Source organism: Armigeres subalbatus, chromosome 3 (assembly GCF_024139115.2).
Source record: "Armigeres subalbatus isolate Guangzhou_Male chromosome 3, GZ_Asu_2, whole genome shotgun sequence".
In the NCBI taxonomy this organism is placed as follows: Eukaryota; Metazoa; Arthropoda; class Insecta; order Diptera; family Culicidae; genus Armigeres; species Armigeres subalbatus.
This window is the reverse complement of record NC_085141.1, coordinates 333201040-333306184: the sequence shown is the minus strand read 5'-3', so window position 1 is coordinate 333306184 and position 105145 is coordinate 333201040. Positions and strand designations below refer to the sequence as shown.

General features: G+C 40.1%; 1 protein-coding gene across 1 annotated transcript; it reads left to right on the top strand.

Moving 5' to 3' along the window:
- The first annotated feature begins 19104 nt into the window (after window positions 1-19104).
- On the top strand, window positions 19105-84510 carry LOC134222739 (uncharacterized). Its single transcript, XM_062701903.1, has 3 exons — window positions 19105-19650; window positions 80764-80878; window positions 84302-84510. The coding sequence occupies exons 1-3, from the start codon at window positions 19105-19107 to the stop codon at window positions 84508-84510; spliced, it is 870 nt and encodes a 289-aa protein (XP_062557887.1).
- Window positions 84511-105145: the final 20635 nt, after the last annotated feature.

Genomic DNA, 105145 nt, shown 5'->3' with positions numbered 1-105145 from the left:
TCCTCAAGGAATTCCTCCGGAAGTTCCTCAAGGAATTCCTCCGGAAGTTCCTCAAGGAATTCCTCCGGAAGTTCCTCAAGGAATTCCTCCGGAAGTTCCTCAAGGAATTCCTTCGTAAGTTCCTCAAGGAATTCATTCGGAAATTTTTAAGTAATTCCTCCGGAAGTTCCTCAAGGAATTTTTCCGTAAGTTCCTCAAGGAGTTCCTCCGGAAGTTCCTCAAGGAATTCCTCCGGAAGTTCATCAAGGAATTCTTCCGGAAGTTCCTCAAGGAATTCCTCCGGAAGTTCCTCAAGGAATTCCTCCGGAACTTCCTCAAGGAATTCCTCCGGAAGATCCTCAAGGAATTCCTCCGGAAGTTCCTCAAGGAATTCCTCCGGAAGTTCCTCAAGGAATTCCTCCGGAAGTTCCTCAAGGAATTCCTCCGGAAGTTCCTCAAGGAGTTCCTCCGGAAGTTCCTCAAGGAGTTCCTCCGGAAGTTCCTCAAGGAATTCCTCCAGAAGTTCCTCAAGGAATTCCTCCGGAAGGTTCTCAAGGAATTTCTCCGGAAGTTCATCAAGGAATTCCACGGGAAGTTCCTCAAGGAATTTCTCCGGAAGTTCTTCAAGGAATTTCTCTGGAAGTTCCGCCAGGAATTACTTCGGAAGTACTTCCAGGGATTTCTTCGGAAGTTCCTCCAAGAATTCCTCCGAAAGTACCTCCAGGAATTCCTCCGTAAGTACCTCCAGGAATTCCTCCGTAAGTTCCTCCAGAAACTCCTCCAGAAATTCCTCCAGGAATTCCTCCGGAAGTTCCTCCAGGAATTCCTCCAGAAGTTCCTCCAGGAATTCCTCCAGAAGTTCCTCCAGGAATTCCTCCGGAAGTTCCTCCAGGAATTCCTCCGGGAGTTCCTCCAGGAATTCCTCCGGAAGTTCCTCCAGGAATTCCTCCGGAAGTTCCTCCAGGAATTCCTCCGGAAGTTCCTCCAGGAATTCCTCCGGAAGTTCCTCCAGGAATTCCTCCGGAAGTTCCTCCAGGAATTCCTCCGGAAGTTCCTCCAGGAATTCCTCCGGAAGTTCCTCTAGGAATTCCTCCGGAAGTCCCTCCAGGAATTCCTCCGTAAGTTCCTCCAGGAATTCCTCCGTAAGTTCCTCCAGGAATTCCTCCGTAAGTTCCTCCAGGAATTGCTCCGTAAGTTCCTCCAGGAATTCCTCCGGAAGTTCCTCCAGGAATCCTCCGGAAGTTCCTCCAGGAGTTTCTCCAGAAGTTCCTCCAGGAGTTTCTCCAGAAGTTCCTCCAGGAATTCCTCCGGAAGTTCCTCCAGGAATTCCTCCGGAAGTTCCTCCAGGAATTCCTCCGGAAGTTCCTCCAGGAATTCCTCCGGAAGTTCCTCCAGGAATTCCTCCGGAAGTTCCTCCAGGAATTCCTCCGGAAGTTCCTCCAGGAATTCCTTCGGAAGTTCTTCCAGGAATTCCTCCGGAAGTTCATCCAGGAGTTCCTCCGGAAGTTCCTCAAGGAATTCTTTCGGAAGTTCCTCCAGAAATTCCTCCAGAACTTCCTCCAGGAATTCTTCCTGGTGTTCCTCCAGGAATTCCTCCGGAATTTCCTCCAGGAGTTCCTCCGGAAAATCATCCAGGAATTCCTCAAGAAGTTCCTCCAGGAATTCCTCCGGAAGTTTCTCCAGGAATTCCTCCGGAAGTTCCTCCAGGAATTCCTTCGGAAGTTCCTACAGGAATTCCTCCGGAAGTTCCTACAGGAATTCTTCCGGAAGTTCCTCCAGGAATTCCTCCGGAAGTTCCTCCAGAAGTTCCTCCAGGAACTCCTCCAGAAGTTCTTCCTGGAGGAACTTCCGGAGGAATTCCTGTAGGAACTTCCGGAGGAGTTCCTGGAGGAACTTCAGCAGGAGTTCCTGGTCGAACTTCCGGAGGAATTCCTGGAGAAACTCCCGGAGGAATTCCTGGAGGAACTTGTTGAGGAATTCCTGGATGAGTTTCCGGAGGAATTCCTGGAGGAACTTCCGGAGGAATTCCTGGAGGAACACCAGGAAGAATTCCTGGAGGAAGTTCAGGAGGAATTCCTGGAGGAACTTCCGAAAAGAGGAGTTCCTGAAGGAAGTTCTGGAGAAGTTACTGGAGGAACTTCTGGAGGAGTTCGTGGAGGAAGATCTGAACGAGTTCCTGGAGGAAGTTCTGGAGGAGTTCCTGGAGGAAGTTCTGGAAGAGTTCCTGGAGGAACTTCTGGAGGAATTCCTGGAGGAACTTCCGGTGGAATTCCTGGAGGAACTTCCGAAGAAATTCCTGGAGGAACTTCCGGAGGAATTCCTGGACGAACTTCTGGAGAAGTTCCTGGAGGAACTTCTGGAGGAGTTCCTGGAGGAACTTCTGGATGAGTTCGTGGAGGAACTTCTGGAGGAGTTCCTGGAGCACTTTCCGGAGGAGTTCCTGAAGGAACTTCTGGTGGAGTTTCTGGAGGAACTTCTGGAGGAGTTTCTGGAGGAACTTCTGGAGGAGTTTCTGGAGGAACTTCTGGAGGAGTTTCTGGAGGAACTTCTGGAGGAGTTTCAGGAGGAACTTGTGGAGGAGTTCCTGGAGGAACTTCTGGAGGAACTTCTGGAGGAATTCCTGGAGGAACTTCCGGAGGAATTCTTGGAGGAACTTCCGGAGGAATTCCTGGATGAACTTCCGGAGGAATTCCTTGAGGAACTTCCAGAGTAATTCCTTAAGGAACTTCCGGAGGAATTCCTTGAGGAACTTCCGGAGAATTTCCTTGAAGAACTTCGCCACGCCGCCGTTGCTGATTGAAAATGGTCTATCACGTCGCCGCCGATAACATTTCAATATGCGCACAGCTCTAGCACCCATAAGCTCGATTTTTAAAATGTCCTCATTGGGTCATCAACTTGAACGATTCAAGATTCTAGGTCATGAAAAGCAAACACACTGAATAAGTTCCAATCCCTTATTCATGAGAAATCATGAATTTTAAGCTGACGAACGGCACCAATATGTTCAATTCCGTAAATTTCCTCTTAGGTTCCCACCGGAACCGGCTCCAAGTTGGCCAACTGATTGTGACCAAACTCACTTTGAAGTACTCACCATTCGCTTATTCGTGAAAAAAACACGAATTATAAGCCGTTGAACGGCACCAATATGATCCAATCCGTAAATGTCCTCATTGGGTTCCCACCGGAACCGGCTCCAGGTTGGCCATCTGAGGGTGACCAAACTCACTTGGAAATATTCGGCATGAGTTCCAATCGCTTATTCGAGTAAAATCCCGAATTTTAAGCCGTCGAACGACACCAATATGATCAAATCCGTAAATGTCCTCATTGGGTTCCCACCGGAACCGGCTCCAGGTTGGCCACCTGAAGGTTACCAAACTCCCCTGGAAGTACTCGGCATGAGTTCTAGTCGCTTGTTTGAGTAAAATCCCGAATTTTAAGCCGTCGAACGGCACCAATATGATCAAATACGTAATTGTCCTCATTGGGTTCCCACCGGAACCGGCTCCAGGTTGGCCATCTGAGTGTGACCAAATTCACTTGGAAATATTCGGCATGAGTTCAAATCGCTTATTCGAGTAAAATCCCGAATTTTAAGCCGTCGAACGACACCAATATGATCAAATCCGTAAATGTCCTCTTTGGGTTCCCACCGGAACCGGCTCCAGGTTGGCCACCTGAAGGTTACCAAACTCCCCTGGAAGTACTCGGCATGAGTTCTAGTCGCTTGTTTGAGTAAAATCCCGAATTTTAAGCCGTCGAACGACACCAATATGATCAAATCCGTAAATGTCCTCATTGGGTTCCCACCGGAACCGGCTCCAGGTTGGCCACCTGAAGGTGGTCAAACACATTTTAAAGTATAATGGATGAGCTCCTTCTGCTTTTGTGAGTGAATTCAAGTCATTTGGGTATTTAAACGGTTCCAATATATCCATTTCGGAAGTGTCCACTTTAGGTCCCTACCGGAACCGATATCAAGCAGCCATGTACCCGGAACCAATTGCTGGGTCCTTGAAATCTCAAATATAACATATGATTGCATTTAGATTCACCATACATAGATTTTTCACGAACAAATTCACTTTTTCGTGAGTTTCTTGGAAAAATTACATTCTGGGTTACCATAGGTACCCCACGGGGTTTTGGCCTCAATCCGGAACCATTACGAAAATTCACGTCCTCAAGCCATTTCCTGAAAAAATATTAAATTTTCGATCCAACCATGCCTGTTTCGTTACAATCGGGTGATCATTGACGAAATGAGAGCAAATTGAAAAATAATTTTTAGTCGTTTTCGTCTGCTGGTATCGTAAAGGTTAAACACATCACATAAATGTTCGTTTCCCGTCCCATCAAGGGCCAGCTTAGTTGGTGGTGGCCCGCCCCGGCAGCTACATACAGCGACACAAGCTCCAAAGATCTTGTGCGAATGTGACTGACGCCCTCGCTGTTTGCCTTGAGGACTTTTCCGTCTGGTGCTTACGAACGTGCCGTTTAGAGGCGACTTGAAATTATTCGTTTCATAATACTGTGGATTTATCTTGAATTTTTCCATCATTACCGTCAAAGTTTATAATAGAAAACAAAATATTAATTTAACATATTACAGGTCTTTGATCAAAGGACGTATACCCAACATGCAACGCTAGACAACGAACAGGACATTACATAACACACAGTCCGGAATATGCGCCTAGATGACGTTAATCAAACAGCCACAAAATCAACTTTTAATTGGTCTTACCATCTTAGAACTTTTGTCCATTTCCTTGAATTATTTCAGTTGGTTTAGTATGTTCTTTAAATGTTTTCCTCACTATAACATGTTAAAAGATATTGCAAAATTCCTCGTTTTTCGTTTTTGCCGGTTTTTGCCAATGCAGAAAAGTTTAATGAACAATATCTGGACGTTTATCCAGCTGCCTCTGGCTGAGTGGAGGTGGCTGTTTCGGTCCGAGAAAGTGTTGCGTGATGCTGATATATCGACACTGACTATTACTCTCTGCTACCGCCGCCACCGACGACACTGCCGTGGCCACCGTGGTGGCATCATTTCGTACCATCCTTTCACTGCAGACGGGCGATAACATCGCGCGCCTTTGAAGAAATAACTTTTTGAAATAAATATATTTTTCCACGGATGCCTGGTTATTGTTATTTTCCCGCCAGGGAACGGGTGAAGGAAAAGACACAGTCGGTCGCGTCAGTTCGTAATGATGATAAACGTTTCGATTCAGTTCTCATGAAGTTGATGAATTTACGCTGGTGAAGAAGGCGAAGGTATGAGCAAGGAAATTTCGAACAAAATTTTAAGCGGATACGAGCCCGTGAATGTGACAAATTTGAGATGGGTGCCATTTAATAGAAAAAGTATGTCCATCAGCGTATATAGACTGCGTACTGAGAGGTAATAAATTTGATTGCCATTTCAAATGTTCTGTTAACTATTTCCACGAATCATAGAAATTATTGTGGCAATTTGATCTCTTTCTCTCATTCCAGTATATCAGGTTAATTATTAGTAATTTAACGTGCTTTACATAAAAAATAGTGTAGGAGATACAAAATGTAAATATCAAAACGATTCAATTTAGAAGTTTATTGAATACGTTACTTATCTAAAACAGACAAAACTTAATTCGAAAGACATTCCAATATTGGGTATTCGGCCGTCATAAGCATATTTGTCCAATAATTGCAGAAATTCATATGCACTGGGGACAGTTGTGCGTATAACAGCAGAAATTATCATGGACAAGATTTATCTGCAGTTCGAATACACCACGTGTTGATTAAAATTTAAAATAACATCAAGTAGTCTGTTTTCTGAGGTGATTGGTGTGATTCAATCACAGTAGGCTGATTTTGAAAGACCAAGGAAATTGAAAATTGAGTTGGCAGTCTTACGAATACTGTTAACAGCAACGGACGTGCGAGCATGGAACAAGAACCACATTCTCCCGGTGATGATTTGGCCGGTGCCTTCGTACTTTCGGCTGGTCACCGACGCTCAATGGAGCAAAGTGCCAACTATTCGGCGGATGAAGCTGGAAATCCTTCTGGCGAATTGTCTGCAACATCGGGTTACGACAGTGGTGCAGCCGGTAGCACTACCGGTGCTTCCAAAAAGTAAGTATTAAAACAAAAAAAGAGAAGAAAATGTTAGCGTCAAACGGACGGCAAAAAAAATGAATAGAAAGGACGAATCCGATGGAAATAGACGGATTTCGTAAAATGCCTTAAAAGACTCCGGTGGAAATAGACAGAGGTCAAAGCAAAAAAAATGAGCTGGCAAGGACTCCGGTGAAGATAGACGGTGTCCAGAATTGCACGCAAAAAGAAATGAGATAGCCAAAAAAATAGGCAAAAAAAAGTTAGCAAAAAAAAAATGATTGTTTGTCCAGAAAAATGAAAATGTGTCCAGAATTGCACGCAAAAAGAAATGAGATAGCCAAAAAAAATTAGGCAAAAAAAAATTTGCAAAAAAAATGAGTGTACATTAAGAATGGTACATATTTTTATTACAGGAAAATTTCCAAAAAAAAGCTGTTGAAAGAACTTAAGGAAGCAGTTGAGAAAAACAATTTTCTCCGGGAACAGGTAACGAAACTTACCACCGAACTACCGCTGGATTAAATCGATCGTCCGGCTCGTTCGGCAACGATGAGGAACGACTCTTCTGAATCGAGAGGTGAGTCAATGCTGCTCTCAACCATGAGTAACTGGACACTAGGAACACTCAACATACCGGAATGCGTGCCTGTCGATGGAGACACCGAAATCGACAAAAGAGAGTACAAGTTTTGGAAAGAGACGTTGGTCGCTTCCTTGCAATTGGTCAACACAGCAGACGAGCAAGCGAAGTTCGGCGTTTTTAAGATCAAGGCAGGTGCAAAACTACGTGAAATATTTAATACCATGGTGTCGACCAATCAAATGCCTGATGATGGCGTTTGGCTCCTTTCTCTAACGCCGTAGCACGTCTAGATGACTATTTTGGATCGAGGACCTACATTCTGTCACAAAGAGGAAAATTAATGAATATGTGTCAACTACAAAGTGAAACCAGTATCGAATTCGTCCGTAGGGTGGCCACCGTGGCGAAATTGTGCAACTACGGAGTCGACGAAGAAATGGAAGCAGTTGTCAGGGTAATTACCAAGAGTGCACATGACAGCCGAATTCGAATTTTGGCCCACAGGAATTGGGTACGACAAGGCACAATGAAAGATCTCATTGACCTGGTGCGTGACCGCGAGCTGGACGAAGAAGAATTCCAAAGGATCCATAATCGTAGTGATACAGCCACAGTCGCTCTGGTGTCTGAGAACCCTCAAGATTTCCAAGGACGTAATCAAGGACAGTTTTCCGGCAATTGACGTAAAGAGTTTACATGTGGCGGCCGTGGTTTCCGAGGTACAAGAGGCGGGCGAGGATTCAACCGCGAATCCTTGTGGAATCAACGTAGCACCAGCTGGTGGAGATGTGGAAGTATTTTTCATCAACCATTTACATGCCCAAATGCCGACAAAGTGTGTCATACTTGTGGACGAGTTGGCCATATCGCTCGTGTGTGTTCTTCAAACAAGCAAGTACAAAACAGAGCCTGGAAACGCCCTGCTGACGCCGAACCGCATAGTGTACCACGGAAAATAGCAGCTATTGAATCTCCTGACGACGAGCGAGAAGCTGATATCGAGGTACAAAAATCTGAAAAACCTGAGTAAATTATTGATTATCAATTTTCATACTTCATTTTCAAAATTCTTTTTAATTGACACAAGCTGGACACTAATAGACTTTGCTTTGAATTGATGCAATATAAATGTTTTTGCAACCATTAAATGGTTGATCTAGAAATGTAAGAGATTTGAAACTTATATACATAAACACACAATTAAAAAAAAGGGATTCGAATAATCACATTTTACGGAATCATAATTGCTTCAGTTTGAGATATACGTCAAATGACGTTTCGAAAAGAAACAGTAGTTTATATCTTCTGACACCTATTGCTGTCTCGATAAAAGGTTTTCTAACAATAAATATCGCTGTTTGCCGACATTCGTTATTCGGCTATCAAACTATCTCCTCGCTTAAATAGTAGCTCCGAAACCCTTTCTTTATCACGAACTGGACATTACAAGTTGGCGACGATCGGATGAAAAAAAATACTTTTCTCGTGCAGACCAGCGTCGACTAAAGCGTGTGTAGCAATTAGTGCATCCTAGTGCGGTGGAGACCATTGGCAGTGTACTTTTCGGGAAGGAGCCATAAAAAGCGACCAGCGCAGAGCGATATTCCGCTGGAAGTAAAACAACGCAACGCTGCCAGGACCTTTAGCCCCAGGTTGGTGCTGTGAGGGTAAAATATATGTTGCAAAATGGGCAGTTCGACTGCTGTGTGTGTTTAGTTGACAGATGCAAGCTTCACCCGTATAACGAAAGATTTCATGATGTTCGATCAGCCAACAGCAGGCCATGACTGGCCCTCCTTCCTCATCGGACAACCAGCAGGTGCGGACGCGAGCAAGCACCCCACCAATGCATGGAGCTATCCACGGCCAAACGAGGCCGCACATTTGGCGATCCTGCCAAATTGTTCCTTGTACGGAATAATAAGGTGAAACAAAGCCTGATTGTATCAATTTGTTCCAGATTTGTACGGTAAGTGGAGTTTATTTCAGTTACGGCTCTTGATGCTGAAGATGCATAAAAATGCTGGATTGTTTTTTTTTTTCAACGGTTCCGACTTGTGAAGTCTGTGGTACACGCTAACCTGAAACAACTCAGTCGCTGGGTCGTTTGTACTATAGATAGTGGAATATATAGATGAGCAAAGATAAATCCTCTGTCTCCAAACGAACTGTCAAACGTGTCTCCAAACGAGCATGACGTCACGATTTCAATGGAAACGTTAAGGGCTGTGACGTGTATCCGCGTATGCACGGGCAAAAAAATCGACTCAGCCATGCTTTCGCTCATCTATAGATTCTACTATCTATAGTTTGTACCAGCCCCCTGAAACGGCTGTCATCTGCATACAATATGATTGAAGCCGAAAACTTGGTGCTAAACTTGGTGCTAGCTGTCAAGCTGTGGCTTTAAGCACGGAACACAGTGACGCATGCGACAATATCGCTCGAGGAGAGATTTAATTCGAATAAAAAATAAATAAACAGTATTTTTTTAATTTTAGGCTAGATTTTAGGCTGTTGTTAAAAGAAAAAGCGCACCATCTAACATATGTTTCATAAATTTATTACAATTATCTCTATAGCTGTATCGTACATTTCAGATACACATGTTTCGCTATAGCGCAAAAGTTATCAGCACTGTATTTGTCACAATAAATAACAAATACCAAATTATTAATAATAACAAATTTGTCAAGTCTGTCTGATACCCATTGTGTGGGTGTGAAAGAGCCCTTACATTCTGGTGTACAGCGAGCTTAACATCCGCTACTCACTACTGTGTGCTCGGCACTCACCTCGACTGCCATCGCAGCAGGCTCACCCTGGCAGCAAGGCAATCTGTCACTTTCAACTACACACTGGCGGACAGGTAAGACGCGTGACACTTTGATAGGTGGTTCCTTTCCGGAAACTTTCGATTTCTCACAATGGCGATCCTGCCGGGATTTGAAGTACATATTCATAGTAAGAACCTAAATAAAGAAAGGAACTACCTATTAACGGTGTGAAAATAATAAAGAAAAAATGTACTAAAAATGCGGATCATCAAGATCGCGCACTGAGCGGACCACGGTTGTCGCGCATTAGAAGCGGGTAAAAGACCGCGCTCTTGAAAAAGCGGATAGCAGGTATCGCGCTAGTTTAAAGCGGATAAAAGTATATCGCGCAAGTTGATAGCGGACGAAAAGTCGCGCATTTCAGGAGCGGGCATGCAAGCCGCGCATGATGTAAGCGGACAGTCGCGCATTTATGAAGCGGACACGAGGGTCATGCATTTCAGCAGCGGACATTGAGACCACGCATTCGAATGGTGGGAGCAAATGTCGCGCATATGAAAGGTGGACGCAAAAGTCGTGCGTTTGAGATAAATCACAGGTTCCGCATGCAAGAGATGGACAATAGAGCCGAAAGCTTACAAAAAATGCGTGCATTTGTGCAGCGAAGCGGACGAAACGTCGCGCATGTCATAAACGGGTATTAACAAGGCGGTACTATAAAAGCGGATCGAAGCTTAGATTAGATTTAATGATATATGTGGATGAAGCCGTGCATCGCTATGACGAAAAGTAGGTAAAGAATTATCACATCACATTTAGAACCAAATCCAAATGTTGCACTTGTTTGGGAAAGCCTTTACCGTTTCGCCTTTGTCCTCTGATTCTTCTTGCGAGGGCGAAACCGATAACAAGCAAAGTTTGTTGACCGGACGAGAAAAGCGACCGTTTGTCGGAACCCGGATTTACTATTCCAGCAGTCGGCCAGACCTGGATATTGCAGGATGACTGTCGTCCTTGACTAGAGTCAGCTAATTTGTTTGAATAGCAACCAAAGGGTTGTACAATGAGATTAAAGTGTTGATAAATATTTCGATTGCCATCGTTCCCAGATAAATTAGGGATCTTCTGTCCGTTCCCCCCATTGTGGCAATCGGTTGGATGGAATTGTGGAAATGTTTGTCTGGAACAGTCTTCATTGTGGACCAGACAAGAAACTGTCCACGCGTTAGGGGTTAAAAATAGAAATAGGTTCATCGTTGAGTTCAACTACGGAACGAAAATTTATGCAGCATTCAATATCAATGGATACCAAGCACTCGAACAAAATGCTTCTGGGCAGAACGTATTGGAGCTTTCTAGATTCCACCGAAGCTAGATGCTTTTGATGGGCTGAAACGCTAACGGATGTCATTGTTGGTGCATTCATGAATGAATTCTCGATGATGTTGCTTACTACAGTTTCTAATACTCGTTGGCAGCTCGCTGTAGATATCGCTATACAGCCCCCGGCAAGAAACAAAACGACGAGAGTGACACACAAACACTGCGATGAACGCTTTGAGTGATGCAGCTCGGCAATGCATTCGTTGTAGAAAAATTATATCCCAATAATAATGCACTAATAGAGGAATGACGAGTAGCTGTCATGCCCAACGCAGGGGACTTCATCATAAATTGCTCAAGAAGTTACGGTCGTGCTGTAACCCAGCATATAACACAATTCTGAAAAATGAGTTTAAGCAAGATTCCTAACCCAATGATCAAGTATGTTAATCGTAGGATGGTCAACAATAGCTGTGGTACTGCATGCACATGAATCTCATATTGTGAACGTACTAGTTATACTTGGAGAGAATGTGAAGCGGAAACCTCAGTTTGATGCTTGTTGTCACACGGCTGAGACGCATTTGTGAGGCAACCTCCTATACGCATTAGCTCATCCTTTGAGATAAATGGGTGAAATCGGTGGTGGCGGATTTTGGTGCGACGTGGTTTCTCTTCTCGAGTTGCTTCTACTCTTCTACAATATTTTGCTGTAAGACCAGACAAGTCATTGATTGGTAAGTTTCACTGAACATATTGGATACACCTACGTCAGAAAGCAGTAACTCTTAGCTTTCGATCGTAATTTGAGAATCTTGCTGGTATTAGGTTTTTATAATCGTCTGCATAGTCATGTATTGCAACCAGACTAAAAAAGGTATTTATCCGATGTACTCTTCTTATGTTAAGGGCTTTGTAGCTTTAGTGGAACGCTATGCCTCTCCGTTTCGGGATGGTGTTGGCAATGAGAGCTTGCGTGTTTTATCGCCGGATCATATCTAAGAAGTTTTGCATAAAGAGAGGCAGGTTGAATTTATGTTTTGCTGCATATATTACCTCAACTATATTTTGACGTTGTTCCAAGCTGTCCACATCACCTGGCGTTTCCGATGATTCTCGATCTACGGCAAATTATCGAGAATGAAAAGATGATGGTCGTTTGGAAAGGATTTGAGTTACTTCAATCTTCCAACTTCCAAAGGGATACACCTTAATCTGCGTGTCTTATAGTTTCGTGTAGTTTCTCAGACAACTTCCTGTTTACCTCGAGAAGCAGTCAGCAACAAATGAAGATCTTTTGCAATTTTAGCGCAAATTCGAATTGTTGATCGTGAGAGCAATAAGAGCAGTTGTGTTATCCGAGAGGTTAGTGCATATTGCTGTGCATTTTATGGGTTGTAGTGCTGAAGAATGGCCGAAATGTTCAGATGATCAATGATCGATTACCTTACTGACATTTAACATATAGCCATATTTGCCATGGAATGTTGTCATTCCATGATTTGAAACGCTAGCAAACCTAGCGGTGGAAGTCAAGCTTTACTGAACAACGCGCATAAGATAGAGCAGTATCGCATGCTTTGCTGCCTCGTTTTTTTGCCTTGGATATACGGGAGTGCCGTTCGTCGATTGTTGATACCCAAAGATCCTACTTTGAAACTTGCAGTTTGTTCTATGATGCCCATCTGTTTTGTATTACTGACTTTAAATTAAATCCCAATATAACTGCCTTTGTTATGAAATCTGTGAAACTCGGAATCACTATATGATATAAATCTGCTATCTTCTGCTGCTTGGGAAGAAGTATCACTACAGTGAAAAAATAAATTCTTCACCCTTCCGGGCCTTCTAAATTTTTTTTTTTTTTGTGTCTTTATTAAGGAGACTTTCAGCCCGAGGCTGGCTCGTCTCCGGAGTGCCTTCAAAATTATCAACAGCTAATGCAGACCCCTTTACAGAAGAAAACTTCAATATCGGTTAGAATATGAGAACACGTATTTCCTACAACTGTCTACATTTGATATATTTTCCTGTATCTCACCATTTGTGCCAGTTATTTACCAGGAAAAACAACAGCACCAATATTAAACAAAATTGAAACAAAAGGCACATGAACTTACGGTTATTATAAGATAGCAGGAAAAAAATCTTTTGAAAGGCTCGTTTACTACTAGCACTCGCCTTATGTCCGAAACACTGTAGTTGGTTAACACATTTTATCAGTACATTAGTAAAAATAATATACAAGTTTTTGCTCCCGGCCTTGGTAATTTCGATAAGTGAAGAATTGATAAAAGCTCAACCTTTCGGAGATTAACGCAACATTTATATTTATAAGAAGAAGGAGAAAAAAAATGAAAATAAAATAAAAGTGGCCAAATATTTAGTGAGCTAGCTTCCTCTCAGTACTACATTTTTTAAGAAACCTAGATCTTGATTACGATTGACGAAAACCTCTAAATGAATTCAAATTTTATTCGAAACGTATCCTTTTTTTGTAGTGGGAAGTGGATGTGTGGGTGTGAAAGAGCCTTAACATCCGCTACTCACTACTGTGTGCTCGGCACTCACCTCGACTGCCATCGCAGCAGGCTCACCCTGGTAGCAAGGCAATCTGTCGCTTTCAACTACACACTGGCGGACAGGTAGGACGCGTGACACTTTGATAGGTGGTTCCTTTCCGGAAACTTTCGGTTTCTCACACCCATGTCGATATCTAAACAGTTTGATAGAAGTCTAAAGGAATTTGACAAATAGTTAGCATTGTGGTAAAGAGTGGCCTTTAATATGTAATGCATCGTTCTGTTAAAAAAAAAACAATTTTTTTAAAGTAGCAAAAAATAAGACTGCAAAACAATTAGGACTGATTGATCAGCAGTGATTTATTTTTCCTCCAAATTTTAGAACACTATTCTCGTTGGGATCTGAAGAAACAGAAACGCTGGTATCTCCAGCCAAGCTCTGTTCATGTTTGAATTTTGTTTGAATAAAAAAAATATTTATTTTGTTGCTCAGAAATGCGGCGTAATTTCAAAGAACATTGATCCGAATTCAGTAGTTAAAATAACGCGTTCAATCGCCAAAACATACAACAACATTTGAATCTCGCGATTCAATCTGCAGCAAATAGAACAAAGCTGTATAACAGTTTTGAGCTTTTGAATCTTAACCTAAATCAATCTAGGTCAGCTGCTGGGAGAATGCATGTTTCAAATTTATACTAAAATTTAATGCAGCAGAACAATTTGAATCACTACTTAATAGTTAATCTCAAGAATCCTTAAGAATCGACCTAAGAATTAAATCAGATGATTTAATTCTTAGGTCGATATAAGGATTCTTGAGATTAACTATTAATCAATAAAAATTTAAATGTTACACATTTACGACATGAGCAGTATGGTTAGGTTTCTCGTCAGCTTAAAGCAAAATTTTATCCAATATCCGCTTATATCTTTCAAATGAGACGTGTGATACAAGCCAAAATCACATAATTGCATATATGAAAGTCTTATTTATGGGAAGGAAGTTTGAAAGGGGCATCGGATGTTTATAAATCGCTAAGATTTTCAACTATCTGAAATGAAAATATTCTTCGCTTTTGACAGTGCAACATATTTTGGACCCCCAAATGTACACATTTTGGAAACCCAAAAAATGAATTTTTAATTAGCACAGGCCATTTGAGCTAAAGCAAAGTCTTACCTTTCGATTGATATGGATCAATGTGAAGATTACAGCGATTTAAATTTACAATGTCAACATGAACTGATTGTGTTCGTTCTGAGATATTCAATGACGTAAGCTTGAAGCGTAATGCATTGTAATGCTTGCCTTCTTGAAAATATTGATTTCATGAACATTTCATTCAAATTTCAAAACACATTCGCAGCAATTTTATTAGCATAAAGACCATGCGGGATTCAGAAGCGGAACAGCAACATTTTCTTGATATCTGAACTAAAATAGATATAAAGAAAATGTTGACAGGAGGGTCCAAAATATGTAGGGGTCCAAATCAAGTTGGTTACCCTCATTTTTCGGTAAATGAGATGGACCTTGATGTTTGTTTTCATTCGACTTCTGATAAACTCATTTCTCGAAGGACCTTAGCCGGCCTTGTAAACATAATGTGAAACAATATGAAATTTCCGGTTCAGGCATCCCTAAATTGTCAAAATCGGATGATAATTGACAGAGTTACAATATATTTATTTAAATTCTCTCGAAATTTTCTTAACCCAGTTGATTTGGTTATGTACAGCATCTTACTAGCGCTAACGGCCGCTTATTTTAAGCTCTGTTATGGGAATGTCTAGAAGCAATTTGATTAAAAAACGGTACGGGGTTGGACTTTTCTCATTCTGTGTATCTAGTGTGATATCACAAAATAAAATTTGAAAACAAAAAATTGCGTTTATTATGCAGTAGAAGGAAAGTCTAGCCCCGTACTGCTAGCCGTTTTCAATTAAATTGCTTCTAAATTTTTGAGAAGAGTTTTAAAAAACTTCCCGTATGTTTCCCCGCGCAATTATTTTCAAATATTATCCTTCGACTTCTTCTTCTTCGTGCAACCTTTATTCGCCAATAATGATAAATTCATGAGGATGATGATGATCACACAAGACAAACGTCAAATAGATTGCACCTTACCAGAACATTGTGGCCAGGGATGCCAGTGAATATTTTCAAATGTCTTCACAGTCGTTTAAATATGTCTTCAATATAAAAATTATGATTATTAGCGAGAAATTTCAAAATCCAATAGGTTTGCAAATTCAATCATGTCCTTGTTTTAAAGATGTGGAATAATGTTTATTTTTTTAAACATTCAAATTGATAGAATTCATGGGAATATTCTATAAAATTTTCACGAGATAGTGTTTAACGAGTTTCCCCTGAATTTTCTACTGAGTCTGGTTAAAATTCCACCGGATTTTTTAACTGAACTTCCATGTGGAATTCTCCCAAATTTATTTTTAAAGAATACCCTGTAAGGTTTCAAAATTTACCGTGAAATACCTGAAAAACATCCAGACGAAATTTCCCGAAGAGATCCTGTTGGAACACCCAGAAGATTTACTGAAGAAACTTCTGGAAATTTTTGAAGGAACTTCCGGAGGAATTGCTTGAGGATTTTCAGAAGGAATTCTTGGAGAAACTTAAGAAGGAATTCTGGGGGGGTTTTCTTGGGGAATTCCTGAAGGATATTCCTGAGGAATTACTGAAGGAATATCCGATGGAATTCCTGAAGAAATTTCTAGAAACATCCGGAGGAATTCTTGGAAGTAGTTATGGATGAATTCTTGGAGGAGCTTCTTGAGAAATAGCTGCAGAAACTTCCGAAAGAAACCCTGGAGGAAATACCAGAGAAATTCCGTAGTATACTACATATATAGAATCTTTCGGCATCACTCTTGGAGAATCTTCCAGACGAATTCCTGGAGAAACTTCCAAAGGAATTTCTGGGGAAACTTCCGGAGGGATCAGTGGAGGAGGTTAAGCGGGAATTTTTGAAAATTCTGGGGGAACTTTCGGAAGAATTTCTGGAAGAACTTCCGGAGGAATTCCTGAAAGAACTGCTGGAGGAATTCGTGGAGGAACTACCGGAGTAGTTAAGGAGGATCTTCCGAAGGAATTCTTGGATGTTCTTTCACTGGAATTCTCGGACGACCTTACAGCTCCTAGAAGAAATTCCAAAGGTATTCCTGGAGGATTTTTCGGAGAAATTCCTGAAACTTCTGGACAAATTCGTGTAGGGAAGGGGGAATTTCAGAAACAACACTAGAACGATTTTTTGGAGAAATTTATAAAGGAATTCTCAGATAAAATACTGAAAGAATGTCCAAAGATATTTCTTGAAGAATTACCAAAGGAATTCAAGGAATAATTTAGCGAAGGTGTGTAATAAGTTTCCTGTAGTAATTTTCCTGTAGTAATTTACCATGGAAGATCTGAGAAATATCTATTTAACACCAAAACAATTGTTAAGAAAATTATTTTGAACTTTTTTAGTGGAATGCCAAAACAATTTCAATTTCTTATCGACATTCGTAAGAATTTTCTATGAGAATTAATTGAGGCAAATTTCTTGTGGAAATCAAAAGGGATTTTTTGTGGGAGCTCAGATAAACTTGTGGAAATTAAGAAGAATTTCTCGTTTAATATTTGGAGTATTTCCTTTATTTCTTTTTAACGGAAATTATTATAAATTTCCACGATAATTTTAACTGAATTTTCAATTTCAATTCCTCATCGAAAATTCTCCTTATAAAATTGACGAAAAATTCTTTTAATTTTTCACTGAAAAGTCTTTCAAAAATCCACGAGAAATTCAAAGAGTTTCCCGGCGGATTAAATATCCGGAATGTGGAATGATGGTATGCATATGCCATTCAGAATGAAATTAGAAAAAACTGGTTCTAGCTCAAAGGTTGAATAGATTAAATCTAGTCATAGAAGAATTTAGTCTATGTTTGCCGCAAATTAGATAGGTCATTGCGTTCCGAAATGATCGAAATACCTTTTTAAAGACGCCGCCAAGAAAAATACAAACGAAAGCTCAAAGTTAAGTGTGTATGAGGTCTTAAATGCGTTGCAGTTATCAACCGGCTAGTGTGAATGTATTTTATGTTTGAGATTCTAAGCTCGAGACAAAGACTATTATAAGTTTTGTAATATTTATATACCTAGTATACATAACGGTCGCGGAATTTATAAGCTTATAAGTAATGAAATTGTATTTTCTATTCGCTGGCTTATTGATTGTCTTCAAGTGTCTTCAAATATTTTGAAAAGTCTTCAAAATGTCTTCACGAAATAAATGTCTTCACAGAGATTCAAATTGAAGACATGTCTTCCAATCTGGCATTTCTGATTGTGGCGGCGATCGAAATTAATTTATTGTTTTTTCGGTGAGAATTTCGGCTTATTTTGATGATAATTATATTGTGGCAGCTATTACCGCATGTAAAATGCTGGATAAATGACGAAAACAGAACAATATAACTTAAGTTATTGAAATTCAAAATTTTCAGGTCGAAAATCATTTTGCGATACATAATTAAATGCCCGCGCGAAATGTACGGTACAATATGAACGGAGCTTTAAATTTCAAGAACGGGACTAGCGCCACACCAACAAACGGTGGCTTCAAGAACTAGTGTTTGTTTCACGGGGATGGTTTGTACCCGGATTTTTTCTGATATTAGCAGTTGTCAAAATCCGGGTATGTCAACAAAATGGATCTGAGTCAGACGAACCCGAAATCTGGGTAACCGGGGACTTAAACATTTTCGGATGTATCAACATGGCGTCGACCGGCGTCGAAGTCGCATGCCAGAATAAATGATGGCATTTTTTACGTAGAATGCAGCAAGAAACAGGTAAGAATTGTTGAAGTTATCATGGCGGAGCACAGCCGGCAAGTGATATGCGTTGGGGATTTTGTTTTATTTAATATTTTTTACATAATAATAATTTTCTGGAGCGAAAAGAGCTGGGTACCGGTTACCCAGATTTTTTCGCTTGTACGGTTACCCAGATTTGAGTCAAGTACCCTTACCCATATTAGAGTAACCACGGTTTTGCCGAATCTGGGTCACTTTGACACCAATCTGAGCACCATGGTTATTGTCACCAGAGGCCGATAGCAACAGAAATTCGGGATCAGAAGTGGGGCTGGGTCGGCCATACTCTACGTAGGGGCGGAAACGAAATCTGTAAACAAGCATTAGACTGGAACCCAGCGGGACATCGCAGCAGAAGCAGACCCAGAGGCTCATGGCGGCGAAGCCTCAATAAAGAAATAAAAGAAGTCGACCGAAATCTAACCTGGCAACAGGTTAAAGCGATAGCCGGGCAACGCTCAGGATGGAGACTGTACTTCCTGGACTTGGGCGCAATGGAGCTAACGTGGGACGAAATTGGATCAATATCCGAGAAAGATGAAGAGCTATTGAGTGTCAAGGAAGCTATGATAAACAAAAACGACCAAGTAATTTTGCCAGTACTATTACGCAAAAAAAAGCAATACTGTCAGCCCATCAAAGTCACATGGGGTTTTCATCCACGAAGAGAATAATGTGAGAATACTTTTGGTGGCCAGGGATGAGCAGTGACATAGAGGCATATGTGAAGTCCTGTGAAACTTGCCTGTTATTGTCCAAGAGAAATCCTCCTACACCTTTGACAAGCAGGGAACTTCCTCATGGCCCATGGGAAATTCTCCAAATTGATTTTTATACAGATAAAGAATTTGGATACGGTGAGTTTCTCGTGGTAGTTGATACCTATTCCCGATACTTACATGTAGTAGAAATGAGGAACATCAATGCTGAATCTACCATCGAAGCGTTGAATAAAATATTTGTAATGTGGGGATACCCTTTAATCATGCAAAGTGATAACGGGCCCCCATTCCAAAGTAAGCTGTTTATTAACACCTGGCAAAATAGGGGCATAGTTGTTCGAAAATCAATACCACTAAGTCCCCAATCAAATGGGGCCATAGAAAGACAGAACCAAGGTATTAAGAAGGTTTTAGCAGGATCAAAGTTAGATAACATCAACTGGCGAACGGCACTTGATAGTTACATTCACAACCACAACAAAGTGCGACCACTCTCACGTCTCGGTGTTACGCCTTTTGAGTTATTGGTAGGGTGGAAGTGGCGTGGCACGTTTCCTTGTCTGTGGGAAACCAAATCTAACAAAGGAATCGATCTCGAAGCGGTGCGTGAAAAGGACGCCTTCTCAAAGCAGGAAAGCAAACGGTACACGGTTGCGAGACGAGGAGCTAAGGAATCGAACCTAGTGGTAGGTGATAGAGTTGTTCTTGTTCAACAAAAGCGGCTTAAGGTGAAGGTGGGTAGAGTACCAAAACAAAGCTTTGAAAGTATTGGTACAATACAAACTGTCATATATTGTAGTAGTATTGGTGTCGTATTTATGAAAAAACAAAGAAAATTAGTAGGGTGGTTCAAAATACGACCCAGCTCCACCACGCGCACTTGATTCTGTCCCATGCTCCGAGTGTCCTCCAAAAGCCGATTTGAACAAAAACTGATTGAGAACAAGCCGATTCAAGTTTGTATGAAAACTATTATGGAAAACTAAACCATTCATTACACTGGCTACAGCTCCTCCCCTCCAAACGCTGGCGAAAAGAGAACCCACATAGCTGAAAGCAACATTCCAGAGACTCAACGCACCTTAGGAAAGATCCGTTGAAATAGCATTTTATACTCCGCTCACCCCCATGTCACACTTTTTGTATGTATCTGCTCCTGGTGAGATAGATATGTATCACAGAAAAAATCTGGCTATTTTGTTATTAAAACTCATATACCTACTCATATACCTATACCTACCCTACTGTAGGGTCATGGGTTCGAGTCCCATCGAAGGGAAAGTGGTTACCTCCAATACATTTTCCAAATCAATATCTTCCACATAACGTACATATTCACATATGAGTTTTGTCAATGTCAATGGAACGGAAACGGCAAATTTGACGGAAAATATATGGGCCAACTGTCAAATTTGCCGTTTCCGTTTCTGTTCTGCCGACATTGTATTTGGGGCTTTATTATTATGCTAAAGATTTGCAACCTCGATTAAAATCGACTCCCAACTATTGGTACGTCCATTTAATATGCATTGTCTAAGGAGTTAAAGCTCTTAAATATTTCATCCAGTCATATGGTCTCCCCCTCGCCAGCAGCGCCCAATCACGGAGTGCCACAATCAGAATAATGTAAAATTCAACCTCGCCATATCAACTGCCATACAAACCTGAAACCACCTGAGCACGGTAAGCCCCTATTCAAACCAACCGAAACCAGCGAACGACACCCAAAATATGAAACATAACCGACTGAGCGCGGCGGAGCAAAATCAGTTTTGAGCCACCCTGTTTATTAGTTTGCTGCTATCGGTACCGGTGTTTACATTCGCTCCGCGATCAGTTTTTAGTCGTTTTTTTCGAACAAAAATAGCAGTTTATATTAAGTTTTCGCGTCAAACAAGTGACTGATTTCATAAAGTGATGTTTCATTTGCATTCCATCAACATTTCGGGGTGCTCATGTGCGGAGAAGTGTGTAAAAAAATGATTTTTTCAATGCCCTTCGAGAAGAAGTGGAGTGCTGCGATAAACCAAAAAAAACCCCGGACGGCAGTTATATTGGCTCGAAACTGCTGGTTTATGTTTTATTTCGAGCCGAAATGCATAGGACTTTTCGAAAAAACATGTTAATTATCACGGGAAGTACATAAATATACTGTTAACAGGTTAGTAATCTGAATATTAAACTTTTGTTCGATGCTGTTCGATGCATTCGAATGTTGATGGGAGAGGAGTGCGGGAGGTGTGGGGTTGACCCGTGGAAGGTCCGGTGCCATATTGACTGCCATCGTGGTACTCTTCCAACTATGTCCTTAAATCCGATCCGACTTCTGGTATTGAAAAGTACACAATTCTGGCAAAGGACGGGGCAAAAATTGTCGTGAGAAGTGAACGCGGTGTTATGTTTTCACGAGATATCGCTGATGCTAAACGAGCCGGTGAAGAAAACTATGGATACCAATGATTGCACCCTGGATCGCACAATAAGTAAGATTGGTAAATAATTAATCATTAACTGTTTCTGAACTGATATACTATCCTTTCAATAGGAACAAATACAAACACCGATCCAGAAAAATTGCAGCAACCACTAAACGAAGCGTGTTCATCTAGACCAAAACGCAGTGCCAGAATGCCAACTAAATTTAATGACATGGTTTTGGCTTTAAGGCTCCGAGAATCAAATTTTTATTTTGTGGAGGTGGAAGAAATTTTTCGATTTGGTAACTTTTTATGATTCTTAAATTTAATCTAGGATTACAAACTTTACAATATGTAATAATTAAAGTGATCACATCTTTCATCCAACTCCCAGCAAATTGTAAGTAATCTAGTTCCGATTCACATGCCGTTGAGCCCTGTGTGCTCCTGTGATAAGCCTTAGGCGACCTGACGAACTCTAGCCGATCGGATCTACCAGAAAATATGATTTCGGTCATATCCTTTTTCACTCAAAAGCAGGAAAAATCACTTTCCACGAAAATGCTGCCCACATCAACAGCAACAACAGCCACGGATGGATGGATGGATAGATGGACGGTGAAGTAATGCCTCCATCAATCCCCCTCATCAGCAGCTTCCGCTTTGACCGGCTGGTATGACAGACAAGGCGGGCGGCGAAATAAGAGTGCCTTCTGTTTCGGGATTTTTTGCATTCCACTTTCGTTCGTTCGTGTTGCACACGGTGGCGTTGTTGTTGCATGGGGCTGGATCTTGTTCGGTTGCGGTTCCCGTTGTTATTGTTGCCAGGAAGGAAAATATTCATTTTTCATCCTATTGTGCTCGGCCAAAAGCCACCGGGCGGCCACCAGCAAGCATCGGTTCCGGTTTTTGCTTCGATACAACGCACATTGCACACACATTCGACAAAGAAAGCCGATTTCGACCTTCCACTTCACGGTCGGGTCGAAACAAATTTTAGGAGGGGGGGTTGGAAAATCTGTTCGAAAAAGTTGAGGGTCGGAGGTGAGTCGGTGATGCAGAAGCATACCACAAAAAAGTGCACATTGCAACCGAGAACCGAGCCGGGACGGCATAACTTGGGCGGCTTTGGCTTTCACTGTTGGTGATGCTGATGCGGAGCTGAGCTCAGAAGTTGAGAGTTTTCGCTGATGGAAGTGAAATGTTCTGTAGGTGGAGTGGTTCTAGGATAATACAAGAAATAGTGCAAATTGGTTTTATAGAATATTCAGAAAGAAAAACATGTTAAATAAGACAGTTTTTTGAGATCTTTCTACAGAGAAGCTCTGTATAGCGAACACATGAAATCAAAATCAAAACGTATGAGGTCAGTTTATTACAATCACGTCACCGAACGAGCTGCCACGATCCAGCAGTATTTATCCTAAGGATATTACCATCAATACTCGATCAAACCACCGTCGAGTTCGATTGAGGGTGAATGATGGAGCGCCTGTAATGTCGCCTCGTACGGCCAATAAATCTTATTCGGTTTAGATGAACATGACCACTGAACAGTGAAAAATAAACAATAACAAGAACTTGACTAATTATAATGATGAATAATGAATAATGAATACAGTAATATCCCGATTTTATCACCCTATGGTGAATTTTGGGGTGATAAAATGGGACATGTAACAAAATCGAAAAAAAAAAAACATATTTTAAATTTTTTAATTTATTTTACAAACATGAATCAGTAATGAATAATGAATAATGAATAATGACACTAGACAAATTGTGAAGATTTTTACGCAAATTTTGGAATATGAGGTTTTTTTTCTGGATCGCGATTTTTTTCACGTCGGTTTATGTGGATTTTGAGATTTCAAAATTCAAAACTCCAAATTCCAAATTCCAAATTCCAGATTCCAAATTCCAAGTTCCAAATTCCAAGTTCCAAATTCAAGATTCAAGATTCAAGATTAATAATTCACAATTCACAACTTCAAATCCAAATCCAAAACTCAAAACTCAAAATTCCAAATTCCATTTCAAATTACAAATTTCAAATCCAGAATTCCATATTCCAAATTCCAAATTCCAAATTCCAAATTCTAAATTCCAAATTCCAAATCCCAAATTCCAAATTCCAAATTCCAAATTCCAAATTCCAAATTCTAAATTCCAAATCCCAAATCCCAAATCCCAAATTCCATATTCCAAATTCCAAATTTCAAATTCTAAATTCCAAATTCCAAATTCCAAATTCCAAATTCAAAATTCAAAATTCCAAATTCCAAATTCCAAATTCCAAATTCTAAATTCCAAATTCCAAATTCCAAATTCCAAATTCCAAATTCCAAATTCCAAATTCCAAATTCCAAATTCCAAATTCCAAATTCCAAATTCCAAATCCCAAATTCCAAATTCCAAATTCCAAATTTCAAATTTCAAATTTCAAATTCCAAATTCCAAATTCCAAATTCCAATTCCAAATTCCAAATTCAAATTCAAATTCAAATTCCAAATTCAAATTCCAAATTCAATTCCAAATTCAAATTCCAAATTCAAATTCAAATTCAAATTCAAATTCCAAATTCAATTCAAATTCAAATTCAAATTCCAAATTCCAAATTCCAAATTCCAAATTCAAATTCAATTCAAATTCCAAATTCAAATTCCAAATTCAAATTCAAATTCCAAATTCAGATTCAAATTCCAAATTCCAAATTCCAAATTCAAATTCCAAATTCCAAATTCAAATTCCAAATTCCAAATTCCAAATTCAGATTCAAATTCCAAATTCCAAATTCCAAATTCAAATTCCAAATTCAAATTCAAATTCAGATTCCAAATTCAAATTCCAAATTCAAATTCCAAATTCAAATTCAAATTCAAATTCCAAATTCAAATTCAAATTCAGATTCAAATTCCAAATTCAAATTCCAAATTCAAATTCAAATTCAAATTCCAAATTCAAATTCAAATTCCAATTCCAAATTCAAATTCCAAATTCAAATTCAAATTCAAATTCAAATTCCAATTCAAATTCCAAATTCAAATTCCAATTCCAAATTCCAAATTCCAAATTCAAATTCCAAATTCAAATTCAAATTCCAAATTCCAAATTCCAAATTCAAATTCAAATTCCAAATTCAAATTCAAATTCCAAATTCAAATTCAAATTCCAAATTCAAATTCAAATTCAAATTCAAATTCAAATTCCAAATTCAAATTCAAATTCCAAATTCAAATTCCAAATTCCAAATTCCAAATTCAAAAATCAAAATTCAAAATTCAAAATTCCAAATTCCAAATTCCAAGTTCTCAAATCTAAATTCAAAATTCTAAGTTCCAAGTTCCAAATTCCAAATTTTATTCCAAATTCCAAATTCCAAATTCCAAATTCCAAATTCCAAATTCCAAATTACAAATTCCAAATTCCAAATTCCAAATTCCAAGTTCCAAATTCCAAATTCCAAATTCCAAGTTCCAAATTCCAAATTCCAAATTCCAATTCCAAATTCCAAATTCAAAATTCCAAATTCCAAATTCCAAATTCCAAATTCAAAATTCCAAAGTCCAAATTCCAAATATCAAATTCCAAATTCCAAATCCCAAATTCCAAATTCAAAATTCCAAATTCCAAATTCCAAATCCCAAATCCCAAATTCCAAATTCGAGATTCAAGATTCAAGAATCAAGATTCATAATTCACAATTTCAAATCCTAATCCAAATTCCAAATTCCAAATTCCAAATTCCAAATTCCAAATTCCAAATTCCAAATTTTTAATTCCAAATTCCAATTTCAAAATTCCAATTTCAAAATTCCAAATTCCGAATTCCAAATTCCGAATTCCGAATTCCGAATTCCAAATTCCAAATTCCAAATTCCAAATTCCAAATTCCAAATTCCAAATTCCAAATTCCAAATTCCAAATTCCAAATTCCAAATTCCAAATTCCAAATTTCAAATTTCAAATTCAAAATTCAAAATTCAAAATTCAAAATTCAAAATTCAAGTTCCAAATTCCAAATTCCAAAATCCAAATTCCATAATCCAAATTCCAAATTCCAATTTCCAAATTCCAATTCAAATTCCAAATTCCAATTCAAAATTCCAAATTCCAAACTCCAAATTCAAAATTTCAAAATTCAAAATTCAAGTTCCAAATTCAAAATTCAAAATTCAAATTCAAATTCAAATTCAAATTCAAATTCAAATTCAAATTCCAAATTCCAAATTCCAAATTCCAAATTCAAAATTCCAAATTCCAAATTCCAAATTCCAAATTCCAAATTCCAAATTCCAAATTCCAAATTCCAAATTCCAAATTCCAAATTCCAAATTCCAAATCCCAAATCCCAAATTCCAAATTCAAGATTCAAGATTCAAGAATCAAGATTCATAATTCACAATTTCAAATCCAAATCCAAATTCCAAATTCCAAATTCCAAATTCAAATTCAATTCGAATTCAATTCAAATTCAAATTCAAATTCAAATTCCAAATTCAAATTCAAATTCCAAATTCCAAATTCCAAATTCAAAATTCAAAGTCAAATTCCAAATTCAAATTCAAATTCAAATTCCAAATTCAAATTCCAAATTCAAATTCAAATTCAAATTCAAATTCCAAATTCAAATTCAAATTCAAATTCCAAATTCAAATTCAAAATTCCAAAGTCAAATTCAAATTCAAATTCAAATTCAAATTCAAATTCAAATTCAAATTCAAATTCAATTCAAATTCCAAATTCCAAATTCCAAATTCAAATTGATTCCAAATTCCAATTCAAATTCAAATTCCAAATTCAAATTCCAAATTCAAATTCAAATTCAAATTCCAAATTCCAAATTCAAATTCAAATTCAAATTCAAATTCAAATTCAAATTCAAATTCAAATTCAAATTCCAAATTCAAATTCAAATTCAAATTCCAAATTCAAATTCCAAATTCAAATTCAAATTCAAATTCAAATTCAAATTCCAAATTCAAATTCAAATTCAAATTCAAATTCAAATTCCAAATTCAAATTCAACTTCAAATTCCAAATTCCAAATTCCAAATTTCAAATTTCAAATTTTAATTCCAAATTCCAGATTTCAAATTCCAAATTCCAAATTTTATTTCAAATTCCAAATTCCAAATTCCAAATTTCAAATTCCAAATTCCAAATTCCAAATTCCAAATTCCAAATTCCAAATTCCAAATTCCAAATTCCAAATTCCAAATTCCAAATTCCAAATTCCAAATTCCAAATTCCAAATTCCAAATTCCAAATTCCAAATTCCAAGTTCCAAATTCCAAATTCCAAATTCCAAATTCCAAATTCTAAATTCCAATTTTTTTATTAAAGATTCAAGATTCATAATTTACAATTCACAATTCCAAATCCAAAACTCAAAATTCAAAATTCCAAATTCGTAATTTCAAATCAAAATTTCAAATTGAGAATTTCAAATTCCAAATTCCAAATTCCAAATTCCAAATTCCAAGTTCCAAGTTCCAAGTTCCAAGTTCCAAGTTCCAAGTTCCAAGTTCCAAATTCCAAATTCCAAATTCAAAATATTCAAAATATTCAAAATATTCAAAATATTCAAAATATTCAAAATATTCAAAATATTCAAAATATTCAAAATATTCAAAATATTCAAAATATTCAAAATATTCAAAATATTCAAAATATTCAAAATATTCAAAATATTCAAAATATTCAAAATATTCAAAATATTCAAAATATACAAAATATTCAAAATATTCAAAATATTCAAAATATTCAAAATATTCAAAATATTCAAAATATTCAAAATTTCAAAATATTCAAAATATTCAAAATGTTCAAAATGTTCAAAATATTCAAAATACTCAAAATGTTCAAAATATTCAAAATATTCAAAATATTCAATATTCAAAATATTCAAAATATTCAAAATATTCAAAATATTCAAAATATTCAAAATATTCAAAATATTCAAAATATTCAAAATGTTCAAAATATTCAAAATATTCAAAATATTCAAAATATTTAAAATATTTAAAATATTTAAAATATTTAAAATATTTAAAATATTTAAAATATTCAAAATATTCAAAATTTTCAAAATATTTAAAATATTTGAAATATTTAAAACTAGCGAAAAACCCAGCTTTGCCCGGGTGTTGCAAATGTCACAATAAACTATTTGCAGCACCGCACTTCAGATCAATTTCCGTGCGTTTGTTTTGTTTTCCTCAACAGGTGACCTAAACTTGTATTCTAATGATTATACAAATATACAAATACAATAATAAATACAATATACAAACCTTGCGCATTCAAAAACAAAACGATTAGGTAAAAAAATTGCAAATCGGGCAACCCGTTCGTTAGTTAAATCGTCAGGAAGGAAATCTCAACTCATTTTTATTATATAGATATTCTAAATAAATATTTAAAATATTTAAAACATTTAAAATATTTAAAATATTTAAAATATATAAAATATTCAAAATATTCAAAATATTTAAAATATACAAAAAAAAAGAAAAATTAAAAAAAATTAATTTAAAATTTAAATTTTTAATTTTTTTAGTAATTTTTTAAAATTTTTAAATTATTTTAAATTTCAAAAACTTTTAAAATTTTTAGAATTTTGGAAATTATGAAAATTTTGAAAGTTTTAAAAATCTTAAAATATTTGAAATATTCAAAATATTAGGAATATAAAGAATATTTAAAAAATATTCAAAATATTCAAAATTACCAAAAATCTAAAATTTTAAAATTTTTAAAAATTTTATTGGTTTTAAAAATTTGAAATAATTTAAGAATTTTAAAAATCTTAATATTTTTGAAAAATTTAAAAAATTTTAGATTTTTTTTAGAAATTTAAATTTTTTTAAGAATTTTAAAAATTAAAAAAAAAAATTCTTAATATTCAAAATATTCAAAAAAATTAAAATATTCATAACTTTAAAAACTTTAAAAATTTTAAAAATTATAATTTTTTTAAATTCCAAAAATTTTTAAAATTAAAAAAAAATTTAAAAATTAAATTTTTTTTTCGATTCTAAAATTTAATATTTTTTTTAAATTTTAAGTTTAAAAAATTTAAAAAATATTTTTTTGCAATTCCTGATCATAATACCTGGTTTACAGTTGTCATTTTAGTGATAAACGGCCTACTTTTCCATACCAACAGAATGGGTGCTTTAATGACCATTATGCAACTCAAATGGGTTGCATAATATTCATTATAGCACTCATTTGGGTGCTATAATGAAAAACCTACATTGGGACAGTAGTTATTTGACTACATTTAGCTGAATTAGTTTGGGTGAGTGTTTACTTAGGTTAGAGTACACTATAAGCGTCTCGTAATAAATGAAATGGTTTGTTGGACATAACATCACAATTTTCCAAAGGCAATTGCATCCATCGCTTCATAGCTTTTCAAGCTATGCAATTTGGCATCATAAGATGGAATCTTATTGTTCTCTGCCGCAACATAATTTATTGACATGAATGATCATGTGGAGTAAACTCGATTGTACAATTTTGGTATAGATTTATCATATTAAAGCCCATTTTTCGTCATTGCAAAAATAGCGTGTGCAACTCGTTGCAAAACTCTATTTTTTCAGCACTCGTAGTATTTATCCAACTCGGCAAGCCTCGTTGGATAAACGTACAACTCGTGCTGAAAAAATCATCTTTTTGCAACTAGTTGCACAAACTACTATTTTTTAATATTTTTTAAGAATTTAAAATAATTTAGAAATTATTTTTTTTTATTTAAAAAATTTTAAAAATTTTAGTCGATTTAAAAATTTGAAAAAAATATTAAAAATATTTAAAATACTTAAAATATTTAAAATATTCAAAATGTTCAAAATATTCAAAATATTCAAAATATTCAAAATATTCGAAATATTTGGATCCCACGTTCAACTTTGTACTTTTATTGGAATATTATTATTTTCAAGCGACTCGTAGCGTTATGATTATATTTCGGATGGTGAATATGCTGGGACTCTCAGGCACTCTTTGGAACGACAAGTTTATAATAAATCTAACAAAAAGCGCAGCAAAATCTAAAGGACCACCCTAATATACCGAAAAATGCTTTTGTCGGAAATCATCAACATCAAACGTCCATTCTCTTTGTTTCCTGCGTTTTCTCGCACTTTCCTCCACCCGCAAGTTCAGCATCCAAACTGCAGACATAGATTGGCACTAAAAAAATTTAAAATATTTGAATTTGATTAAAGCAATACGTATCAGAACCGAGCCCATCAGTTGGCACAATAGCGTCTGACTGCATCTGACTATTCACACGTCAATCGTTTCCGTGCTCAATCTATCTTTTTTTGTTGTTATTGCTTGCAAAATTGATGCATATTTTCGTGCAAACCAACAGGTCACCAACTGCCATCACTCAAATCCATATCAGTGATGTATGTATGAATGATTTTTTTTTTGATTGAATGACTAACTTGGCCGAATAGCGGGTGTGACGGCGGTTCTGCATCCTATCATTCGCGGTTCCGGCATGGGAAGTGAAATGTCATCCCCCTGGGCCTTGGGCTTGGGGCAATCACTGACTGACGGACTGACTGTGACTGCCAGCAGAGGAAAACTCGATGCCAAAACAAACAACAACGGTAAATAAAACGCATCAAAATATATAGGGGGTGAAAAATCGAAACAAAACAAAAAAAAAATCCTATGAATAATTTGACGTTTGATATAATCAGCACAAGATAGAGATATTGAGCGAGGCATGAATTATGCGAGCAACCCTGCCCGGTCCCAGGGGGGTGTTTGCATTGTTGGGCGTTATTTCGATGGACTGTAGCATTCACCAGATGACGATCTACGCCACTGTAATGCACTTATCTGTACGAGGCCATTCGAAAAATACGTAGGTTCGTTCCTTTCTTGTACACTAAGTGAACGTAAAAGGTAAATATTCACTATAAAAATAACCTTTTATATCCAGGGAGATCTATAGTATTAAATACTAATCGAATCATCTCCACGAACTGAGGTGATGTCCGTATGTGTGTGTGTGGAAAACTCATTCATTTTTATGCACTTATTTTCAACCGATTTAGTAGCAAAAAGTTGCATTCTTCGGTAAATCTGGTCTCATTGTATCTTATTTAAAATTGGCTGCTCATCGTATTTCAAAGCCACCTTAGGAATAAACATAATTTATTTTTATTTTCTTGGTTGGAGGGAAATGTTTAGGATTTAAACCAATTATAATTAAATTCAGCTCTCACGTCCATCTGTCCATTGTAGTTAAAATCAAAGACTAGATACCATTTCCATCACACAGAACATATATTTATCTCATCGTGAAAGGGAGAAAGCTACTTTGTGCTAACATGCATGCTTAGTGCAACAAATCAAATTCCTTTTCATTGTGGTGTTTTTGAACATAGCGAACATGATGAACATAGAAGCTATGAGATGAATCCAGAAGCAGTAACCCAATAAATAATCTTGTTGGATTAAATGAAAATCACTCGCGGAGAGAGAATTGGATGCAATTGGATGGCTTCCAATGTCCATTGTTTTTGCCTGAGTGGTGTTTCATTAAATCTAATGGCTGGTAGCGAAAGCTATTTTCCGATGCAAATAATTAAGCTCTTTTATGTTCAGCGTTGCATGGTGCGAAGTTAAGTGTTCGGATACCAGCCGCGATATGTCGGTGACCTAATAAGAATAAAAGCATTATCATTTGTTGTTTACCCCCATCGAGTGCATTCCAGTGGAAGTTACCTCTCGGATGATATTCTAAAACCCATCCTGAAATAATTATTGAACGATCCCTCGGAAAACTGAATACTGTTATGTGTCTCATTTCGATCCGCACCGTCACGCCCCGGCGCGGTGCCGCTCCGTTCGCCAGTGGACAAGTGATTTGAAAAATTGTTTCAAGTGCACTCTCGGCTATAGCTGCTGGCTTCATGCAACGGAAAATGTAACTCTGTTTGTTTTTCCTCCCTTCTCGAGTGCAGTAGCAAGCTCGGGTGCCACTCGAGAGAAAAAGAGATTTTTACTTTTCGCTCGGTGGATTTATAGATTTGTGGTTTTCAATGGCACTCAAAGGCCATTCATTGCACTGGGACACTGCAGCAGCGACGACGACGCGTCCATGAGAGGGGATGAAATTAATTAGGCGCGATTTAGTCATCATTCTGATAAAGCTACACTGATAAATAACTGGGGTACATTAAATTGGATTTTATTGTTTGAAAATACACATGGATTTGTCTAAGCTTAACTCAGTTATTGAAACGATCTGAAATAATTATTCGAAATGTAAATGAAACTACGAAATATCATTTAATTTTATATGTTGTATTTTTTGTTTGTTGATGTTTTCTACCAAATTATTAAATTTTGAAAGAATGGCTGAAAATTGTTTAAGTCCAAACATTGTAGTTGAGGTCGAAATTTACCGTAAATTGATATGAATTCCAAGAACTAGAATAAAAAAATTGTTCCATCTCAATATTTTTCCGACTTGGATACTTTTGTAGTTAAATTTGCATTGGTGTGTTAATTCTCTGCACAGATCAAAACCCACTCCACTTATCCACCCCACTACCGGGAGAAAAGCCGAAAAACCTCAAATTTAAATCCCATGTGCTGGTGATGAATGGTATGGCGGTTTGGCATTAAGGCCGGGGAATGAATTATTTCTATTGGAATTAGTGAAATGTTTTGTAGCGAAAATCCAATTTAGTGTCGCGATGGAAATAAATTAAACTGCATATGGGGAGTACTGCTGTGTGGGAAACGATTTTATTGGATGAGTTAATTTTAGGAAGGTGAACTATTTCGATGGCATTCCGACGCTTGGCCTTGACCTCTATTATGCAGCCGCATTCTATCCACATGATTTTATTATTTGGCTCATAATTAGAACTATTCGCGACAAAATTAAATGATTTGAATGAAATGCTAAATAATTTCTCCCTTTACAGGTTATTTTTTTCATGGAAGGCTATCTTGAACGCATTTCTTTTGTCAATTAATATCAGCGTAAATATTGAACACAATAGTAAAAATCATGATAAGGTACCCCGGGGCAAGTGAAAATACGGGGTAAGTGGGTACTATGACTGCAGATGAATCGATGAACGTTTTTAATGGTAACAATGTTCTAGGAAGATGAAGCAGAACTATAAACGAATTCACCCGATACAAAAATATTTGAAATCAAAACCATTTGAGGCACCATACTAATTCTATTGCTTGACCATGACTTTAAACTACTGGGAAAATCTATTACTTTAATTTTAATTCAATGGATTTCCAACTAAATAGTCGTTTCTAAATTTATCATTGATGTGGAAAGTGAATATTTTGAGCAATTAAATAATTGTGTGACATCGAGAACGATTTAAAATTTTTATTTAAAGCCAAAATCTGCCATTTTCATTTGCCTTTGAGTTTTTACATACGTGAGGTAAGTGTGACATATTTGGACAACATTTTCTATAAAGCTATTTTAATTGTTTTAGATGGTTGTCTAGTGAAAAATAATTTTGTCACTCATATATCATATGGATCTGAATCAGATGCAGTTTGTTTTCGTTGTTAAAAAGCATTGTACAGTTATTTACCAAATGCGTATTTACATTCTGAAAATTATCTCCCGCATGAAGAAGAGCAATGGCTATAATCGTCCGTTTACAGTGCAAATAATCTATTCATTCTACGATAGGTCAACAGGATTTGTTTTGTATTTTGTTATTTTCAAACTTCGCTTCAGATTTTCAGATAAATAAAGTGCCTAACACATAAATTGGCTATTTTGTTCTGTTACAAATTAAAAACACTGCGCATAGCTTGAATAAAAACGTCTCTTGAAGTATTGATTTATGTAAAAATTTGTGTTCATAAAAGAGAAATATTTATTCATACGAAAAGTGAATAAATATTTGCATATCCTTTCCACCTAAAACATTTGGTACAAAAATAAGCTAATGGAAAACAAGACTACAGCCAAATAAATAGTAAATCGGCTGTTGGCTTCTTTTCATATCTGCTATGTTCCCTTTTTTATTGCAAAAATAAAGTCCGACATGCAACCATCTCCATCCATGATCTAAAAATACTAATATCAGAAATAATATGAACAGTATGTCAACATTCCTCAAATTAGTTGCGTTCGACAGTATAAAACAGAATAGGTCCCACTTGCCCCGTTTGAAGGGGTAAGTGGGTCCTGTAGGAAAATTTATTTCTTGCACTACTATTATTTTTGTAATTGAATAAATGACTTCCAACACCTCTGCACTTCAACAATGGAAGCATATAATGATGTATCCCTGGGTAATGTTGTGAAATACCCTGTTTTCTAATTTTGCCGAACTAGCGTCTTTTTAGGTCCCACTTGCCCCGGGGTACCTTATAAATGTATTTCTTTAAAACTAATATCGTTTCACACAGCATAATATAGGCCAATTCAAGAATTATGCATTTGTAGATTATTTTGAAAATATCAAGCTTATAATAACAGTTAAAGCCAAATTATTCAAATCAGTTAATGAAATTTTGCAACGCTGGTTAAAAGTTTCGGGTTTTAAAAATGAAAATGAAAACAGTAATGGGGCTCGAAGAAAATCTACCTAAAAAAGACAGAATGATTTCTCCCGACAACTCATAAGAATTAATTGTGAAAACTTAAGAACTTTTCGTTAAATTTATAAAATACTTTTAGTGGAAATTTAGAAGACTTTCTAGTTTGTCCCGATGCAGCGCGATTTTTTAAATCAATTCTGGTGATGTTTATTCAAGTGGAGCGTATTGTTTTCTAAATCGTTTATGAATATGAATACGAGTTCTTCACAGTTTTTAAAATTTCTATGACCCCAAAGGGGCTGTCCGACGGCCTTCCATAAAAACCGGAACGTTCGTAAAAATGGATGCAACCAGAGCAGGAGTGAAAAGCTTCCAAATACTTAGAGGTTAGAATCATTCAATACCATACACAGATAGAAACTCATTCATTTCTTTTTTTTAGTTTACATCTAAACAGATAACACCGAATCAACAATTTGACGCCACAATACATGGTTCGAGGCGCATCTCTCCATCCTCGAATGCGCCCCACGCTAGTCTAGTCGCTTTGTACCTGGTCTGCCCACCTCGCTTGCTGCGCTTCACGCCTTATTATACCCGCCGGATCGGAAGCGAACACCATCTTCGCAAGGTTGCAGTCCGGCATCCTTGCAATATGCCCTGCTGTTCGGGTCTGGATACCGGGATTCGCCGTAGAGCTGGACGATCTCGTGGTTCATTCTTTGCAGCCACACACCGTCTTCTTGCACACCGCCAAAGTTGGTCATAAGCACCCGTCTCTCGAATACTCCGAGTGCTTGCAAGTCCTCCTCGAGCATTGTCTATGTTTCGTGTCCGTAGAGGACAACCGATCTTATTAGCGTCTTGTACATAACACATTTGGTACGGTGGCGAATCTTTTTTGACCGCAGTATCTTCTGGAGCCCATAGTAGGCCCGACTTAAGTCTGTGGAATTCCAAAGATGATGCGCCTTCGTATTTCACGACTAACATTGTTAACAAGGATCCAATGTAGACGAATTCCTCAACCTCCTCGAAGGTATCCCCGTCTATCGTAACACTGCTTCGCCCTGTCGCGCTCTGTTCCGCCCACAAGCATGTACTTTTTCTTTGACGCAGTCCAACTTTTGTTGCTTCACGTTTCAGGCGGATTTACAGTTCTGCCACCTTTGCAAATGTTCGGCCGACAATGTCCATGCTATCCGCGAAACAAATAAATTGACTGGATCTGTTGAAAATCGTACCCCGGCTCTCCGCATGACACCTTCTAGTGCAATGTTGAACAACGGGCACGAAAGCTTATCACCTTATCTTAGTCTCCGGCGCGATATGAACGAACTGGAGTGTTCGCCTGAAATCTTCAAACAGTTTTGCACACCATCCACCGTTGCTTTGATCAGTTCGGTAAGCTTCCCAGGTAAGCTGTTCTTGTCCATAATTTTCCATAGCTCTACGCGGTCTATACTGTCGTATGCCGCCTTGAAATCAACGAACAGATGATGCGTTAGGACCTGGTATTCACGGCATTTTATGAAGGATTTGCCGTACAGTAAAGATCTGGTCCGTTGTCGAGCGGCCGTCAACGAAGCCGGATTGATAACTTCCCACGAACTCATTCACTAATGGTGACAGACGACGGAAGATGATCTGGGATATCACTTTGTAGGGAGCATAAAGGATGGTGATCGCTCAGAAGCTCTCACACTCCAGCTTGTCGCCTTTCTTGTAGATGGGGCATAAATACCCTTTCTTCCACTTCTCTGGTAGCTGTTCAGTTTCCCAGATTCTATCAGTTTGTGCAGGCAAGTTGCTAGCTTTTCCGGGCCCATCTTGATGAGCTCAGCTCCGATACCATACTTACCAGCTCCTTTATTGGTCTTTAGCTGTTGAATGGCATCGTTAACTTCCCTCAAGGTGGGACTGGTTGGCTTCCATCGTGCTCTGAACTGATGTAGTCATCTTCTCCGCTGCCTTGATTTTCACTACCTGTACTCTCAGCGCCATTCAAATGTTCCTCGTAGTGTTGCTTCCACCTTTCGATCACCACACGTTCGTCCGTCAAGATGCTCCCATCCTTATCCCTGCACGTTTGAGTTCGCGGCACGAAGCCTTTGCGGGATGCGTTGAGCTTCTGATAGAACTTGCGTGTTTCTTGAGAACGGCACAGCTGTTCCATTTCCTCACACTACGCTTCTTCCAGGCGGAGTTTCTTTTCCTGAAGAAGGCGGGTCTTCTGTCGCCACTTCCATCTATAACGTTCCACGTTCTGCTGTAGCGCGACAGCCCGCGCTGCGTCCTTCTCCTCCAGAATCTGTCTGCACTCTTCGTCGAACAAATCGTTCCGTAGACGTTGTCCCACATACCCGACGTTGTTCTCCGCTGCGTCGTAAATGGCTGCTTTGACTGTATTCCAGCAGTCTTCAAGAGGGGCTTCATCGAGCTCATCCTCTTCCGGCAACGCTGCCTTGAGATGCTGCGCGTATGCAGTGGCGACATCAGGTCGCTTCAGTCGCTCTAGGTCGCACCTCGGTACCGAACATTGTTGATGACGGATAGTTTTGACGGATTGTTGATGACGGATAGTTTTAGTGGTCAGAGTCGATGTTAGGATCACGATATGTCCTGACCAGGGTTGTTAATCGATAAATTATTATCGTTAATTTAACGCCATCTTCGATAACGATAACGAATGTACGATGATGCTTCGTTGACGATAAAGTGAGCGTTGATTTATCGTTATCGTTATCGAGTCTTCGTTGATTTATCGATAATTATCGAGTTAACTGTAATATGTCCTGCAGGTAAAAAGTATAATATTTACAAGTTGATTTTGCAATATACTTTTCTAGCATTGCCCTGAAATATTAGGTAACTCATTTAAATCTTGCAATTAAGTTGGGGTTCAAATTGATCAAACACATTCTTATGATCATTCATTCAATCTCACAGATAGTCGCGGTTCTCCATAATAAAGAATCGTATTTGTTATGTTTGAATCACAAAACATCTATTTTGGAGATCCGGAGAGCCTACATGTATAACATAATTATAGTTATTTTATGACTCAGAGAGTAGATTAACCGAATCGTGCTCAATTCATCACGGAGGGTATTTTCACTTGGTACCTATGCCTGACATGAAATACTACAAGTCGCTGTATTATTCTTTAGCAGTTGAAACCCAATTCTAAATCCCGAAGTATTCCGATTCCAGCTACATCTTCTTGATTATCCGATGAAGATTGTCTAAGAAAAAATCATCATGCGTTCTCAATAGATATGTCTCCATCTCAAAGCAAGTCTGTCTGGCTAGCACAAATATCCGCGTTGTATTTGTAGCCAGTGCCATATATTCCAAACACTTATGTAGTGCTTGATAGTCCATCAAGCCAATGACAGAACACTTGGTTTTTATTCGTTCCGTGCCGTTCCCGTTTCAATCAAAATCATCTCTGGTCAACCTGCTACAATGAGGGTCATCATTGAGAAATTTTGGAAAAGATCAGTTTACATAATTCTCGGCTTCTGTCAAAATTATACATAACTTTTTTCTCGTAATCTAGTAACCACATTGTTGCAAACTTATCGAGTTAACTTACGTTAAATTAACGTTGAATTATCGAACTCCGATAATTACTGAGTTGATGCATCTTTATCGTAGCAACCGATAACGTTGAACACAATTAACTTTATCGGCGATAACGATAAATTAACGATTAACAACCCTGGTCCTGACGTCGATAATGTTGGAGAAGTTCCGTCCATCAATCAGAACGTGGTCGATTTGTGATTCTGTCTGCAGTGGTGATCTCCAGGTGTACCGATACGGGAGGCTGTGTTGGAAGTAGGTGCTGCGAATGGCCATATTTTTGGAGGCAGCGAAATCAATTAGTCGTAGGCCGTTTTCGTTCGTCGGCCGGTGTGCGCTGAACTTCCCAATAGTCGGTCTAAACTCCTCCTCTTGGCCAACCTGAGCGTTCAAATCTCCTATGATGGTTTTAACGTCGTGGCTTGGGCAGCTGTCGTACTCACGTTCCAGCTGCGCAAAGAATGCGTCCTAATCATCATCAGTGCTTCCGGAGCGTGGGGTATGTACGTTGATTATGCTGAAGTTGAAAAACATGCCTTTGATCCTCAACCTGCACATTCTTTCATTGATCGGCCACCACCCGATCACGCGCCTTTGCATATCGCCCATCACTATGAAAGCTGTTCCCAGCTCGTGTGTGTTGTCGCAGCTCTGGTAGATGGTATGATTACCTCTAAACGATCGCACCATTGATATCTTCCAACAAACCTCCTGCAGCGCTACGATGCCGAATCCATGCTCCTTGAGTACATCGGCGAGCATGCGTATGCTCCCGATGAAGTTGAGAGATTTTCAGTTCCACGAATCGAGTTTCCAATCACTAGTCCCTTTTCGTCGCAGTGGTCTTCGCCGATGGTTACGGTCCGTACTCTTTTGTTGATTGTTCGGTGCGTGAGTTTTTTTTTTGGCTGGCTTGCAGGGCCTGATACCAAACCCCCTAAATTTCCGGAGGACCTTTCCTTTTTATTCCCATGGTGCACAGTTTTACATAGAGTCCCTCGCTGGCACTCGGACGATGATCAGCCGATCCTGACATGGAGAACAGACGCTCAGAATGATTTGCACCTCCGGAGAGGAGCAAACCCCTCTTCCCTGTCAGCATACGACCATAATTCCCACCGGAATTGGCTACCCGATCTTCCCTAAAGTTGCTCGTATCCCGGCCAGCGCTACGAGGAGCTAGGGATAGGAGTTGCTGTTTCAGAGACTAAGGACCGCGAGATGGAGTCTATTGTATTCCTTCAGGTACCCGAAGTACCAAAGCACACTGGTTCAAAAGCCCCCAAAACGTGCGTTTTTTAGTTTTCGACTTGAAAACTACATTTTAGAGTCATGGTGTCTTCAGAAGAGTTGAACGATATTTCTTAGGCTTTATTTTGATAAGAAAACATCAATGATCTATCCACCTTGAAGGGCGGTTTGGAATAAATAAAATACGCAGATGTACAGATGTACATCTATTCTGAAGATACAATATTGGAATAACGGTTTTGTAACGAGTTAGAGCACGTTTTGTATGAATGACCCCCAAAAATCATATTTTGAGCATAACTTTTTCGAAAATGATTTTAGCAGTATGGTTTGTTTTTAATGTTGTTTATTATGATAAAAAAAAACATGTTTGTCTAGAAGACTACTTTGATCTATCTTGAAACCTGTCAAAGTTCGTAAGACGAGTTTGTACAATTTCATTTTATTCCACCTCTTAATTGTATTTTGACAGATACGTATTCGACTAAGTCGAGTCAAGTACGAGACACTGAAGACGACCTTACTGTTGAGGTCGAAATACGTATCTGTCAGGATACAATTAAGTGGTGGAATTAAATGGGATTGTCGTATTACGACAAGTGAAGGCATTCCACTAAAAAGCTCAAAATAATTTTCTAAACTGTCAAAGTTATTGAGGAATCTTTAGAAAAAATAGTCAATTTTCACATCAACACACCATGAAAAGCGGCAAGAAGCGGCAAGCCAAACAGCCACCATCTGAAAGATTTGGTTTTAAGCTACCGAATGCACAATGTTTTGTTTAGTTCCGCCGTGTTCCACTATTATTTTGAATCAACTTAAAATAGTCCTTAATGTACGTTTTTCAGTACAACTGTTACGTAAACAATTAAAAAGTGGCTAACATGATTAGTTATTTATTGCATGGTTACAATCTTGACAAATGACAGCCATTCGTCTTAAATGTGGCTGTTTCGTCTTGATAGAGATTGTTACGAGTCCTTGGCAGATGCATGCTCTCCTCTTCTCCCCTTGGGAGATGCATTCATGGTCGTGATGGTAAGCACCCCCTGAGTGGTCCCTAGTAGTCCTGAGCGGAATAGTGGAAAGATTGTCCCGAGGGACATCCTACGAAATCTCGCAATTAATATCAATTACGAGCAGAAAACTAGAACCGCAACAGATTTTTTCCGGAGAATCTGGCAGATGCGGTGTAGGCGCTCAATTAAAGAAGGGATTTCCGAGTTTTTAATCGTTTAATCGACCGATAAAAACTTCCTTAAAGTATATGGAGTTATAGCTGCAATAGTTGTACATACTTGTTTTACTTACATTTAGTTCTTTCAGGTTTTATTTCCAGGAAATTCTTACGTTAAAGTATCGGTGACGAGTTCTTTTTTCATGAATCGATTACCGCCTGGTTCTATAATTAAGCTTAAGCTGTTATTTTGTCTGAAACATGGCTCGCAAATTTACCGGACCGACCGTTGTTTGGTTACAGGAGGGGATTAAGAATTAGATAGAAACAATCGTGTGAAGTTAACTTATTTGCGAGAGAATTCATTAGAGACGAAATATAGGTTCAATTTCTTCTTAAGTTACCTATGCTTATAGTTCACTGAAACAACTGAACTTAATAAATTTCATGAGCATCAAATTAGCACAATTTAGGGTATTATATCGTAATTTAAGTAATAATGAACTTCTTAGTAATTATGCAATTCCGTTTTACATTTCATTGCACATCTGACAGCCTTCTTCACCTCGCATGTCCGTTGGCGTTGACATTGACGTCTATTGATGTATAGGCGTGTTGCAAGGCACATCCTATTGTGCTAGTAAGTGAGGCGCGCCGACCAAGGGGTCTTCACATGCGGCAATAAAAAAAATCCAAATTTTATACTTTTATGCTTAAGTTCTGTCAATATTTCAACCAAATTTAGCAAAAAATTGATTTTATCGGAGATCTTCTTGGCAACATTTTTACTTAAATTTTGTCGAAAATATTGCCGTGATCTAAACTGTTAAATTATCTGCAGCCGTAAAATCTTGAATTTTAAATATGTACCAGAATCAAATTTTTTATCGATGTTGATAGTTTGATATCAATTTCAATTAGTAACAGTTTTAGATTTTTTCCTGTGATCCGCCAAGATAGTAACGATACAATGGGTCGTATGAATAAAAAGTAGTAAGTTCAACTTTACTACATTTTCAGTAGTAAACGTCACTTGTGGAACATGTTCGTATGAATAAAAGAGACTTTACTACACTACACATTTCGAACATACTACAAACAACTGATTCGGTATGAATAAAACAAGAGTTTACTACTGATTTCTTGTAGTCTGCTCAAGACGTTGCTACTCATGTTTCAAATGCAGATTATTCATCAGAATCGAAGCGAATCGGCTTTGTTTTTGAAAATAGAAGTCCAATTTAGGGAAAAGAAACAAAACAGACATGTTTTTTGTTGATTAGCCGCAAAAAAATGATGAAATCATCATCGTCATCATGGGGTCTATTTTGTTTTGACGTTTCTCCGTGTAGTAAATGGTAGTAAACTGTAGTAAAGGCTATGTTCGAATGTAGCATATGCCATAAGTTCGAAAATATTTTTATTCATATCAAACATGTAGTTTTCTCTGTGGACTTTATTTTGAGTAGATACTACAATCGTTGAGTTTTGCTACTTTTTATTCATACGACCCAATGAGCAGGATTGGCTTTAAGAATGCTAAAAGTTCCATAGAAGTGATTCTCACGTTTGCTAGCTCGTTGCAACACTGTTCACGTTGTAGACTGCAGGTCATGTCAAGCCGCTTTCAACTGTGTGTCTTAAGTTGTGAAGTTTTGATTGTATGTCACTTCTCTGCGTGTGTGCCCCACATCCCGAACGCTTGATTGCTGAAACAATAATATCCGACACAATACGCCAGTAATTTTCCGGTGCGCCTCAACTAGTTCACGTTCAGCGCCAAGTCGAAATGAAACAAACTTGGGCTAACTTTCCATCCCTTCAAAGGCTTGCAACAACTCAACCAAGAGTCGAAAGTTCCCAAATTTCCAATTACCTACCTATCGTCGTCGTCTTAGTGTGGGGCTGTTGAAACTTTTTCTCGCATTTGAAGCACAGGCGAAGCTTAGGTGCCACGAGATCGGCTTATGAAAACGTTTGCCGAGATGCATTCATCGCCGTCCTCCATAGACGGTGGGTAGTCATCGTTCCGTACTCCGTCTTCGGTGACTTCTGCACGGAGAAGTTTACCATTTGGCCCCATGGTGTGGAAATAATTTGCTCGACTTTCGAAGAAACACACGAACGGGGTTGGGAAAACACACATTCAGACTCGGGCAGGCGGCAAAACTACATTCTAGTGGGAGCTGGGGATGAAGGGAAATATTGTCAATAAAAGGGGGAACTCTTTATTATGGGAAAATATATGTACATACAAGGAAATGAGAAAAATAGTGGGGTAGGGCGGACTAAACATGATTGGCAAAAAAGTGTATTAAATCAAAAGGCAAGGTATCCGAAAATGAATTGTATCCTACAGGGTCATTTTGAGACTTCTTCTCCCGAATGACGAAGGCACATATGCGTTTGGTTTTTACCCCGGTCCGCAAGCTACGGCAACTTGGTCGGAAAAGTTGTTCTACGTTGCCTCTGTTTCAGTATTTATTCCTGAACCGCCCCCGCCGCGAATGTTTGTGTGGCAAATATGTTCGAGGAGGCGAACTAGGCAAAAAATGCAGGAAACTGGAAAAGATTTTATTCCAAAGGGAAAAAAAACTTTTTAAATCGCAGCTAGTTTGAAGCGGAAGAAATACACCTCGTACAGAAAAAAAATCAAGCTGCTATTACTTTGAACACAAAGGCAAAAGGCAGGAAACCAGCTGAGCTTCTCCGGCTAGCGGAAGAAATTCTGAACTGCGTTCGACTGATATTCGTGGAAAACATATTTTGAAGCACGGCATGCAACAGAACATAGTTTTTTTTGGAGAAATTCGGATTCACATCTCGAAAATAAATACCGTCTAAAAGCTAAAAGACGAAGAAATAAAACTCCGATTAAGCTGCAGCATAAGAATGTTGACGGCCAACAGACACGGCGATGATGCAATGTGCTTCCATCTATTTTGTTTGATATTTTGTTTCTAGGTGGAAACTGCATGCGGAACGCGGATCGTGAACCACAAGATGACTTGAAACATTGTTTCAGTTTTTCTTTGCTCATAGATGTGGGGATCAAAACCAGCGAAACATGCTAGGTGCCAATATTTGGTTTAGGAGTTTACAAGTTGTTGTGGGGCCGTCCGTAGCCGTGCAGTAAGATGCGCGGCTTCAAAGCAAGACCATGCTGCGGGTGGCTGGGTTCGATTCCCAGTAGGAAGGTCTAGGAAATTTTTGGGTTGGAAATTTTCTCAACTTCTCTGGGTATAAAAGTATCATCGTGTTAGCCTCATGATATTCGAATGCAAAAATGGTAACTTGGTCTAGAAACTTGCAGTTAACAACCGTGGATGTGTTTAATGAACAGTAATCTTTTTTAAGCTTTATTATAGGGTAAAACGACCTATTATGGAGGTAAGCAACGCGTAAAAAAAAGATTCCGAAAAATCTTTAAAAATGAACATTGCAGTAGTCGAATTGGATGCTCATTTACTCTAGTTTCATAAATATTAGGATAATTGTTCAAAACTTATGTTAACTGCAAACTACCCAATAATCGGACGCAGTTGCTTATCATTGCCATAATTTTTATGGGTCAGTACTATTGTTGCGGTATGTATTTCAGTATTTCATTTATCGGTCAGTACTATTGTAGCCTGTATTTCTTATGGAGGGCGATACCACATCAATAGGACGTTTGCACTACCGCATTAATAGGCTTAAATGACGCAATTTATTAAAATCAAAAATGTAGATTTTTCTTCATATTGAACAGAATTTTGTCAAACAAAAGGTGTTCTAGTTGCTGATTCGAAGAGTTTTAGCGGATCCACTATTATGTTTTATGCTATTACATCCATTATTTCAATTCTACCGCAACATTTGGACTTGCTAAAACGATATGAAATTTTACCCTAGTGATGTTTCTCAAATCGAAGTTCATCACTTAAAACATTAAGCTGCGTGGTGGCAATGTCCCAGTGTGGGATGTAATGCCAATAAGAAGAAGGTAAGTTGCTGTAGCTACATGCTGCCGTTATACGCATAATTGTCACATTTACATAGGAATCCCAGCAAACATGGGACAAATATGCGTAGCATGGGACATCATTACATATTAGACATCTTCATGTTTTCAAAAAGTGGGTATTAAATATTCAACTGATCAGCCCAGAAGAAAAAAAATATACTCAAATAAGCTTTCTGTCAAATTTTCAGCTGATTCGGAAAAAAATTCGAAGTTGCTCCAGTTGATTTAGGTAGTATTTTTCAGCTATTTTCAATTTTGAAAAAAAAATCTAATAAGATATATAAACGCCGGAAATCGTCGTAATCACCTCTAAACGGAAGCTTTTGGTGTGCTCTACAAATCTTGTGAACATTGCGATTTGCTATGTTCACGTTTTGACCATGTTAAAGTGATTTCGTTGTTTTACAAAATTCTTAAATTTATTACAAATCATTGCTTGTTCATTATAATATTATTCTTCTTTTTCTCTGGACATTTGAGTAATATAATTGGCAATGTGTGATTTATCGTTGAATTCTGAAAAATCAGAAGCTGAACATTTGTCGTAAATTTGCACGTTAGGGTTTCTTCAAACAAGTTGTTCGAACATAACTTGTTGCTAGCAACACGGGTCTGGATAAGTGCTTAAAAATTACCGAGATTTTTTTCGCCTTTTTTGCATAGAGAATAAATTTTGACCATTACTTTTGATCCCATAATCCGATCTGCCCAGTTTTCAATAGACCTTTCAATAGACAGTTTCAATAGAACAATGGGACCAAATGCCCTTTGAAACAACCATGTATTTTGACCATAACTTTTGATCCCATAGTCCGATCAGCCCATTTTTCAATAGGAAACAATGGGTCATGACTCTGCGTCGAATGCATTTTATTGCCAGCAAATCGGTTTCGGGTAAGTGCTTGAAAACTTGACAAAACTTTTTACGCTTATTTTTGGGTAAAAAAAAATGTATTTTGGTCATCATTTCTGATCCCATAGTCTGATCAGTCCTGATCGCATGCATTTGTTGCGAGCAAATCGGGTAATGGTAAAAATAGAAAAAAATTGACGAGAATTTTTTGCGCACATACACACACATTTACACACATACAAACACTTCCCGAGGAACTTCCAGAGGAGTAAATCAGTGAACTTGCAAATTGTTGCAAGTAAATCAGTTTAGAGTAAGTGACTTAAAAATTGATGAGGCTTTTTTCAATATAGCAATTGGTTAGACTTTGTGACGCATTTTTTTCGTTAAAAAAAAGTATTTCAACCATTGCTTCGGATCCCATAGTCCAATCAGCCCAATTTTCAATAGGAAATAATAGGATAAAAATTCCTCATCGATTGCAACTTGTTGCGAGTAAATCGGTTTAGAGTAAGTGACTTATAAATTGGCGATACCGTCAACTGGGGGGAAGATGATCATTTTTAAGACAAAACATGCAATAACAATGTGTGTTTACATTTTAAATCGAAACAAATATTTTCAAAACATGTACTGCTATACGTTGCAATAATCAACAACTTTAGTTTTCTGAAATGCGTTCGCATTTTTTAAAATAAATTAAATTATCACACATTTTTTGAGTAATCTGGTTTGGGGTGAAGTTGATCAAGACAGCTCTACTAAAATCATTATGACCTAGTAGTCAAAATACACTAGGTTATTTGTATGAATGTTGAATTTACTACGTAAAGAAGGCTAAGAAGTCAATATTTGAAACGAAAATAGCGTAATTTATGACTATCTCTCTCTTTCTTCCACAAAATACATTTTCATGATTATAATCGAAAAACTCGGATTTCTACCTAGCGGTAACATTACTTGAACGGAGAATATTGTTGACTACCGTTTCATAAAAAAATTTTGCACTTTTGACTGACATATCAAATGATCATCTTCACCTCAATGATCATCTTCCCCCCAGTTGACGGTACTTTTTTTTTATCTTTTTGCGTAAAATACAGTTTTTCGGCCATAACTACTGATCCCACGGCAAATGCTGGGTAAAGCGTACCATTGGTACTTCGCGTACCTGAAGGAATAAAATAGACCCCATCTCGCGGTCCTTAGCCTCTTACCCAGCAACTCCTATCCCTACCTCCCCGCGGTGCTGGCCGGGATACGAGCAACCTTAGGGAAGATCGGGTAACCAACCCCGGTGGGAACTATGGTCGTATGCTGACAGGGAAGGGGGGTTTGCTCCTGCAATCTTATTGAGCGTCTGTTCTCCATGTCAGGATCGGCTCACAACAGCGTCTGTTCTCCATGTTAGGGGCGGCTGATCATCGTCCGAGTGCCAGCGAGGGACTCTAAGTGAAACTGTGCACCATGGTCCACCGGAAATAAGGAGGAATGGTCCTCCGGAAATTTAGGGGGTTTGGTGTCAGGCCCTGCAAGCCAGCCTTTAAAAAATCATAAGCAACGAACAATCAACAAGAGAGTACGGACCGGATCATCTGAATGGCGCTGAGAGTACAGGCAATGAAAGTCAAGGCAGCGGAGGAGATGACTACGTCAGTTCAGCGGACGATGGAAGCCAACCAGCCCCCACCTTGAGGGAAGTTAAGGATGCCATTCAACAGCTAAAGACCAATAAAGCAGCTGGTAAGGATGGTATCGGAGCTGAGCTCATCAAGATGGGCCCGGAAAAGCTGGCCACTTGCCTGCACAAACTGATAGTCAGAATCTGGGAAAACGAACAGCTACCGGAGGAGTGGAAGGAAGGGGTTATATGCCCCATCTACAAGAAAGGCGACAAACTGGAGTGTGAGAACTTTCGAGCGATCACCATCCTTAATGCCGCCTACAAAGTGATATCCCAGATCATCTTCCGTCGTCTGTCACCATTAGTGAACGAGTTCGTGGGAAGTTATCAAGCCGGCTTCGTTGACGGCCGCTCGACAACGGACCAGATCTTTACTGTACGGCAAATCCTTCAAAAATGCCGTGAATACCAGGTCCCAACGCACCATCTGTTCGTTGATTTCAAGGCGGCATACGACAGTATAGACCGCGTAGAGCTATGGAAAATTATGGACGAGAACAGCTTCCCTGGAAAGCTTACCAGACTGATCAAAGCAACGGTGGATGGTGTGCAAAACTGTGTGAAGATCTCGGGCGAACACTCCAGTTCGTTCGAATCGCGCCGGGGACTAAGACAAGATGATGGACTTTCGTGCCTGTTGTTCAACATTGCGCTAGAAGGTGTCATGCGGAGAGCCGGGTGTAACAGCCGGGGAACGATTTTCAACAGATCCAGTCAATTTATTTGCTTCGCGGATGACATGGACATTGTCGGCCGAACATTTGCAAAGGTGGCAGAACTGTACACCCGCCTGAAACGTGAAGCAACAAAAGTTGGACTGGTGGTGAATGCGTCAAAGACAAAGTACATGCTTGTGGGTGGAACCGAGCGCGACAGGGTCCGCCTGGGAAGCAGTGTTACGATAGACGGGGATACCTTCGAGGTGGTCGAGGAATTCGTCTACCTCGGATCCTTGCTAACGGCTGACAACAACGTTAGTCGTGAAATACGAAGGCGCATCATCTGTGGAAGTCGGGCCTACTACGGGCTCCAGAAGAAACTGCGGTCGAAAAGATTCGCCACCGCACCAAATGTGTCATGTACAAGACGCTTATAAGACCGGTTGTCCTCTACGGACATGAAACATGGACAATGCTCGAGGAGGACTTGCAAGCACTCGGAGTATTCGAGAGACGGGTGCTTAGGACCATCTTTGGCGGTGTACAAGAAGACGGTGTGTGGCGGCGAAGAATGAACCATGAGCTCGCCCAGCTCTACGGCGAACCCAGTATCCAGAAGGTAGCTAAAGCCGGAAGGGTACGATGGGCAGGGCATGTTGCAAGAATGCCGGACAGCAACCCTGCAAAGATGGTGTTCGCTTCCGATCCGGCAGGTACGAGACGACGTGGAGCGCAGCGAGCGAGATGGGCAGACCAGGTGCAGAACGACTTGGCGAGCGTGGGGCGTATTCGAGGATGGAGAGATGCGGCCTCGAACCGTGTATTGTGGCGTCAAATTGTTGATTCAGTGTTATCTGTATAGATGTAGACTAAATAAATGAAATGAATGAATACTGATCCCATAGTCCGATCAGACCGATTTTCAATAAGAAATATTGGGATAGGATTCCCCGTCGAATGCATTTATTGCGAGCAAATCAGTTAATGGTAAGTATAAAAAAAATTGGCGAGACTTTTGCGCACATACACACAACTTCTTCAGAAGTTCCTGGAAGAAATTCCTGAGTAGTTCCTGGAGGGACTTCCGGAGGTGTTAGGGACTGTCCACAAAGTACGTAACGCTTATAGGGGAAGGAGAGGGGAGGGGAGGGGGCTCTGAGCAGCGTGATGATCCATACAACAATTTTAGAGGTTGAAAATAGCAAATTTTTACTAGACGTACTTTATGGATCTTCCCTTACTGGAGGAACTTCCGGAGGAGTTCCTGGAAGAACTTCCTAGGGGATTCCTGGAGGAATTTTCAAAGGGGTTGCTGGAGTAGCTTCCGAAAAAGTTCCTTAAGGAGCTTCCGTAGGAGTTCCTGGAGGAGCTTTCGAATGAGTTCCTGGAAGAACTTCCAAACAGGTTCCTGGAGGAACTTTCAAAAGGGTTGCTGGAGGAGCTTCCGAAAAAGTTCCTTAAGGAGCTTCCGTAGGAGTTTCTGGAGGGGCTTCCGAAGGAGTTCCTGAAGGAACTTCTGGATGTGTTCCTGAAGGAACATCCGAAGGAGTTCCTGCAGGAACTTCCAACGAACCTCGTGGAGGAGCTTCCGATGAAGCTTGTGGAGGAACTTCCAAAGAACCTCTTGGAGAAACTTCCGGAAAAGTTCCTAGAGTTCCTGAAGTAGCTTTTGGAGGAATTCCTGGAGGAACTTCCGAAGGAGTTCCTGGAGGAACTTCCGAAGGAGTTTCTGGAGACACTTCTGAAGGAGTTCCTGGAGACACTTCTGAAGGAGTTCCTGGAGGATCTTTCAAAGAAGTTCCTGGAGGGACTTCCAAAAGGGTTCCTGAAGGATCTTCCGTGGAGGAACTTCCGAAGATGATTGTGAGAGGAACTTCCAAAAAAGCTCTAGGAGGAAATTTCAGAAAAATTCCTGGATGATCTTCCGGAAAAATTCCTGGAGTTTCTGAAGGAGTTCCTGGAGGCACTTCCGAAGGAGTTCCTAGAGGAACTTACGAAGGAGTTCCTGGAGGAACTTCCGAAGGAGTTCCTGTAGGAACTTCCAAAGGAGTTCCTGTAGGAATTTCCGAAGGAGTTCCTGTAGGAATTTCCGAAGGAGTTCTTGTAGGAACTTCCGAAGGAGTTCCTGGAGAATCTTCCAAAGAAATTCCTGGAGGAACTTCCAATGGGGTTCCTGAAGGAGCTTCCGAAGGAGTTCCTGTAGGAGCTTCCGGAGGACTTCATGAAGGAACTTCCAAATGAGTTCCTGAAGGAACATCCTGGAAAGTTCCTAAAGGAACTTCCCCAGAAGCTCGTGGAGGAACTTCCAAAGATGATTGTGGAGGATTGTGGAGTTCCTGGATGATCCTCCGAAAAAAAAATCATGGAGGAACTTCCGGAAAAGCTTCTGAAGTTCCTGAAGAGACTTTTTGAAGTAATCTGGAGCAACTTCCAGAGGAGTTTTTGGATGAACTTCCGGAGGAGTTCCTGGAGGAACTAGTCGAAACAAAAAATCTTAGTCGAAAGGTTGAAGACAAAATGTTGAATGGTCCGTTCGGAGGAGTTTCTAGAGGAACTTCCGGAGCAGTTCCCGGAGGAATTTCCGGAGAAGTTCCCGGAGGAACTTCCGGAGGAGTTCCTGGAGGAACTAGTCGAAAAAAAAAATCTTAGTCGAAAGGTTGAAGACAAAATGTTGAATGGTCCGTTCGGAGGAGTTTCTAGAGGAACTTCCGGAGGAGTTGCTGGAGAAACCTCCGAAGGCGTTCCTGTAAGAACTTCCAAAGGAGTTCCCGGAGGAACTTCCGGAGGAGTTCCCGGAGAAACTTTCGGAGGAGTTCCCGGAGGAACTTCCGGAGGAGTTCCCGGAGGAACTTCCGGAGGAGTTCCCGGAGGAACTTCCGGAGGAGTTCCCGGAGGAACTTCCGGAGGAGTTTCCGGAGGAACTTTCGGAGGAGTTTCTGGAGGAACTTGTGGAGGAGTTCCCGGAGGAACTTGCGGAGGAGTTCCCGGAGGAACTTCCGGAGGAGTTCCCGGAGGAACTTCCGGAGGAGTTCCCGGAGGAGTTCCTAGAGGAACTTTCGGAGGAGTTCTTGGAGGAACGTCCGGAGGAGTTTCTGGAGTAACTTCTGGAGGTGTTGCTGGAGAAATTTCCGAAGGTGTTCCTGTAAGAACTTCCAATGGGGTTCCTGGGGGAACTTCCAAAGGGATTGCTGAAGGGGTCTTGGGACAGTTCATCGAATGACATTTCGTCGAATTACGTTTAGTCGAATGACATTTAGTCGAAAGGACATTTGGTCGAAGGGACATTTAGTCGAATGGAAATTTAGTCAAATGCACATTTAGTCGAATGGACATTTGGTCGAATAGACATTTAGTCGAAAGGACATTTAGTCGAATGGACATTTAGTCGAATGGAAATTTAGTCGAATGGACATTTGGTCGAATAGACATTTAGTCGAAAGATTTTTTAAATAAATTTTAATAAATGTATAATCCACAAGATACATAAATAAACTGATTAGAGGAATTCAGTGGACGTGAGGAAGTTCACTCAGTTGCTAATAGAAACTTCTAGAGACCCTGGTGGCCCTATTTTTCGGCCCATGGTCAAAAATCAATGATATCAATGTTATTTTACCAATACTTCATCACAGTCGGCTTTGGAACATTTCATTGATTGACATTTGGTCGAATGAAAATGGCTTATTTATTCTTTTCATTGATACTCTTTTTTCCATTCAATATTTATACAATAATTAGTTCCGTATAAAATTGTCTTTCAACCATTCCACATTCCACTAAAAGAGCTAAATATATTTTTCTCATAATTCGTTAATTATTGGCCGAAAATTTAATTTCGACCCAATGGTCACATGACCTTATCTGCTGTCATACGCATATTTGTCCCATGTTTGCTGGGATTTCCAATGTACATGGGACAGTTATGCTTATAACGGCAGTAATGTATATTCGACTATACGAAGGATCATTCGACTACATTTCATTTGACCAGGTGGTATAGATTCAATGTAGTCGGTTAGAGGGGTTCGAGAAGTCAATATCCAGTCTGGAAAAATCTCGGAATATTCACCGTTTCGTATTATTTTGTTTTTATGAATCCATCATTCTTTGGACAATATTGGAGCAATAGTTACATGACTTTTAGAAACACCGGAATAAATAATTTATTTTTTAATCGTTATTGGCTACAGTTCTTTTCTTTCAAATATCAATTCGACGGAACGTACTAAAGACTAAATGTACCAAGATTATAAATTCGAAAATCCGGTTTCTACCAATTGTCTTACAACCAAAATTCATATGACCAAATGTACGAAGATTCTTCTTTCTAAAATCTGATTTCGACTAAATGTCCATTCGACCAAATGTTCGTTCGACGTAGTGTCCTTTCGACCAAACGTCATTCGACCAAATGTCCTACGCCTCTAGTGGATTAAAATTCATTTTCGACTAAATTTCCCTTCGACCAAATGTCATTCGACTAAATGTCATTCGACTAAATGTCATTCGACGAAATGGTACAGATTCGCTGGAGGAGTTTCCTAAAAAGTTCATGAAGGTGTTTTCATAGGAGCTCCTGGAGGAGCTTCCGCAGGAGTTTCTGTAGGAACTTTGAAGGAGTTCCTGAAGAAACTTCTGGATAAGTTGCTGAAGGAACATCCGGAGCAGCGTGACGATCCATACAACAATTTTAGAGGTTTGTTACAAAAAGCGTGACGAAGCGGGGAGGCGAGGTTGAAAATCGCCATTTTTTTGCGGGACGTACTTTATGGATCTTCCCTTACTGGAGGACCTTCCAGAGGAGTTCCAGGAGAAACTTCCGGAGGAGTTCCAGGAGGTACTTCCGGAGGAGTTCCTGGAAGAACTTCCGGGGGAGTTTCAGGAGGAACTTCCGGAGGAGTTCCTGGACGAATTTCCGTAGAAGTTGCTAGAGGAATTTCCGGAGGAGTTCCTAGAGAAACTTACGTGAGAGTTCCTGGAGGAACTTTCGGAGGAAGTTGCTGGAGGTACTTCCGGAGGTATTCCTGGAGGAAGTTGCTGGAGGTACTTCCGGAGGTATTCCTGGAGGAACTTCCGGAGGAGTTCACCTTTCAGCTCGTGCACTGAAACACTTATTCTGACCTGCTCGTTTTTAATTAGATTTGTAAAAAATATAACCGAGCAGCGTTCGTGTATAAATGTAGCGTCATCCAGTATTGGGAAACGATGTGAGACAAGTAGAAGGACCTTTTTTCTCAGATGGTTGTAGGACAAAAGGTCGAAGGGCAAAAGGTCGAAAGTACAAAAGGTCGAAGGGTCAAAAGGCCGAAACAAAAAATTTTAGTCAGAAGGTTGAAGGATAAAATACCGAATGGTCAAAAGGTTTGAAGAAAAAAGAGTCGAATAAAACATTTTATTTAAAAGGATGAAAGGTCGAAAGTTAAAAGGTCGAAGGATAAAAGGTTGAAGATCAAAAGTTCGAAGGACAAAATGTCGAATGGTCAAGTTTCGAGTTTCGCATATTTGTATTTGTGTTTTACCTGATTATATTTTGTTTTGTATGCCTTGAATTTCGCATATTTATAATTATTGGTATTTCAGCTGTTAATATTTCATTCTACAATTTTCCCTTTGATCAATTATCATCTGATGAAAATAATTTTATTTTTATGTGCTTAACTCGCTTGGTCCTGGACCGCTCACGCAGTCCCGCTTCTGTTGTGAACGAGAAGCGTGCTTTTTTCGAAGGTGTTTTACTTTTTACAACGGCGTGAGTCCCCGAAGGTAAAAGATAACACATTTTAACGGAAGTAATTTGTTTTGAAGTAAATATATTTTTTTAAATTATATTTTTATTATTAGAAACCGTTACGTTATGCTGTGAAGCAGAGCAGGATATGGAGGTGTCTAAATTTGCGTTACGTAATTTGTGAACTTTTATAAATCTGCGAATTTTTTTTGTCTAAAATATGTTCAGATCGGTTTTAGAAAGCAAAATAGTGATTTTGAGCGAAAACTAAAATTTGGGTGTTTGAGTTAACTCGTAAGAACAGCCTATGATTAATAGAACGAAACCTCCAATATCTGTCTATTCGACTTTTTTTTCTGTCGACCTTTTGTCTCTTCGATCTTTCGTCCTTTCGACCTTTTGACCCAGTTATTTTTTCAACCGTCTTTCCTTCAGCTTTTGTCATTTTTTTGACCTTCGTTTCTATCGACCTTTTTACATTTCGATCTTTTGTCCATTCGACCATGTGTCCTTTCGCTTTCGTCCTTGCAACATTTCGTCCTTTCGAATTTTTGTACTTTCTACCTTTTGTCCTTTCGGCCTTCTGTACATTAGACCTTTTGTCCCTTTGACCTTTTGTCCTTTCGACCTTTTGTCCTTCGACCTTTTGACCTTCGACCTTCTGACCTCCGACCTTTTGACACAGATACTTCTCAGATCACTGAATTTAACGGTTTGCTGATTTAGTCAAATTTTTGCCTATTCACCGAATCTGCTGAATTTATTGGATATTGAATCAATACAACTCTGAAACTAAACATACCTGACCAGGTCTGCTATTGAGGTGTTTACTTCCTTTGAAGAGAAGAAAAATAGAATTTAAAGATGTGCTGCGTCTGCCCTCTTGAGAAGGTCAATTAACTTCAAATGCCTTAGAGCAATCATATTGTTCTCAATTGATATTGCGTCCGCCCTCATCGAAATCAGACAAGAGCTCAATTCATTATGGAATATTATACTCAAATTTCCCTTGCAGAACAACTCGGCCCGATCTGGTTGCAGCAACTCTAATGTGACTGTATATGATGGTACACAAGTTACATGAACTCTTCTATGACAAAAGTGTTACTCAATTGTATAAAAATTGATAGGACTCAGACGAGTGCTCAATCTACTATGAACGCCTCATAGCAATTGTATTTTACTCAAATCGATACTGCGTCTGTTCCCATGAAACTCAGATGGAGTGCATTATCCAATAAGATCACCTCATAGCAATAATTTTGTACTAAAACTGGGAAATTTTAGGAAATGAGAATGACTCTTAGGAATCATCTGAGCCCATGATGGTAGACGCATGAATTGAAGTACAAAATGATTGCTGTTAGGCGATCTTATTGGATAATGCACTTCATCTGAATCTCATGGGAACGAACGCAGTATCGATTTGAGTAAAATACAATTCTCACGCTTAATTTCATAGGGGCGTAACTGTATTGATCGATTTCTCTTAATCGATTTTATATTTTGTTAATAAACTCAATTGTTTCAAAAGCTACAACCGTGATTATTGATTCTGGTGCAAGATACAATCATCCTTTATCACACCAAACCATTAAATCATCAACAAACTAGCGCAATTTGGTACAATAATAAAAAAATAAACATCGATGAAGAGAAATCGATCTATACAGCTACGCCCCTATGAAACTAAGCGCGAGAATTGCTCCAATGCGTTCATAGTAGATTGAGCATTCGAGTCCTATCAATTTTTACACAATTGAGTAACACACTTGTCATAGAAGAGTTTATGTAACTTGTACCATCATATACAGTCACATTAGAGTTGCTGCAACCAGATCGGCCGTAATGATTTGAGCTCTTGTCTGATTTTAATGAGGGCAGACGCAATATTAATGGAGAACAATATGATTTGTCCAAGGCATTTGAAGTTAATTGAACTTCTCAAGAGGACGCACGCTGCGCTGTTATATTTTTTACAACTCTAACTAAAAACGAGCGGGTCAGAATGAGTGTTTCAGTACGCGAGCTGAAAGGTTAACTGAGGCTTAGAAGCCAAAATTCCATCTATGCTTCATGTCATGTGGCCCGAACGACTGTTAAATGTGATCAGTTTCGTCAGACAAGCTACGTAATTTCTCCTCTTTAACTCTATGAAGATAATATCGGGTGAGGTTCAATGTATCTATTTGACCGATTTTGACTTTTAACCTACAGGCTATTCACAAGAGCTTGACCAATCTCACCCCCTGGCTTATTGTCACCCTCAATGACAGATTAAGCCTACGTTCTGATACCTCGATGTTGGAGTGATCCAATAATGGATTCAGTTTATTTCAAGCCTCTGATGCGATTAAACTCTGAAAGGAAATACCTCAAGCACCACAAAGCATAATGCTACTAAATATTTCCCTAAATACCTCAATAACACTCGAACATTTCATTTACCATATTCAGCGAACCAGCAGCGTGTGCCAATTTATTCGACGCACTGCACCGGAGGTCACCACGTGGAGCCTATCCTACAGTCAAATCCAGATCGCTGCCAACGAAAAAACAAATGAACCGAAACAGTCAGTGAGCTCAGCATCGAAAACAGCCGGCAGACTGACGGGCGCGCTTTTGCTCGCTTCAATAAAAAAAAGTTCCACTTCGCTTCGGTCTTTATCGACACTGTTGTTGCTGATTCTGCTGCCGCCACCGGGAAAGTCTGCCTATAACGACAGAAGAAATAAAACGGAGAACTTTCGGTGTGAAATGAGATCTGGTTGCCGACCAAAACCACGAACTATACGCGCCTCACGCCGCCGACCTCCGAGCGCGGTGGCGAACGAAAGACCGTGTGATGGAAGGATGAAATTTTAATACCACTACTGCCCCAGATTCAACGCGTCCTGGTGGCGTCTCCCGGAGCTATCATCTTCGGAAGATGAAGCCGGCATCCTGCCAACAACCACCACCGAAACGGTAACGATGATGGCAGTGAAAGAAAGTGGTTTCGAAGCTGACTTACGAGCGACGATGACTGCAAAATCGGGCGGTTTCGCGCGCGCCGTGTGGAGACTCGGTGGCGCCCCCTGTTTTGGCAGCTGGCGGTTCGGCGTGGTGAGCTTTTCCAGGTCAGCGGAAGAATAGTGCGGCGCCAGACTGTCTGCTGCGTCACATCTATACGGCAGCCAACGTTGGAGGCCCAGAATAGATCCAGCCAAGATGGAAAGTTGGCAGCCTCATTCGGCTGGGGTTTGGGCAAGGCCTCGTTTATCATGTTTCTTCATCGGAGACTATGTGCTAGAGCTGGGGTGTTCTTTTTTGGGGTAGATCGGTTGTTTATCTTTTGATCTAAAGCGGTGTTCTTTTTCTAGTGGCAACCATGAGATGTTATGAGGAGGCTGCTCAAGCGATGATAGTGACGCCATTTTTGGTGTTGGGTAAAACTCGAGCTTGAGTTATTGGTTTCCATAAAAATGGAAATTTTCGAGAGCCTAACTATTCAGGCTCTTGTGGTGGATATTCGTGACAGAATAATTCCGATGAAACCTATTCACTGACTGCGAGTGCATCGCCCAATATTTTGGAAGAAGCAGCCGTTTTTCCGAAGAAAACGTTTTCCAACATATGTGTTTTGAAAGGTTTGGTTATACTGACTACTGCACAGCCCATTTAGATAAACTGATCCACCCTAGCTTTTACCAAAGAAGAGCAGCAAGTCGCACTAAAAAAATTACGTCAGCAGTATTAGCTGATTAGATTTCAGAAATCAGTAAGAACCCGAAAATGGTGTTTTATGATTCCGAGAGATTTAACTTGAATCATCCCAGCGTTCTATATTTAGGACAGCCCTTGTAAACGTTCAGCTAGCTTTGCCTTCACTCCGAGCGTTACCCGAACAGAAGAAAACAACTCAGTAATATCCAATTTTGTTATTGATATCGTACACTGTTATGAACTTGGTGTGCATAAGAGATAAAATACCAAAAAATGAAATAAATTATTTTTTGTTAATTTATTTCTTATGCACACCAAGTTCATACCAACTGTGTTATCCATGTCGTCACTTCTGACCGGGCAATGAGTTAAAGTAATATTGATTGACCGCAGCAATTTAAATATTTCTCATTTTGGGAAGCGGTGGCTATTTGGTATTTGCCCAATGCAGCTAATCCTGCAGGAAATGTATCTGTATATAAAATGAGAATGTTTTATTCTATTTAATTTGACTATTTGATTGTTATTATACATACAGGCATACCTCGATAGTACGTACACCTCCGTAATTTTAGTGTACGTACTATCGAAGCGTACGTACTATCGAAGCAAAAAAATACCGAACAAAAAAATTTTTTTTGCCTTTCTATTTTTTTGGGAGTGATGTAATTTTTATAAAACCGCTCGGAAGCCAACATTTCGATAGAAGGCTCTGTATTCTAAGCAAATTTATATTTGATAGAGTACACAACGGATCAGCATGACTCAGATTTTTCTTGAAATGGTGCCTACATGTAGCATTGCGCAAAATTATCGTCCTTGTAAATGTGGGGCTATTGTTTTTATGAAATATTGTATGTTAATGCTTCGGAACATCCATAAATTACGTGATATTCGTGACTTTTTAAAGTTATGTTACACATCATGCATAATTATGCATGTTACTACAAAAAGTGACGATTGGGGGTGGATCACAACATCTTTACGTGACGTATTTTATGGATTCCACCTATATATTTTATGTAAATGAAAAGCTTTGTGGTTGTCCTGAACTGTCACTGTCGTTGCGATTCTATTGGCCCCATTGACGCTTCCTTACCAAAGCGACACACTGTCAGCTATAGCAACAAACGCATAGCGTTGATTTGGAGGAACCTTCATTATGATTCGTAACTATATACATAAGTACATTACACTAAGATGAGTAAAAAGATAACAAAAAAACTGATTTCTAGCATTCTTCATTTATTTCATTTCATTTATTTAGTCTAACTTTCTAAGTTATTTTAATTTTCTCGTCTGTAGAATCGTTTATGATGCTTGATGCTTTGAGGTATCACTGGTGTCTGTCGATAAAGTATTTAAATGTAAATCATTGGATGTTGATCTACTCACAAACTGCAACTAGCGTGGATCTCTGGCCAAAAAATGCGACGTGGGATAGTTTTTGGCAACTCGGCCAAATATAAAGATACTTTTTTCTGAAAATGTGGGTTTGTTCTTCAGGAAACTAAGGAATTACTTAAAGAACACCCTCTGAAATTCTACTAGGATTTTTTTCGTATTTTAGTTTGAAATTATTTCAAAACTGTATTTGAAATTTGTTGACATTCATAAATTCATAAATTTCAACATTCAAAAGTTAGGAAATTCTTCAGGAAATCCTTTCGGAAACTCCTATTCTTCCTGAAAAAGGAACTTCCCGGAACAGTTCTTGAAAATTCTGTGGGAATTCCAAAACGAATTCCCGGATAATTCTTGAAGAAATTTTCGGGGGAACTTAAAAAGTGATTTCTGAAGAAGTTCTTGAAGTAATTTCCGGGGAAATTATTGGCGGTTTTTTTGGGAGAATACATGGAGGAATTTCTGGAATAAAAAGTGAGAGAGTTTCTCGAAGAATTTTATGGGATTATTGTTTTAAGATATTGCTGCGAATCCCTGGAAAAAAACTCTCGGAAAATACTGAAGGGCATTTTTGGCATTTTGCAAGGGTTGATTTTTTATAGAAATTTTAAGCGAAGTAGGTACCATAGAAATATTTAGAATGGCTGCAGGATACTCCGGGAGAATCCCTTAAATAATTTCAAGGGGAATTTTTGTAGGTAATTCCGAAAGAGTTTTACCAGTTGTGGAAATCTGTGAACCTTGTTCACAAAACAAGAAGTATACTCGCGAACACTTGTTTTGCCTTTTCGTGCCTACCTACAGTAACTACTCGCAGAAAAAACAGAAAAGCGAACCCCGAAAAATGTTCGTGGAGCTTCGCGAGTCATTCGGGTTAATTTGCAAAATGTCATAAACCAACCTTGGAAAATGATTCTCACGGATGTTCGAGTAAGAACACATTTGTTCATTGTTTTTGTGTTTACGTTAAGTGAAATTTATCCATTTTATTCGAAGTAACCACAAATACTCGCGATCGTGATTTTAACTAGCGAAAAAAAATACTTTTTGTCTTTGGTCTGCCCGTACTCGCGAACAAAGCAAGTGCTAGAAAAAATGCAGGCAGTAGATTCGCGCGAGTATGGCATTTCTGGTAAATTACACTCTTTTCTTACTCGTGAAGCAAGTATTTCCAGCACAGGTTTTGACGAAATTTAATTTTTGTAGCCAGATGAATTTGCAGACGAATTTCCTTGCAGGAACGAGTTCTTGCAGGATTTTCCGGAAGAATTCCCAGTGCGTGAGTTTCAAAGGCTTCCACTTTAGTTTCTGAAGAAATTCAATGAGAATTTCTGGAAAAACCTCGAAGTAATTAACGGAGAGATTTTGATGAAATTTCTGGAGTAACTCCAGAAAGAACATGGGAATTTCTGAATGATTTTCTGGTGGAAGTTCTGGGAAAGGGATTGTGGAAATTTCTAAGAGAATTCCTTAGTGGATTGCTGAAGAAATTACCGAGAAAATAATGGAATTTAGAGGTATATTTGGAAGGATTAACGGAGAAATATTTGGCTATAATTTAAGATGGATGTTTGGTGGAATTTCGTAAAAATTCGCCGAGAAATTCCTAGACGAACTTCCAGAGAATTTCTGAAGGAACTTCCAGAGAAATTCCTGGAGGAACTTTCAGAGAAATATCTGGAAAAACTCCCGTAGGAATTCCCGGAAAAACTTTCGGAGGACTTCCTGGAGGAACATCCAGATAAATTCCGGAAAACTTGTAATACACGAAATTGATTCACGCTGACTCACGTCGCCGCTAATCACCACCACGCCGCAGCCACTGGGTTAAAATGATCTATCACGCCTCACCGTCGATAAAATTTCAATCGGTGCTCAGGTCTAGATAGAATATCAAGTTAAATCATGTATGGAATTTTCGACCACTACCAAAGTATCCCAGGAAGAACCCTTGGGAGAAACTACTGTTCCAAGATAAACTTCTTCGGAAATCTCAGTAAGACGTTTCAGAGGAAATTTTCGACCAAAATTTTTCCTCATTTTAGTAACGCTGCCAATTTGTTGGATGGAACTGTGGAATGTGGAACTAAACTTAATGTAAACTTAATTGAACAGTAAAATATCTTGCCTAAAATTCAATTTTATGAATCACCATTCCCATGATGGAATTAATTTATTCCTCGGTGAAATATTTTCTAGTCTATCAGGTGAACTAATGCATGGGGAAGGGTTCTAGAACTGGAACTAATTACCTTGATACATAACATAATTCATAAACATATAAATGTTCAATTAAGTGGATAGCTAATCTGCTTTCTAAGAAAATCATACCCATAAAATTTCAATTATTGTTGGTAATACTCTTATGCCGATGACATACTCACGCGAGTGCGTGTGCGAATGCGTCCAAGACAAAAGAATTCCTCTTGCTGATATTCTGCTTTATGAGGGCTTGGACGCGCTCCACATCGCTCAGCTGTTTCAGATGTTCCTTCAACTGTTTAAAATGATAGTATAATATGTGTTATGTAAGACTGGCAAACATTTATGACACGCTGCTTTTTCAAAGTTTTGCTACTAAATTCGTTATAAGCTCACGATGGTGTAAAAAGCAGTTGTGAAATTATTACGTAACATATGAAGGACCCCCGCATGTGCCATGATCAACGCATATTCTAATTTTAACTAAAATAGTACAGAAAATTGAACGAAAAAAAAATTTTTTTTGTGTACGTACTATCGAGGTAAAATGTATGTACAATCGAGGGTACGTACTATCGAGGGTACGCACTATCGAGGGTACGTACTATCGAGGTATGCCTGTATTTGTATCTCTACTTCCAAATTAACGTCGTTTTAGTCTCCTGTTTCAAAATTGAAAAACGTGTTGGATTACACCTAAATTATGTCGAGGACAAGTGACGACATTCCAATAAACAAGCTCAAAAACTGTTTTTCTTTTGAAGAAGAATGCTAGTTACAAGCATCAACATCAGCATTTGTGAACAAACATACTTCATAATGATTTGAAATTTAAAAGTAGAAGCTATTATCCGTAGTTACGATATTTCTTGAAGGCCATTAATTTTCAAGAATTAATTAATTCCTCTGTTCTAGAAACATTTTCTCAATAAATCATTGCTATAGCAGCTCCAACCATATATTGCTGTTAATGGGTGTGTTTACTCACATCACATCCCTCTACCCAACCCATTACGCTGAAATTGATTCAGTGGCAGCGTAAATGTGTATTTAAAAAATATTTTCAGATTCTTAGCACAACAATATTTTTTTTACATTATAGGTAGATCGGTGATAATTGATAATTATTTTTTGCCAAATCTCACTAACCAATCTCATATCTTTTTATAATTTTTTTTATCTTGAATTGCACCACTGTTGAGAGTAGTCCGAATCTGAAGTATTCATTGATCCAAGTAACTACATATCCCAAAATAAAATATTTTTTCATGTGATGTGAAAATGTTATTTTGATTTTAGACACAATATGTGTGCTGGTACCTATAGCAAATTTGTACCTGCGGGAGCACACAACGATAGCTTTGACGGATTTGATAGTAACTATCAGTGCACAATTGAGACCCATGTGCGAATCCGTATCTGTAGGAGCAAGTTTAAGAGCTTGCAAAGGTGTTCGGCTGTATGGAACACCATTTTTTGTACACACATACACGCTCACATCAATACATATCGCTTAGATAGACGAAAAGAAAAAAAAATGCAATTGGAAAAAACTTCTTAGTTATCGACTAATCGTGACTAAAGGCTTCGGAAAACGTGTCCAGGGATTTGGTTTCCCATGTAATTTAAATGGGAGAGGGATTTGCGTTTCCCGTGAAAGAAGAAGAAGTCTACACGAAAAAATAATTTCTGTAAACTGTAAACCCAATCGCGGGAAAAGTGTACGGTTATAACTCCCATCTCTACACATGCAAATCCTAAGGGGAAGCAATTCGGCTTGAATTTATTCTGCGCTGGAAATGCGTAATCTCTGTCGGAAATTTATTATGGAAAGAATCTAGTGAAGTGGATAGTGAAAAGTGAGAAATGTGAGAAGTGTGAAGAGAAAACTGAGTATAGAGCAGCGAGAAATTAAAAATGAGAAGTGAGCAGTAAGAAATGAGTAGTGGGAAGTGAGCAGTTAGAATAAGAAATAAGAAGTGTAAATGAGTAATTCTCGCTGAGACCGGGTCACTATTTGCACGAGGTTCTTAAAAATTCCTAAATTTATATTCATTCGAAAGCTTTTGGCGAGTATATTAGAGATCCAAGTTAAAATCTTTAGAAAGATGAACCTTTCGTTAGTTGTACACGAAATCATTTTAACGGACCACTCGATTTTTGTCAATTCTTGACTCACCAAAACTGTCATAACTCCAACATTTCTCAACCGATCATAGAGATCAGCATATCTTTGCAATGAGGAAGAATGTATCCTCAATTTTAAATAATGAAAATAGAGGCAGCCATATTCAATTTGGTCGCTATCTTGGATTTCTTTTTGAAGGGCTATAAGCTAAGTTTTCCATTTATGTATTAATATTCAAAATCATTGGTTGGAAACCTGGCGGAAAAATAGATTTCAAAAAGAAATGCAAGATGGCGGCCAAATACAGTATGGCTGCCTCTATTTTTATTATTTAAAATTGAGGATACATTCTTCCTCTTTCCAATGATATGCTGATCTCTATAATCGTTTGAGAAATGTTTGAGTTTTATCAGTTTTGGTGAGTCAAGAATTGACAAAAATCGAGGGATCCATTATAAAGATTTCGTGTATAACTAACGAAATGTTCATCTTTCTGAAGATTTTAACTCGGATCTTGAATATACTCGCCGAAAGCTTTCGAATGAATATAAATTTAGGTATTTTTAAGAACCTCGTGCAAATAGTGGCCCGGTCTCAGCGAGAATTACGCAAATTAGAAGTGCGAAGTGTGAGTTGAGTGGTGCGAAGTGAGAAATGAGTAGTGTAGTGAGTAGTGAGAATGAGACGCGAGAAGTGAAAAGTGAGAAGTGAAAAGTAAAGAAATGAATAGTGAGAAGTGAGCAGTAGGAATCGAGAATGAGAATTAAGAAGAGTAAAGCGAGAAATGAGTTGTAAGAAGTTAGGAGTGAAAAGTGAGCATAAAAGTGAGCATTCTTTCTCACCCACTCTCTTTCTCACTTACTCTCTTTCTCTCTCTCATTTACTCGCTTACTTACTCACTCGCTGCAAATCATTCTCACTTACTCGCTCACTCTCACTCACTCACACTCACTAACTCTGGGCTGCGAAATGGTGAGTTGACATCTGGGAAGGAGCGACCTACACAGCTCTGGTCCTCACAAGTTCCAATCTCACGCTTCCACGGGTCTTCCGATGACAATCGACCGCCAGCTAAGGGTTTTATACTTAGCTGATAGTGCAGCCTGGGCACTGCACAATTGGCCACGTCGTGAAACTAGGAGGAAAAAAATTTGTTCATCATAATGATAATATTTTAGGATCAAAGTGTCTTCAGCAAAGTGATTTCCAAGTACAAAAATATATTTTTTTTTAATGATGGGAAAATCTCAAATTCCTTTAAATTCCCCAATACCAAAATATGCAGAGCAATCCTCAGCCCTTCCTCTGTCTAATCCAGGGAGAAATGGATCCCCCTTTTTCCCCATTCAAAAATACAGGGATTTGAAAACAACGGATTTTTTCAAGAAAAACAGTGATATCTCTGCAAACCACCAATGGATTCACTCGGTTATGTAACCAAAACGTGCATTTTTTATGCTCTAAAATTTTGTAGAGGACGTCACTTCGATAAAAATTGAAACTAAAAAGTTACAATCAAAATATTGATTTTTTAGAGTCACCCTAACATAATTATTTAAAATTATCATAACAAATGATACAAACGACGTACAACAATGGTTTCTTCAGCAAAGTGCCTCAAAATTAAATAAGGAACAACTTTCTAGAACTTCGTACAATGCTAAAATTAGAAATAAAGAAGTTAAAAAATTTATCTCAAAATATAGTGGGGCCACCCTATTGCAACAAACTTCAAAATAAAGCTTAAATAATAAGCTTTGACTTTGTTGAAGACAATTTGATCCTAGAATATTATCATTATGGTGAAGATAATTTTTTTCTCCTAATCCCCGGCGTGGCCCAATGTGCACTGTTGTCCTTCTGACATCAGCTAGAGTAAGTTGGTGCGACTAAGGGGGCCATCGTCCCTAACCCCTAATCCCAAGGCGTTAAGCGACCCGTGCCGAGGATATGCATGACCAGGGGGGTGAAACAATGAGCTAGGCCTTAAACGGAGCCTGTGGGGTACCTGGGCACCCTCCACAGTAATTGTCCGTTACCGCGTCATGCTGGGCTCTGGCGTGGTGGACCTCTTTTCCCGAGCAACTCGTGGGACCAAAATGGAAAAACAAGTAAATTCTTCAATTAGTGGTAGTAGTGTAGGCGACAACCCCTTCGCAAGAGGTGGGTTGTTCAGGTCTCCGCCTAGGAGGCCAGAGGCAATAGTCGGCAGCTCAGTGCGCAGCGCCAGCGTGGGTCATTTAACCTTTCTCTCGGCTGAAAAAACGCCGGTAGAGGTTATAGACGGCTCATGGCTTGTGAACCGATGAACCGCAAACGCGATGGGCTTTCGGCCTTCGAGGTGGCGACGGAACAGCTGGACGCCATCATCGACTTTGTGTCATCGAAGCATAATATCAGTAAGGACCTCAAGAGGAGCTTGTTGATTCTTGGAAAGTCGATGTTGGACGCCAAGCTGGAGAGGGCGGTCGGGACGGTCAAGTCTAAACCCGTGAAATCCGTGGAGTCGAGGTCTACCCAGACTGAGGCTCAAGTATTCGCGGGCACGTCGGGGGTGACAGTCTCCAGACACAAAAACGGGGGAGACAGTCTCCAGGGGATGAGCTCCCTGGGGGCCGCTCCAAAACGCGGAGGGTTACTACTCCGAACAAGGGTAGTGGGGCTGGGAAGCTGAACCCCGGCCAGGTACCTCCCAAACCGGGGGAGGAAGGACCTGGAAAGGTCCGTCCACCCAGGAAAGACGGTGGTAAGGGGTTACGGCAGGCTGAGAACTCTCAGCCGCCCCAGACCAGGGAAATAGATGGGGATGACGCCTCCTGGACCCTGGTCAAGAACAAGAGGAAACCGAAGACGTCAAGGGCCGAAAAGAAGGCCCAGGCGAATGAGGGTAGCAAGAAGTCTAGGGTAGGCGTCAATCGCTCCAGGGGCGATGCCCTAGTCATCAAGACGGACGAGGCTAGGTACTCGGACGTCTTGAAGGCGATGAGGAGTGACGTCAAGCTCGGTGAACACGGCGCCGACGTACGTCGAATAAGACGTACCCGGATGGACGAGATGATCCTCGAGCTTAAGCGGGGCGTCTCGCAAAAGGGCGCCTACAAGAAGTTGGCGGAGGAGGTCCTGGGTGAGACGGTCAAAGTGAGGGCACTCACGACGGAGGTGAATCTAAGAGTTAAAGACCTGGACGAGATCACCGAAGTCGAAGAGCTCGTCACGGCACTGCGGCGACAGTGTGAAGTGGAGACGCCCACCGCAGTCCGTCTTGATTTCCCTGGTCTGGGGCGGCTGAGAGCTCTCAGCCTGCCGTAACCCCGTACCCCCGTCTTTCCTGGGTGGACGGACCTTTCCAGGTCCTTCCTCCCCCGGTTTTGGAGGTACTTGGCCGGGGTTCAGCTTCCAGCTTCAGCCCCACTACCCTTGGTCGGGGTAGTAACCCTCCGCGTTTTCGAGCGGCCTCCAGGGAGATCATCCCCTGGAGACTGTCTCCCCCGTTTTTGTGTCTGTTCCGTTGGAGCAGTCACCCCCGATTTGCCCGCAAATACTTGAACCTCAGTCTGGGTAGACTTTGGCACCACCCACCTAGTAGAATCCAATATTGCTAGCGAAACACCAGGAACCAAATGCCTTTTTTTTAGAAAGTGGATAAAAATACATTTGCGTTAGACTGCTGAAATTATGGAAAGAAATTGATTTATACTCCTGCATTGTACATATTTGCCAAAATATCAGCAATATTTTATTGGATTTGGATTTGGATTCGATTTGAATTCGAATTGGATTTGGTTTTGGAACTAGTTTGAATTGCATTTGGCTTAAATTAAGATTAATTGGATTGGTTTTGGATTAGATTTGGATTGGATTAAGATTGGATTTGGGTGGGATTGAATTTGGAATGGATTTGGATTAGATTTGAATTGAATTTACATTCGCTGGGCTGGGTTCGATTCCCGGTGCCGGTCTAGGCAATTTTCGGATTGGAAATTGTCTCGACTTCCCTGGGCATAAAAGTATCGTCGTGCTAGCCTCATGATATACGAATGCAAAAATGGTAACCTGGCTTAGAAACCTCGCAGTTAATAACTGTGGAAGTGCTTAGCGAACACTAAGCTGCGAGGCGGTTATGTCCCAGTGTGGGGATGTAATGCCAAGAAGAAGAAGAAGAAGAATTTACATTCGATTTGGATTTGATTTACATTGGGCTGGATTTGAGTTCGATTAACAATCGGTTTGGATTCCGATTTGAATTGAATTTGAATTGTATTTTGATTGGATTTGTATTGGATTTGGATTAGATTTTAATTGGAATTGGATAACATTTGAATTAGATTTGGATTGAATTTGGAATGGATTTGGATTGGATTTGGAATAGATATGGATTCCATTTGGGTTTGGATTGCATTTGGTATGGGTTTTGATTGGATTTAGATCAGATTTCATTTTTGAATTGAATTTGGATTAGATTTGGGTTGGATTTGGATTGGATTCGGATTTGGAATGGATTTGAATTGGATTAAGATTGGATTTGGAATGGATCAAAGTTGGATCTGGATAAGATTTACACTCGATTTGGAATTGTATTGAATTTGAATTTGATTTGGATTTGAATTGGTTTTTTATTGTATTTAAATGGATATGGATTAGATTTGGATTGGATGTGGATTAAATGTGGATTGGATTTGGATTGGATGTAGATTGGATTTGATTTCGAATTGAATTCTGTTTGGAATGGATATGAATTAGATTTGGATTGAATTTATATTGGATTTGGATTGTAATGAGATTGGATTTTGGTTGAATTTGGATTGGATTTATTTGGGTTGTAGATCAGATTTGGATTGGATTTGGAATGAGATTGGATTTGAAATGAATTACAATTGGATTTAGGTTGAATATGGTTTGGATTTGGATCAGATTTGTATTGGATTGACATTTGATTTGCATTTGGATTTGATTTCAATTGGATTTGGGTTGTATTTGGATTCGAATTACATTCGATTTGGATTTCGATTTGGATTGAATTTTAATTGGATTTATTTACATTGTTGTTGGATCAGATTTGGATTGGTTTTAGATATTATTTGGATTGGATTGAGTTTGGATTTGAATTGAATTTGGATTGGATTTAGATTGAATTTGGATTGTATTGAGATTGAATTTTGAATTGGATTTATTCAATTTTCAGGGTAAAACTGAGGATGGATGAATAAACATGCATGATGAATAAACAATATGGATTTACTTGGGTTGTAGATCAGTTTTGGATTGGATTTGGATTATATTTGAATTGAATTAAGATTAGATTTGGATTGAATATGGATTGGATTTGGATTATATTTGGATTGTATTTACATTCGATTTGTATTTGATATTAATTGGATTGGGGTTTTATTTGGATTCGATTTGGATTCCGAATTGGATTGAATTTGAATTAGATTTATTTGGATTGTAGTTGGATCAGATTTGGATGGGTTTTGGATATTTTTTGGATTGGATTAAGATGTAATTTGAAATGAATTTGGAATGGATTTGAATTATGATTGATATGTATTTTGATTGGATTGTTTTTAATTGTAGCTGGATAAGATTTGCATTGGGTTTGAGTTAGATTGTGATAGTATTGGACTCCATTGAATTTGCAAAAATCCCTGCAAATTTCATTCAATTCTGAGTGTCTGCCTCTGTTCAAGATTGGAAACTCCATCTTTTTCGGATATCGAGAAAAAGCCAATGACTTCGTAAAATTGGCTGTTCTGTAGTCACCAATTAATTCCGTAAATCCATATCTAATTCCTTGAAGAGATTTGTGGTACAAAATAAGGTTAAAAGTATGAATCAAAATTAGTCTTTCGAGACCCTTCATTGATCAATACACAACCCCCCAATGTTTAGGAATTCATGAGGGAAAACTCGTTGTATGAAAAACGACAATAAAACAAATGTCAGAACACATCGAGATATAGAGATATCTAGATAGGGAGGTTATCGAAATGTAGAAAGCCCAAATGTATGTAGATTGAAGGGACCGAGAAAACCATCGACATTGGGAGAGATATCGAGATATAGAACATCGAGATATAGAGAGTCGACTGTAATAGAAACAGACTTATAGCGACTGAACTAAAAAAGGCCTGTACATTGTGTGGCAGAATAATTCGACTCATATTAAACAAATTATCAGCCCTTACATGTTGTACTTCTGAAGCATCCATCTGTAAAGTCATTTTCCGATCGATGAATCACCGAAAACCCCTCGTTTGTAACCGGAATGCATCAGTCAAATCAAGCGAATTATCCTCCCAAACCCGAAAACAATAGCCCGTTCCCGGCGATGAGCCCGTGAAGAATGATGGTTTCCATCAATGGTTGAACCCACTCAGACTTCCATTATGCCACTCCATTGCTATTGGTTCCCACCTCCATCCACATGCTGCTGCTTGCTGTGTGCAGCAGCAGCACTTTCTGAACAATCGAAGATCTTCCTCCGGGTAGGACCACGAAACCCATCCATCTGGCTGGCATCTGGCTGAGACTGACAAACGGAACAGCCACCGTGACGCCGAAAACACAACTTCACTAAAACCGAAAGCTCTTGCGCCTCATCTCACGCCCCATCCTGCTGCCTTGGGATTGTGTGTGTGTGATTGAGCAATAGGGGGGTTCACCTCAATGTCAGCACCGTAACTCGTCGTCGTCTTATTCCGTCGCCAGCTACGAAGCGTCACGCAGTTGCGGGGAAACGAACGAATCTTATTTATTTCGACGGTCACCCCAGATGATATCTCATTCACAATTAAATTTTGTGAGTTTGTGACGCTTTGTGTTGCCAACGAATATTTTGCAATGTTTTGTCCAACTTATTTATGAATACCCGGCACTGTGGCGATGGAAAGACGACTTGGCTAGCAGCTTTCGATGATGACGGCATAGCTTGCTTGTCGCATCAGCATCACCAGTGGATGCAGAGAGGCGGATCATTCCCCCCAAATCTAACCCCAACGGAATTCTCGTTCCCTCCGAAGTGGCGGCGCCTCGCTGGCTGGTTTGATTCCGAGGCTGCCTGCCTAAAAGGTGCTTTTTCTGCTGGCTCCGGGTTGTTCCGATGTTTTATAGGATAAATGAATGTTAGTATCATGTTCTGTCGTTTTTCCTCACGGGCGTCCTTTCATGGCCTGGTTATTGCGATGATTTCTGCGCGTTGGTCCAGCTTTCCGTCTCCCGGTCCCATCGCAAATCCGGTTCCGGGCAACTAAGTCATGTAGCATTTTACCGCCACCCCACTCAGGAAGTGAAACGAATTGTGAATGGTGAAAGGGGGCAGGCAGCGAAACACTTTGGCATCCAAAGAACTCGTTCTCCGTAGTCGTCTTTGTCGGTCGGGCGGTGCAGCCCTCCGGTCTGATGTGGCATGCGGCGATGTTCTGCATGCAGATTGGCATTTTAAATTAAAATTAAATGCTGTTTTCCCATATTATTTTATATATCTACGGCATTCTGCTGTCCCGTTCGCTCTCGGGTGGCGACATGACAAAGCTTGGGTGGTTCTTTTTGTCGCCCTGCTTCATAGCTTTTAAGCGTTTGTTGATGCTGCATATACATTAGCGGGCTGGCACATTGCAAGCTTAGTCGGCCGGCGAAGATTGATTTATCTTGCAGAGATTGGCATTCGACATTGCTGTGCAGAGAAACGATAAATTCTTGCTGTGATTCCGTTTTCAAAGCGACGTTTTTTGTTTCAATTCAAGATATAAAGATTTTGTTTAGAGGTAGACAGAATAAGAGATACATTTTTAGAGGCAGCTCTCTTGATCTTCGGGAAATTTATTATACACGGACGAGTCGTTCATTTGAAATGATCAAGTAGAAAGTGGAAGTAAAAATTTGAAGCACCAAATCGATGAGAAAAAGTAGACAATGAACCGAGAAAAAAGTTGGAGTTGAACCGTGATCACAGTTAGTCATCCGGAAGTTACGACATTCATTCCAAGTCCTGTCGAAGATTTTCGCAGATGCTATGGAATGAGAAAAGCAAAGATAAAAATCTAGCTTAAATTTTCGAAAGGACCTAAGCCACATTTTTTTTTTCATGAATTAATTTGAGTACTGCAATCATAAGCTTTCATATTGATTTGTTGATTGCAATATTTAAATTAAATCAAGAAAAAAAAAAATACCTAAGTCCTTTTTAAAAGTTAGACGAGAACAGATTAGAATCGTAATAAAAATCAAATCAAAACTCAATCCAAATCCAATCCAAATCCAAATTCAATCCAAATCCAATCCAAATCCAATCCAAATCCAATCCAAATCCAATCCAAATCCAATCCCAATCTAATCCAAATCCTAGTCCAAATCCAAATCAAATCCAAATCCAAATCAAATCCAAATCCAATCCAAATCAATCAAATCAATCCAAATCAATCCAAATCAATCCAAATCCAATCCAAATCAATCCAAATCAATCAATCATCAATCAATCAAATCAATCAAATCAATCCAAATCAATCAAATCAATCCAAATCAATCAAATCAATCCAATCAATCAATCCAAATCCAATCCAAATCAATCCAAATCAATCAAATCAATCAAATCAATCCAAATCAATCCAAATCCAGTCAAATCCAGTCAATCAGTCCAAAGTCAGTCAGATCCAGTCCAGTCAGTCAAATCCAGTCCAGGTCAGTCAGATCCAGTCAAAGTCAGTCCAGGTCAGTCAGATCCAGTCCAGATCCAGTCAGATCCAGTCCAGATCAGTCCAGATCCAGTCCAGATCCAGTCCAGATCGGTCAGATCCAGTCCAGGTCAGTCCAGATCAGTCCAGGTCAGTCAGATCCAGTCCAGGTCAGTCCAGATCCAGTCCAAGATCCAGTCCAGATCGGTCAGATCCAGTCAGGTCAAGTCCAGATCCAGGTCAGTCCAGATCCAGTCCAGATCAGGTCAGGTCAGTCCAGATCAGTCCAGATCCAGTCAGGTCAGTCAGATCCAGTCAGATCAGTCCAGATCCAGTCCAGGTCAGTCCAGGTCCAGTCCAGATCAGTCCGATCCAGTCAGATCAGTCCAGATCCAGTCAGGTCAGTCCAGTCAGTCAGGTCCAGTCAGATCCAGTCCAGGTCAGTCCAGGTCGGTCAGGTCAGTCAGATCCAGTCCAGGTCAGTCAGATCCAGTCCAGGTCGGTCAGGTCCAAGTCAGTCAAGATCCAGTCCAGATCCGGTCAGATCCAGTCAGATCAGTCCAGGTCCAGTCCAGGTCAGTCCAGATCCAGTCCAGATCCAGTCCAGATCCAGGTCAGATCAGTCAGATCCAGTCCAGATCCAGTCCAGGTCAGTCAGATCCAGTCCAGGTCCAGTCCAGATCCAGTCCAGATCAGTCAGGTCAGTCCAGATCCAGTCCAGGTCCAGTCCAGATCGATCAGTCCAGATCCAGTCCAGATCCAGGTCAGTCCAGTCAGTCAGGTCAGTCAGGTCCAGTCCAATCAGTCCAGTCAGATCCAGTCCAGGTCAGTCCAGATCCAGTCCAGATCCAGTCCAGGTCAGTCAAGTCAGTCCAGATCAGGTCAGTCCAGGTCAGTCCAGATCCAGTCCAGATCCAGTCCAGGTCAGTCAGATCGGTCAGGTCAGTCCAGGTCCAGTCCAGGTCAGTCCAGATCAGTCCAGATCCAGTCCAGATCCAGTCCAGATCCAGTCCAGATCAGTCCAGTCGGTCAGTCGATCCAGTCCAGGTCAGTCCAGATCGGTCAGTCAGATCAGTCCAGGTCCAGTCCAGATCCAGTCAGATCCAGTCAGGTCAGTCAGGTCCAGGTCAGTCCAGGTCAGTCAGATCAGTCCAGATCAGTCCAGGTCAGTCAGGTCCAGGTCCAGTCAGTCCAGTCGGTCCAGATCCAGTCGGTCCAGATCAGTCAGATCCAGTCCAGGTCCAGTCAGGTCAGTCCAGATCCAAGTCAGGTCAGGTCGATCGGTCAGATCGGTCAGTCCAGTCAGTCAGGTCAGTCCAAGGTCAGTCCAGGTCAGTCAGATCCAGTCCAGATCCAGTCCAGGTCAGTCAGGTCAGTCCAGATCCAGTCCAGATCCAGTCAGATCAGTCCAGATCCAGTCCAGGTCCAGTCCAGATCCAGTCAGGTCCAGTCCAGATCAGTCCAGATCCAGTCAGATCCAGTCAGAGTCAGTCAAGTCAGTCCAGGTCCAGTCCAGGTCAGTCCAGGTCAGTCCAGATCCAGTCCAAGATCCAGTCCAGATCCAGTCAGGATCAGTCCAGATCAGTCCAGATCCAGTCCAGGTCGATCCAGGTCAGTCCAGATCAGTCCAGGTCCAGTCCAGGTCAGTCCAGGTCCAGTCCAGATCCAGGTCAGATCCAGTCCAGGTCAGTCCAGGTCCAGTCCAAGTCAGTCCAGATCCAGTCAGATCGGTCCAGATCCAGTCAGATCAGTCCAGATCCAGTCCAGGTCCAGTCCAGTCAGTCCAGATCGGTCCAGGTCAGTCCAGATCCAGTCCAGATCCAGTCAGATCCAGTCCAGATCCAGTCCAGGTCAGTCAGGTCAGTCAGATCCAGATCCAGTCCAGATCCAGTCAGATCCAGTCCAGTCAGTCAGATCAGTCCAGATCCAGTCAGAGTCCAGTCCAGATCTCAGTCCAGATCCAGTCCAGATCCAGTCCAGGTCAGTCAGATCCAGTCCAGATCAGTCAGTCGGTCCAGGTCAGTCCAGGTCGGTCAGATCCAGTCCAGATCAGTCCAGATCAGTCAGGTCAGATCAGTCCGATCCAGTCCAGTCCAGTCAGATCAGGTCAGTCCAGGTCCAGTCCAGATCCAGTCCAGGTCAGTCCAGGTCAGTCAGATCAGTCCAGTCAGATCCAGTCCAGATCGGTCCAGATCCAGTCCAGGTCAGTCAGAGTCAGGTCAAGATCCAGATCCAGGTCAGTCCAGATCCAGTCCAGATCGGTCCAGATCCAGTCCAGGTCAGGTCAGTCCAGGTCAGATCCAGTCAGGTCAGTCCAGGTCAGTCCAGATCCAGTCAGGTCAGTCCAGATCCAGTCAGGTCAGTCCAGATCCAGTCCAGATCCAGTCCAGATCCAGTCCAGATCAGTCAGGTCAGTCCAGATCCAGTCCAGATCCAGTCAGATCCAGTCCAGGTCAGTCCAGATCCAGTCAGGTCAGATCAGATCCAGATCCAGTCAGGTCAGTCCAGTCAGTCCAGATCAGTCCAGATCCAGTCCAGATCGGTCAGTCCAGTCAGTCAGTCCAGTCCAGTCAGGTCCAGTCAGTCCAGGTCAGTCAGGTCGGTCAGTCCAGATCCAGTCAGATCAGGTCAGTCCAGGTCAGTCCAGGTCCAGATCCAGTCAGTCGGTCAGATCAGTCCAGATCCAGTCCAGATCAGTCCAGATCCAGTCCAGATCCAGTCCAGATCAGTCAGGTCCAGTCCAGTCAGTCCAAGTCAGTCAGGTCCAGTCCAGGTCAGTCCAGGTCAGTCCAGATCCAGTCCAGATCCAGTCCAGGTCAGTCAGGTCAGTCCAAGTCGGTCAGGTCCAGTCAGATCCAGTCCAGTCAGTCCAGATCAGTCAGGTCAGATCCAGTCAGGTCAGGTCCAGTCCAGGTCAGTCCAGATCGATCCAGTCAGGTCAGTCCAGATCCAGTCAGATCAGTCCAGATCCAGTCCAGATCCAGTCAGATCCAGTCCAGGTCAGTCCAGGTCAGTCCAAGATCGGTCAGATCCAGTCCAGTCCAGTCCAAGATCCAGTCAGATCCAGTCCAGATCCAGTCCAGGTCAGTCCAGGTCAGTCCAGATCCAGTCCAGATCCAGTCCAGGTCCAGTCAGATCCAGTCAGATCAGTCAGATCAGTCCAGATCAGTCAGATCCAGTCCAGATCCAGTCCAGATCAGTCCAGGTCAGTCCAGATCCAGTCCAGGTCAGTCAGATCCAGTCCAGATCCAGTCAAGTCAGTCGGTCAGATCCAGTCCAGGTCAGTCAGGTCCAGATCAGATCCAGTCCAGATCCAGTCCAGATCAGTCCAGGTCAGTCAAGTCAGTCGATCCAGTCCAGGTCAGTCCAGTCCAGATCCAGGTCAGTCCAGTCCAGGTCCAGTCCAGTCCGATCCAGTCCAGGTCAGTCCAGGTCAGTCCAGTCAGGTCAGTCGGTCAGTCCAGTCCAGATCAGTCAGGTCGGTCCAGATCCAGTCCAGGTCCAGTCCAGATCCGGTCAAGTCGGTCAGATCCAGTCCAGATCCGGTCCAGATCCAGTCAAATCCAGTCCAGGTCCAGTCAGATCCAGTCAGGTCAGATCCAGTCCAGATCAGTCCAGTCCAGTCAAGGTCCAGTCAGGTCCAGTCCAGGTCAGTCAGGTCAGGTCAAGATCAGTCCAGGTCAGTCAGTCCAGTCAGGTCAGTCCAGGTCGGTCAGGTCAGTCCAGGTCAGTCAGATCAGTCCAGTCAGTCAGATCAGGTCAGATCCAGGTCAGATCAGTCAGGTCCAGTCAGATCGGTCAGATCAGTCCAGGTCAGTCAGATCCAGTCCAGGTCAGTCAGGTCAGGTCCAGGTCAGTCCAGATCAGTCCAGATCCAGGTCAGATCCAGTCAGGTCAGTCCAGATCCAGTCAGATCCAGTCCAGATCCAGTCCAGGTCGGTCCAGATCCAGTCCAGGTCAGTCAGATCCAGTCAGGTCAGTCGGTCAAATCCAGTCCAGATCCAGTCCAGATCCAGTCAGATCAGTCCAGATCCAGTCCAAGATCAGTCCAGATCCAGTCAGGTCAGTCCAGATCAGTCCAAGTCAGTCAGATCCAGTCAGATCCAGTCAGTCCAGATCAGTCAGATCCAGTCAGTCGATCCAGATCCAGTCAAGTCCAGGTCAGTCAGATCCAGTCCAGGTCAGTCCAGATCCAGTCCAGGTCAGTCCAAGTCCAGTCCAGATCAGTCCAGTCAGTCCAGATCAGATCAGTCCAGATCCAGTCCAGATCCAGTCCAGATCCAGTCCAGATCAGTCAGGTCAGTCCAGATCCAGTCAGGTCAGTCAGGTCAGTCCAGATCCAGTCAAGTCGATCCAGTCCAGTCAGTCCAGATCCGATCCAGTCAGTCCAGTCAGTCAGATCCAGTCCAGATCCAGTCCAGATCCAGTCAGGTCAGTCAGATCCAGTCCAGATCAGTCAAGTCAGTCCAGGTCAGTCCAGATCCAGTCAGTCCAGTCAGATCCAGTCAGTCAGTCCAGTCCAGATCCAGTCAGATCAGTCCAGGTCAGTCCAGATCCAGTCCAGATCCAGTCCAGATCCAGTCCAGATCGGTCCAGATCCTTCAGTCAGTCCAGATCCGAGTCCAGAGTCAGTCCAGATCCAGTCCAGATCCAGTCCAGATCAGTCCAGGTCAGTCCAGGTCAGTCCAGTCAGATCCAGTCAGATCCAGTCCAGATCCAGTCCAGATCAGTCCAGATCCAGTCAGGTCAGTCCAGATCGGTCCAGGTCAGTCCAGGTCAGTCCAGATCCAGGTCAGATCCAGATCAGTCAAGTCAGTCCAGATCCAGTCCAGATCCAGTCCAGATCGGTCAGATCCAGTCCAGGTCAGTCAGGTCCAGTCCAGATCCAGTCCAGTCGATCCAGTCCAGGTCAGTCCAGATCCAGTCAGTCCAGGTCAGATCCAGTCCAGATCAGTCCAGTCAGTCCAGGTCAGTCCAGATCAGTCCAGATCCAGTCCAGGTCAGTCCAGATCCAGTCCAGTCAGTCCAGATCCAGTCAGATCCAGTCCAGATCCAGTCAGATCCAGTCAGGTCAAGATCCAGTCCAGATCCAGTCAGGTCAGTCCAGTCAGTCCAGATCCAGGTCAGTCCAGATCCAGTCCAGGTCAGTCCAGTCAGTCAGTCCAGTCCAAGTCCAGGTCCAGATCAGATCCAGTCCAGGTCAGTCAGTCAGATCAGTCCAGATCCAGTCAGGTCAGTCCAGGTCAGTCCAGATCCAGTCCAGATCCAGTCAGATCCAGTCCAGATCCAGTCAGATCAGTCCAGGTCAGTCAGATCGGTCCAGATCCAGTCCAGATCAGTCCAAGTCCAGTCAGGTCAATCCAGGTCAGTCCAGATCAGTCAGATCCAGTCCAGATCCAGTCAGGTCAGTCCAGATCAGTCCAGATCCAGTCCAGGTCAGTCAAGATCAAGTCAGTCCAGTCGGTCAGATCCAGTCCAGGTCAGTCAGATCCAGGTCAGATCCAGTCCAGATCAGTCAGGTCAGTCCAGATCCAGTCCAGGTCCAGTCCAGGTCAGTCCAGATCCAGTCCAGGTCAGTCCAAATCAGTCCAATCCAGTCAAATCAGTCAAATCAGTCCAGTCGGTCAGATCAGTCCAGGTCAGATCCAGTCAGGTCAATCCAGTCCAAGTCCAGTCCAGATCCAGTCAGTCCAGGTCCAGTCCAGGTCAGTCAGTCCAGTCCAGGTCAGTCCAAGATCAGTCAGTCCAAGTCAGATCAAGATCAGTCAGTCAGTCCAGATCAGTCCAAGATCCAGTCCAGATCCAGTCCGATCGGTCCAGATCCAGTCCAGGTCAGTCCAGGTCAAGTCCAGGTCGGTCCAAGTCGGTCAGGTCCAGTCCAGATCCAGTCCAGTCCAGTCCAGGTCAGTCAGATCCAGTCCAGATCCAGTCCAGATCAGTCCAGATCCAGTCAAATCGATCAGTCCAAGTCAGTCCAGATCCAGTCCAGATCCAGTCAGATCCAGTCAAGTCCAGTCCAGATCAGTCCAGGTCAGTCCAGATCAGTCCAGATCCAGTCCAGGTCAGTCCAGATCCAGTCCAGATCCAGTCCAGGTCAGTCCAGATCCAGTCCAGGTCAGTCCAGATCGGTCAGATCAGTCCAGGTCCAGTCCAGATCCAGTCCAGGTCGATCCAGATCCAGTCAGATCCAGTCCAGATCAGTCCAGATCCAGTCAATCAAGTCAGTCCAGATCCAGTCCATCAATCCAGGTCAGTCCAGTCCAGTCAGTCCAGTCCAGTCCAGATCCAGTCCAGGTCAGTCAGATCCAGTCCAGATCCAGTCCAGATCCAGTCCAGGTCCAGTCCAGATCCAGTCAGGTCGGTCAGGTCAGTCCAGATCCAGTCAGAGTCAGTCCAGGTCATCCAGTCAGGTCAGTCAGAGTCAGTCCAGATCAGTCCAGGTCAGTCCAAGATCGGTCAGGTCAAGTCCAGTCCAAGTCAGTCCAGGTCAGTCCAGGTCCAGTCCGATCAGTCCAGTCCAGTCAGTCCAGATCCAGTCCAGGTCAGTCAAGATCAGTCAGATCAGTCAGGTCAGTCAGATCAGTCAGGTCAGTCAGGTCCAGTCCAAGTCAGTCCAGATCCAGTCCAGGTCCAGTCAGGTCAGTCGATCCAGTCAGATCCAGTCCAGTCAGTCCAGGTCAGTCCAGATCCAGGTCAGTCAAGATCGATCCAGTCCAGATCCAGGTCAGATCCAGTCGATCCAGTCGGTCAGGTCAGATCCAGTCCAGGTCAGTCCAGTCCAGTCAGTCAGATCCAGTCCAAATCCAGTCCAGATCAGTCCAGATCCAGTCAGTCAGTCCAAGTCGATCCAAATCAGTCCAGATCCAGTCAGATCAGTCAGTCAGGTCAGTCCAGATCCAGTCAGGTCAGTCCAGATCCAGTCCAGGTCAGTCCAGATCAGTCCAAGATCCAGTCCAGATCAGTCCAGATCCAGTCAGATCCAGTCCAGATCCAGTCCAGGTCAGTCCAGATCCAGTCAGATCAGTCCAGATCCAGTCCAGATCCAGTCAGATCCAGTCCAGGTCAGTCCAGGTCAGTCAGGTCAGTCCAGGTCAGTCCAGATCCAGTCCAGATCCAGTCCAGGTCAGTCCAGAGTCAGTCAGTCAGGTCAGTCCAGATCCAGTCCAGGTCAGTCCAGATCAGTCAAATCCAGTCCAGGTCAGTCAGTCAGGTCCAGTCAGTCCAAGTCCAGTCCAGTCCGGTCAGATCCAGTCCAAGATCCAGTCAGATCCAGTCAAATCAGTCCAGGTCAGTCCAGGTCAGTCCAGATCAGTCCAGATCCAGGTCAGTCAATCGGTCAGATCAGTCCAGGTCAATCCAATCCAATCAATCAATCAATCAATCAAATCAATCCAAATCAATCAAATCCAATCCAAATCCAATCCAAATCCAATCCAAATCCAATCCAAATCCAATCCAAATCCAATCCAAATTCAAATCCAAATTGTAATTTTCGATTTTTTGTACAAAATATTTCTTTTCATTTTATTTATTTTTGAGCTGCCTTTATTTTGGCAATTGGAGCAAACTTGAGTGATCAGCCGGTAGGGAATCATGCTTTGTTCAATTCTGTGATATTATATCCTGCTAATTAGACTAGAGTTCCGGATGTCTGCGATTAATCTTGAACAATGTTAATAAAAGTGCGAATAATCTTGAGCAATGCTAATGAAAAGATTAATACAAACAAAACAGTAAGGAGCGTATTCAAAGAACAGAAACAATTTAGTTTTGAAATTGCTTTCAAGAACCTCATTTATCAGTCTTGGACAATTTGCTACCATCATCATCAACAACGCTCCGGATGCAAAAAGACAGCGCTAGAAAGTGTCTAGTCAGGCAAATTACAAGCCTTTCATTGCCGCTGTCGTCGTCCGGACATAGCCAGAATAACTGGAAGTAACAGGATTGTAAATATCGCCACCGACCGGACTGGATATTCCTCGACAGCAGCGACGCGATCTTCTGTGGGTGTTGAAAACGAATGCATGTTTTTGCTACTGGATGGTGGCAGTAAAAGAAGCGGCAGAAGTGTGGAACGTTGAACGTCGTAGTCGTCGCGACCACCGACAGACCAACCGACCGCCGCGCCGTGGCACTGTCGTTTTGCTATAAAGTAAATTCTACATATTTGTACTAGCACTCCGGGTGGTGCACAGTGGCCGGAAACCGGAAAATATTTAATTTTTTTGCTACTAAATTTGATATGTTTTTAGATTGATTGTTCGATCTGAAGGTTTCAAAAACAATTACATAATTCCGTCGATTTTTGTTCTCACTTCAGAGTGAGCGATCCAAGATTATACCAGAGCTAATTCGATAAAACAGCTCCACTTATTTTGCAAAGGTTCGATTCGGTGACTCGCCACCGTTCATCGTAGGAACGTGGTGGGTGGTTGACCCAGATTCGGGCGGTTGAGGAACGACAACGGCAGTGGCGAAATGCTGGCTAGTTGCCACGCTACATTCCTCGTCGAAATGGGAAAATTAATGCAGCGAGCAAATTGTTTTGTCCAGCCCGAGTCCAGTCTGAGGCGAGATCGGATTGCCGGTTGGATGGTCGGTCATCGGTGTGAAAAGGAGCTGGCGTTGCTTCAGGGGATTACTGTTAGCGCCTGAACGAGATGCGGAACGAATTCCCAGACGTCGGAAAGTTATGCATCCCGTATTTGTAATCTCCTCCAGTGAGGTCTCCGATACACGCCAATGTTGCCACTGTTCGCCGGGTACACAACGGCAAAAATATTGCTGATGTTCGGGTAATTAGAGGTTTCAGGCGAAGGGTAATATTCCATAATTGAATATGGAATTCAATTAGTTGCAGCACGGTTGCAGGGATTTGGGCATATTCCAGTGGTCGGTGACTCGGTCGGATTGCGTTTTTGCATACCCGGTTTCCGGATTTTCATTATTATAGTTTCTAGAATTTTGCTGGAATAGATCACAATCGAGCTATCAGTTATCACGCTGATGGGTCTTTCACGGAATCCCTAAGCGGTGGTTGGTTACTATCTTCCACAATTGTTTAACTCCGTTCTGTCGATTTCCATTTATTGAAACCGCCCGAGGCAATTGAGCGCTGTCGTTGCGATTCAACTGATGCTGCTCATTTTATTTTTTTCTCATCTTCATCATAGTCATCACCTGTTTCACTGAGGGTAGTGTTGCCAACCATGCAGTCTTCCTACGGATATTCGAGAAATTCAAATAATTTAATTTTCATAATTTCATTGATGACGTCAGGAGATATGGGTTGTGGCTTACGCAGAAGATTCAATGATACACATAAATGATTTATATTATACCACATCTGACAACCTTGGCCCAGGTGAATTCCCACTCGAGCTTCGTCACGCGCAATTTTCCGTATCGCATTTTTTCCATTTTCCCCAACATCGAACAAACCAATCTCAAGTGGCCAATGGCAAATAATAGCATCGACGGAAAACGATGGTGCTTGTTTCCTCCTCGGCTATTGTGTCATTTGCAACAACGAACGAACCGAATGGAGGAGCCTTTTTCTAGGCAGGTGCCTTCTCATACCTGCGCTCGGTTTAATAACGGCTCGAGATGAGGAAGCAAGCAAACGTCCGGATCGTGGCGTAGAAGCTTTTGTGCTCTCTATACAAAACCGGAGAAAGTTGATCCTGGGGCGGCAAGGTACATCGATGGTGGAAGAAGAGCGCCAATTTCCCGTGGGAAGGAAAGCAAAACCTCGGCAATTTAAATTGTGTTTTGTAAAATAATAAATTACGGTCAACAGCGAGCGCAAACCGGCAGCAACGATAGGAGATTGATACGGATATTCACCGGGTTGAGTACCTATCCGAGTCCGAGTCAAAAGCCCTACGAGCTAAACTATTTAGTTGTCGAATGGAGTAGCTGGATGGTATTCGCTGCAGAGGCGCCTCAAACTTATCGGTTTTCATAAGAAATCAAGTAGATGGAAAATTGCATGATTTACAATGAACGCTCTCTAATTCAATGCTGTATAACTCGATGTAAATAGCGGCAACCTTGAAACTTATTTTAAAAGTTTATCTCTCACTGGTATTTTCGATATTGAGCATAGAAGAGTTGCCTTTCGTCGGTTGAATCGAATTATTGCTTAGGGTCTATTTAATTTGACATAACACTATTTGGCATATGAGACCCTCCTTAGCCTAGCGGTAAGATGTGCGGCAATAAAACAAGATCATACTGAGAGTGGCTGGGTTCGATTCTTGGTGCCAGTCTAGGCAATTCTCTGTTTGGAAATTGTTTCCACCATTGCCTTATTCCATACAAACGCATTCTTTCAATGGATGAATTACATCCACCATTGCACTTGTCTGGACAAGTAGTTACTTTAACCCTTTCCCGGCCGCGATTTTTTTCAAAAATTTCAATAGAAAGGAATCATCTTTGAGAAAAATGCTAGAACAAAAGTGATTTGGCGACATGTGCGACGATTGAAATTTTATCGGCGGTGGCGTGATAGATTATTTTCAGCCAGCGGCGGCGGTGTGGTGGCGTTTCGGCGTTGGTGATCTGCGGCGTTGGTGGGCGTGAGCTAATTTTATGCATAAAAAATCTGCGGTTTTATTTGGAAGCTTCCAGCAGTTCCCCCGTAAGAACTTACTACTAAGAATTCCTGCGAAAGTTCCTCCAAGAGTTTCTCTGGAAATTCCTCCAAGAGTTCCTTAGGAATTTCTTCCAGATATAACGCTAAAGTTCCTCCAGCAATTCTCACGGAAATTCCTCCAGAAGTTACTATAGGAATTGCCTCGAAGTTGCTCAAGGCATTCTTCTGGAAGTTCTTCCAGGAATTACTCTGGAAGTTGCTCCAGGAATTCAGCCAGAATTTCTTCCACAGAAATCCCTCCGGAAGTTTCTCATTAGGAGTTCTTCCGGAAAGTTCCTCCACAGGAGCTCCTCAGGAAGGTCCTCCTCAGGAATTCCTCCGGAAGTTCGATCAGCAATTCCTCCCGAAGATCCTTCAGCAATTCTTCTGGAAGTTCTTCCAGGAGTTTCTCCAGGAATTCTTCCAGAAGTTCCTCCACAGGAATTTTTCCGGAAACTCCTCCACAGGAATTCCTCCGGAGATTCCTCCACAGGAATTCCTTCGGAAGTTCCTCCACAAGAATTTCTCCGGAAGTTCCTTCAGGAATTCCTGGAGAATTTCCTCCTGAAGTTCCTCCAAGAATTCTTCCGAAAGTTCCTCAAGGAATTTCTCTAGTAGTTCCTCCAGTTATTCCAGTAGTTCCTACATGAATTTCTCCGAAAGTTTCTCAAAGAAATTTCTCCGGAAGTTCCTCCACGAAAATTCTTCCAGGAACCCCTCCGGTAGATCCTCCAGGAACTCCTTCGAAAGATCCTCCTGCATCTCTTCCGGAGTTCCTTTAGGAATTCCTCCAGAAGTTCCTCCAGGAATTCCTCTGTACGTTATTTCAGGAATTCCTCCGGAAGTTCCTCTAGGATTTCCTCCTCAAGCTCCTTCCAGGAATTTATCCGGCAGTTCTCCAGGAGTTTCTCCGGAAGTTCCTCTAGCAAATCATCCAGAAGTTCCTCCAGCAAATCGTCCGAAAGTTCCTCCAGGAATTTCTCCGGTAGTTCCTCCAAAAGTTCCTACAAGAATTCCTCCGAAAGTTCCTTCAAGAATTTCTTGGAAAGTTCCTGCAAAAATTCCTCCGGAAGTTCCTCCAGGCAAACTGAGTATCGCTTGTCTCGGGTTGAAAAGTTGGCAACAAGATTGTGGTTTTTTTTGTTGCTGACCAAATTTGTCGGATCTTTGTCATTACTTTGTCCGACAAAAACAAAACTTTGTCGTTGGTTCTCTTTTGTCGCTTGTTTTGCATGCGCATTCCAGAAAAATTGATTCCCTGTACATTTTTGTTTTTAAATCTAACCATTTTAAAAAATTAAATAAAAAAAATTAAAGAGTTCCTAATATAATGCCCTAATGCCCTATTCTGAACCAACATCACACCAATTTGTAAATACTTAGAGGCTTCACAAAATGGGTTCTTTGGTAAATCTGGCCTAACATATAGTAAAGAATTGACTGAGACAATATTTATTCATATGATAATTATTTAGAGTATTTTTGAGAGTGGATTAAAACTAAATGTCAAAATTCGACTTATGCTCAAGCCAAAAATTGGTAAATTTATTTTTAGTGCTTTCGTCTGTGTTATTTTAGAGGGATGGAATATTTGTAGTTAAGTATTTTTCCACAATCAACCTGATACAATAAAAGGTTTTGTAGCAGTATAATACACTCTGAATTAGGGGAAGGGTCGTTTAGCCGAAACCCTTTCGGCTGAAAGCAATTTGGCCGAATGCCGCTAGGCTGAACAAACCATTAGGCCGAAGCCCATCTGGCCGAAATTCATTTGGCCGAAAGGGTCATTTGACCGAAAGGTTCATTTGGCTGAAAGGGTCATTTAGTCGAAAGGGTCATTTGGCCGAAAGGGTCGATTGGCCGAGTGGGTCGATTGGCCGAATAGGTCATTTGGCCGAAAGGGTCGTTTAGCCGTATAGTTTATTTGAAAAGTGAGAAATTAGGAATGAGAAGAGAGACGTCTCATTTTCACTCTTTATTTTTCTCTTCTCACTGTAAAAAGTGAGAAGCGCGAAATGAGTAGTGACACGTCTCTCTACCCACTTTGCAATACTCACTTTTCACAGTGAGAAGAGAGAGATGAAGAGTGAGAAGTGAGACGTTTCACTTCTCACTCCTCATTTCTAACTTCTCACTGTAAAAAATATAAAGCGCGAATTGAGTAGTGCGACGTCTCATTACTCACTTCACGCTTCTCTTTTTTGACAGCGAGAAGTGAGTATTGCAAAGTTCGGCTTAATGACTATTTCGGCCTTATGACCATTTCGGCCAAATGACCCTTTCGGCCTAATAACCATTTCGGCAAAATAAACCTATCGGCCATATGACTCTTTTGGCCAAACTACCCTTTCGGCCAAACAACCCTTTCGGCCAAATGACCCTTTCAGCCAAATGGGGAAGGGTCGATTGGCCGAAACCCATCCGGCTGAAAGCCATTTGGCTGAATGCAACTAAGCCGAACGGGTCATTTGGCCGAAAAGGTCATTTGGCCGAAATGGTCGTTTGACCGAAAGGGTCGTTTGACCGAAAGGGTCGTTTGGCCGAAAAAGTCATTTGGGCCGAAAGGGTCATTTGGTCGAAAGGGACATTTCGCCGAACGGGGCATTCGGTCATTTGGCAGGGTCAACGCAGCGCTGACATCACGTCTGAATATCACCTTCTAATTGGGGAGATCTGATTACGCATTTCTCGGATTCAGCGGCAGGATGCAAGACTCGGACGGCGATTCAACAATTGCGCCGACTAAAAGATCCAGCAGTGAAGATATCGTTCGTTGAAGTACGTGGAACTAGGGCAGTAGATGTTCCGGAAGGTGTCAGCGTAGAAGATCAGAGGACGATCATCAAGAATATCTTTATCGAAACGAGCAAGACCAACCCGGGTGAGCTGCGCGGTATTTGGCTCTAGAGAAGGAAGTTAAAAGCTGCTGCAGACGGGACAAGCGAGCGTGGGTGGACTCCCTGGCCGATGAAGGGGAAAAAGCTGCAAGAACTGACGATATTTGCCTCCCTTACGATATCTCACGACGCCTGAGTGGAGCATGCCGGTGAAAGACGCGACAGGTCAGTTACTCACCGACCCAACTGATCAGCTGAAACGTTGGTTCGAGCATTTCGAACAACTTATTCAAGACTCGACGCCCGACCAACCATCAACATCTCGGCATGACCTGCCAAGAGTGCGACGCATTACCCGCGTCAACTCCAAACCTTCATCATTGCAGGAGATTGAAGCAACCATCCGAAGCATGAAATCCAACAAAGCTCCCGGGGTTGATCGTATTTCAGCAGAGATGCTCAAAGCTCACCCCGTACTATTTGCGCAAATGCTGCATCAACTTAGACGCAAGGGAGTTCCGGATAAAATCGTCGGTCTCATCGAAACGCAGTACAAAGCTTTTACGTGCAGAGTCCTGCATAACGGAGCTTTGTCTGCCCCATGCGGAAGGTCGCTGGAGTGAGGCAAGGATGTATTCTATCTCCGCTACTGCTCCTCATCGTAACGACTTCGATTTGGCTGATGATATTGCTCTACTAGTGCAAAGGCGCTCTGATATGCAGAGTAAGATGAAAAACCAGGCCGAACGCTTCTCAACTCATCATCAGCGTCAACAAGACCAAATCGTTGGATGTAAACACAAACATCCTAAAAACAGATATCGACAGAAATTCGAGAGCGTAAATGGAGGTGGGTCGGCCACACATTTCGAAAGAGCGGAGACGAAATCTGCAAGCAAGCGCTGGGCTGGAATCCAACAGGACATCGCAGCAGAGGCGAACCCAGGGGCTCATGGCGAAATTGGGTAATTTGAGGTTTTTTTTAATCATTTAGTAAAAGAGGTATTTGTACGAGGAAACCAAAAGGAATTTCTAGAAGTGATACAAAACTGAAAATTCTGTTCAATTCGTCAAAAACAAACTGTTTATAGTAATCAGGAGGCGTGCACCAAACTAACTCAGGAATAGAGTTTTGCGCCGCTGCCGATATTTTTGCAATAGCGTCGTGTGCCGATGACCAACATTTGTCACTCCACAAATTGAAATTCCAGCGGAAATTTGGAACAATTTCTCGTTGAATTGCAGAAAGGTTTCCCGTTAAAATTTGTTATGATAATGATCCAGTGATTTGAATTTACAGTTAATCGCAAATAACAGATACCGAATAGGCTGATATTCAGGATATAAAAATGTCTGAACTGAACCACCGAAGGGTGCTAGCCAATAGAACGTTGCATCATTTCAATCATTTGAAAATGTACCGAAACTTCGGATCAGTATAAATATAGCGTTTTAGAGGCTCCGCAAAGCTGATAAACACTATATCGAGCCAATTCCAGTCAATAACCACCTCAACTGGAAAAATCTTTTTTTTTTTCATGCGAAGTTCTTAGCGACGGCACGTCTATATTCCTGAGTTAGTAAAGTGTACGTCTGCTCACTACTTTGTTTTTGACGAATTGGGCGCTGTTGGGCAGAACTTTTGGTTTTATAATACTTCTAGAACTGGTTCTTTTGATTTTCTCGAACAAAAGGCTATTTTTGAAATGATGAAAAGACCTCAATTTCCCCAGTTCCAAAATATGCAGAGCAATCTTCAGCCTTTCGTCCATTCAACCCAGGGAGAAATGGGTTCCCCTTTTCCCCATTCAAAAATACAGGCGTTTAAAAACGGCGGATTTTTTTTGAAGAAAAACAGTGATATCTCTGCCATTTACCAGAGTATTTATTTTTGGTTGTGTAACCAAAACGCGATTTTTTTGTGCTCCGAAAGTACCTTCAGGACTTCCTCCGGAAGTTCATCCACAGAATTTATCTGAAAGTTTTTCCACGAATTCCTACGGAAGTTTCTTAAGGAATTCCTCCGGAATTTATTCCATGATTTTTCCGAAAGTTTATCTCCGAATTATTCCGGAAGTTCATCCAGTAATTGCTCCAGAATATCCTCCGGGAAATCTTTCAGAAGCTCCGCCAGGAATTCTACTAGGAGCTTATACAGAAATTCACTAGATAATCAAATTAGATTATTCCACAGATAAAAGAACTTTTAAGAAATTATTCCGAGAACTCTTCTGATATTTCCTTTGAATTCTTTTTGCAATTCACATGGAATTCCTTTAAATCTATATCCCATCCAGCTCTCGAGAATTCTACTAGAAATTCCTCCAGGTATTTCCCCCATTTTTTTTCCAAGGACTGTACTCGAAATTAGTTTAGAAATGATTAAGAAGTTTCTTCAGGATTTATTCTGCAAATTCCTATAAGAGTTCTTTCAGAAGTTCTTCTGGAAATTTCTATAAAAACTATCAGAAGATGTTCTTCTGAGAATCCACCCGGAAATTTCTCTTCAAATTATTTAATGAAATATTCCCGATAATTCCCACGGAACTTCTCCAGAAACGATTGAATTCATTTGGCGATAGCAGTCTTAATAAGTAGCGTTTTCGCTCGAAGCAAAACATATATTTAATACTCTTTAAGACTGCTATCGCCGAAAGACTCCAATCTTAAAAGTACAACTTCAGTCATTAACTCTTATATGGAAAATTATTACCCATCTCCAGAAATTACTGCCGAAATTTCCTTAAAAATTTTTCCAGGTAATCCCCAAAAGTTTATAAAGAAATAATAAATAGCCTAATTCTCCACGAAGTCCTACAGGATCTTTCCTTAAAAAATCATCCAGTAAGGGCAACTTCACCAGTGCACTATGCACTATTTTGTCTGCCAGTTTGTATGTCTCCCCATACAAACTGGCAGACAAAAATATTTTCTTCCTTTTTTCGAGCTTTTAACATGTTTTTAATATTGTCATAACAGGAAAATGTTGTTAAGTATCAATTTCAGTCATTTCGCAACTAACTTTTGAATAGGGCTTAATATTTTGACTCTTTCATCAATAATGTTTATAAATTACCAAACGAATTTTTATTCACAAAATATCAAGCACAAATAGGGAAGAACGTTTATTATAATAGAATATTGAAATTTGTGTTGCAATGATGCACACTTAGGAAAAACAGACAAGTTTTGGAGCACAAGCGTTTTTCTAAATCTCGTTTTCTCAAAATGGCGCAAGATTTTCAAGAAATGCGGGGATAAAAGTGGCTGACTTTTTAAATTAAAAATACATCTAATTTTCAGTGTTTTCTCCGTATTGTGATTTTTTAATTTTTTTCCTTCATGATATCACGATTTTCATTAGGGCGATATGAAAGCTTCTTCAATTATCCTTACAATTTGGTTTTCGCCACGGGCATTCAACCACTCATCAGTTATTGAGTGCTACGAATTTAATTCGGCTCAACAAATCTGAAGGAAAATCGACTGGAGTTGCTCTTCTTTATATAGAGAAAGCATTTGACAGTGTTAGGCATGAAGGTTTGATTGTAAAATTGATGAATTTAAATTTTCCTCTGTACATCATTAAACTGATCCAACATTATTTATCAGATCGCTTACTGCAGGTAAACTATCAGAATTCTAAATCTGGTAGATTACCTGTAAGAGCTGGTGTTCCCCAAGGCAGCATACTGGGGCCCATATTGTATAACATTTTAACTTCTGACTTACCTGTTTTACCACCAGGGTGTCAAAAATCTTTGTTTGCAAATGACACGCGCCTTTCAGCCAAAGGGCGAAGCCTTCGTGTCATTTGTAGTAGATTGCAAAAAAGTTTGGATATTTTCTCCACTTACTTGCAAAAAGGGAAAATTTCTATTTTCTATTGCAACGATTAGCTCCTTGTGCCCTTAGTATAAATAAGGTTAAGTTTAGTTCAAGTTGAAAACATTGTAATTCCTACATGGTTCAATTCAACCAGAGGAAAAATCCTAACTTCCAGTGGCAATTGAAATGTATTAATAATAACTAAAAATGCAATAGCAAATAAGGATGATAGTGTTAAGAAAACACGAAACACCCAGTCTAAGAGTTTAATGCATGTATTAGATAAATAGCAAATAAAATTAGTTTAAAAACAGAAAAAGAATTGTGAAACACAAAAATAAAGATTCATACACTGAAAACATTATACACGCCCATGCTACAGGTTCTACACTTGAATTTTCACTAGTTGAGTAGCATTCCAAAATAACGTGTAATTCCAGTACCAAACATCAAAAACCGAAACGTTCGATGCATTTGAACTACATAAAAAATTAAAATGAAAAACACGTTAGATCGTAATGGAATTCTATCGATGGGAGACGTCAGTATGGGTATCTTGGGTTTTCTCAAGAATTCCAGAATAATAACAATTTAATAGAATAATGAAACACTTTTCTGATATTTGAAAAACAATTTACCATTAGCATTAGCATTGAGCAATTCGCACAAATTCAGAGTAGCATTACTTTCATCCGTTACCTCAGATATTGATTTGGGAATGATCACTATCTCTTAGATGGAAGCATTGCACTCTCCAATAGTCGAGATCTGTCCTGGCCACGTCCTTGCGACTGCTGAGGAAGGGGAAGGATGGTTAGTTGGACACCTACCTAAGAAAGATGCAGAGAACTCTACGACGTCTCATAGGTGTCACGGGAGGTTTTGGGATTGAGTGGAAGGTTATAACAGTAGGAATCGTTTTGGTAGAACGTGAAACTGCTCCGTTTATGAAAATAGAAAAATGAAAAATATCGAAACACGTTAGATGCACGTGATAAAAATCATTGGAACTAACGTGGATCATAAGTGAAAATAACGAGAATTGAAACACGTTGAATCTACGTGGAAAAGAACATTGAATAAGCGTTTGGATTATTTTCAGTGTATGGAAATTTCGCATGGACAGCTCAGAACGCGCATTTTTGCCTACTATGTAGGGCAACGTCTGCCAGCTCGACTAGTATTTTATAAATGTGCTTATTCTGCGCCTCGAATGATTCGAGAATTGTCGATTTCGACACGTCTCACGTGAGGCGACCGTGTAATATTAATGGGAGGTATCGATAATTCTCACTTCATTCGAGACGCAGAATAAGCTCAAAAAAGCTAGACGAACCTTCCAGTAGAAGCATAAGTACTAGAACGCTAGTGGCGCTGTAGCCGTTGAAATTATTTTGCCAATAAAATTAAGCATAATTCAAGCTCTATCTGGTAAAAGGGCGAATGTCGCAAGAGAGAATTCTCTTTTAAATAAAAGTGACAAACAGAGGATTTCTTTGCAGTTTATCACCTCAGAATGCAAGTTCGCATTGTTTTCTATCGTGCTGAGGTGATAAACCACAAAGAAATCCACTGCTTGTCACTTTTATTCAAAAGAGTGGAAGTCGGCGAAGAGAATCCTCTCTTGCGATATTCTCCCTTATTCCAGATAGAGCTTGAATTATGCTTTAACAAGCTTCAATTGGCCATAATTTATGCATCATGTTGTAATGCATGTTTCGTTTTATCACTAACATCAGTTTGACACTTGTAGTACCGGTACTTTGGCTGCCAGGTCGCAATAACCCAGATGTTAGTCAAGCAAACAGGAACGAAATTAGTAATCTTATACTTTTGAATCAACTAACCTTTCCGATCTTGCTCGGGTTGTTTTTTCGACCTGTCAATCACAGTCGATTGCAGCGTCGCACTCTAGATCGATTTCGGTTCGAGCCTAATGGTTTTCTTCTGAACTTATGGAAACCTAGTATTTTTGCAATTGTTCAACTTTCCTAGCGACATGTTCTATCTATATTATATAAAAACTGATGATCCTAAGACGAATCGCTTAGTGAGGAAATCTTGAAAATCGGTCCACGCGTTCGTGAATTATATTGCCTCAAGGGAATGTAAATTTATTTTTATATATATATAGATTGACGGAAGCAAAAATCAGAGCTAAAATAAATACGTTTGGTTGTCAGTACATCACACTTCGATCCCGAACAGGATATTATACACCCAACCGGCGGTTGTTAGATTTTCTAACAATTCTGTATAAGAATCTGCCAAAACCTGTATAAGAACTGGGCATATGCGAAATTGTTAGAATTTCATACAAAAAAGTAAGAAAAGCTTACAGAATTGTTAGATTCTTATACAATATTTGTACAAGAATCTAGCAATTTCGCATATGCCCAGTTCTTATACAGGTTTGGGTAGATTCTTATACAGAATTGTTGGAAAATCTAACAACCGCCGGTTGGGTGTAACATAGGTAGCAAAAAAATGAAATCACAGGTCATCAATTTTATTGTTTTTTTTTATTCCTTTCTTTATTTGGTACGTGTGCGGCCTTGTTCTGCCGAACGAGCTATCACGGGGTGTGCTGTCTAATCGCGCGTGTGACTCCGTTTGTTGTCCCACGAGGAAAGAGGCAAAGTCATGGCCTGCTATTTACTAGTTGGTGTTGGCAACCAAACCGTTATACGATATTTGCATATCTGTCATCAATGCACTCTAAAAGTGGATTGTCCAACTCCTAATATATCTCACCCTCACATTCCCCTTCTTCTCTCACTAAAAAAGAGAAAAAAAAAACCATTGACTTAGGATTTTCATAAACAACTATTCACACCGCATTTTTTTTTAATTTTACAGTCCAGTGTCCTAAGTTTTATTTATGCCTGCCATTGCATGGTTATGTATTTTGTCCATCCAATTTTCACAACTAAATCTAATAAATCTAATAATCATGTTACCTCACCCATTATCAAAAATCAAATGTTTCATTGAAAACCAATATCAAAAACAATTCAAGTTCAATATTTCAATTCAAAGTCCACATACAAATACGCAAATATATATTGACTAAGCAAATTGATCCAGCCTTTTTTAACATTCTGAAAATGACACCTATTTCAGATTCATGATCCTCCAGCTGTATTCCTTCTTATATTTTTGCAAATATTTCCAGCATTGCAATGCAAAACCAATAGAATTCGATCCGGCAGTCCATATCCAACACAATTTGATGGCCTTCCAAGGGGAAAATCAAAATAATATCTTTGGTTCGACAAACATACTATGCCCTTCAAGTTCAAGCCAATAAGTCCGGTACTCTCACACAACACCTTCGAAATTCAAATTTGAATAGTTGTGTTCTGCTGATCCGCATTAACGTTGCTTCGACGCGAACAATCCGTCCCTCTTTTACACAACCTTCCTCATCAAAAGCTGCAACAATCCGATACTCTTCCAGAGCACCTTCGACAACACAAGAAGAACACCGATGGGAAAACAAATTATTTATTCCGAAAAAAAAATCATGTTTAGTCGAAACCGATAAGAACAACAAATCATACAATCTGGCACCTTCGATATTACAAGTGGAAACCGATGACTCGTTTAAGCCAAACCAATGAGAAAACAAATAAAATTTTTTATTTTGGCGTATGCGACGTCACAAGCCAAAACATTCAATCCAGTGCTCTACGACAGCGTCTTCGACATCACATGTCGAAACCGATGGGAAAACAAATCATTTATGCTGGCGGTCTTACAGAGCGCCTTCAACTTTTTTGAGAAACAACACATTTGTCAATCCAGCGTCTTCGACATAAGAAATCGAAACCGATGTGCAAATCATTTTATCCGACGCTCTTCCAGAGTGTCTTCGACACTACAAGTCTAAACCGATGAGCATCACAAGTCGAATCCGATAGACAAAACATTCAATCCGCCGCTTTTACAGAGCGTCTTCGACACTACAAGTCGAAACCGATGAGCAAATTTATCAATCCGACGCTCTTCCATACACGCTAACTTTCACCTACTCAGTGACTGAGTAAAATTGTATTGCTCTCTCTTTCTATCCCACGGAAATTTTACTCAATTTCCGTCAAAAGCAGGATAACTCAAAACTATGAGTAATCCTGCTTTTGACGGAAACTGAGTAAAATTTCCGTGGGAAAAAAGGAGAGGGCAATACAATTTTACTCAGTCACTGAGTAGATGAAAGTTAGAGTGTAGCAACTTCGACATTACAAGTCGAAACCGATGAGAACACAAGTCTTTCAATCCGGTGCTTTTCCAGAGCGTCTTCGACATTGGAAGTCGAAACCGATGTGCAAATAATTTAATCCGATGCTCTTCCAGAGCGTTTTCGACACTACAAGTCGAAACCGATGAAAAAATGCCCCAATCACGTCCACAGGATACTTACAAAACAATTATTTCCAATCAGGAACAACTTGGCAGGATCGCTAAATGTGCGGCCTTTTTTCTGCCGAACGAGCTATTACGGGGTGTGCTGTCTAATCGCGCGTGTGACTCCGTTTGTTGTCCCACGAGGAAAGAGGCAAAGTCATGGCCTGCTGTTTACTAGTTGGTGTTGGCAACCAAACCGTTATACGATATTTGCATATCTGTCATCAATGCACTCTAAAAGTTGATTGCCCAACTCCTAATATATCTCACCCTCACAGTACGCACCAAGGGCCAAGTAACTTTAAACTTTGCGAGAATATTACTCATTGTCTAGTATCCACGATTTCCATCAAACAAAGAATCGGTTGCTAGTTCGGTTGTTATGGCGTTTGTTAGTTACTTGATGAAAAACAGTGCTCCCCCGTATTGGAAACACCTGATTTCTACCATCAACAGATTTTAGAAAACTTTCAAACCGCATTTTATATTACGAATGGCATCAACCCAAAGCGTATGCCCTAAAGATTGTTCAAAAAGTAATAATAATAGAAATAGTTGTGCAAAGACTTTTTAAGAGTTTAAAGGAGACTGAAATCATGTGTTGCCTAAAACTGAGTGAACTGTATCGACTGGGTGGCGTTGTGTTTCATGCTTTTCCAACCAGGGCTCTTCGATCAACTTACCGTAGATACGACGTATCACGGTAGGTATAAAAATGTTACAGCATATATGATGTAACAAAAAGGCTCCGTTCGATTCGACTCATTTTTCCATCACTTTTTAAAATTACAGGTCGTCGTTACTATGGAGCTTGCATTCAATATTGCGTACAAGAAAAAGTTGGATGTAAAATTAGAGGCTTTTGAATACAAAAATATGGGTTCAAATATTTCCATAGCGTGTAATTTTCAGAATTTTTAACTGTGTAGTTTTTCTCTAGTATTTGTTAGTATTTTTGGATACTGTCGAAAGTTTAGAGTTAGTTGCCCCTTGGTACATGGAAGAAATAAATTACCCAATAGTGAGTTTATTTCACCCAACCTCGAACATCCGCACGGGAAGCCAAAATTGAGTAAGTAGGGTCGAAGTAATTTGCCTTTACTCCTATGTTAAAAAAGTACCCAACGGAAAATTTATTTACCCAAATGTAAGTTTAATTCACTCAATTTCGACCTCAGGTAATAAAGCTCAAAATTGGCTTCCCGTATTGATCTGGCGTCGTTGGATTGTTTGGCTCTTTTGTTTTTGACAACAAAAGAAAGAGTGGATGAAAGAGAAGAGAAAAAATAACTCAAAAGTAAGTTTAAAAATACTCAATTTTGGGTACTTTTTTTCTTCCGTGTACGCACTCTGTGTTACTTAACCGCTACTATGCCGAGATTTACTGTGGTATTCTGCTGCCAGAAACCACACAGAATCTATTTTTAGATTTTCCATTATTCATTATTGTTGTCGTTGCTAGTCCATTTCACCGTGAATCCATTGTGTCCATTTGTCCGTGTCGTGAGAATCCAATGATCGTTGCATTGTTCGGTTGCTATTTATCCGGGTATCATTGAAGGAATGCCTCCGAGAGAACAAGTTGTCAGTCGTCATCAGGCAGCCATGACGGTAAAGCGCGTACTCCAAACACCGACGTATGGGCTGCGCGCATCCGGCGACTGACGAGGGTTTTGGTGGAGGGGCTGGGATTCGAACCCATTACCATCCGCTTGTAAGGCGAACGTGTAGCCAACTACGCAACGGGACCCCCCAGGTCATCAATTTGTTCATAGTAATTACAAACTTTCTACAATTAGATAGTTTCCATTTGATCATAACTTTCATCAAATTCGTTTCATTATTGTGATGTCATCTCTAGAGTTTCACCCAAAGCTGCATGGTTTTATTTCAAATGTGACCATAAAAATGGTTTAATATAAATATTTCCATTTTACCGAACCACATGAGTCACGACAATCGTAAGATTATTCCAGCATTGTAACGCAAACAAAACAAATTTACGGTTATCAGTACAGAAGGGGAAACCACCTCAATGAATCTCTAAGCTTCGTATGTGTATACAAACAAATAAAATACCACACGACGACGTAACATGTTTATCGTAGCGGGCCTACCACACAGCACATACTTGCCCACCAGAACCTTTACATGGCAAAAGCAGCATGTGTCAGCAAACTCGTTTTGCGTCACGTTTCGCAATGTTTGGCAAATGACGTGCCTTGCGCCGAATGGGAGTGCAATGCACTTACCCATCGCTTACCCAGTTCCTGGTAGGTTTCGAATTCGGCAGAAATATGTGCTCCTGCTTTTGTGGCAACCGGCAAATAGCAGCATCTTTACATCGATTTCCTGAGTTTCGGTTCGCCGGGGATGGCATCCGTGTTCTGCCTCAGAAAATATGCTCATCCTGCGCGGGGCGGGTGGCTAAACGGTCGTTACTCCTCGGGAACGGAAGCGAGTGAAAAATCGAAAAACCTATCATGAAATATTTATTGAGACGAATTTCCGGTGCACCGACTGATTTGGGCTTCTTTTGCGAGCTTTATCCGGCGAACGAGCACGCTATACCCGATGTGTTGGCACTCAATGATAATAATGGATACGGTTCGATTGGTTGTAACTTCAGCGGGCTGTGGATCGCAAAAGCGCCAACAATGAGAAGATTCCACCGAAGCACAACTTTCGTTCCGATTGTCGGATTGCCGCCTTACGTAAGACGAGCGAGGGCATAGGCGTTTTCAGATAGAAGGATTAGAAAGTATAATTCAGAACTCGACTTTGAACTCGGAACGAAATCCAAATTTCTTATTTTCAACTCCAGTAGGTGCTTATTCAAAGTTTGAAATTCCGATTTCTCTAATTTTGAGTTGAACCGAACCGAATAGAATTCAGAATTCAAAATTCAGGAAAAACAATCAGAATTTGGAGCAATTCGGAAAGCATGAATTATGAATTCTGTATTGAGAATTTAGGTTTTTTTTTATCACATTTATTAATCAGGGCATATATTACCAACCGACACCTCTGATAAGTCGACAGCGGTCCCGACTACAAAGGCGTTTAAGCCGGTAGTGCATTAGTGAGATTTGTTACAAACTGCAAATCCAGCCTGCCTAACGGGCTGGAACCGAACCGAGGATCCACATTACAGCGCTTCGCCTAGGCTCTTGGGCGGATTAACATGCCGGAACAACCGACAAAACGATACACGCTGTGCTTTAATGTAGCGCGTAGGCATGTAACAAAACCGGGGGAGATAGCTTCCTTCCTCACTTTTTCCTGACGATGCGAGAAGCACTGGATGAGCAAATATTTTCATTGCGTTTTGCAAATGGAGAAATCAAAAGCAGCAACAGCAGTTCAGCCGTCTCGATTGTTGTCTGACAGTTGCCAGAGGTAGACGTGAATTCCGCTAGCTGCTGGCGTGCTTTCGGGAGCACCCAAGGGGAGAGTTCAGTCCTAACTTCAGATGAATCACTCCAGGTTGTATTGTGGGTGTGTATGTGCACTGATGGGATTGACTGTTTGATTTCCGAGCTTGTGCACTTATCGTCTTCCTTTGAAAGCTAGCTCTACCTTCTTCCTAATGCATCCCTAGAAAAATCTGTCGGACTGTCATTGATTGAGACGGCTTCCAGGAAAGGGATCCGGATGAGGGTTGAGAAATGATGTATATTTTGTATCTCTCGACATTCAAAAGCTTTCATACACTTGGAATGGCATTATTTTGTTGAATTTGAAAACCTGTCATATATTTATTCAAGAATGAAAAATCCACACCCACAAAAATCCAATATTACACACATTCAAATCCAAATCTTAATACACAGCCCCAACTAAATACAAATAAGGGGGTTAGAAGCAAAGGGCTGTAAGTGACTATAAATTGATTTGACTACAGTGAGCAATGCTTTGGTTTTAGAATTTTGCGGCAATACGTTCACCCAACCAGCGACTGTTAGATTTTCTAACAATTCTGCAATTCGCTTATGATTAGTTCTTATACAGGTTTTGGTAGGAACTTACACATTTATTTATTTACACTGGATTTTGTTTTTACACGATTTATATTTTCTCAATTTTGCACTCATCCTAAATGTTTAACGCATAACAATTATCATGTGATTTTTCTTTGATTTATCCTGGATTTTTTGAAACATGTTGCGAAGAGTTTGGTGGTAAATTGAAGTCACACGATCAAAAACACGAGCGAAAAAAAATCGTGTAAAAACAAAATCCTGTGTATTTATTTATTTATTTATTTAGGGGGAATGACGGCTTTGGCAGGTTTTGTTCTATTATTGGCAGGGGTTTTTTTATGACTGACTAGGCTCAAATTTGGCCTAAACATTCTTTGCATATCAAAGAATATTGTGGCCAAATTTCATAGAATTTGGTCGACAAAAACCCACCTGCCAATAATAGAACAAAACCTGCCAAAGCCGCCTTTCCCCCTATTTATGCATAATGTCCATCGGATCTTAAAGTCTACATTAGAGTGGCCCAGCCTAGTATGGGGAGAAAAAAAAGTCGTCGGATTATACGGGGCACCCTCCAGGATTTTGCCTTTAGGTAAGAAAATCATTCTCTGAAAATTTCAGTCTGATCGGTAATTGCATAAGCTGGCGCAATTGATTTGAAGTTAATATGGGGGTTTCAGCCGGAATATATGGGAAAATACACCTTTGTTACTATTTCGTACAGGAAATTGGATGGAAGAGCCCGATTGAGCCCAGATTTGCAGGAAATGAAGTTAACATGCCCATGAACAATTCGACATAAAATTCTACTATTACTAAATAAACTTAGTTTTTAGCTGATTTATTTGGAGTTGGGTTGAGCACTTTGAAATTCATGAATTGCCATGAAAACATACGCATGCAATCAAAGGTGCCTGCGATGTGTGATTTCGCGCGCACTGAAATATAAGTAACTGCACGCGCGCCACAACACATATCGCAGCTACCTTCGATTACATGCGCTTGTTTTCAAGGCAATTAATGAATTTCAAAGTGCTTAACCAAACTCCAAATAAATCAGCCAAAAACTAATTTAAAGTTTATTTAATCATAGTAGAATTTTATGTGGAATTGTTCATTGGCATGTTAACTTCATTTCCTGCAAATCTGGGCTCAATCGGGCTCTTCCATCCAATTTCCTGTACGAAATAGTAACAAAGGTGTATTTTCCCATATATTTCGGCTGAAACCCCCATATTAACTTCAAATCAATTGCGCCAGCTTATGCAATAACCGATCAGGCTGAAATTTTCAGAGAATGATTTTCTTACCCAAAGGCAAAATCCTGGGGGGTGCCCCATAGAATCCGACGACTTTTTGTATCCTGGGCCAGTCTAGTCTACATGGACAGAAAGGGTGGGGTAAACAATAATCACTTTAAAACTATACAATATTCATACAAAAAACATAATTCAAACAGAAAAATATCTTAGAGGCTACTACATAAAACTTAAAGTATGCTCGATCTTTTTATTCTTTCGGAGAAACGGCTAGATGACTCGTCGAATTCAAAGAGGTCCTCAACTAACGAGAAGGTCCTAACACATGCGGATATCGGTTCGTTGAATCCAAACAGGTTTCTATGGAATCTTTGCACGAGCAGGGTAGTACTTCGCAATGTTCTATTAGGTATCCGGAAAGCTATCATTGAAAGCAGTTCGGGGGCATCTATCTCTCCATTGATCAACTTAGCAACCAGCAATGCTTGCTGAATTTTTCTCCTGCGTTCTAACGTGTCCAACCCTAGTAACCGGCACCTCTCAGGATATGGAGGTAAGTTGGCTGGGTCCCGCCAAGGTAAACTCCGCAGAGCTGCACGAATAAACCGCTTCTGAATACGTTCGATTCTAAGGCACCACGCAATTTGATGAGGAAACCAAACCACTGATGCATTCTCGAGAATAGGACGAACGAGTGAACAATACAGCGCTTTAAGACAATGTGGGTCATTGAAGTCTTTGGCTATTTTTATGACAAAACCAAGTTGCCTGGTGGCTTTCGAAATTATTTTTGTGCGTTGTAGATTGAACTCCAGCTTCGAATCCAAAAGTACGCCTAAGTCATGCACTTGTGTAACCCTTGCTAGAGTTTCGCCGCCAATGTTATAATCAAACCGAATAGGATTCGAAATTCTATGAAACGTGATGACTTGGCATTTCGCAACGTTGATGACAAGTTTGTTATTCTGGCACCACTCTACAAACTGTTGAAGGCGGCTTTGTAAGCAAAAACAATATTCGATGGATCTTATAAGAAGGTACAGTTTCAAGTCATCTGCGTAAACCAACTTGAAACCTGTTCCCAACAGAAGTGCTATGTCGTTGAAAAATATTGTAAACAACAGAGGTCCTAAAGTACTTCCTTGGGGAACTCCAGATTTGTTTGAGAACTCCGATGACACGTTGTTTTCTAACTTCACTCGTAGAGATCTTCCAGAAAGGTATGAGTTTAGCCATGAAACTAGTTGTGGAGAGATACCGAGGCGAGATAACTTGCAGAGAAGAATAACATGATCAATTTTGTCAAACGCTGCTTTCAAAGCCGTGTAGATAACATCCATTTGTGCTTTGATCTCCATGCTGGCAATACATTTAGAAGTAAAAATGAGCAGATTCGATGTCACAGATCTGCCAGGCATGAAACCATGTTGATCAAAAGATATATAATTTTTGGCACAATCTAGTATAGCGCCACTCACAATGATCTCAAAAAGCTTCGATGATGCAGACAGGCTTGTGATCCCACGATAATTTGAAACATTTCGGCGATCTCCATCCTTAAAAATTGGGCACATGTACGACTACTTCCAAATGTCAGGGAACTTAGCTTGCTCGAAGGATTGGTTGAAAATCTCACTTAACGGACTGGCCAAAGCATCGATACAGCGACATAATACAACTGCGGGTAAGTCATCCGGTCCGGGGGAATAGGAACACTTCAGTTTCTTAATCGATTTTACAACCATCTCTGGTGTGATATTGAAAGTTCTCAAATCTACCACACCACTGGGGACATCTGAAGCAGCATTTTCAGCCTCTTGTCGTGATGTAGAATGAGTCGAAAATACTCCAGCAAAATGCTTAGCAAACAGCTCGCAGGCTTCCGAAGTCGACGAAGCAATGGCATCACCAGAATATACATTTGTTGGTACTGACGAGTTCTTCCGTTTTGTGTTCACAAATCGCCAGAATCCTCGTGGATTAACTCGAAGATTGGTTTGTACACGGAGCACGTAATCTTTGTACAAACTGGCATTCAGACGACGATACGCATCAACAGCTCGATGAAAATTACAAGAGTTAATAACAGTCCGTCGGAGGCGAAGTTTACGTTGATGAGTATTTCGCTCTCTTTTCAAATGACGTAGCCGGGGCGTGCTCCATGGAGGGGAAACAGGTGGCCTGATTCGGGGTACATTCAGCTCAAGCCTGCGATTAATTTCACAGCAAAATCTTTCCGCCATATCGTCAACTTCACGGGATGCGAACATTGAAACCCAGTCAATATTGTTCAAATAGTCGAGAAGAATTGAAAAATCGATCAAACGGTAATTCAATGGGCAAAAATTCCTAGTATTGCTCACGATCGGTTGTGGTTGTATATTGATGTTATTAGCTTGCAATGAAATTAGCAGAGGCGGGTGATGGGTATCGATAGGTAGCATTGGAGTAGGCCATAGTTCGACTAATGCTTCACATTCAAATGGACAAAAGATAAGATCAAGAGTACGTCCAAGCAGATTATAAACAACATTTCTTTGCCCCAATCCCAGAAAGTCCATGCCGTCAAGGAGTGTATGGCTAGCCGGCGGCAATTGTGAACAATCGCATACAATACCATTGTCGCTATTAGTCCAATGCATGCGTGACTGGTTATAATCACCACACACAAGAACCACGTCATCACATGAACAGTGGTTGCACAATTCCGCTACCGAAGCAATATGCTCGTTAACAACGTTAGTCGTGCGGATGAGGTTGCTGCAATAACGACGGGCAACGGCAATCAGGACTCCGCCAAATCGTGACTTGCAACTATTTTGACTGCTACGATCGCAGCGGAAAACGTTGTATGCTGTTCCAAACAATTGAAGCGAGGTGATACAGTCATCAAGTCCGGTCTCAGTCAGGATAATTACATCGGATTCGCATTCAACCGAAGCTAGAAACAAGTCGTCTATTTTCGTCCGCAAACCTCTCACATTTTGATAATACGTCATGATGCTGGTGTCGAGATCGGTAGGTCGCTGTAATGGGCAATTTTTGAATGCGGGTAGTGGGGAAACATTTAAATCAAAATACTCGCCTCTGGTGGGAACCCTAGGGTTCCCACCTTCCACGTAACGTCGCACAGCATTCAAACAATTGTCACTGGATTCTCCAACGATTGTACTTGTGTAGGGGTGGCTTGTTAGAAAATATAACAATCACCGGTTGGGTGTTTCTATAGTTTGAATGGGAATAATTCTTAGTAAATATAGTAAATAAAATAATGTAATGAATAATTCGTAATAAATGTGAAAATTCATAGAGAAAAGTATTTTTTTTGCATTTAATGTTGACTAAATAATAATAGGTTTATGGAAAAATAAAGAATAGGAAAAATGCAAATATTCCAGACAAGATATTACCTTTGAAGGACCTCCATGCAATTCATATCATTGTATTTTCCGTATTACTCCACTCCTAAACGTGCTCCATTCCACTATGGTCCAGGATACAGATTTACGCGGAAAGATGCATTTTACGCCAAAACTATATTTTTTAGAAAAAAAACTGATGTTCTACAAAATTGTTCGAAATAGTCAGGCCATCATTATGGTTCTACCAAAAAATAGAGTGGCCCATCATATAAAAAAAAATAGAAAATATTTTTTTCATCTCTCGGAATATTGACATGTTATGTTCTACAAAGTTGTAGCGTAGCTTATTCCAATAAATTTTGCTAAAAAAAACTTTTTCTGTAGCTTTTAAATTAGCTGATTTAGAGCAATTTTACCTAATTGGATTAGGGTGTACCTCAAAAAAACAGTATTTTTGATCTACTTTTTTTGTTTTAAATTTCTCGAAAAAGTCGTCTTCAGGTGACTTTTAGAGCTCAAATGCAGCTTTTGATGGGTAAATATGCTCAATATCTTTTTCCGATCAAAAGTTATAATCGTTTTTCTGTCAAAATTACATTTTTTTCATAAGTTGATATCTCCGGTTAGAGCAGACCAAAAAAATATATTTACACGGCATCCGATAGAAAAATTTGTATTCTTTATTATGCCAAAAAATTGGGGATATGTTATTTTTTTATTTCAAGTTTCACCAATTTCACTAAAAACATGTTTTTTCAAATAAATTAATATAACTCGAAAACGGAAGAAGATACAGACGATATTCTTGTAGCAAAACACGCGTTTTGAAAGCCTCAAAAGTCTTCAGAAAATGACATTCGTGAAAAATAAAAAATGAAATGAGCAGATCATAAATATTGTTTTTTGAGGGACACCCTAATCCTGGTAAGTAAAATTAGTCTAAACAAGTGAGCTTGAGAGCTACATAAAAAATTTATATAGCAAAGTTGATTAGAAAAAGTAGCGCTACAACTTTGTAGAACATTTTATGTCAATATTCCGCAAAATAAAAAAAAATTACCATTTTTATAAAATGGCCCACCCTATTTTTTGATAACTCTTTAATAAGGGCCCAAGTATCCAGAACAACTTTGTAGAACAATTGTTGTTTCTTAAAAGTATGCTTCAGACCGAAAATTCATCTTTTCTCGTAAATCTTGCAATACGATTATTATGATTAAACTTATAAAAAGTACAACAGTTTTTTTTCTGAAAAATATAGTTTTGGCGTAAAATTCATCTTTCCGCGTAAATCTGTATCCTGGACCATAGTGCATTCTGTCCTGTCCATATGATTGAGATGCCCATATAGCAATAGAATGATAATTGTTTGACAACTTTTTTAGATTGCTTTGAAAAAGGATAAAAATTGTTTTTTACCCAAACTTCCATAGCAACACTTGTTTTTAATGTGTCATTCATAATACTTCTTGCATTTTCGCTTAACTTTTCAAAAGGACCTAAGTTACATTTTTTTCATGAATTAATTTTAATAGCGCAATCAACAGAACAACAAGAAAGCTATTGACTGCAGTATTCAAATAAATTCGTGAAAAAAATAAGTAACCTAAGTTCAACCTAAGGTCCTTTTGAAAAGTTAAGCGAGCATTCAATATGAGAAACTCTTAAAAATCTAGGATCCTAGTCAAAAATATACCGCGAAAATAAATACACTGCGAATGTTTTGTTCGGTGTTTAAGCCAAGTGTGTGGATCAGCTTTTGGCTATATAAACATATTATAGCTTGAAAACTTTCTGTCACGCGAAAAAAATTCAACTAGGCTTTTTTTGGATTAATCGATATGGGATACTTTAAAAAGAAACCTAAATAAAGAGAAAAAATAGATATAGGAAACTGGATGGCTTACTTTCGACTAAACGTTCATTCGAATTAATGACCATTTAACTAAAATGTCCTTTCGATCAAATGCCTTTTTTCGACTAGATGAACCACGGTTCATTATATTGAAACTAACTTTAGACCAAACGTCATTTGACGAAATGTCTCAAAACTTAAACCTTGTAGTCTGACTAGGCTATAAGTCTAGCCAAGAAATTAGCCAAAAACAATATTGAATTTATTTTAAAATCTTTTATAAAAATCGAAAAATATTAAAAATAGAAGAAAAGTTAACTACTCACTTTGCATAATAAATAAGAAGATGGCTTTAATTACGTAACGCTTGAGAGGGGAGGGGGAATCGTTATGAATCGTTACGCAACAAACAAATCAAATTAAAAAAAAAAAAATCGCGAATTGCGATTTAAAAAAAATACAATGTTCAGCTTGAAATGAGGATGAAGTAGAAGAAAAAAACAATAGACGTTTTTTGTGATGTTTTAATCACAATTGGGCAATAGGGAGGGGAATTGTCTCAGTAACCGTTACGTAATTAAAGAAGGGGGAGTCTGGCCACGCGTTACTTGTTGTTACATGAGTGGAGAGGCGGTTCAAAATCCCGATTTTTTGCATTATGTAATGCACAAAAGTCAGTCGACAGTCTAAAATGAAGAGTGAGAAGTTGGAAGTAAGCGATGAAAATATGAATAAATGAATAAATGAATAAATGAATAAATGAATAAATGAATAAATGAATAAATGAATAAATGAATAAATGAATAAATGAATAAATGAATAAATGAATAAATGAATAAATGAATAAATGAATAAATGAATAAATGAATAAATGAATAAATGAATAAATGAATAAATGAATAAATGAATAAATGAATAAATGAATAAATGAATAAATGAATAAATGAATAAATGAATAAATGAATAAATGAATAAATGAATAAATGAATAAATGAATAAATGAATAAATGGATAAATAAATAAATGAATAAATGATTAAATGGATTCTGTGTCAGAAGGAAGGTTGAAAAAAAAAAGTGGAAAGGACAAAAGGTCAGAAGGACAAGATGTCGAGAGGACAAAAGGTCGAAAGGACAAAATACCGAAAGGACAAAAGGTCGAAATGACATAAGGTCGAAAGGACATAAGATCGAAAGTACAAAAGATCGAAAAGACAAAAGGTTGAAGGTCAAACGGCCGAAGTTAAAAAATTGAAAGGAATAAAGGTCGAAAGTCAAAAAATTGAAAGGACAAAAGGTCGAAATGACAACAGGTCGAAGGAAAAGAGTGAAAAAATAACAGAAGGATGAATGAAAACAGTTTGAAAAAATCAATTTTGGAATCTGACCAATTCAAAATAACAAAAAAAAAAAAATATTGAAGTATCTCGTCTAAAGGTGGTCTTGGGCGTTATTAGAGTTACTTGGGTTACTAGTTGACTTCAATAAGAAAAACAAACGTTCACAAATAACGTTTAACGTAAATTTTGGCAATTCCATACCCCTCCCTACTTTACAACGTAACGTAACGGTTTCCAATATAAAAATGAATGTATGATATTCGTTTATAGTAACTTAAAAACATGTATCATCTTCTGAGCACATAAAAATAAAATTACTGTCATTTAAAGATGGTATGTCAAGCTAAAATTATATATTTTGAATGATCATTTTGATGAAAATGAGTGGAGAACTATTTTCAGGAATTACAATTAAATTTAATAAAGCCTAGCAATACTTCTATGAACATATTGATTCGACAATAAACCTCTGAAGAATACGCTATGTTTTAACAAAAGGAAGATTCTAGAATAAAATTTTATCAGGTGTTTTTGGTATTTCATATGCGGTGTAAAAATGCGCAACTCGAAAGAAACGATTATGGATAAAAGTAATAAAAAAATCAACAATGAAAATTAGGTTAAACACAAATAAATAATAATGTGCGAAACTCGAAAAACAAGCCTTTGAAT

Bases quoted from the DNA above. Each gene is read 5' to 3' on its own strand.
- LOC134222739 (XM_062701903.1), top strand. From the start codon at position 19,105: ATGAGGAACATCAATGCTGAATCTACCATCGAAGCGTTGAATAAAATA. The intron at 19,651-80,763 runs GTGGGTAGAGTA...TACGGTCAACAG, and splicing joins AAAAGCGGCTTAAGGTGAAG to CGAGCGCAAACCGGCAGCAA. The intron at 80,879-84,301 runs GTAGCTGGATGG...TCTCGGATTCAG, and splicing joins CTATTTAGTTGTCGAATGGA to CGGCAGGATGCAAGACTCGG.